The sequence below is a fragment of the Amblyomma americanum genome, chromosome 4, assembly GCF_052857255.1.
Source record: "Amblyomma americanum isolate KBUSLIRL-KWMA chromosome 4, ASM5285725v1, whole genome shotgun sequence".
Taxonomy (NCBI): Eukaryota; Metazoa; Arthropoda; class Arachnida; order Ixodida; family Ixodidae; genus Amblyomma; species Amblyomma americanum.
In genome coordinates, this window is record NC_135500.1 from 173,354,901 (window position 1) to 173,479,146 (window position 124,246).

Sequence of the window (124,246 nt, forward strand, 5' to 3'; positions counted from 1 at the left end):
GGTGCCTTTGCTCAACCGCTAAGCGCTGCTGGCTGTGACGGGACAGAAATATACATTGGATATTATTCATGAAGCGTTCACAGCGCCGCACGAGACACACAATAAAGGACGAAGAACACGGAAGAATACACAGCGCTATCTCGTGAGCTAATAAGCTCGCCAGAACATCTCAACGTTGGGTATAGTTGCTCGGAAGAAATGTATGTTTAGTGGCTCTGAGCTGTTTAGTGGATCATGCCCATATCTAACTTGTGCTCTTCACGTGGCCGCGTGTGCGTAACGAAAGCTTGCTTACCTGCTTGCTTGCTTGCTTGCTTGTTTTATCTGATCATACTATAGGCACTAGCTTGCCGAAAGGCTTGGAAATCTCTCCAGGCGGTTCAAGCGTTCTTTATCTTGACTCGCTGCTGAGATCAGGCCAAATGGCGTTGTATTTGCATATATTTGCACCTGTCTTAAGCCTACGTAGTCAAATATAACCGGGGCTTTCCCCTCTCCCTTTCACCAATTGCATGCATATTTAGCAGGCCTTGTTGAGGCCAATATTTCTGCTCTCTGAAAATAAGCCCCTTTTTCGTTTAACCAAGTCGCAACGTGGTTCCTTGTGTTGCAGTGATTTTACACAACTTTACAAAACACAATATTTACTTGCACTGGTTAATGTTGCTGCTATTTGGGCAGGTGCGCCTTTCTTTAAATATCCTTCTACGAGTGTAAAAATTTTTGCAGAAGAGAATTTTGCTACAGGAAGCCACCAGCCATCATTTCCAAGGGACCCGCCGCGGTGGCTCAGTAGTTACGGTACTCGGCAGTTGACCAGAAATACACGGGTTCGATCCCGGCCGCGGCGGCGGAATTTCTATGAAGGCCAAGTTCTAGAGGCCCGTGTACTGTGCGATGTCAGTGCACGTTAAAGAACCCCAGGTGGTCGAAATTTCCGGAGCCCTTCACTACGGCGTCCCTCACAGTCTCAGTCGCTTTGGGACTTTAAACCCCAATAAACCAAACCAATCATTTTTCAAGGGAAAGAGCGTAAAAGACCCGCGCAGACACGGAAGGGACGTCCTTTAGTCAGGTGCCGAGCCGTCAAATGGTCCTTCGTGGTCTGTTCGTGGGATCATTTTCATAATACCAAGGGATATCTGATCGGCTGTACTTGATAGCTGTGGGTTACCCTTGAAACGTTTTTTTTTTTTTAAATTTGGGCTTGGCTAAAAAAGAAAATAAGGAACTTTATTCGAAAAATAAAAATAACGCTAGAAGTAATGCGAAGTGCTTTTTCGAACTCAAGCCAGGACTTCTGAAAGCTTTGCCAATCTGCTGCCCCATTACCCATACGCACACTCATTCGACGTCTACAGGGCGTCCAAGTAACCTGGCCCAATAATTAAAAAAAAAGAAAGACCTTACCCGCCGCGGTGGCTCAGTGGTTAGGGCGCTCGACTACTGATCCGGAGTTCCCGGGTTCGAACCCGACCGCGGCGGCTGCGTTTTTATGGAGGAAAAACGCTAAGGCGCCCGTGTGCTGTGAGATGTCAGTGCACGTTAAAGATCCCCAGGTGGTCGAAATTATTCCGGAGCCCCCCCCCCCCCCCCCCCCCTATAGCACCTCTTTCTTCCTTTCTTCTTTCACTCCCTCCTTTATCCCTTCCCTAACGGCGCGGTTCAGGTGTCCAACGATATATGAGACAGATACTGCGCCATTTCGTTTCCCCAAAAAACCAATTATTATTAATAATTAAAAACTAGCTCCTGCACGCACTAACTGTGAACGCAGTTAAAGTCATGGAAGTACACACAGTCTGCACAGTACGAAACTATTAAGAGTATTGTTTCTCTGCTAATTAATTTGGTACTCTTATCTAACCTCTCAAGATTTGAATTAAGGAAAAAAGCTTCAAGGGTAAGTTGCAATGCATACTAAAAAAAAAACATCCAGAAATTAAGAAATGTTGCTTTACCTAGCATGCGTGTGTGCGTGCGTGCGTGCTTGCGTGCGTGTGTGCGTGTGTGCATGTGTAGCACAGCGAAGGCAGCCGCCGTCTGCATGCAACTGTTTATCGAGTGTTGGATATCAAGCTTCTCGCAAGCGTAAGCGATCCGCAGTCCTGACAGTGGCGAGCCAGGCAAACCGAGAAGCGTCGGCAAAGCGATGCACGCAGAAAACTGACGCTGACAGGGGGACATTGCGACGCACCAGCCTCAGCCCTCAGCCAAAACGTCCAGCGGGCAGACAGAATTGTGTATGACACTGACACTCAAACAAGCAGAAACAAGTATAGTGACACAACGCTGGGCTTCGTTTTTGCAAAGTATTTTCACAATGTGGATTAGTTAAATCTGACGACACACTGCAAAAGTACCCTCACTGTATGCATAGCCTAAACTAGCGACGTACTTCAGTTATCGTAATTCCATTATGTGCGTTGTGCGGTAGTAAATCTTGAATGATGCTGAAAGATATGTGTCCGGGCAGAGAGGTCGTGTAAGGTCTGTGTGCAACGTAACGCGCAGGCCGCGGTTTTCTCCGCTGTTCCAGGATATGGCCAAGAACCGAAGATTTCCTCTTCCCTCTTTCACCCTTTTATCTTATCTGCCACGCCAAAATTAGTGTAGCCCAACAAGACTAGGCATCCTCTCAGTGTGAATCATTTTCCGAGCTTTCCATTTCCTTCGATGGTAAACTATACATTTCGTTCTCAATATTATAAACTATGCAGCAACAATGGCTTTAGTAAGCATTACTTATAATAGTCAAGCATAGAATGCTCTTGGCTCCCATTGCCGCCAAACTAAGGCGAATATCGTCCGTGAACTGAGGGAATTAAACCTCAGGCGGAACGTGAAGCAGAACTAATTTGAAACATTGTGAAACCTTCCGCCCAATCGTATCCAGCAGAGAAAAAGTTACCATCCCGGAGCAGGATTCAAACCATGCAGCGGTGGTGCAAAGAGAGCAGCTTCGTTCCCTGATGCCTTAGACCACTTGATCATCACTACATCCTCTCGCACTGCACACACTTTTGAAATGAAACTGTCGTATATCGGCAACTATAGATCGGCACCTTCCCCTCGCCTCAAAACAAACATGCCTGTCACCCTACCCCTCCAGCATGCAGTTTTTACACAGGCCCCTCCGACACTCTACCACATGTGCCCGCACCCCCAATCGTCCATCCACAACTCCTCAAGGGCCTCGTGGGATCGCTGGCTGTCCCTCCCCTTGTCTGACCACTGTTGTGGACGTGGGGCTCACTCGAACACGGGCTCCTTTGGGTAGCGTGTCCGAGCCTTCGGGCTGAGGAAGGATGGAACTTTAAGTTTCGGAAAACGAAAACAAGCGGGTTTAATGGCACTTTGAAGAAACTTATTTACATTTTTAAGGAAAAAGCAAACAGTCAAAATTCAAGCGTTCATGCGTCGAGCGACTGGATGAGCCTTGTCGCCAGGGCCCAGAGCATTCGTTCTCGCAAAGCACGCTCCTTAAATCCCCTAAGGTTCCTCCCCTTCACTTAGCGGGGGAGGTGGGGGGGGGGGGGGGGGGGGAGTCCACACATGGGAACTAGCGAGGAGGAATCGCAAACCCACTGCTATTTCGCACAGTGGTGCAACAGTATTGCAAGCGGCACGTGTCCGTCGAAAACACAGGTGATGCGTGCGGCGCCGCGGGCCTCAACTGCGGCAAGCTCTCTCCTGTCGGACACGGTTAATTGCTTGAAGGCACCGTTCCCCTATTCCCCTGGAGTTTGTCCATCGTCGGTCACTGCCCCAGGCGCCCTTCTTGCTGGGAACCAGTGAAAGGGAAGGCCATTGCCACCGAGTGAAGCGTGGGGAAAACTCCGCAGGTACATTCCCAGCCAGCATTTGTACTAAGGGGCCCACCCACGGCGGCATAATATCTTTTTGCTTTTTTCTTTCTTCATTTACTTAAAGTTTATTCTCTGTCTCGTTTACGTGCTCTAACTGATGACCTTTCGCGCTGTTTGAAATAACCGTCTTCCTTAATTATCTTTCATCCGTTCGCTTTGCGCCGCGAATGTTTGCAGAGGGCACCGGAGAGCGAATTAGTGCTATGACGCTACAAACAGCGAAAGCAGCGAGAGATGCTGAGCGCACTGCCCGGTCCGAGAAAGGAGAAGCAACACCCGCCGCAGTGGCTCAGCGGTTAAGGCGCTCGGCTATTGAGCCGGAGGACCAATCAACAGACGCTAAAGGCGCCCTTGCGCTGTGCGATATCAGTGCACGTTAAATATCCTCAGGTGGTAAAAATTATTCCGGAGCCCTCCACTACGGCACCCTTTTCTCTGTTTCTTCTTTCACTCCCACATTATAAATCCTTGTCCTCACGGCGCTGTTGAGGTTAGTAAACCGAGATATGAAATAGTTACTAGGCTATTTCCTTTCATCAAAAAACTGCTATGCCCACCCAGTGCGGTGGCTATCGCGCGTCACCTCCCCCCCCCCCCCATCTCCCCCCCTTTGCAGTCCACGGCTCTATCGTCATGCTCTGCTTCAATGTTGTGCTCGGTCCATACCATACACTCTAAACACGAATACGCCTATATGGGAGTAAAAAGGGATTAAGCCATTCTCTAGCCACCTCTTTTATAAAAGGGAGTGTGCTAGAGCGCAGTTTACTCTGTTTTTACTTCTTTATGTTTAGTGTATACGGCCCATAATTCAGCAGTCACATGAAAAAACCTGCTTAGTAAATAAATTCTCTGGTTCATATTAGAAGGACCAGAAAAGCAAACCCTTTCCAGTCGAAAAAATTGCTTATGGCCTAGCTCTTTTAGGCCAGTATATACGTAGCGCGCGGAAGCGCGGCGACTTCTGCATCGGAAGAGTGCATTCACTAGATGCACCTTTATTCATGGTTAAAGCTTGGGCCGTCGTGGCGGCGTGCTGTGCCATATGATCTATTTATGTTGCTGAGACTATTTAGTCTCTGAAAGAGCCGCATGATGGACCGCCACGCCGAATCACCACGGTCGTCGAAATCTTTGTTTCGTGAACAATGCGCTTTGGTGCGGTGAATATATGCTGCCCTGCAAGAGCTGCCTAGCTGTCTCCCCTATCTGGATGCATGTGTGTGGCTCCCAGACTTTTGATGTTTTGGAAGGAGGGGTCATGCAGGGGTAAGGTGGCCTGGTGTTTTGTGGCGTAAGAGTGCTTAGACTTTTCTTTTCGGCACTATTTACATGCAATAAAGAAAAAAAAAAGAGCCGTCGTTGCGGAGTGGTAGCCTCTTCGCCTCAAACGCCAAAGGCCCTGGTTCGATTCGGAGCCTCGGCACAGGTATTTTTTTTATTCAGTCAATGTGCCGGAGATATCGGTGGCTCCCATAGATGCCGCCACCGAATACATTGGTTAGCGGTTAAGCGCAGGCTCTGTTAAGGCGCGTTTATACTCCGATGTAACGCGCGCGCGCGCGCGCGCTGCAGGGCGACGTCATATCGGCCAAAGTGAGACCCTGTATACTCCAACTGCGCTTGACCGCCGACGCTTTCGGAGGCTTCGGCGCAATCTAACCGCACTGGCAGAGACTTGGAGCATGTAGAGTGCGCCAGCCGCAGCCGGCCCGGCCAGACAGGTTCGGCACCGCGGCGAGGCGCGCGTTGTGACGTCATGTGCCTCCTTGGAGCACCGCCACGGCGGAATCGCAAGTTCGCGGCCAGTAAAGCTTTCGCTTCAAAACAAAACATAAAAGTTCCTGCTAAGAACAGAAACGTTCTGAGCACCACGATTGCTGACGCCTGAGCACAAAGCATGTCGACACCAATATATATAGCCAGGAGAATTAAGACGTACTATGAATAATCCTGGAGAATTCTATTCTAAAATTGCTATGGGTGATGAAACGTGGGCCCGTCACGCGATCCGTAGTCCAAACAAGAGTTCATGCAATGGAAGCACAGCATCATCAACTCTAACGAAGTTTTGGCTGGAAAGGCTATGGCACCAGCAAGCTCTTTAGGATACAGGAGGCGTTTTATTAAGGTCCATGCCACAGAGGATTATGACTGGAGGCGCCACTGTTTAAGTAATGAAGGCATTATGTGAGCAGTGAAAGCCAGACGCCCTGTGAAGTTGTCGGCGCGTTGCATTTCTTGTGTTTTGTGTACTTTTTACCTCCAGTTTGGTTGCACTGCTCATGTTGTAATTCCCCCTCCCCATCTCCAGTAATGCCAAAATAAAAATGACTGCGTACAAAGTTGATAAATAAACAAACACATAAACAAACAAACGAATAAATAAGCAAGCAAACAAATAAATAAATAAAATCTGTTGACGCTTCACGACAATGCGCCAACTCACAAGTCTCGCATCACAATATGCTATCTGGTAGCGCGGGTTCAAGGAGACGATGATGGTGATGATGATGATGCCCTCAGGCTTAATGGCACATACCCACTGCGGGGACTGGCCAGGGTGCATTAGCCACTCACCGTGCGGACCTGGTAACTGGCGGAAGCTAGCCTCCTTTCTTAACTGGAAAAAATTCTGCGCAGCAATGATTTCCTGACGATAATGCACTCAAAGAAGTGCTAACAGGGCTCCTTCAGCAATGTCAAGGGATTGAAAGTGAGTTCGATTTCATCTCAAAATTTTGTTTTCATATTCAGGTACACAACCTATTGAACATCCCTCTTTATTACTCTGGTCAGGACAATAACGGGTGTACAAACTGTGTAGCCACTTGGAGAACGAACTCACTCACTCACTCACTCACTAGAAGTGTGATGAAGCAAGAAGACGAAAATAAAATTTTGGTTTTTGTGATCACGTGGGCCGCAAAGCTGATGATCGTTCCTTCGATGTCGGCGCTCTTTTCCAGTTCGCTTTGAACAGATGACACGCAAGCCCTGGAAACCGACACGTTCCTTTTGCTGATGTCAAGGAGTTTTTGACAGATTTCAGATCAGAGCCCCGTTCCCCTCACGTGATGCAACAGACCGGGATCTAGCGAAAAGGTAGCACGAGAAAACAAAAATCCCACTGAGCCATGAATGAGCAGAAATTCAATGCTGACCATGCATGCTGTTTCGAGGTGTCTACTTAGCCAAGATATCGCAAAGGAAACTGTGTTATCAGACAAATTGTCATAGAAGGCTGTGAGTTCCCGAATTGAAACACTGGGCTCATTCCGAGTTAATGAAAGGATGTTCGACAAACGCAGCGGCACGGCCACAGTCACTGCCACATTGTTATTTCTTTTTTGTATTACGAATCCACGAGTGCACAGAGCCGGCTGAACAGCATATGATGGAATGCAGACACTGGAGGACGTTTTGAACTGCTAGGTCACTTAATTGAGGGTTCCTGCAAGTATGAAATTCGAAGAGAGGTAATGAATCCAAATTATTTGCGCTATAAAAATATATCTGTGTTTAAGGATATCTGTCACCGCTTTGTTTAAAAAAATGACGCTTTTAGCATTAATCCCAAATCGGTGCTCTTTAAAAGAACGCGGTTATATTAAGAAAAAGACAAGTGTTCCATCCCCAATAAACGGTGCCCACTGACAAGATCAGAAGTTGCGTCGGGGAGGGGCGCGGCGAGCAACAGATCCAAAAAAAAAAGCACCTTACAGATGTGCTATGTCGTAACCTTTTTTATGTTCTTGCTATGCGTATAAATGCGCGTTTAGTGCCGCGTTGGTTCACGAACTCTGCCAACTATTATCTTCGTTACTCTTCTTTAGCTTATTGCTAAATATCTAAATGCGGCGCGTGCGTTCTCGGTGCTTTCTTCCATGTTGGTTAAAGAAAATAAACAGTAATGAAACATTACAGGGCCTTAATTTTTAGATATTCTTGTATAATCTTGGTAGCAAAATTCGGAATACGACAAACTTTTAAAACATCCTGCGTGCAAGCTCAAGGCAAGCCACCCAGAGCGGTGGCGTGAGGGGGTAAGGTTTGCTCGTGCGAAACTTTTGGCAGATGTGCAACAAATAATGACCTGAGAAGCAGTCATCAGCAATAGCAGTTTCCGCACATCTACCACTATTAAAAAAGATAAGAACATGATGGACTTGCAGTAGAACCAACAGAACCGCGAAACTTTTCGGCTGAGATGAGCGCAACGAGCAGCGGGGCACATGACACGTTGCTCGCAGCGCCCCCAGGCAACGACTCTCTGAGGGACGTCGTCAACACCCGACTCGCCGACTTCTGCCTTCTGCTAGCTGTTCTCCGTTCCAGTACATGATCGCGGCCGTGATGTTGTGGGTGCCTGTGTCATCGCACATTTCTTGGCACTTGACGGCGTTCACTTGTAGGATCTGTGCCGCGAAACCTGTTAGAACAGCTGGCGGTTGGAGCTGCGCCTTCGAATGCTTTATGTCTGATCGAAGTCGTTTCGGTGGTTGTGAAAGCTGAAGACATCCCGAAAACGGTCACAGCAGCCGTCGGAGATCATGGAGGCTAAAGAACGACAATGAACAACTTCACCAGCTGTGCAGGTATGATCGATCAAAGAGCCTCGAATCTTTAACGTTGTCAACCAGGCGCCGTGTAAGCTTGTCTGATCGCTCATCAATCGTAGTACAACGGTATGTGCTTTCATGCTGTTGTTTAGGTGTGCAAACGCGAAACTAAACGAAGCGGTTTGGTTTGTGACAACTATTGAACGTGTCTACTTTTTCGGATATTTCTGCAGCACGTGTTGTTCCCCTCTAACTTTTTTTCTCATGCATTTTGTTCGCCTGTGTCGAAAGCTCAGTGCTTGTATGTTATCATTGTAAACAGGCATTCATTCGCTTGATCACAGCGGGACGTGCCAGCTATGTAATCGGCGTAGCTTCCAGCCCTACCAAAGCAGCCAGGAAGCCTGGCTTGCCAACTTCTCCATAGCAACATGCAGGTATCACAAAGGCGATATCAATATTTGATAAGTGATCATGATAAGTTAGAAAGCCTCTTTATCATTGACAAACGCGATTAGAAGCGGTCGACCGGAACATCAGTCTCCGCGTTCACGTACGGAGAGCTAGAACTGGAATCACCGACGTCCTGTTTACATTTATTATTGCTTTCCTTCTGAGTCACGCAGCTCAGCTGTCTGGAGAAGAGACGAAAGGGTGTTAACTTTCGCCATGAGGCGCGTGACAGTTCGTCGACGCTGGGAGCCCGACACTCGACTGTGTTTCGTTTCGTGTTTCGTTTCGTGCTCGGCCTAAACAGGAAGTTGGCACAGGGAGGTACGAAAATTTGTGTTTCTACGTTGCGCAATCTCCAGCTGCATGTCGCCTGCTGTATATATAGAGGCGCGACTCTGTCTGTGTGTTGTTCGCAGACGACCTGATCCTGACCGCAGCTTTTGAAAGCCGGTTTCTCGAAAACGTACGTCGTCGCATGATCCTTCATTACTGTTTTTTTTTTATGCAACCCTTATGCCATCATCATTTACAGCACCAATTTTGTAATGGGCAGCACATTTTGAAGTCCTGTTTCATATGTTTCAATGTGCACATGGCCAATGAGTTTAAGCTGTTCACTGTATATACATAGGACCTATTGATTTGAGGAACAACCCGGTTTCACCCGGTTCTTGCACTACGAGCAAATTTTTCAAAACTTGGGTTAAACCCATGTTCTGCCTGAAAATATGGCTTTGGGAAAATCCAATTAGCCAGAGCTCAAGGCTGAATACGCCTTACAGGAATTAATGATCGAATGGCTTAATTGTACTGATTGTACAGTAGTGTTCTCAGTTAAACATTTAATAGTTTGAACTTTTTTTGACATTTATTAACCATGGCTTGGCTTAATGTGAAGATAAGTTGGAAAAGTGTGTTTTACAAGCGAGGGAACAGAACAGAGGTACTGTCTTGGTGTCTTCCTAACACCATTGTGTGAATGCTATGTGCGCTAATGACAACCTGCTCCAGTACTGACAAAGAGCGAGAGTGAGATGAAGTAGTAAGGCAGGGAGGTTCTTCAATGCTTCTGTGGGCTTAAAACATCCACTTTGATATTGTGGGGTTCAAATGGAGAGATAAATACTTTTTCCCCGCTATCCGCGGCTGCCCATTCAATTATCGCCAGAACCCACACCATGATCGTGAGTGAATGAGGGTTTTTTAAGTGTACAAGCAAAAGCAGGCTGGTCTAATGATGATTATGGATTTTTATGGTGCAAGGGCATCTATGGCCAAAGAGGCGCCATGGCACAAGGTATTTTTTGACTTCTCAAGTGGGGTCAAAGACCCATTTTCCAAGCATTTCACCCTAAATAATCCGAGCACCCAGACTAGGGGAAAAGCTTGTACCCATTGTATCACCGGTGGGTACCTGGCGGCACTGGGGATCGAACCCCACACCTCCCGCATGCGAGGCGGATGCTCAACCACTTGGCCACCGCTGCGGTGCAGCTGGCCGGTTCTAGTGCAGATTTGGAGATGCTGCATATGGCAATGGGCAGTATGTACTATGAAATAATTCTAGTAAATAACAAAAAGAGAGAGCTAGCTGATTTGGTTGGCTGTCTGGATGCGACGTGTTATTTCGTTATTGTTCAAAAAAACTGTAAGCAAAAACATAGCATTTCATACACCCCACAGAAACAAGCCGAAATAATTGACTATCATTGTTACAAAAAATAACGGTGAAAAACCCAAATTAGAAGAGTTATTTGCTATTTGACATGATTTGTACCCAAATTTGAAATCTGACTGTAATGCTGGATTTTTATCTCCAGAAGTCCCTGAAGAAATAAAACTTGAAAACGATGGGCCGTACATGAGCGCACCATATCAGCTTGGCTAACTCTACTTACGGGTATTAGGAACATTCTGCATCAGTGACCAAATGTTTGGAATTTGCCTGCTTGCATTTGCTGCATTTTTGATTTCAAATATGCTTGATTTTCTTGCATTGAAGACATCGGTAGTTTGAAGCCCTGTGAAAGACTAGCTCACATGTTCAACCGGGCTTATTGTGCGAATTGGACTGTGATTAATGTGTTTTTAAGAACCATAAAAAATTTTGAAATGCATTTTTCTAGATCCTGCTGTGCCTACATATTAAAAAACGTGCAGTTGTAGTCTAAGGTGACAGAGTAATGCTGCCATGGAGAGAAAAAATAAAGAGGTGCATGCCTTATTTCAATACATACTGATAGTAACATTATGTACGTAGGTACTACCAAATGTGGTAAGGTGGTCAGGTCAACAAGAATTAGTGGTTTATTGTAAAATACAAGAAGAAAAGATTTTTGCTGGCTGCGACATCTACCGTCAAAGCTAGAAGCACCCGAGCTACAGCCAGCAGAGGTTAAAAAGAGGCAGGGAGAGGACAGGGGGTGGGAAAGAAAGAAGGGAGCAACAGGAAGAAAGCACAGGGGTAGAATGACTCTGTACACAATATACAAAAAATACATATATTGAAGGGTGAATAAATAGCCATTAGTGGTTTTGGACATGAGCATTTTATGCACAGTGCATCTGAAATTTCTGTCAAAACTGCAGTCTAGATATATTATAATTAGTGCACGGCATATAAGTTTTCTTCTGGGAAGCGCACCATTAACGTGCTCTTGATGCGTTCCATGCCACCGACAGAAATGTGGCTGCCAAGCATCCTGCTTGGCGGACTATCTCGGCTATCTTGTCGTCCACTTGTGCCTGGTTCGGACATTTCTTAGGTGAAGATTGTGGCACACTTGAGTTTCTGCACCCTTGAGAAAAATGATATACGCTACACTCTGTGATTGAGACATGTCCACTACTGACACTGCAACCACATTGAACCTTTATGGGCTAGGTAAAATACACTTGTGCCTTGTGGTCACAACTGACCAAACCAAAACTGTGGTGTATTTCATGTTTTTGTATTTAATTGGAGCTATGGAAAACACTGTCCCACACATTACTTCAGGGGACAGCAGAGGAGCAGTGCTGGGTAGCTCATTTACAATAGAACAATTTATCCCAGAGTGGAAATTAAGACCCACTTTCTCTTTCACTTGTATAATTTAATACTTTTGCAAGTAAAGTGATCATACTGGATTGCAGTTTTTTCTGTTATGCATTGAAACTTCGTGGGCATGAGCGATTAGTAGGGTGTTGTGTGTTTTTCCTCTAATTAATTCAAGGTAGAACTAAAATCGTTCTTTAGAATCACCTTGGCAACAGTTGGAAGAAATGGTTTGTTTGTATGCAGGCTGATGGCTTCTGATTAAAGTGGCTGAATTGCTATAAAACCACGTGGGTGCCACTTGTCAACATGGCATTTTCATCCGTCGACCACTACCACCTTCTATATTGAAGGTGTAGCTGATCAAGCAAATGCCAAGACCATTCAAGATGCCCTGGCTGGCTTAAATGGAGTTCAGTCTGTCAGGGTATGTGCCTTACTCACTTTTTCAGCGTTTGATTATTTAAACACCCCTAACTTGGGTTCCTTATATCTGCTTTTGTTATGAAAATTTATGGAGGCCTTGAACAGGGAAAAACGTGCACCAGCCCTACATTGAAGCATGCAATACCACTCATTCAATGTAGTGACCCTAAACTGCCTTATGTCAGATGTGCAAAATGTCTTGAGAAATCTTAAGGGAGCTTATTTTTGTTGAAGCTCATGTTACATTCCACAACCATCTGAATATCCCGATCTTCGCCCTCTCTTTTGCTTCTTTGAATGAAAAGCCACCAATACTCTTGAGTGGCATAGTTTTATGTAAGCTGCCACCTGATCTTGTGTCTGGTGCACTGCCCACGTAATTCTATTACTCGTGCACTATGTGGAAGATCTTTTTTTTTACATGCCTTTTCTATAGTGAATCATATCTCTCTTTCCCTGGCCTTGTTTCGTGCACTCACTTTGCCATGTTTTTTTTTTTTTCTTCTGTATGTGGTGGATTGTAGGTGCAGGAAAGTGGGAGTCAACTCTCTGGTTGCCTCATTAGACCCCTAGTGTGTAGGACTGTATGAGGCTGCATTCATGGCAACATATCATACTTGCAAGGAGTGTCGGTGTGTTATTGCCAAAAGGATTCTGGGCCCCTTAAAGGGAAAACTGCAGAAAAATTGAAGTTGGCCTGGATTGATGGACTACTATTTCCTTGTGACAAAGAGGCTAAACTAACATTGAGAAGCTAGAGAAGAATAAAAACGAAGGCAGGCAGTGCCAACACAGGCCACTTCCGCAACTAATCTGGGGTGTTGCCAAGTGAAAATAAAGGATAACGCACCTTAATTGTAAGGTAGCTTTTGGTTTGCATTTGCTAGTGCACTTTTATCACACAAGAAAGATTGGAGGAGAAACTAAACATGAAAAATGAAACAAAGCAAACCTGTGACGCTCCAGTCAACACCATCATCAATGTTAGTGTTTGTAGCAGACTAGCCAGAAGAAATATTCCAACTTGAAATTTCTTAGAAATGAAAGGATTTTTTTTAAACCAAATATCAGGAAAAATACAAAAGGCTGAAATATTGAAATCTTACTGAAAACGAAAACTGAATAGAGTTGTCATCGGCCATGCTTTTTTGTTTATTTATTGATTTATTTATTTACAGTACTGCTACTCTAAAACCTAGTAGACTGGCAAAGAGCAATTTATGTTTTGTATAGGTACATAGATATATATATATTGTTAACCTAATACTTTAAAACTAGGCATATTCTTAACAGTGAGGGAAAAAAGTTAAACTAGTTATGAAAAAGTGAAATATGAAAAAGTGAAATGGAAGGCCTGTGCCACTTGTGGCGTACCATGATCATTCTTTTTCATTGGTGTATCCTATCTGCCATGACATTTTGTTGCATGTAAATTAAAGCCACGCTTCTAAACCGTGGTTCATTTAATTGCAATACTGTATAGAATTAATTTTTTATTTTTATTTCTTACAGAAGAACACAAAGTATTCCATATTATAGTTTTTTATAGTTAGTGTCTGGTTGTGTTAGAGCTGGCAGTAGAAGAAACATGTAACGCAACTTTGCGACTTTTGTTCAAGAAGCAGCATTCTTTTTTGAAACATAGCAAAAACTATAAAGAAAAGGACTGCTTGGCCCATATGTGTCATGCTTGACTTCTGAAAAAGCCTCATTTCATCAATTTTATGTGTGTTTGTGTATTAGCCCAGCATCATTTACACCAGCTGTTCACATTGGCTCGGAGCCCCAAGCGTATTCAGTCTTTGTGGACACAGCTGTGCTGCATGTTTGAACTTTGCAAAAAATTCGCTTTGAACATGGCACAGGTGGAGCTCTCGGCAGGGGCTGCTGCCGTGACGTATAGACCCGACGTGACTTCTCTGACATGCATCGAGAGGAAAATAGAGGGTGCCGGCTTCAGAGTAAAGCCTGGCGACCTTCCACAGCTGCAAACACAGCAGGCATCAGGCATTGCAAGTTCCACATGTTCAACGGCGATCTTTTTAGCAGAGAACGAACAGCCGTGCGACGTCTTCAAAGCCAAGTTGGAAGCAAAGCTTTGTCGCTTTGCTGGTGCTGTTAAGGCCCATGTGATCCCTGGCGTCAACGGGCCCCCTTTGGCAGTTCTGTGCTTTGATGCAACAAGTATTTCTGTGGAGAACCTTGAACGTGAACTGGAAATGACGCGGCTGAGACTCTCGACCACACTTCTCAGCGTCAAAGGCATGACTTGCCAATCATGTGTTCGTAACATTGAATCACATGTGGGGCAGGAGCCTGGTGTAAAAGGTGTGAAAGTGTCACTCGAGGAGGAAAGTGCAAGGTTTGTCTACAATGATGAATTGCTGACTGCAGAAGCACTTGCTGAGAAGATAGAAGACATGGGCTTTGAGTGCAGTGTTCTTGGGTCAGTGGCACTTGATGCAGGTGGCCCTGATATTGTTATGAAAGAGTCACAACAGCCATCTACAGGCAAGTTCGGTGTTTTTGTTTTTCACAGCATTTAAGTTAAACACTCACTAAATGAAATAGGTGCTTGTAGTTGATTAGAGTTAAATGCAGCTTTGTTTGTTTCTACATTATAGTGGAGGTTTAACCAGGATACGGGTGGGAGAAAGAACAGATCAACAAAACAGCATACATTGCAAACATTTCTATAATCAGAAATTAACCAAATGAGCTACCTGCGCAGTCTTGAAGTAGTGAATAGTATATTTTACCATGTTTTTGTTGCTGTTATGTTTAAGTTATAGATGCTTTCTGCAAAACTGAGGCATTTCTCATTTATCTTGTACTACATGTAAACTGCTCTCATAGCACATGGAGCTATAGATAGCACAACAGCTGCCTTGGCTGTAAAAATGGAACACATTTTATGAAACATAGTGACACGGACTAATAATGCGTATTGTTTGATTCTTTTTTGTTGTTGATTCGTGCTGTTACTGGTTGCTGGTGCAGAGGTGAAAAAGAGAGCTCTCATTAGCACATTCTTTTTTGCTCATTTGCTACTTGCAGGACCAGTCCCTGAGCAGAAATTGACATCTGTTGACGGTTCTGTGAATGATAAGCAATGCCACAGCAATAGTGAAGATGGTGACAAGTGCTTTCTGAGGGTGACTGGCATGACCTGCTCATCTTGTGTGGCTGCCATAGAGAAGCAACTGTACAAGGTCAAAGGTCAGTTGTTCTGTTTCGTGCACAAATGTAGTTGGGTCCGTTTCTGTTCATCATATTGCAGAAAAATGGCTGGGAATATTCAGAGAAAGTAGAGTGAAAGCAGCGTTAATATACAGCTTGCTTTGGTAATGAGCAACTCTGGCCTCGGATCCAAAGCAAAATTTCATTTTCGGAAATTGCACAGCGGGGGTAAACATAAATGCAGCCTGTTTAATTACTTTTTAAGGTAGTTATATGGAACCAGGTGTTAACTTCAAATTGATAGTTCTCTAGTTTTCTTCACGTGCCTTTTACAAGTGTCTACGTATACCACAACAGGAACCATGTGGGGTTGTGCATGACTGTGTGCCTTTCATTAGTGGACTGAGTGTGTGATCTTTTAATTTACGCAGAAAAGTAAAACCTTCCAATCTATGTGCAGCTCTCTAGAAGACATGTAATGCTTTTTGGATTGCATTATCTAAGGTACATTGCTGAGACAGTTTACAAGTCTTACTAGATAACGTGGAGGCTGCGGTAGTCAAGGAGTAATGATATCAATATCAGCTTTCGGATCAAGCGAAGTAGCAGTAGTTTGCTAGTGGTATATGTTCAAAAGTTTTCCAAGAAATTCGTTAGCATCTCAAGGGAGGTGGCACTTGAAAGTGTACCAAAGCTTAAGCTGGTAGGAACATACTCCTTGACGAAAACACCATGCTTGCACTATTTTAGCTCAGAAAACAAGTCAGTTTTTTGTTTCTGTTATCTTTTTAAATGCTTGGCGTAATAGTCAAAGTAATGTAGTGAATTTTTATTGTTTTTGGCATGTTTTGACCCAAGTTTATATGCTGAATTTGCAAATTTGATTTGCAAATTTACTGGCTGCTAGTCACATTGACTGCAATGCTGGAGGGTGATTTCCTGCACCTGTGCTCACCAGGCAGTGTTAGACACCAGCTATATATATATATATTTTTTTTCAGGTGTAAAATTTGCTTTAGTGGCCCTGCTGGCTCAGAAGGCAGAAGTCCGGTTTGACCCAGCTGTCGTCCAGCCCAGTCAACTGGTGGAACTCATCAATGACATGGGATTTGAAGCCTCTGTTAATGAAGAGTCACCTTCTTTGCATGGTGAAGCTGAATTTGTGGTGCGTCTTTTTGCAACATTTTTAATCTCGTGAAAGCAAGAAAAAGAAAGCAAAGCGATGATTTCTGCTTCTCATACAGTATCAAGTGAGGCCACGGTTCTTCTCTGCTGAAACTCAGTGGCAAGGAGATACAAGAAAAAAATAGCGCAGGGACCTACGCATAGATCTGATTTTAGTATAGGCATCCACATGTGACTGGTATGGAAACTGTTGTCGTATTGACATCGCATAATACCCCATTACGGGCATTGGTGATCTTGAATGAATGAATGAATGAATGAATGAATGAATGAATGAATGAATGAATGAATGAATGAAAAAAGCATTAGAAAAAGTGTATGCCACTATTACAGCTAAATGTGGGATGTATATCCTTTAAACAGGCTAAGGAATATGGTTGCTTGAATGATGTATATGCCGTAATCTCCACTCAGGGATGACTCTGACTGCCTTTCTCAAAATTGGGAGATGGGATTGGAGTGCCTGTATAGCTGAAAAAATACGGGTATCTTTGAATCCAGTGCTTTATGACAGCAGTATTGCAACAGCTGTAAGCAAACATATGGATGCTTGTGTAAAGTTAACATTTTTGTTAATGCTTACTTTGTGATCGCTGTCAAGCCTTTTTCTCACCGTCCTTGCATAAATGCTTTGCACTGTGTAGTATTGCTTCCAATGCTGATGTTGCCCTTATTTTATACTGATTTTTCCTGTGCTTTGTAATGGTGCTAACTGCTTAGCATTCTTAGGTGTATGGATTCCTTTGTTGGTACTGAGTCTGATGCACAAGCTAAACAGCTCGAGTGGCAACATGCAGTGTTTAGAGGCAATAGAAATGCGTTGGTCATGCTCTAATGTCTGCATTAGTTTGCCATCTGGGCTTTTTGCACAGAAGAACTGTGTTTTCTTAGCAGGTGCTGGGGCTTAGGTTTTTGTGCAACAGGTTTAGTGTTTGAGGTTTGTTTTTGTTAGTTTTTTTTTGTGTCTTTGAAGCTTTGCAAAATTTTGACTGTTTATGAATTGCCCATCTTTTCTTCAGGCATCCTCATTATCACTTCAGATTTTTTTTATATTGTTGTATTGTTTCCTCTTTGTTCATTGTTTGGGCATGCGTGACTTTGTCCTTGTGGAGTTCGCAGTAAATGTAAACATTCAGCTGCCAGTTCATAATCTTTGTGTGCTTCCTTTGTTTCTCTCCTGGCCATATTGCTCTGAAAAAAAAAAAAAAAAAGTCCTCTCTTTTCCTTGTTACATCAAAGCAGCTGGCATGTTTGTGTTTCTATTTGTGTTCTTCCAGATACGTGGCATGACCTGTGCCTCCTGTGTTCATGCCATTGAAATCAATGTCTGCAAGCTTCCAGGCGTTGCCAGCGCATCAGTCAGTTTGTCAACTCAGAAGGGGAAGTTTTTCTTTGACCCAGAGCGAACAGGGGCTCGTCAGATCTTGGAAAGAATTAAGGTGAGGATTGAATGAGCGTAGTGTTATCAGTGAGAGCGTGCTCCTTAGCTGTGCTGTAGCCCTCATTGAATTGTTTGGTCACTCTGTCTGCAGGACTTGGGCTTTGATGCATTTCCATTCACAGACCACAAGATGGATGCAAGTTATTTGAGCCAAAAAGAAGAAGTGAAAAAGTAAGAAATTTTTTGCCTTGTATACAGGGTTGACATGGATAATTTCCCCAACTTCATTTTCCTGTGCAGTAATGAAACTTTTCAAGGCAGTTGCTTACCAAGGTTTTTGATGAAGCCTCATGAGATTGATGTATATACAGTATAACCTGTATAGACAAGCCTCAGGCCGTGATGTCAGAGATGCATTAAAAAGATGCGACTAATTATTACCGCCGAGCTCATGGGTTATTACACCGAGCTCGTTTCGCCCCTTGGGTTATTATATTGCGTTTCTGCATTCAAATCTAATAAGTTGGTTCGTGTCTCGGTCGCATGGTGAACAGTGCAAAAATCAAGTAACGCCTTCAACTCTTTCTCATTCCGTCGTGCTCTCAGCATAAGTTTAGGCGCGATATTCTGTGTGTTTGGGATCGGAAGTTGAACGCAGGGGGTCATTTTCAGATGCTTGTCACCTGGACAATGTCCCAAGCATCACTTCGTGCAAAAAAAAAAGATAAAAAGCTGCCGCCAGTCGCCTTCAGCATTCACACCATGCCGCGCTTGAAGAAGCACCGGACTCGGGGCAGTAGCGCGCACGAGGGTTTTTTCTCTGTTTTCATTTTCGCACATTTCAACAAGTGTGTCGTTTCAACACTGGTCCAACGACGTTAATTAGGATCTCGACAAAGTCGTGCAGTGTTATTTGCCAAATTATTTGAATTTTCACATTGTAGGTCGATCAGAACCTGACGACGCAGCAAATTCCACGCCAGAAGCCACTCTGATCAAGCAGAATGCGCACACATGTATAAATTCTAAAATAAGACGCAAAATTTTATAGCTTAGCAGAGTGACCGTAAATTTTGTTTGGAGTTCGAAGAAAATGTCTATGCATGCGCTCGTGGAGCTCTCATATCGCATTTGCCTTATTCAAAGCAGCTATAGTGTTCATTAATTTCCAAGGTCTCTGGAGTGAAGCGGCTTGGTGAAAATAGGAAGCACATTACAAGGTTCGTCGTGTGAGAAAGCTGATTCGCGTCGTGCATCACCTCGTCCTGTCTTCCACTAGCTATCGGATACGCCTTATCGGCCCATAAGTTGAAAACTGTGGACGATTAGTTCCTCCCCATACCTCGCGCGCTTTCACCCGCTGTAGCGCTGCACTGTTACTTGTCGCCAACTAGGAGCGGAGCAGCACCCAGTGCAGCACTCCACCTACTAATTCCTTCTGGCGAAGAGGCTGAAAAAGTGCAGAACTACTCTCTGAGCATGAACAAAAATGTTTCTAACCACAAGTGACACGCACGTTTTGGAATATTCGCATATGCGAGTTGGTTTCGAAGGCAGTCGCTTGGCGCAGTGTAGGCATGCTACGTTTTGCCTACACCCCGCATTGCTGCCGACCGCAGCATCACCTTTGCTTACAAACATGACGCTTGTCTACAAGGAGCACACATTCATTCAAAAATGCAAAGTAAACCAGTATCTAATTATTTCCTCTGCTGTTTTAACTGTCTTGTGGCTAGCTGCAATCAAAATGATGAACTTGCACTGTGTTGAACTTTGTGGTCAATGTTGGCCATTTGCATTTTATCCGTTGTCTGTGAGGTGTATGGGAAGATTTATTATACGTCAACTTTTGTTACCCACAAAGGCAGTATTCATTGAACTAGGCTGACTTTATGTCAAAACTCGGAGAGTTGTCTTATTTTACCTGTATAAATTTTATAACCCATTTTCTTTGCATTAAGTAGCAAGGTGAAATATGGGAGACCACTTTGCTTCAGTGTGTACGAACTGCAGTCTTTTTCTGTGCTATTGATGGTGGTGAGCAAGCAAACTGTACAAATGACTCATTATTGTAACCATGGCAACTCTCAAGGTTCTCTTATCACACTGTGTTCACAAAATCTGTGTTTTCTGTGCGGTGTGCTGTTTTTAAAACAATGTTTATACACTGGTGTTGGTACTTTATTTAGTTATGATTTATGCACGGCACCAGTTTTTAACTGTTTGCTTAAACTCTTTCTTTTAGTTTGACTGTTGGTGCTTGCTCCCTTAATCTCTTTCTTTTGAACAGGTGGAGAAACTCGTTCCTGCTTTCTTTGATGTTTGGTGTGCCATCCATGTTGCTCATGATGTACTACATGGCCCAGCGCATGCTATACAAACATGACAACGACTGCTGTATATTCCCTGGTCTTTCAGCCGAGAACTTCATTCTTTTTCTTTTGGCTACACCAGTGCAGGTGAGCGCCCTGCAATGTTTATTGTTGTCATGACTTGGTTCCTTTGTTTGCAAGGAACAGTAATGTGCGTTTTGTTTGGAGCCAGAGTTAAGGTTGCTTGAACCTTTGTAGTCTAGTAAATATTTCATGCGATGATGCGACTGGCCAGGTTCAAACTCATTTTATGCTCCCATAGATTTCGGAGCTGCATTGTGATGAGATATTTTTGCTTACTCTTTTGTGTTTATTTGCTGTGCACTAGGTATGCTTTTACACCTTGTGGTGACTTGTAATTTTCGTCCTCTTGCTGCTTTTGTGGCATGTTTGTTCTGCCTATTTACAGACCCAATGGCCCGCTTCCTGCTTACTGTTAATGGGGATCAGTGTTCAATCTTCTGTAATTGTTTCTTGCATACTGCAATGAAAGTGATACCGGTTTACAGGAAATTGTTTATGGTAGTGTCAATGTTTTTGTATCTGGGAGAACCCCTCTAAAAAGACAGAAAAATGGATTAGCATTAGAAAATGCCTTCAGAATGGCCTGTCAGATTGAATAAACCAAAAATCAAATCGCCACTAGCCAAGTAAAGGGTGCCTAATGTAGCATGGTGATGAAAGTTCAAAATCATGAATGCCTTGCAGTTTTATTTAAAGCATGTATCAGCTTAATATTTCAATATTGTAGTGTGCATTGTAATAGAGCATCAACCTTTCCTGCCATAAGGATGAATAAATGATTGCATGCATAATGTGCTTAATATGAAATCGTGCTGAAAAGGTGTTATATCTACTTAGCATGGTTGTTTAAAAGAAACTGCTAACATGGCCTGCTGTTTTAAATGGTACTAGTACTAATACTGTGAAGAACTGTATTGTGAGAACGTTATGAAATGCTTTATTAAATGTGAAAAAAGATACGGATTAGATTAACATTTTTTTACTTTCAATGAACATTTCAAAGCATCAAGGAGCTCTACGTTTTGCTGCCTTTTGGACACATTGCTTTCTTGCTGTGATGGTTTGAACCTTACTGTGAAGGAAACCACACCAATGGTATTAACAGGGACATGTTGAAAGTTTGTTTTCCTTCTGCAGGTCGTCGCACCACCGGCAGTAGTTTCAAAAATTTCTTTCGGATTTTCCTACTGTTGTGGAATTCATAGTTTGTGAAATGCTACTGGCCATGTTGAAGTGACGTTGATAGGCACTCCCTGTAGTGGTTGCTCAATAACTGCCAGTAATGTTTCTGTACTTGAGAATGGTTTCTGTCTGTTATGGCTTTTAATGGAATGCTGATGTCTTAATGCCTTTTCTTGTGCAGTTTGTAGGTGGTCGCTACTTCTACATCCAAGCCTGGAAAGCTCTGTCCCACAAGGTGGCTAACATGGATGTGCTCATCATGCTCGCAACAAGTATCTCTTACTTTTACAGCGTCATCATAGTTATATACTTCATGATTGATGGCGCTGACCACAGCCCAAAGACCTTCTTTGAGACACCACCGATGCTGCTCATGTTCATCTCACTTGGACGATGGCTTGAGCACATTGCAAAGGTAAGGTCCTAGCACTATACCAGCCTATATCTTATGTATCAGTTTTCTGTCAGTCTTGTCCACCGTCAAACTTATTTTTAGCTCCAAAAAACACAAATTTATGTTCACCTGTAGTTAACACAGTTGAGATCTGAGAGAGTATGCTACTCTGTTCGCTGCAAAGATAAATGCAGCACTCTGTGGCGAAAACAGATGAGACAGATTTGTGTGTCTTGTCATGCCAGTCACTCTTCAGGAAAGCATATTAGGTTGAACCTTAAATGCTCATATTTCAGATGCAAAATGAGTGGTAGTTGTGGGTCAGGCCAAAAATATGAGTTTGCAAACGAAGTACTTGCGACTGATGTTGAGTTTGATGTTTAGGTTTTTGTTGGAAGTGTCTGCAGAGTGAGAAGCAGAGGTGCTAAGATGTTGATTGCATTATGAGATAGAGAATGCAAAGCTTACAGTGTAGACTGCGGAAAATAAATGTCTGCCAATGCCAAGCAATGGCATTGAGAAGCTTCAGATGCTATACGTCTGCTGTCTTAATACTTATAGCTGCTTAGAAACGTGTAAGAATTGAGGGGATTTAAATATAACTTTTTAAAAAGTAGGTTAGGCTATCGTGGCCTATAGAATTAGTGTGTAAGTTGCTTGCTCTTTGTCGTTAAGTAGAATGTTCTTAATGTGATTGTCTTACAAATTAAAAGGTCGGGTATACCGCGGTTCTAGGCTCTCTGCAGAAGACAAAAAGGTATCTTTGGTTATTTTTGTTGTGGATTGGGTAGCTGCTTCTGCATATATATAAAAAAAGAAATGACTGTGAAGTAATTGCTTCTCTTAAAACAGAACACTTTTGCATTAGGCACATACATTATGTCGCCATGTTGAGGATTTAACAAGAGCACATCTGGTGCGAAATAATGAAGGCAGAAACTCAAGCATGAAATTTATCATTGAATTCATAATTTTTAAAATTTATGTATGAAATAAGAAATATAAGGAATATGCCTCAGAGCCTCAGTTTCTTTCTTAAAATTCAAAGACGACTTTGCAGTTTGTATAGTGGTTGTCAGCTCCAAGCTGTGTTGTCGTTCTTTGCGCCCCCAAAACGTGTATACCAGGGCTGAAGCTTGTTCCCTAGTTGCACTGAGCAACGACAGGCAAGGCGTCGCATGCATGCGGGTATGTGTGCATTCCAGATAGTTGAGCTAGTTAAGCCCAATCCTGAAGGGATGTTGCACAGTCTAGAGCAACCAATTCTAGCGCCGTAGTTCCTTGTCCGAGTAGATGCAGCTGCCTTTGTGCAGGGCATTATAATTTGTGTTTTTTGGACAAAATCACAAACAAGGAGACAAAATATAGCTGTATAGTACTCAATTTTTTTACACACAATAGATTTTGATAGGGCTATGCATAGATGAAAGGTAAATGAAAGGTAAATTCACAGCCCTCTTTTACTGCATTGAGCTAGCAGGAAACATTGCTAAAACTCGATTTCTTCCTTTTTCTTTATTTAAAGGAGGCTTTGTTCTTGGACAGTGATTTCTCAGTGATTTGCTTGTTAAACACTTCCCGGGTGATTAATGTGTGTTTTAAAGCACGCACACAAATGTGGGAAGTGCTCATGACCTTTTTTTGTGTGCGTGCGTGCATCTGTACATGTGTGAGCTAGACAGCGAATGAGTGAGGGAGTCAGCAACAATAGACATTTCCATCTGACCTTTTTAGTTTCATCACTAGGGTGTGCACCTCTAAAATTCAGCTTGATTCATTCCAGGCCTTTTTTTTCTTGATTTAAAAGAGGCTTAGTGCCTGACCTTTGGGTTCCCGAAGTTAGTAACATGTCCTCCAAGTAATAATTCTGGTTTCAAACATGTGCTGCCTTGGGCATTTTGATGTGGCACTTGTCAAAATCATTCTAGTACAAGAACCATGTGGTGCGTTGTAAACTCATTGTATTGCTTCTCTGTTCTTGTCTTCGGTTGCACTTCCTGAGATCATCTGTGTCTGTTTGTGTGGACCGCATGATGAGAATACAGAAATTTTTCTCTCTAGGGGAAGACATCTGCTGCCCTTGCCAAGTTGATATCATTGCAAGCCACAGAGGCCATTCTTGTAGATGTGGATCCTCAATTGAATGTTACCGCTGAGAGGAACATCACTGTAGAGTTGGTCCAAAGAGGAGACGTGTTAAAGGCAAGCCACCTTTGCATTTTAAGCACAGATTGTTTTGAGCTTCTGTTGCTGGTGTTTTCCTTTGCATTGTGCATTAAACTGCATGTCAAAACCTGTTTCAAAGCTTGAGATAGAGGTTCTCTCAAAATTTGAGTTGAAACCTGTTCAGAAATTGAGAATTGCCCTAAACTTGGCTCATGGCGACCAAATCGGATTGGTCGTCATGCGGATTATTGTGGGGGACGCACTCAAGAAAAAAAGATTCAAGAGGAGGATGCTAAGGAGGGCAGAATTAAATGGATAAACTTCGCTGTTTCTTAAAAATCTGTCTAGAAAGAAAAAAGCTTTGCCTTTGCATTTTATAGTGTGTTACACAAGGTGGGCAGGTGTCTGTGCTGGGCCTTTTCAACTTTTGGAACATGGCTGGAAAAACGCTTTCTTGGCTTGCACTTGCAATTCAATGTGCCCATTCTTGTACTGTCATTTTTTAATCAGAAAGTATCAAGATTGTGGGCATACCTAGTATCAGAATGTAAATTAGGTGTAACTGACAAAAATGAGGACAAAAATGTTTTATAACCAGTTATTTGCATAGCTTTGCATTTATCAGTCACTGCCCAACTATCTGTAACACCGTTCAGTCGGTGTGAAAAATTGTTCTTATGTGAGCATTCTATTGCTATTTCATGTTTTTAGATGGCTTTAAGCATTGCTTCTGTGCATTTGCATGTAAAAGAAATGGGTAAGTCATTGCCTTGCATTGTCAGATAATAATGCTTGTGGCCCACTGTTGTCTGGTGAGCAGCTTGCAACAGCATAGACTGTGTATTGCCTTTTGCATTGTGTATCAAATACGGTGCAACTCGTGTTCCTCATTCTCCCCTTGCTTGAAATTGTAGGTTGTGCCCGGTGCAAAGATTCCAGTAGACGGGAGGGTCTGCATGGGTCACTCAGTTGTGGATGAAGCGCTCATCACTGGTGAATCCATGCCTGTACCGAAGAAAGTCGGTGACCAGGTCATTGGTGGCTCTATCAACAACAAGGGAGTCCTTCTGATCATTGCCACCCATGTTGGTAAAGACACAGCACTCTCGCAAATCGTCCGGCTCGTCGAAGAGGCCCAGACATCGAAAGTGAGTCTTTGCATCTTCATCTTCCTTTGAAGCGCGTGCTGAAAAAAGGCTGTCATAGAAGACTTATTCTCATTTTTCTTGTCTGCACACTATGGATTTAAGAGAATATTTGTTTCTTGCTTGGTTTTTAAACAGTTGGTTCCTGATAATTTGAGCTTGAAGGCTACCAACAATTTGTTCGAATTAAGTGAGGTTCGAATCTGGCATATTTTTTTTTTAATGCACTTCATGTTGACTGCACCTAAATTGACTGCTTTAAATAAGCATCCCGCAACAAATCCGTATTGTGTCGGTCCCGCGTGACCTCCTGAGCGCACAAAGCCGCGCAGATTCTGCGACCCGCCTTTCGACCCCAACCTCGTCTTTGCCTCGAGTCCTCACTCTGGATGACACCACCCTCCTTATAACAAGAAAGGAACACCTCCGGTGCCGCACACGTGCTCTAATCCCTCCGTGTGCGGTAACCCTCCCCCGTGGTCTCACCCGTGCAGAGGAGGTTGCGCTTCGGAGGATACGGGTCGGGGTTGCCCTAACTCCAGCTGTGACATGCGAGTGGCTGCATTTCAAAGATTTATATCCCCGCCCCGGGTGTCCAGTCTGCAAGAACAGAGACTGTGAGGCTGATATCCACCACCTGTTGTGGGACTGCCCGGCGCTGAATCCGACGAGAATTCAGCACCTGGCGTCAGTGGGACTCTCACCAGACAATCCGGAGTCATATATTGCATGGACACAAGGTCGATATCATCGTTCACATATTGATTTTGTCAGATCAGCTCAACTTTCTTCATTTATTTAAGCATCTGACTCATCTCTTACTTCATAGTTTTTATGCCCTGAGGCAATAAACATCGCTTCAAAAAAAAAAAAAACTAGTTCAAATTATTAACAGTCTTGAATTAATAAGAGTCTTGAAAATTAATAAGAGTCTGAGCCTTGAATTGGTAGAAAAAGCAGGTACAATTGTGACTCTTGCCTAACCAAAGTTCAGATTTCACACAACAGAGAGCTAGCATTTTTTAATGGGCCTAGTACAGTGTCACATGAAATTGAACTGCTTTCTTTGTTCAAGCCAGAGATGCTGTCGCCTGTTGTGGGGCCTAATTTCACTTGTAGAACTCCACTGTGCAGTCATGATGTTTACTGATGAACTTGTCGAATAGACAAGCTTTTCTCCGTGGGCAGAGTTTGGAAAGTAATGGGTTGATGTCTGTCTCCCGAAGTGGCACCACCGCAATGCCACTTCGCAGTGTCACTTTGCAGTGGCCACTTGCAGTGAAGGGGCACTACTTAACTAGACCTCGCCCCACATAGCAGCTTACTCTTTCTTATTTCAGGCGCACAAAATGCTAAGCGTAATTAAAATTGGCATTAAACAGTGCTACCTTTCTGTGAAATCTGAGGACAGACTGTAGCTTGCAGTTTAGATAGCAGATGCACCTATAGTACTTGTCTTCATAGGAGCGAAGGCTTTGTACACATTTCACTGCAGTATAAGAAAGGGAAGAAAGCAATGGTGAGAAAGTGTGAAACATCTTGCTGTCAAAATTTCATAACACTTGTGCCACTGAAAATGATATGAGGAATGGCAGAGACAAGTTTACTGGCACACATTTATGTGCTTTTTAAGTTTTGGCCCACACCTTCGGAAATCTAGTGTCTGTTGAAGTGAAGCCTCCAGCCCAAACAAGGAGCAACCGTGCTCAGTCTCCACCCTCCAAAAGCACCACCCACTAGCCATATCCCGGCAGCAACCCCTAGCTAGGGTGTTGCCCACCCACCGCCACCCTCAATGCACCATCCCACCCTACTTCCACCTACCTTCATCACCCACCAACCACCACCACCTAACTCTACCCTCCAGAGGCACCACCTACCCACCAACCTATTTGCACCCTTCACAAGGCCTTTACCCACTAGAAGCCCACGCAACAGAGGAAGGAAAAAGGGACTGTGAATGGAATTTGAAAGCCAGCTACCCTCCAGAAGCACCACCCACCAGTCAACCACCTTCCTACTCCACACCCCTTTCTAGAGGGCTGCCCACCCTGCTACCACCACCTTCTACACACCTCTGCATGCCTGCAGCCTCCAAAAAAATTGTGTTGCATGTGTGAAATCTTGATTTAGAGTAAAAGGATTCAGTACAGTGGAAGCATCAAAATATTCATCGAGGTTAAATTCAACTGCTTTTGCTTCCGGAATTGTCACATCACTTTTTTTATCATTCTGTCATTTTTAATGCATATGCATCAGAACCCCCATGTTGGAAAAATCTGTCTGTCCTTCTGTCCACATGTATAAAGCCTCGGGTGCCAGCATTGGTCTGAAGTCTCTAGAGAGAAAGGGAAAATGGGAGAAGGAAGAAGAGGGGGCACGGCATGTCACCCTGTAATTGTTGGATTGGGTCAGGAGAGTTGAGTGGGGGTTACTGCATGCCACACGGTGATTGATGGACTGGATCACACCACCTACTCGCATGGTCTCAACCCGTCAGCGGCAGCGGCTGCTTCGTCAACTAATGCTAACGCATACGCTGTGCATCAATCGTATTCATTGTCTATAATTTCTTTTTATCTGAATGCTTGCAACTTTCAGCACAGCAGGTATCAGCCTATATACCAGATGTTTCAGGGAAGCCTGCCATTAATTTGTAAAAATAGGTCTTTCAGGTAAAGAGACACTTTTGTGGCATAGTAATACCAGTATTGGCGGACATCAGAAAACAGGAGAATCATGTTAACTGGTAAAGCGATTAACTAAATTCTAATAGTTAGCTCTTTCACTATTACAGTTAGGCACCTGATTGCAATTAGAGATTTGTAGCCGGCAGCTAGTAATAGCTGCATCAGATTTTGGAATTTTGAAAATGTGATTGCCCTCGCCTCTGCTGCTCAACAAATTTGGGCTATTTCTCGTGCCATTTGAAAACTGTGTGCCTGCAGAGAGCACAAAGCGACATCCAGCAAATCACGTCACTCCATGGCTCGTAATACGTGACAATCTCTGCCCCGCCCACGCTGCAATGTTCCCCGCTCCTCGCCACTTAGCTACTCCAGTGTGGGTGGGGCAGAGAACATCATGTGGCACGTTCCAATAGCAAACATACATTTCACTCAAAATACACTATAGTCAGACACTAATTTGGTGATTTGATGGACTTTGTGTTGCGCTCTCCGCAGGCGCGCAGTTTTCGAATGGGTGAGAAATGGCCCAAATTAGTTGAGTCTCAGAGGCAGCAGTAGGCAGCAGAAGGCAGCAGGCAGCCATTGGGTGGAAGAAGAAAGGCTGCCCGGCTGCGTTTTTTTCACTCTTTGTATTTTCAAAAACTAGGTATTCAGCCACAGGACTACTTCGAAAGGGACACAACCAGACCTTCACGACACAGACATAGTCATAGTATCAAGCCAATATTTGCCCGCACAAACTTCTACAAACATTCATTTTTACCGAAAACAATATCTGACTGGAATTCCCTGCCTCATGATTCACCTTTCCTTTCTTCAACCTTTTGAGAGCATATACGTCTGACTGTACGGTTAGAAATGATGATTATTTATTAACAGTGCATAGTGTGCTTCTTTGTCTATGTGCCTGTGTTTGGGGCATGTACTTTCACAAAGTGTATTTGCTTTATAACCTTGTTTATGTATGTTAATATTTTTCTTGTTGCAAATTGTAACTTCACCATTGTTGCTGATTCCAAGGCATAGTGCTTACTAAGAAATGTATGTACCCTCTCCTGCTTGTACCGATTCGATCTGCAGTATTCTGTAAATAAAATAAATAAATAAAACGCATTTTCGAATTCTAAAAAGTGATATGGCTATTACTAACTGCCTGCTACAAACCTCTAATTGCAGTGAGGTGCCTATCTCTAATAGTTAAAAAGTTAACTATTAAAATTCAGTTAATCACTTCACTTTTTCACATGATTCGCCTGTTTTCTGATGTCCACCAACACTGATATTACTATGCGGCAAAAAGCACTTCATCACCTGAAAAAACTTAATTTTAAAGGAGTATAGAAACCTAACTTTTGGTGCATATTTTCTTGTTTGTAATGTTGCATAAGGCATTGTTATACATGGGTTACCACCTGGTATTCTATGACCGCTAAATAATTTATAATCAAATTTCTTTCTCATGCTGTTTCGATTTCAACAGCCGAACGATGTCTGTGACGTCAGAGTGGTTTTATGTTACGTGAGGCATGGAAAAACTGCAATATATATATACCACATTCGTTGCCATTTTGGGTCTCGAGGATGGCTGCCTTCAGCACTTTAATGAATTAAAACGATGAAGCAGTGACTATATCAATGTTTTTCATGCTTGCGTGGCATAAACCACTGTTTGACGTCACAGCCATCATTCGGCTGTTGGAACCGAAACCAAGACAGCATGACAGGAAAAATACGATTATAAATTAATTAGCAGTCATAGGTGAATACCATGTGGTGATTCATGCATAGTAATGTCTTCAGTATCATTGTAGAGAAAAAAACATGCCACCAAAATTAGGTGCCTGCACTCCATTAAAAATTAATGGCAGGCTTCCCTGAAACACCTGATATGTCCACTACAGGAAGATGCAGCAAGGGTCTGCATTCTTTTGCGGTGCTCATATCTTGTGTTCCTTCTGTAGTGATTTTTGAGGCCATTGCATATCATGTGAGCTTGCATTGCCGTATGTGCTTCTCTTGTACAGGCCCCAATTCAGCAGCTGGCTGATAAAATAGCTGGCTACTTCGTACCAGCTGTGGTGCTGGTGTCACTGCTGACACTGAGTGCATGGGTTCTGATTGGATTTCACAATGTTGACTACATCACGCGCTTCTTCAAGAGGCAGGTAAGCGTCATACTTTCTGTGTAAAATATTTCTAAAGGCTCCCGATTTCTTTCTATTCTATCTAACAGGACTGAAACCTGCTGGCAATAGTGTAGATAGACTAGACTGCTTGTGTTCATTTTTTGCAGTCTGACCCATCACCTTTGCGTGACCTGTGCAAGTTACAGCATTGGTATGTTTATAATGTTTAAAGTGAGCTTATCTTGAGAGGTGTCTTTGTTATTGCTTCCTTAACAATCTGAAAGATAAGGAATGTAGGTGCTAAAACCCAGATCAGAGATGATGATCTTGTGAGTGTTATTCCTTCTGCCTCTCTGCCCGTAGTGTAGTGCTTCTATGGCAGGTTGGCACAGAGGTACCGCTGGCTTGCAAGCTGTTTCAATTGAGTCTTGTTGTCTCTAGGGGCATTGTGATAGCTGAGCCTGCATTGAATGGTTTTGAATAGTCGTGCCATTGAGTTTTAATGCCACTGTTGAGTGCGAAGAATGAATGCATTTCTTGCCGAATTCACTGATGTGAATTTTTCCTTCCTTCTTTTTGTGCAGCGATATCATGACACAGACAGCGAGCTCATCTTCCAGTTCGCCTTCCAGTGTGCCCTGACTGTACTGTCCATCGCATGCCCTTGTTCATTGGGCCTGGCCACACCCACTGCTGTGATGGTTGGCACAGGTGTCGGTGCATCCAATGGCATTCTCATCAAGGGGGGCGAGCCACTGGAAATACTCCACAAGGTACTAATTGCTCTGCCACGTGTGTTCCTCTGGCTTCTTATATACGTGCATTATTTTGCTTGCCCTTTTTTTTTAGCTTTTGGTGGTGAGGCTTCTCTTTATTTTAGTACAGCGGAGACTGTGTGTACTGCCCCATAAAAAAAAAAAAAAGCTGAAAATTTCAACTGGAACCAATTGGACATTCTGGTTGGTTCCTGTGTTTTTAGCCACCTGACCAATTAGATCCAACTGGACCAAACCAATTGGATCCATTAGCCCGTAGGCAGCTAATACATCCACCAAATATTCACAAAATGTACCTTGCAATTAAGTTGCACAAAATATATAGTGTGATAAACATTTCTACAACTTGCATATTATTACAGTGCAAAAGGAAAACTGATTCTTGTAGACTGCAGGGAGGCAGTCTGCCTAGTGCCAATTAATATTTTTGAGAGGGAATTGAAATTGAGAATTGTACACTTCTTTGGAAATCAAGGCCAACAGACAATACACCTTACACACACACACACACCATAGTTAGACACTAATATTGTCACGTGCTGCGCATGGGCTCTGAGGAATAAAGAAGACGTGCGGCGGCTGGAAGTAGAAGAGAAAGTCAAGTATTCTGCCGCCGGCGCACCAGGCTCCTCTCGACCTGCCTTGTAAATATTATTTGTAAATAGAACCTGTAACAGTGTGGTGGAGGTGCTGGGTATCGATCCCAGTACCTCTCGCAACCGCTGCAGCCGAAGAATCGCCGGATTGCCACCGTTGCCCGTGCAAATGCCCAAGGAAGCCGACGCACGTCCGACCGGCGCCGCAACGCCCGCTTGGCAGCACTACCGTGAGCCGCGGACGTTTTCCGGGAAGGCTGGCGAAGACGTGGATGATTGGCTCACCAATTACAAGCGGGTGAGCAAATACAACGGCTGGGATGCCACGCTTCAGCTGGCCAATGTCGTCTTCTTTCTCGATGGCACCGCGCTAACTTGGTTCGAAAACCATGAGGCATCAATAACAAGTTGGGACCGCTTCATGGAAGAGCTCCGCAGCTGCTTCGGGGATACTGTTGCCAAACGAAAATGCGCTGAGCAGTCTTTGCTTCAGAGAGCGCAAGTGCCTGGAGAGACCTGCACGACTTACATAGAAGAGGTCTTGAAGCTGTGCAACGTCGTTAATCCCAGTATGTCTGACGAAGATCGCGTTGGTCATCTCCTCAAGGGCATCGCAGAGGACGTCTACAGCTTTCTTATTAGTAAAGAAAATTTAGACTCGCCCACGGATATCATCAAGCACTGCCGCACCTTTGAAGCTCTAAAACTGCGTCGAATTACTCCCAAGTTCGGTTGCCTGCCTAACGTCACCACTGTCGCCAGCGTGGATTTCCACGAGCCTGTGAATGCGGCGACTCTCCCTGACGTCATTCGTCAAATCGTGCGTGACGAACTCTCCCGGCATCAAGATCTTGCGCGCCACAGTGAGGTCCCGTATGGGAGCTGTTCTCTGCAGGCGGCTCCCGCCTACCGCTCCTCCCAGGCCATGGTTAACAACATGTCTGCCCAGGCCCCTACCAGTGCTACTCGCATTGATTACAGCGACGCTCCCCGGATCACCCACCCCGGCCCCAGGGCGCCAGCTCATCCGCAACGCCACCTGCGGCAGCCGGAGTACGATGGTCGTTTCGACACTGGCTACGAGGAGTGTTATCCCGAGTGCCCCCCCGACCCACCACTTTGTTACCGCTGTGGTATGATCGGTCACATCTCTAGATTCTGCCGTCGCCGGGGCCAGTTTTCCCGCTCCCAGCGCCAATGGTCGAACCCTCGCCTGAGTTTCAATGCGCCTGTTCATGACCGTGTCTTCACATCGTCTCAGCGCCCATCCAGTTACGCGCCACCACGGAACGACTCCCCTGCCTCTGACCGAAGTCTCACTCCACCTCCGCACCGCTCTCGCCGCTCGCCTTCCCCCCAACGTCGTTCCCCACCGTCCCCGGGAAACTAGCGTGTGTGGCCGATGGAGGTGCGGTCGCCGGATCATCGATAGTGCCAATTCCTCTGCCCATTGTTATGTTAAGGAACCGCCTTGAAGTTTTAGTGGACGGTATTTGCGTCATGACCTTAGTGGACACTGGTGCCACGGTGTCAGTGATGAGTTCAACTTTCAAGAACCGTCTGGGTCGTAAAATAATGTTCGCTTGGGATCGTGCTGTTATATTCCGGGGTGTAGGGGGAGAATCATTGGTTCCGATTGGTATTTGTTTTGTGAATGTAGTGATCGCTGGCCACATGTTCCGAACTGAATTCACGGTGCTCCCTCGTTCTACGCATGACATCATCCTCGGTATTGACTTTTTGCACCAGTGCGGCGCTACTCTCGACTTCCGCAGTGGTGGCATATCGTTAAGTCCTGGCCTTCGGTCAGCTCTCATAGAAGACTCGCCAGTGGTTGCCCAAGTGTTTTCTGTCTCTGAAGATACCGTCGTCCCAGCAATGTCTGCCATATTCGTTCCCGTTGTGTCCTCGAGCACGATTTCTGATGCCTTCGATGCTGTGGTGGAACCTTGTTCCCTTAACTGTGCAAAGAAAAGTGTGCTAGTACCCCGCAGCGTCGTCCATGTGACCAAGGGCCATGCCACTCTTTGGACTGTCAATCATTCCAACGAACCTGCAGTATTGCCATGTGGTTTAAAACTTGCTGGCTTTGAAGAACGTTTTTCTGTACCAGTTGCCGCGATCACTGACAACGTGTCTCGTCCAACTAGACGCCGCGATCTGAGCGACTCTCAATTCCTAGCCATGGTTAACAAATCCCTACCCACTAGCGACCGCCAGGTACTAGTGGCCATTCTTATGAAGCATGCGGACGTGTTTGACTTTGGTCGCGACCAACCGCCGCCGATTCCAGCTTCCTGTACCCATCACATGATCAATACTGGATCTGCACAGCCGATTCGCCAGAAGCCATACCGCGTCTCGCCTTCCGAACGTCAGATAATCGATGAACAAGTCCGTGACATGTTGCACCGCGGCATCATTCAGGAATCTTCAAGCCCGTGGGCTGCTCCAGTGATCCTTGTCAAAAAGAAAGATGGCACTTGGCGATTTTGTGTCGACTACCGCCGGCTTAACACTGTCACAAAGAAGGATGTTTACCCGCTCCCGCGCGTTGATGATGCCATTGACTGCCTCCACTCAGCCTCCTACTTTTCCTCGGTGGATCTACGGTCCGGGTACTGGCAGATCCCGATGCACCCGCAAGACAAAGAGAAGACAGCATTCGTGATACCTGACGGGTTGTATGAATTTAATGTTATGCCTTTCGGCCTTTGCAACGCTCCTGCCACTTTTGAACGATTTATGGATACGCTTTTACGTGGCCTGAAGTGGCAAGTTTGCATGTGTTATCTGGACGATGTTGTTATTTTTGGTAGGACCTTCGCCGAACATAACAGCCGCTTAGCCATTGTCCTAGACTGTATAGAGAGAGCGGGCCTCGTGCTGAACTCGAAGAAGTGTCGCTTCGGTGAACGCCAAATTACTGTGCTTGGTCATCTCGTTGACAAGGATGGCCTCAGACCCGACCCGCAGAAGGTTGAAGCTGTAAGCAGTGTCAAAGAACCCAAATCAGTGAAAGAGCTCAGGAGTTTCCTAGGACTTTGCTCATATTTTCGGTGTTTCGTTCCCAAGTTTTCTGATTTAGCCTACCCGCTTACAATTCTCCTGCAGAAAGACACCCCTTTCCACTGGACTCCCGAATGCGACTCCGTGTTTCGGCAGCTCAAGTTTCTCCTCACCTCGCAGCCAATATTGCGTCATTTCTGCCCGACAGCACCGACTGAAATCCACACTGACGCCAGCGGCATCGGCGTGGGTGCTGTGCTTATCCAACGCCATGAGGGCAATCAACATGTTGTCGCTTATGCAAGTCGCACCCTCAGCAAGTCGGAACGCAATTACACTGTAACAGAGCAAGAGTGTCTCGCCGTTGTTTTCGGCGTACAACGGTTTCGTTCGTACCTTTATGGACGTGCTTTTACAGTCGTCACAGACCATCACTCTCTGTGCTGGCTCGTCAATCTACGCGACCCCTGCGGTCGGTTGGCCCGCTGGGCGTTACGCCTCCAAGAGTTTAACTTCAAAGTGTCTTACAAAAGTGGCCGCCAACACGCCGACGCAGATTGCCTCTCGCGGCTGCCGCTCACGGTTACTACTTCCGATGATGAAAACTTCGATGACTATCTCGCTGCCGTTTCCCAAGAGTTTCCAGATCTTGGCACTTTCCAGATGGAACAACGCAAGGATCAGCACTTGGCGCCGCTTTTTGCCGAAGCCCGTGACCCGACATCCGCAAGCCCTTTCTGCGTTCGCGACGGTTTACTCTACAGAACGAATTACTCGCCTGGAGGTGCGCGCTTTCTCCTCGTCGTTCCGGCTACTCTGTACTCCTCTGTTCTGCAGGCAATGCACGATGACGTCACGGCTGGGCACTTGGGGTTTGCCAGGACCCTTAACCGCATCAAAGAACGTTTTTACTGGCCAAAAATGCGTCACATGGTTCAGCGCTACGTGGCCACCTGCGTGCAGTGTCAGCGGTTCAAGCTTCCCACGACTTCTTCGCCTGGACGCCTGCATCCTTTGCCACCTCCAAGCACGCCATATGAACAAGTTGGACTCGATCTGCTCGGCCCGTTTCCCCGCTCGTCCAACGGTAACCGCTGGATTATAGTGTGCGTTGATCACCACACCCGTTACTGTGAGACCGCCGCCCTACCTTGCGCCACCGCTGCTGAGGTCTCACTCTTCCTTCTTCGTGCTGTCATCCTCCGGCATGGACCTCCTCGAGTTGTTATCAGTGACCGCGGTCGCCAGTTTACGGCAGACGTTGTGGAAGAGCTTCTGCGTCTTAGTTCATGCCATTTTCGCCACTCGACGCCGTACCACCCCCAGACTAATGGACTGGTTGAACGTACCAATCGGACACTCACGACCATGCTGGCCATGTATGTCGATTCCCGCCATAAGAACTGGGACGACGTGCTTCCCTTCATTACATACGCCTATAACACGTCGAGGCATGAAATAACTGGTTACAGCCCATTCTTCCTTCTTTATGCTCGTCCGCCTCGAAGCTCCCTCGACAGCATCTTACCTTTCTCTCTCGACACCGAGCGTTCTATTGCCAACACTCTATGTCGCGCTGAAGAAGCCCGTCAGATTGCCCGGATACGCACCTTGGCATCACAGCATCGCTCTAAGCAGCGTTATGACCGCCGGCGCAAGGATGTCTCCTACCTGCCCGGTGACGTTGTATGGTTGTGGACGCCCCTACGCAAGCGTGGCTTATCAGAAAAGCTGCTATCCCACTACACAGGCCCGTTCATCGTTGTTGCTCGCCTCAATGACCTCAACTATGTCATCTCTCCCCAATCAACGCAAGGACGCCGCTCAAGGACAACCCAGGTCGTGCATGTCGCACGGCTGAAGCCATTCCACTCTCGGGACCCCGATTGATTGACTGGCCCAGAGGGCTTCGTCTGCGAACGGGGAAATGTCACGTGCCGCGCATGGGGTCTGAGGAATAAAGAAGACGTGCGGCGGCTGGAAGTAGAAGAGGAAGTAGAAGAGAAAGTCAAGTATTCTGCCGCCGGCGCACCAGGCTCCTCTCGACCTGCCTTGTAAATATTATTATTAAATAGAACCTGTAACAATATCATAAGCCCAATATGTACATTCAGAGAACACACCTTTGCTCATATACCCCAATTATGAGAAAGTCATGCCGGGGCCAGTGGATTTCAATTTAATTTTGAGAGCTGTGATAGCACAGATAATGAATACAATTTAGTAGGTTGAGCTGCTGATAGCACTTATTATAAGAACCATGTTAGTTCTGCCTTGTTTGTTGAATATGAAGATGTCCACGTGGATGCATTGGGTGAAGTTGGACAGACCAGTTTGATGCAATTGGCAAAACCAGTTAGGCTCACCAGTTGAGCTCACCAGTTGGCAAACAAGACCGCTAGACTGATTCATTTAAGTAACCAGTTGGAACATGACCTGCCAACTAGACTACTGCTGTATCCAATTGGCAGTCTATATAGATTCTAGCTGGAGCAGCTTCCAACTGGAACCAGTTAGAAACTCAATTGGCCCAAGTGGGAGTTCATTTGGACTATCCATTTGGAACTGTGCTGTTTGGAAACCCAGTTGGTTCTAGTTGTATTTTATTCCTGGGAGGATATATTATTTACACAGGGTTGCAGGTCATACTGCTGACTATTGACAGACTTGGTTAGATTACCAAAAGAGTCGAGATCTGAGCCAGTTGGCCCACGCTTGATGAGGAAACCACACAACGAAGAGAGATCTGAAAGGGGGGCACACACAATGAAACCGAACTAACTGTTAGTCTAGTCTCATTGCTTGTTTAGATAAGCTTGAGGTAAGGGCTCGAACAACTGTTGGATGCTCTGCTTTGTAGCATATGGAGCAAACATTTAATTGCTTTAAGCTTGGCATGCAGATGTCTATTTTTTATGTAAGCAGCTGCATTAGAGGACTAAACAAGCTGTCACGTCCTCTTTATTAATGCATTAATCACTGAACTGGTGACAGGGTTATTGCTATAGTTGTCTATGTGAACTAAAGTCGCCGACCTATTTATAGGACTCGGTGGGACTCGGAAAATGGTCCAAATAATGAAAAAGCCCCAAAAATATGTGAACATAAAAAAAAATTTCTGTGAGAAACCAGCTTTAAAAATCATAAAAATCACCGCTCCCCATGTTCTGCTTGCATTGCAAGCGATAATTTTAGACTGTGTCTGAGCCACAGTCATGCTTTCGTCATGTTCGCACCACCTCACATCACGGAACCAGACAGTGTGACGCGGCCACAGGTCTGCCGCGAATGATTGCATGCGCTGCGCGAAGCAAGAACAGTCAGTTTCCACGAGCAACGACACTCTCGAAGACCAAGAGAGGTAACCCACGGGAAGACGCAAGCGCCTCCAAATGTTTTCCCCCTTCTCCTGCATCTGCCGCCCCCGCACCACATTTTCAGCGCATTCGCGCGCTCCTTGTAGGCCATCTCGACGGCAATGGAGAGCGTGCCTTATCTCGAATGGCTACGTTGGAGACCAAATAACCAAGCTTACCCAAGCCAATCTGTCCAATTCACTCCTGTCAGCACCTGTTGACTGCATTTAAATCAAAGATGGCACCTTTCACAGCTGCTGAGAACGGGTTGGTTGTGACACCGATGCCCTCTTGCATCTATATTAGGCCGAAAAATAACTTTCGGTTGAGAAGCGATCTCCACACTTTTGTTGGCATTTATTTTATTTATAAAAATCGAACTTTTTGACTCCGCAGAGTCCGAAATATCGGTTGTGAAAATGTATAGGTTACTATGAGTTGTATCACGGTCCCTCAGTAAAGTTCAAATTATTGCATAAGTCTGAATTATTGGAGTCCGAAAAATCGGTCGGCTACTGTACAAAGATTTATGGCCTCAAGTTATGAATACGATTATGTCATGATTACTATCGCAGCGGTGGCCTAGTGGTTTGAGCATCCGGCTCGCATGCAGGAGGTGCGGGGTTCGATCCCCAGTGTCGCCTGGTACCCACCAGTGATACGATGGGTACAAGCTTTCCCTGCCTGGTGCTCGGCTTCTTTAGGGTGAAATGCTTGGGAAATGGGTCTGTGACCCCACCTTGGGTAATCAAAAACACCTTGTGGCATGGCGCTCCTTGGCCACATTTGCCCTTGCGCCATAAAAATTCATCATCAATCAATGTCATGATTACTCCTAGCAGAGTTGCATCATAATGCCTTATCTGAAGCTTACATTAAAATGCTATGATCATGTTTTTCTTCTTATTTAAACTATTTCTTCTCTAATGACATTACTCTGTCTTTAGCTACCCATTCTACTTTGATTTATCCTTCAGTACCATATTTACTCACGCTATAAGCATAAGTTTTATTTTCATTACAGTAAAATCTCATTAATTCGAACGTCACGGGGCCGGGAAAAAAGTTCGAATTATCCGATGTTTGAATTATCGAATGGCCTCGAAAAAACTGACAAGAACCATTTGCATTACGGTACATGTACCGTATTTACTCGCGTAACGAACCCACTCCCATAATGAACCCACCCACCCCCGATTCTCGCCTAAGAATTTGCAAAAAAAAAAGCGTTAACGCTTCCCTTTGTTTCACACCGTCACGGTCCACAATGCATTTCTTGGCAGTGCGCCAAGATGCTGCGCAGCGATAACATCAGGGTGTGCTTACCTTTTGACGTTAGCTCTAGCAAGGGGAGGAAGCGAACTTAGCAGAGTGCCAGCGCTTGTCTGGTTGTGCAAGCCTTTTTGAGCGGCACAGCGGAATGCCGACGCACCGCAGCCGTGCAGCACCACAAGCGGCGGAAAACGGGCGGCTGCCGCCAGACCGCTGCCGCCAGGATTTAGAAACGTCATGATTCCATATGCTTAGTAAAATGCTGAAAAGAACAGCTGTGCAATTACAATGAAGGTTTTATTTGTTCAATGACGAAAAAGAGGATGAATTATTCTTCGTGGCCCCTTTCTGAACCAAAATAGTTAACCTGTTTGAACCTCCCGTCCTTCTTGACGTCAACCGACGTGTAGTGGCTAAGCCTAGCAGCCTTGAAATTCTAGAAGCATTCTGGAAATCTGGCACGTTTCATCGCTAAAGCTTTGTGCTGCGGGCATCTTGTGTGTAGTGGCTAAGCCTAGCAGCCTTGAAATTCTAGAAGCATTCTGGAAATCTGGCACGTTTCATCGCTAAAGCTTTGTGCTGCGGGCATCTTCAGACAAAGCGAAAGCTTCGTGCGACTTTTGTTTGCCGTGAACATGAGGCACAGTGTAGTGGCAACGACGAGTTCGTGGTGAAGCGAGAGGCCGCTTCAGCAGGCGCGGCCATGTTTTAGAAGCGGGCAGAAGTCAGACGCGGTCGCGCCCTGATTGGTCTGCGCTGATAGCCCATGTTGGCCGCTTCCACGGTTTTATCTGGTTCCATCTTCTGTCTCCGTTTAGGACGTGCGCAACCTCTAACTATGCGGAGTTGCTTTTTTTATTTTTTGGCCACGTGTTGTGTGCCAGGCCGCCCAGCAGATGCGGCGGCGCGTAGTTCAAATTATCTGTAGCAAAATCGACTTGCTTTCGAATGAACGGGCTTTTTTATACACAGATCTCTATGGAGCTTGGCCGGACCAAGGAGTGTAATTCGAATTATCCGAAAATTCGAATTATCGAAGTTCGAATTAACGAGCTTTCACTGTATAAAGGATTTGAGGTTTGCTGATTATGTAATGTAATATGTAAGGTAATTTTAAAAATTTTTACAACAAAAACAATGAGTCTATTGATTATGTGAATAAATACGGTACTACAGTGCAGCTACAGTGTGGAGATCTTTGCAGGTTCGCTGTGTGGTGTTTGACAAAACAGGCACCCTCACCAACGGAACACCAGTGTTGACACGCATCACACTTCTGGTCAAATCTCAAGTCTGCTCCTTTGCTAGGCTGCTGCTGCTGGCTGGCACTGCCGAGGCTAACAGTGAGCACCCCATAGGAGCGGCCATCACCAAGTTTGTCAAGGAGGCAAGTGCATATAGTGCACCTAAATACTGTTGCATTCACAGCCTTCCTTTCAAGCCAAGTTTCTTGCGCGCACCACAAACTGTAGTTGTAAAATCTCAACTTTTAAAATCTAAATCACTGTTTGTTGTGGCCAAAAGCTTCAGCTGTCATGGAGCTACTCTTGTTGAATAAACTTGCGATGGCGGCTCATTTGTAGTGCAACAATGCTTCTATAAAACCAAGTAGTGTAGTACTGCTTTTAATGAGTCGCACTGAACTGTGGTATCGTTCAGATATAGTCATGCTTGAATTTGCAGCGGTTCTGGCCACAGGATACTATATAGGCCAAAAAATTGCATTTAGCAGCCTTTTGCATGTTTGCAATAGCATTGTTTCTAGCATAAAAGGGCACAAACTTGAATATGAGAACATTGGAATTTAATCATATTTTACAATCTGTATTGGCAAAACATCATTCAGAAGCTCACTAATTGCCCAGCATCATGTGAACAATGCAGTCTGGCTCTTTGCTTGTATGTAAATTAACTGTTGCATTTTGCTTTTTCCATTTCGAAATATTTGATCATGTTAAGCCATGGTTAGTGTTTATTGCTTTTAGAAGAACCATCGTGCAGGGAACAGTAGAAACCCATTGATTTTTTCCAGCTTGTTTGCATTTTTCCAGCTGCCACACTGCTTTTGCGCAGTGCAAGCTTCTTTTTACACGGTCCAGATGTGATGCAGTAGCCAGGAAAAAGCAAAAGCAAGACCATATCAATGAGGCTGTGCAGTATTTTTTATTGCGAAGCATTAATGCATTTTTATGACTCCTAAACATTGCCAAAAATTTTCAGATCCTATTGATTTAACAATTGTGTGCTTACTGTCATTTCTGCAATACACAACTCTTAGCTTCATAGCAGCATGCAGTCAAAATCAGATTTGATCAATTACTCTGGACTTGCTGAAAGTTAAGTTCACCTATCTGAAAAGGGTCTCATTTATATACAGCATGTCAGGAAGCCAAAAAATATGCGTGTCTTGTTTTAGAGCTGGTCTTTGTCTCCTGGAAGTTCAGGGCACAGATTTTTTAAAATCATGATGCATACTTGGAGTTCTGCTGTTGTGCATGCCTTGTTACTTGTTTGGGTTTGTAACATGCTGCACTGTGATCGGACGAATCCTTTAACAAGGTGCAGTATTCATGTGATGACTTTTTGACACCTTTGCTTTTCTTTGCTTTGATCAGCGGGTAGTGGCCGCTGATCCGGATCATGAGAGGAAAATAACTACAGAAGAATAAGAATTGGGTGGAGCACATATGGCAGGTTTGCTCCGATCATGAATGGCAGTTTACTAATACTAATATCCCTATACAGAAAAGTATACAACAGGTGTATCTTACCGGTACTCACCTATGAAGCAGAAATGTGGGGGCTAGCGAAAAGGGTTCAGTTTAAGGACAATGCAGCGAACCATGAAAAGAAAAAGGATACGTGTAAAGTTAAAAGATCAGAAGCGGGAAAAGTGGGTGAGGGAACAAATGCGGATTAATGACATCCTATTTGAAATCAAGAGGAAGAAATGGGCTTGAGCAGGGTATGTAACGCGAAGGCAAGATAACCGCTGGTCATTAAGGTATTGGAGTGGATTCCAAGAGAAGGCAAGTGCAGCAGGGGCCAGCAGAAAGTTAAGTGGGCGGATAAGATTAAGAAGTTTGCAAGAATATGGTGGCCACAGCTGGCAAAGGACAGGGTTAATTGGAGAGACATGGGAGAGGTCTTTGCCCTGCACTGAGAATAGTCAGGCTGGTGATGATGATGATGATGATGATAATTTTACATCCAATTTTAATCAGTGAACGTTCTTGTTAGGTGCTTCACATCAGCTCTAATGTCAGGGGTGTCTTCAGTAAAACTGTAAAAACTGGGTTACATACCTATGCTCAAAAATATTCTGGGAAGTAAGGGGAGGATGGATTGCATGGATCTCAGCATATGATGTGGAGATTGTGGCCTAAGTACTTGCCATTAGTGTGTTGCCATTTTTTCCACTTCAGATGTTTTTCTTCACTGCCTCTCTTATCTAAACAACAGGAAGAAGTTGCCTTTATTGCATGTTTTCAGTAACCACATCGTTTCCTATTACTTCCTTTTGGGTCAAGGAGCCATCAAGCACCTCTGGATTGTTAATTTTCCAAGCGTCCTTGTCTCCCCAACTTTTGTTTGCTTTGAGCCGATAAGTTATTTTTCTTTCGCCCTGTTTATTCACTGTTCTTTTTTGTGTGTCAAGTCGCTGTGCCTTTTTGACAGTTGCTTAGACGGTAGTATTAATCTGGCCCAACTTTTTACTCCCAATGCAGACGCTAAAGACTGACTCCCTGGGGAAGTGTGAAGACTTCGGGGCAGTGCCTGGCTGTGGCTTGCGGTGTCGAGTGTCGAGCACTGATGCTATGCTGAGCAACACTGATAATTTGGAGCACCTGGTCACTAAGACCCAGCACCCACTCGGCAGTTATGTGGCTTCATCCAAGCAAGTAACAATTGACCGGTGGATATTACCTGCAAACATCCGCGGTGACACCTTGCTCAGTCCGCCATCAAACATCTTGATTGACTTGCCAGACCCGCAAGGTATGAAAATGTTTTTGGAGCTTTCATAAATTATTCCAGCTATGCACAGCTTGTTTTAGTACCTCAGAGCTGCATCATACAGCTGTGTAAATAAAATCAATAAAGTAGTTACGATGTGTCACATTACATGTTACTGCTATATGTTAAAGGGGAATACTGAGTTAAGCTACCTTGAAACTGTAACATCCCAAGATTGCAAATCTGTTATTTTTGTCTAGAGCAAAGCTTGTATAAGCCAGAAAATTACCTGATGGTGAAATATATGGAGTGAGCTCTTTCAAAAATTGTGATAGCTACGTCTGACCACAATTGGCTCATCACCTCAATGCACAACAATATTTCAATGCAGACAGGAAGTATCATGGAAATGATGATGGTGATGGATTTTTATGGCACAAGGGCCTCTGCGGCCAAAGAGAGTCATGGTACAAGGTACTTTTCATCTTCACAAGGCGGGTTCAGAGACCCATTACCCAAGCGTTTCACCCCAGATAAACCAAGCACAAGTCCAGGGGAAATGCTTGTACCATTGTATCACTGGTGAATACCAGGCAGCACTGGGGATCGAACCCTGCTCCTCCCGCATGTGAGGCAGATGCTCAAATGACCAGGCGACTACTGCAGTTGCATCATAGAAATATCAGCATAGCAAGTGCTGCTGATATATAACTTGAAGCATTGCTCATTTCGCACTGGGGGCATGGCAACTTCTGTAGTACAAGCTAACCCCTATCTCCTGGGGTCATTCATTGCCTTTCTGGATTGCTTGTGGCTCTTGCATACGCAAGGAGATAGCATTTTTAACACAATAATGCCTTTTAAAGCAAGGCTTTTCGCTTTGGAGTGAATTTGTTGTTATTGCTGCTTCTCTGGTATGTTCATTGGCTATAAATGGCATATCAGGCTTTCACCTCTCCCGTAACAAAATGGATACGATAAGTCTGCTCCATTTCTTGTTTTATTTGATGACAATCAACATCTCTAGGCCTAACAAGAAACGCTTGTTAATTGACAAAAATGGTTCAGATTTTTAAAATCCAAAAGGCACGACAATGACGAGTTATCTTTGTATGTGCACACATTGAACCTGGTTGAACTAAATGTGCTGATGTAACAGCATAAGAGCTTGCGAAATGCTTCCATTAACATATGTAAGCACATGTATGCTATTCTAAAAGTATATCTACTCCCAATGCTGGCCTCATCCTTCAGAAAGAGCCCAAATGACCCCCAGAGCTTGGGCTTGGCTTGTGCTTGTGAAGTTGGTGCGGCTTTATGCAAGCTGAATAGTCAGCATGCAAAGGGATTGACATGAAGTGTTTTCAAAGAACTAAGGTAAGAAGGACACCAGTTTATAACTGGTCACTCTTCTGGCTGTCAGCCTTCACAAATGTTTGTTCATATGACATAGCTTGTTGTAGCTTGAAGCAGTATACTGAAAAAACAAATGCATTCAGTACCACTAACTGAGCTTCCTAAATGTTCATCCACCATTACAATTGAAAGCACCGTGTTGACTGTGAGACAGGTTGGTTTATGCACCGGCTGTCATTGCTATGAGTTGTTACTTTACACCTACGTTGAAGGCAACATATGCATTAGAGGTGAATGTCCTTTGCAGCCGACCACTTGGCCTCCCGCATCGGTAGCAGTGTGGTCCTCATTGGCAACCGAGAGTGGATGCATCGTAACGGCATTGCGGTTGACATAGAAGTGAGCAGGCTCATGGAGCAGCATGAGGAGAAGGGCCAGACTGCAGTGCTTTGCGCCATTGATGGTATGACCACACACTCCTGATATTTGTTTTGTTCTGGATTTTGTTATGTTTTTGAGTTTTCACATAGACATACGAGCTGTTGTAATGTGTTCGCTTCAGTGGCTTGTAAGATGCACTGCTCTTCTACTGCCGCACCGAGGTCGCAAGAATATGTGATATGCTGGTACATATAAGCCACACTTACTCTGATTTGACAGTGTTAACCATGCTTGTTGTTTTGTTCGCCACCAAGTGTCTGCTTTTTCTTAAGGGCATTACTGTATATACTCTTCTAAGGGTGCTGCATCCCCAACTTGGCAGCCAGCAGCTCGGAAAAAGAAAGTCAGCCAGAAGAATAGCTTTGTGTGTGCACAATTTTGCCCACCTGGTACTTTACGCTGAGAGCTGATAGGCAATAAATGTCTGCACGACTATGCACGAGTTGTCCCATGTACTGGACTCCGCCTGGAACCGCAAAGATGTGGTGCCGCAGCGCTGCTAATTCGCCTTGTGCACTCTGCATTTGCGCCAGAAAGGACAAAACGTTATGCTGTGCAAACAACTAGAATGGGGTGTACCCATGCTAGCAGTTGTCTGAAAGTAGCGCTCGGTTGGGTTTGGATGGCTGGCGAATGCACGGACGAGAGCCGCCATCGCTGCGGGCTGACGGCGATGCTCAGAAACTGAAAATCACATGGCCAGGCTCTTTTTTTGGCCAAGCAACAGGGGCCTTCCTATTGTCATCACGTCTGCCATTACGCGCTTGTCAGAGGTGTTCAAGTTACAATATACTATGCAATAGGTGGGATTTTTGCACAATCACTTGGCCCGTCAGGGACACCTTGACTCATCCCCTTTCAGGAAGCCCATGCAAAATTCCACAAGCGGTCTTTCTCGCGTATCCTAGTGGGCGAAAAGGAGGTGGTGAAGCTCATGCCTGAAATGTTGTGAAGGCGGCAGGACCTCGGATGCGGGTGTTAAGTTTGTAACTCATAATAGAAGGATTAAACAAAAAACCGTGTGCTTTTGTTTCGTGGTTGTTCGATTTGGGAGGTTGGCAACCTTGTTTTCATCACGTGTGATATGTGGGAAAGCCTAACATGATTTTGCATGAGGTGCAAGCCTATCATTGTCCGAATGTAGGATCGGTTCGCATGATAAGTGACAGAGAAGAAAGCAAAGAGGTCATTTTTGTACTGCTTTCTTGACACTTTAAAGTTGATCTTCGGATAATTTGCCCTGACATTGTGATTTTGCCACGGTCACATTTGTGAAAGTTGGCGCAGTATTCGATCACTGCCAAATAGAGGGTATCCACTTGATGTGACGGGTGTCGTTTTAGTTTACAGCCACACAGGCTGGAGTGGGTGGCAGCAAGTCAATTAAGCATGGCGCACTGCCTTTTGCCGTTCTCCATGTACAGTACTCACGGATTGAAATAGGACATTCGGAGCGCGTGGCCGTCGCTTCATGGAGCGCCGCCCGTAGACGCTCATGGAACCAAGGTGGTGCATTGTGGTATGGCGCGAGAGGGAGAACATCTACAAAGCAGAATTGTTCCTTCCAGTAGCCAATGAGCCGGCCTGTGGTTTACCACATGCCTGCGTGGCACTGCAAGGCTAGCGCTCCGAATGTCCTATTTCAATCCGTGAGTACTGTATGTCATCATGGCGGCCACTGAGGCTCAAGTTTGGAAATTTTCTAGCATTAAAAAATTCTCAGGTACCAATTTCTCGATTTGAATATAAATCGAATAAGAAACATATGTGATTTATGTTCAAAATTTTCAATTATTTGCACCCCCGTAGTTTATAACCACACTTTATACAACAAACATTTTTATCTCGCTACACCTTTTCTTTGCTGAGGTTGCCATGCATCATCACTTTATGAACAAAATTTATTTTCACTGGTTATTAATGAGCAAGACCAGTTTTACATGGAAACAAATGTTATGAGAGGTGAGTACAAAATATTTGTGGTGCGGCAGGTGACTGAAAGCAAATCCTACAAGAGAACATGAACTAAGAAACGTGACATTGCAAGAGGCAATGACAAAGGGAAAAAAGTTTATTTTGTGTTTCCTTGATCACAGGAGTCCTTGTCTGTATGCTAGCAGTTGCTGACACAGTCAAACCTGAAGCCCACTTGACAGTCTACACATTGAAAAAAATGGGCCATGAGGTGATTCTTCTGACAGGAGACAACAAGCGCACCGCAGCTGCCATTGCTCAACAGGTATGTGCTTGCTTGTGTCTTGTGCTCGTCACGAGCAAAGATCTTTACTAGTTCGAGCTGCTAATTACAAACTTGATTTCCTCACCACTGTGGCATGCAGCCTAAATGTAAATGTAAGTGTGGTTAGTGTAGTTTGTTTTTTTTTATTTCACCTGCCTGTATGCTGCTGGCTCCTTTCTAGGTTGGCATCAAGCATGTGTATTCAGAAGTGCTTCCATCTCACAAGGTTATGATGATCAGACGGCTTCAAGAGCAGGGGCGTCGTGTCGCCATGGTGGGCGACGGTATCAACGATTCTCCGGCTCTGGCTCAAGCTGACATTGGCATTGCCATTGCCAATGGCACTGATGTTGCTGTCGAGGCAGCTGATGTAGTTCTTGTTCGTGTGAGTATTGGGTCTCTGTTTTGAGCAAAACCACAAAGTGTCAGCTGTGTGAAGATTGAATGGTAGTTGTGGGGTTTCACATTACATTAAGTGATATACAGTACAATCTTGATCATATGAATCTCACGGAGTCGCGAAACATTCTTGTATCATCTAAAACAGACAGAATCCGTATTTGAAAGAGTGGAAAATGCATTCATGCTGATCTGTTTACAGTTTATGAGATTTATTAGTGACGTTTAGCATAGCCTGCACCGTAGTGACGTGGGAGAACGTTTGGAACAGCAGCATTTGGGGCATTGTACACAATCCACACTGGCATGGGAACTTTAAAAATTCACATTGTCCTGAAATTCGTATCAACCATGATTGCATCATTGAGATTCTGCTGTAAGCCTTTCTGCATGTTCATATGCAAACAAACCAGTGATGGCACACATTCTACTTTATAGAGGAAGCTTTCTTTTCCTTAGGGCTTGAAAGCAAAGATATTCATGAAGAGTTCTGTACTCTAAAAGCGATGACGCCCTCACAGTATAACAGATGTCTAGTATTCTTGCAGGCATCCTGCGCCCACATCTGATCATGTCATCATAGATATATATTTAAGGGGAGACGGGGCTAGGCAAATGATCCTCCCTACTTATAGCCAGAAATTTTTTATGGGAAAACAGCTCTGCCCCCATTTTTCGATAAAAACAGTTCAAGAAATGCATTTTCCAGATGTTCAAACCTAAAAACTAACTTTAAGTACAGCTGTTGAAAATTTGGTGATGTCAGAATAAATTTTGTGATCCATTACTTTTGAATTAATGGCCTGACTGGCATGTTGAGGAGTGTCCTCAGGCCCATGAGACTGGCCAGGGACTCCTTTAATGGAGGTTAGTAGTTTTTACTTGAAAATGTAATAGGCTTTAATGGCTCTCAGGTGTTTTTTCTAATCAGGTTTTGAAGTTCTATTGTGTCATTAATTCATTTCAGAATGACCTCCTCGATGTTGTGGGCGCTATAGCTCTCTCCAGAGCCACTGTGAGAAAAATCCGTTTCAATTTCTTCTTTGCCACTGTCTACAATGTTGTTGGAATTCCACTGGCAGCTGGTAAGTGCGTGATAGCGCTCGCGTTCACTTATACGTACACAATCTTAGATTTTTAAACATTTTTGCTTTGAGCAGATGCTAAAGAAATGTGATTCAGTCAAGTTGAAGTCAGATCTAAGTGGAGGCAAGGCTGGTTACAGAAAACCTGCATTCTGAGAAATTCATGAGGTGTAATATTGCCTAAAGTAAATTTAGCAGTGACTACAGTGTTGCTCAGTGTTTCGCTGAGAATTTCTTTTTGGAACCATTGGTACCATGGTGCAATAATCATGCAATGACCTACCTTTTATGTATTAGAAATTGAAAAGTCGAGATCACAAAATGCAATATTATGTACACCGTACTTCGTAAAGTGACCTGAGCCAAGTTGTACTGGCATATTGGGAGCAATGCATCACCCACACTGTGATACAGCCACTGAGCTTCACTGTGCGGTTAGGAACCTTATGCATACCATGCTTGGTATCAGATTCCACATCATAGGCATGGGGGCAGCAGTGTAAAGGAGGGACAAGAGCATTTGTAACCTTTTGGCCATTTTCACTGCTAAAGTAAGTGATAGTACTTGCTTGAGCTCATTCACTGAGTGCTTCCAACTTGAGGTATGCCGTCATCGCGCGGGAAACCAGACTTACTTGGACTCTCCTATTTACCTGCTATCGAACTCTGCTGAGACTCCGCTCGCTCAGACTCGAGACCTTACGGAGCAACAAGATGATTAAAAAAAAAATGTCAAATGTCAAATGTGCTGCGGCTCATATGAACCTACTCACTTTGAATTAGATCAGATCACTCAGACTTTGACTAAGGCTCATTTTGGCTGAGCATTTAACTCCACAAGTAACCACTGGATGCTTGCAAGTGTGCTGGCTTGGACTGAGCCAAAGAGCTTCAGTTTCCATATAGCATTACTAACACTGGTTGAGATATAAAGCTTAGCCTGTTTACTTGGTGCTCCTCTTGAAGGCAAAGCATTTTGTTTATTTGTTCATGTTAAAGTCTCTGTATGCTAATCCTACGGTGCCAAGCACTAAACATGACTCAAAGAATGACACAGCATTGCATTGTGTTTTATGCTTGGTGCTGTAGGATTAGGTGCGTGTGACCAACTAGCCTGTACCAGTACAACGGCTTGTGTAAGGATTTGATTATTAACTTAACCTTCCATGGTGGCTCAGTGGCTGTGCCATTCTTCTTCTTGAACATGAGGTCGCAAATTCGATTGCTGGCCATAAAATCTGCATTTCGATGAAGTTGCAATGCCAAGGTGCTCATTTACTTAGATTTTAGTGCACATTAAACCACTCGAGGGGATCAGAATATATGTATTCTGCTGTGGTGCACCGTACAAGCCAGGTGTTACTTTGACCCATAAAAATCCACAAATCAAGTCTAACTGCTAGCTTGAAGGGTGTTTAGATGCAGCACCACATATGTGTCTCTTAATTGTCACTTTAGAATTACACTGCTCATTCATTATATAGGTATTCTTGCATAACCCACTGATTAGGGTTTCATTCTGGGGCATATGTGCTATGATGTGTAGGTTGTACAATGGTTTGACCATGCGATTTTCTATTTATCTGAAGGGCACTAATTATACTACTTTTAGTAAAGTCTTCTACTCCCTTGAATCTCAAATAACATGGTGTACTTTCATCTTTCCTTTTTTGCCTTTGCCATAGTGATCATAAACAGAAAGAATCATTTGCTTCAGTCAATCGATTACTTTAATGCCGTGCAGAATTTTGTCTTGTGATGGAGTTTGTTTGACATGCAATGTTTCTGCTCTCCACAGAACACATGGGTATGCAAGTATATAAACACAGGCTACCTTTACTGGCTTCTGCCACAAGAAACGAAACTAGCTTCTTATAGTTGCCCGCTGAGTTGCCAAGTGGCTGACTACTCATGCACAAGTGGGTGTTATGTTGCTGTGCAGGTGTTTTCATGCCCTATGGTGTTGTCCTGAAACCTTGGATGGGTGCTGCAGCAATGGCCATGTCAAGTTTCTCTGTGGTCTCTTTTTCACTCATGCTCAGGCTGTAAGTTGCTGCAACATTGCGTGGCTTGTCCTGCACCGTCTGTCTGACAGTGACTACCTATGTAGTCTGTTTGTCTGCTAGAGAATTCAATGTTTTTCTCTTTCTTATAGACTATTGCATGCCTACTATGCTCCAGCATTTCTGCATCATCTTTTTTTTTTTTTCGCCACTAATTACTAGCTGCCCTTCTGCATGCCTGGACACTTCAAGAAAAATTTGGCTAGTAGTAGCTAAACTCTTTTTCTTTTTTTTTTCTGAATTCAATCCTTGTCTTTACCGGTGTTAGTTGACTTCTGAATAACCTTTTAATCAGTACATTCTAGGCTGTATAGGGACATGATGGCATTAGTGTACACGACTGTTGAAACAAATTAACGGCATGGTAGTTTGGGGGGCTAAAAATGTGTGGTAGCTAGTTTCTTTTATTATAACAAGGTGAAGATGGGGTCACAGAGATTGGGTTCCTTTCTTCTTTCAGCACCATTTGTATATCTGTCAGTCCAATTGAAATTCACCAGCTCATATGCCACGTGTCATGCCTTAGTTATGTTACCTTCTGTCTCGCACTTCTGATAGCTGGTGGTGTCTGTAGAGATGGTGGCCTTGAGGGGCTACATAAAACGCAATCACTCAGGTCGGCATCTGAGAAAAGGTATTGAAAACATGCTGGCGCTAAACTGGTGAAAAATTCTTTACGTAAAGGCACTTAATGCGATTCTATGTTGTTGTTTTTTTTACACGGTAATTTGTGCTGGTGCATGCCAGCTCAACAGCACTTTTGTTAATCCTGTACTGTTTAATGGTTTTTGAATGACTGTTGATTAGAGCTTTGCTCTTTCAGTTTGTGCTGTGTGGCAGGCATCTAAAGGCAATTACAGGTCATAGTTTTGTAATGGACTTTTTCTTTGCATGTAACGATGCCTTATTGTGATCCATTTTTGGCAACTCTTGAAGCTTTATCTTCAAAATGCACTGCAAAATACCAGTGAAGTACATTATTTTAGTAGTGCCAAATCTATCACACAGTTGCCTGAATACCATCAAGTGTGCAAACAAAAGTGAAGGCACAGAAAAAAAAATGCATAAGCCAGGTGCTCATTTGAGCAATTGTCTCATGTGTGGTTCTCTATCTGCTTATCTTTGCTGATACTTTTTAACCCCTTCAGGCACAAATTATTTTACAAAGGTAGGAAAATGCTGAATTTTTTCTAACTTTATTGAGCAGCATGCAAAGAGGGCACAGAAAAAAACAGTTACATCCTCCTAGATGTTTGATTATGGAGTTTCTCTCAAGGCCACATATCTGCTCATTGTGACTGAAAACAGTTTTCAGGGTCTCATTTGTATACTTTTGGACTCGTTCCTGTCGTTACATCTTATCATGTAAACAAGCTCACACATTTTAGCATTTTAGAAACGCTCATTCTTGTGGCACAAGGAAAGAAAACGCGCACTGATTGGAGCTGTATTAGAGCTACAACCACAAAACATGGAGGCATCCATCTTAAAAATGATTTTTAGAGCGCAGCTCTTAAGCGCCCATTCCTGGCTTCCACGTCAGTAGTCGACGTTGGCATCGGCCAACAACGTCACCGTAACAGCAACGATGTCAGCATAACGTGCCACCTGACAGGTCACAGGTAACCCTGTCACCTGACAGGTGACAGCAGGTAGTCGCAGAGTGAAATGCCACCTCCCGCGGCGAGAGCAGAGGAATGGACAACTGGAAGGTGGCTGCCAGGGGGAACATCCCAGAGGGTGCCTAGCAGAGTAACACGTCACCGCAATTTTTTTAGTTCATTTCGCATGCCTGACTTGAAAAGGCTCTGTAGACAAGCTTGCACATTTTGGCACTTTATTATAATGTCCACGTTTCTGTACATCGCACTTTCTGTGTGGGAATTTGACAGTGTTCAGGACCGTGTACAAATGAACATGCAGTGCTTAAAGGGGCTTAATTATTTCTCAGCACTGAATGAACCAAATGGCTCAACCGCATCTCGAGCTAATCTCAAAAGCCTGCTTGTCGCTTTTCGTTTTTCATTTTATTACCTTAAATAAACCTCTCGGGGTATTGCATAAGGGGTCTTTAAAGTAATAAAATCACTCGCTCAGAACATGGACATTATTAGTGGGTTCATTGTTTAACTGGAGCTTGCATTGGCTACTTGTTCCATAGGTTCATCAAGCCTAGAAGGGCCACTCTGGAGACACCGCAGTACCTCTTGGAGCTGCAGAGGCAGGGCAGCTCTCGTGGGCCCAGTGACGACCTGTCTATCCACTGTGGCCTGGATGACGTTCCTTCCAAATCTGGTGCACAGTTTAAATCGTCCATTCGTGGCTCAACTTTCAACATACTGTTCAGCAGTCTGAGGGACAAGGCCGAGAAGACCAAGCAAGGCCAGTTGCTTGGCCAAGACGAGGAGAATGGAGACTTGTGCTCTTAGACTGATGAGCCCCTGTCACCGACCATCTGTGGATTGTTTTCCACTGCATTCGCTTGTCCACAAGGAAGTGTGAGTGGCAGCTGGATTGGACCACGACACATGCTTGTTAACTGGTTTAGTTGATGGCCTACAAGTTATCTCTTCCAGGCTTTTATGATGACGAAATAGTGTTAGTAGTGCCTCACTGTTCTATTTGAATTGTTCTGCATTCTCAGTGTTCCACTGCCTTTTATGGGGACAGTGGTGTGTTTAAAGCAGCTGGCTTTATTTCACGTGTGGACCAATTTTTTGTTGAGATATTATATTACTTTGTAAAGGACTGAGGTTTTGAGGTTTGCGAGCCCAAGGAATGTTTCCATGGCACTAGAATGGCCAAAGTGTTTGCGTGATTTTTAACCACATAAGCTGTGAGTAGTCGTGGGTTTGGCGGAAACCCGTCTGGCCAGGGATGGACATGAAGGTAAAGGGAACACCGACTAGAGAAAAAAAGTTCTTTGCGTTATGGCTCCCATATGGGAGCTTGCTAGAGCCAAAACGTCAAGAACTTTTATTCTTTGGTCGGTGTTCCCTGTCACCTTCATAAGGTATGTGTAGTTGAAATATGTGGGTGCATGTTCGACAGAGGTGATTCACGAACACTGTTTATTGAAAGTGATTGCAATCAGTGTGTGAAGTGATAAGTAGGTGTCTGTATAATTTGAAAGGCATGATTACTTACTGATGGGGAGCTATGTGTTGGCACTGTGACATCCTGCCACTGGAGGCTTGAAGTAGCGTGCAGTTTGTTGTGCCTGTTTTCATTCTGGGGCGCTTTCGATACTGGCATATCCACATCAGCTGTGGCTCTTGCGAAAAGATACCCTCTTTGTAGAAAAATTCAACAGAGGGTGTGGGGGCACCGGGCAATGTCGGGTGAGCAGCTGCTGAAACCACTGCTTGATTGTTTATGAGCTGACGTGCCAAAATGAGATTTTGTGTCAAGTTACTGGCTTCAGTCATTTCATATAGTGTAATACATACTACTCTCAGTGAAGCTAGAGGGGACATATAGTCTTCACACACAATGTCTTTGCACAACTGCCATGTCCCAAGCATGAACTGCTTGTGTTTGTTTTGCTAAGTTAGCCACTGTAATGTCATTTTGATGTTACATATTTACACGTAGCATTTTTGAAACTTTTTTTTTTCAGGCAACCATTTACACGCCTGGTCGACTTACATTTCTAGGAGATTCTAATTTGCATTTCACTTATTATGTGGTGAGCACAAACCTTGCGGAGTCGTATATTTCTATATTTGTGTGTATTTTATTGCACAGTAGCCCCAGTTGTTGCTTATAAATGAATATATGTATTGCTTTTATGTGATCTATCAACACTGCACTAACAGTCAGATTATGCTCTGAGTGAAATCAAAAAGAAAATGACTTTCGGTTTGTCAGCACAGCTTTAATGTATACATTCTTATATTTATGTATGTTTTGATGAGCATAAATTATATTGGTCATTGTATAATTATTACTTGTGCAATGCGGCTTCCACGACACGAAAATTTTTATGGGCCTGCTTGTCGTGTACTCTTTCGTAATTCATTTCGCACTTTTTATTTGTTTATTACGTAGTTTGGGCTCTAGTTCCCCCGTTCTGGTTATAGTTTTTTTGTTAGTCATTTGTGTGCTGAAACTAAGAACTGTTTAGCGAGATTCATTGCTTGTGAATGATCCATCACAAGGGACTGCCACATTGGTATGTATTGTTTTACTGATAGTGGTTTAAATGTTTTACTCTTCTGAAACACACAAATATGTGGTAATGTGTCCTGTCGCTAAATAGTGTGTGTAATATGCTTTTGATATAATTTTGTCCTACATTATCCAAAGCCATGCAAATTGTTTAGCCTGGGTATGCCCAAATCCTCATCATGAGAGAAATGATACATCTTTTTTATAACTCCAACCTCTTTTGGCTGGCAGTTAGTTTTTAGACATATATGAAACACTGAAAAATAATAACACCCAATTAGGTATGTCCATCTTTCATGTTCTCTGGGCTTTGTCTCAACATGGAGGCGTTTAATTTATTCATGAAATTGAATGAATGCATGCACTGATGCTTTTCAGATATCAATTTAAGTGGTAAATAGTGATACTTGTCAAGTGGTGAATTGTATGGATTGAATTGCTCAAGCAGTCTTGACGGAGATTTGACAGCTGCCGCCGAAGCTATGAGCACAAAAGAAATATATGCATGGACATTTGTTAAACGAGGTGCTTATCTTGCTTTTTTTTTCTCTACTGCATGCACAAACATTGGTAAATTGCTTCTGTATAACATCGAAATTTTTGACCAATGTATTGCTGTTGTGTTCTGTCCAACCATCTTATTGATCAAAATGCTGAAAAGATTTGGCCTGTCTGTGACGGCAGTGAGCTTTTATTTGATGTAGCACTATCACTGTCCCATCAATGTTCTCAAAAGCACTGTTTACTCAGCATTTATGATTTGTGAGTGTATGTATGCCAGAAGCCTTCCTTTGTTTCTATCATTAGGTGTGTCTAAGTGCAGCACACTGAGGTGCAATCAAGAGCTTTGGCCTAACTGTCATCAGGTGCAATTTTTTATTACCTTTGGACTGATGTGGCCATGCTTAGTTTAGTTCAGTGGTATGGTATAATTGTGAAGGCCAATAACACTGTGTGATATCCTGTGTGTGTGTGGTGCTTGTTGTCTGTGCACAGGTTCATATAACGAAGCTCAGAGGAGAGGCTTTGCATCTTTTCATCGGTACATATTTGCAACTGTCAGACTTTAAAGCAAGACCTCTTTCTTTGTTACAGTATTTACTTTCTCGACAATAGCCATCCACTTACACTGATCTTTTATGACCATTCGCAGGCCCGTTTAATTCTTTGGCTGAACATATTCCCTGAGACGTCTCGGGAGTGTTTTTCATGTGTATTGCTTCCAGGATTTCTAACAGATTTTTTTATTACAGTACTGTTTTTTATTTAGTTTTTGTTTCGCCAAAGTATTTTAGATGTGTGCAAGCCCCTCAATATTGAAGCATGAAGACAATATTGTTTTAATCTGTGCAAGGAAAAAAAAAGATGGCTTTTAAATATTTCTCTAACTTTATCCTGGTACACTTGCTAGCTTTTTTTGTACAACTGGTGTCAGAAGAACACAATATTAGCGAAAAAATTTAATATTATTGCTGTCACCACATGCAGTCTGTAGTAGATGTATGCAATCCAATTTTGAGTATGTGAACTACAGAGTACACCAGTTAACGTTTTGCACTGAGGCTGTTGTGTTCCTTAAAGTTTTGGCAACAGGTGTACATGAAGCTGTAGACTTATGCTTGTGTAGTAGTGTATACTCTTGCATGTGCCTGCTTTGGTATGTGGCCTGAAATATGCTCTGTGATATTATGATGTGTGTATGTATTCAGCTGTATACTAGCGTGGAACCACACACAATGCAAGCTCAAAAGTGCAAAGTACAGCCATTGCCCTAAGAATATTTTTATTTTATGTTTTCTGGCTTGTGAGACAGTAACTGGTTTTGGTAATTCCTGTTTGGTGGCTTCTAGTGTCTGTAAAAAGTAAGAATGACTGCTGCCTTAGTTTTCTTCAACACATCGAAGCTGATGTGTTTTCTGTTACAAGTAGACATAAGTTGTGTGAAATGATTTATGATTGTCAGCTCTAAAAGGTGAGCTTCAGAACATATGGAAAGGTTGGAAAGTTGATAGCAGACATCGTAGAAGTCTAGTGTACATTGGTTGCAGAGGGGAAAGCCATTTTTTATTTTGAAGCGTCCTTTAAAATAGTTTGTCGATAAAGCTCTTCCAGTTCTTATGCAGCTTGTTAGGAGTGCTGAATGAAAAGTTTTGTACCAACATGGGGAGTAGTCATATTGGTATGGAAAATTTTTTTTAAACTTGTGGACAGCTCTTCCTCATATTATCATATGACTGTTAGGCTAGGAGTTCAGACAGCGGATGTCGAAGGCGGTCAAAATGGCAACATTTTGTGGTGCGGGTCACCTGCTAATTCATGGAATGAGCTGTTTTTCTTGCTATGAACTAATGCAACGGATGTGAACTTTTACTGCTCTTTCTGCATTCTCTTGACTTGCCATGTGGGGTTTCAATTAGGTCCCCGTGAAAAAAAGAAAAAAAACTTGGAAGTAATATACCTTTAAGGGATCATCGTATCTTCTGATGATTGGCAAAGCTTGAGCACAGATGAAGCAACTGTTTTGAGGTTGCTCGGAAACGAGTGAAATATTCGTGAAGGTTCTCTTATGTTGAAAATCATCCAGCCCTTTTACATCACTGCTTGCTGGTATAGTCGCATGCCATACACCTAGTTGTATGTAGTTACGGTATGTGCATTGAGACTGCCAGCTGTGGTAAAGAATATATTAAAGTGCCAAGCAGAGTTTTAATGAACATCATTATTTTTCTGCATTTGTGTTATATCCTGTAGTTGAGAACTTAATAACTAACCGGACTTGCATAAGGCTAACCTGCATAGAATTTATTTGTGCAGTGTGCATGATCAATGCCCCAACCCGTTTTGACAGTTTTGGAAATGAATACTGTGTCTTTATGTTTCTATTTAAACCTCCTACCCATTTCTGCCTTGGCTAAGAAATAGGAGCATTACACACTTTGAAATGAAATGGCTGATTGGCATATTGAGGCATCCATAGTTTTGGGTTCTTTGTTGCTGAGTAGGTAGCTGGGACCTAGGCCTAGCGTTGCTCCAAACAATCGAAAGCTGCTTTTGATTTCAAAAGTTAGCTATTGCTGTTTACATAATCAACCAAATCTGCACAAATTTTTTGTAACTAGTAGAGACGGCAAGGTTCATGTAGTGGCTGTGGATGTGCTTGAGCAAAAGAAAGAACCCGTAGTTGTGTACAAAATATTGTTTTCTTTTCGGGTGGTGGGGACACTTACCATTGAGATTTTTAATGAGCACTGCTGCATCTTTTTGTCAGTGTGCAACAAGTGTTCATGTACAGCCTTGGTCAGAAGTCTTCAAGCCGCATAGTACAGTTGGCTTTTGAGTTCTTTAGTGGAGCCCTTGTAGCACCCTGAAGCTCAAAAGAATTTCAAATGCTTATTACAAGGGCTCTCTCACCCTGCAGAGATTTAGAACTTCATGGGTGCCATAAGCTCCCCACTGTATGGCTGAATACTAGACCATGTGACCTGAAGATTTTTGCCTAAGGATGTATTACTTAGGGACCAGTAGTAATACGGGTGATTATGTTAGTGTTTATTTGGTTTTAAACTGAAACTAAGACTTCAAGAGTTGAAGTGACCTTGCTAACAGATGCGAGTTATCCTTTCACCTTCCCCCTCCGCTATTTTTTTTTTCTTCACCTTATCTCCGGGTTCTGTAGTGAGAGAATGAAATGTACCACATGATGTGTTAAGAAAGAAATATCAGATTGCATTTATACTCAAGTGCTTACGTTGACCATTTACACTGTGTACTGGCTTGATGCTTTATTAAACTTGGTGTAACAATGTGTGTTTCTTGCAGTATTGTGCACTTTGTGGCTTGCTAGTCGGTTGATACCTTTGCTGAGAGGCCTGGTTACGTCAGTGAACCCTGTAGTCAATGACTCTGGTTATTGTACTGCTGCCATATGACGTACAGCCAGCAGTTGTCGACGCTAGATGACACCTGGCAATCATAAGCACGCAGTTTGTGTTGCTCCCCTGTCTTTACAAGATAAGCAAGCACACCACAACAGCAGCCAATGCAATGGAGATTGCCACATATCTGGCCAATAAGAGAGTACCTATGGGAAGTGCCACTGTTGGATGCTGCCCATGAGTGGCCGTCACGGGCTTTGAAGGTTGCACAGTCTTCAAACGCTCTCTCACGACAGCGAAGATTGAGTTACTGGCGGCAGCGCACACTATGGCATGTTTTATGCTGGTTCCTTCTTCAAACCGCTCGGAAGCCATGTGCTGGGTGGAGTAGAAGTGAGTCGTATATCAAGGTTGTGTTTGTGTGCACCCCAGCTTGGAGCTGAATAGCAAACAGATACAGCGTGTGTGTATAAGAGCAAGATAATGCTTAGGTAAAGAGGGAGGAGGGGAAATTTAGGGGTGTCTAGCTGTTTTATTTTTTTAGTACTGCGACAGCATGCTTTTCGACGTACAGTGGTATCCTACAGACATTGACACATGCCGGATTCCTGAAGATCTGGGAGTGAGGCTCCGGGATCTAGTTTTCCACATCCAGTGGTTGATCGGGGGCAGTCCACTTCGGAGTAGATGTCTCTGCTAGAAGGTGTGCAAGAGTAGGAATAGGTGCCCGATTGCTGACGCAGCCGTTGTTGTCGCTTCAGTGGATGCAGTTGCTGTATGCCAGAGGTCTCCCTTATCTTGCAACGTGGGCAGCATTGGTTGAATTTCGTCTCCCAGGGGCCAGTAGCTGAAAAGGGGAGAGAGGGAAGTAGGGGCTCCAATGCCACAAAAAGGGATGAAAAATAAGCAGAGGTTGGTGAAGAAAATAAAAGAAAGCCAATAAGTCAAACGCTGTGGTGAAGAGGGTACTTGTGAACAAAAATTACTAATGTGAAAGCCTTACTAGTCCCATTACGAGAAAAGCTGGCGGCATGTGTGTGTAATCGCAAATGGTGCACAAAATTCCAGCAATGGAAAGATAAATAGGGTGACGTCATCAAGCGGCAGTGCGACGCAAGCAGCAAGTCGAGCACCAACACTTCACACAATCCTATACATGTTGGTCTATATGTACTCGCCACTGGTTGACCTCCATGTGATGCCAGTTTTCCCGACATTCGTGGTGTCATACGATTTCATATTGCATATATCTTATATGTGCTAGTCAAGTTGGAGGCTAGCTTCCTAGGGGGGCTTGAACCGACGACATATGCACCTTCAGTCCTATGCCTTCTCAGACTTTTCACTTTCATGTCAAAATTGTGGTGCAACCGTTTGTCGTACAGCGTTCCAGGTGGTGTCATCATACGCTCGCGTGTGTGTGGCCGTTCCAAACAACCAAACATCTACATCTTGTGTTCACGGTTTGCAAACTCTGCCAACCTCATCGCTGTGCAGCGAGAGGGTCCGAACGTTTGCGCTCTGGTGCGCTACCAATACGCAAACACAAACTCATAAACATAAACAAAACAAACTCTTAAACATAATGCATAAACAATGCTCAGGGCAGTAATGCTTTTGCATTCCCACTTACACATGGGAATGCGAGCGCACGTCTCTGCCGATTTTTTTTTTTTTTCAGTTCTTTCCGCCTTTCTGCCTTGTTCAGATTTTTGGGCCTTTCTCACGAAAAGCTAGCGATAGAGTAGGCATGGGTCACACTACGTGGAGGAATAGGTTATCAAAGGGGGAAAAAAGGAGAAGGGGTGAAGCTTTTTTAGAACAAAGGTTAAATAAAACCTTTGGGCCCAACGGGCGGCATCGTTGATACCCCTGCTGTACATTATATTTTCTGTATACGTCCCAGTTTTCGTTCCATTCAACTCTCGGCACGCGGCACTGATTGGGGCCCGGTTGGTGTCAATCGACAGGCCCATGCACATTCTTCTCATAGTCACAGCAGCACAAGCTAAACAGTCAGTGCCATAGATCCAGAATTCAGTGTGATCGTATGAACGCTTTGGCATGACTCACGGATCAACACCACTGGTGCTGAACACGTCACACCCCACCAGAGGAGGAACTCGCGGCACCCTGGAAACCAAGGTTTTCTGGAGGGAGCCGTCCTAGAATGTGCAATGCCTTTTTGCAGCACATTTCATGCTTGCGTTACTTTCGACGACTGCTGATTCCGCACTTGACTCGCACTGCTTCGAAATTGGTGTGTATCGGTAGATAATACCTCGTTGTAATTGCAAAGCCATCACTCTGACTGAAAACGTTGCTTTTATCAGCTAGAAAAGGAGAAAAAAAACTCGCAGGAAGGCTAGCACTGTATAGTGCAAGATCAGCGACAGCTGTTAAGGTATTATAATGCAGTAGCATTAGGGGTGCCATGAAGGTGAAAACCATCCAGTGTCTGCTTCTATTTGATGTCAACAGTGGTAAGTGGCAGGTGATGTGTTGGGGGATTTCTTTCTCCACCTGTCGACTGTCCCCCTCTTCCCCGGGATGGAGACGTCAGACTAAGAATGATCGTCGTCGGCAAATGTGTTCCAGGGGCACGTGGTGTTTACAGGAATTTCCTTCTTTCTACCTGCCAAGCGTTCCCTGTCCCCATTTCCACATGTAAGGAAGTGAAGGGAGACGCCAGATTAAGAATGACTCAGCAAAGAACTTGAGGGGACACCTTTAAGCTCCACCTTAAGGGTATAACACGGTATTGTTATAATGGTCCCTTCAGAGGCCTGAGGTCCTCTTTGCATATCACTTCGCAGACACTGATACTGTTCTTTCACCATCACATAACACTTAACTTATGCCCTTGAGAATACAATGCAATAGCATTGGAGATCCATCTCACTCAAGTACTCCTCTGTCGCCTAGGTTCTGCCTACATGGGCATATATGCGGAATTGACATTCTTTACATTCATAGATCAAGATGGAGTCCTCATACCACTCCTGGCACAGTGGTGCAATGCTTAAGTGATACACCACTTTCCTGGCAGGTGGCCGTTTCAAACACAGCCACCGGTGGGGCTTGCGAGATTCAGGTTCCTTGTTTGGAGCAACCTCGCGCGACTAATTATTAATGCGTAAGCCTTTCTTGGCTCATGAGTGGTGTCGACAGAAGTTGTAGATAGAATGTATGCAAAAGTGTGCGCACGAACTGTCAATCATATGTTGCATGGTAACTAAAATAAAATGTAAAAGTTGATTAAGCAACACTTGATAAGCAACATATACGCAAGACTGCCACGGTGGTTCAGTGGTTATGGCGCTGGGCTGCTGGCCTGAAAGACTGGGTTTGATCCCGGCCACGGCAGTTGAATGATAGCGATAATGGTAGTCAGTAGGGGTGTGCGAATATTCGAAATTTCTGAATACTCGCCAGCGATCATATACTGCACATACTTTCATAAACTCGACCGTGGCAAAACTACAGTATCTGGTAAAATTAGCCAATAATCGAGTTTAAAATTCCAGGAAAACAATACAGAGGTCCTATCCGCTTCCTTCTCCGCCGTTTATCACGCGGACCGACCGCATCCCGACGCCACAAGGCTTCACCTCGTGAGAATTTCCCCAAGTGGGCTTTCCCACACATCACCCGTGCTGTGAGCAAGGTGGCCGACGGCCCGCTTCGAGCAATCGCAACGCGAAATCGCGCTTTTTTTTATTATCCTTCGGTAATATGTAACATATTTAATTCCCACATCCGAAGAATGCGTCCTGTCGCCTTCATAACTCTCCGGGCGTGACTTCCGTCATCCCGTTTTGTAAACTACGCTATGCGGGAAAGCCTACTTGCGGAATGCCGCGGGAGCCTCCTGAAGGGGCGCGTCGAGTAGTCACAATAGGGCAAGCGATCCTGTCAAAATCTCGCCTATTGCATGGCGCATTGTAACCTGCACACCTCTTTAGCGGGCGTGACGGCAGGCGTGGCAACAAGCGGAAGGCCTCTGTCGCTAGTGCAAAAAGATAGCCTGGCTGCGTAGTTTCGGTATCTGAGCTTCACCACTGCTCACCAAAGATCCCCAGGTGGTCGAAATTATTCCGGAGCCCTCCACTACAGCACCTCTTCTTCCTTTCTTCTTTCACTCCCTTTTTTATCCCTTCCCTTACGGTGTGATTCAGGTGTCCAACGATATATGAGACCGATACTGCGCAATTTCCTTCCCCCAAAAAAACCAATTATTATTATTATTATTCACCACTGCCCCGCTGCAACTTCAAATGTCGGCCCGCGCATTCGCCGATAGTCCAATCCCAGCTCCGCGCGGCTTATTTCTTTTTCCTTTTTAGAAACCGCCTCGCCGCTCCGACGCCAGTGTGTGTTCCCCGGCCCCTTGCTTTCATTCGTGTTGTTCTTCCAGCACTCCAAAACGGGTGGTTCGTCACGGGCTTACAGGTGTCAGCGCGATGGAGCTGCCTCATAAGGCCTTACTGCATCTTCAGCATTTTCGGCAGCATTTTCTTTTCGGGGGGGGGGGGGGGGGGCAATTTTATTAACAGAGGCCTTCGGATGAACCGGGCATTTCTTCCGGTCCCTTGAACTCCGAATGATTGAGGTTTAATAGTCATGTTTTTTTTGTTGCCAGTCTTGTCATTTTATGGATTTTGTTTTCCATGACCTCATTATTTTTTGGATACTGTTATGCTGTCTAATCAAGTAGTATACATTTCTGTGCATATTATGTTTTTTATATGGTACTGAGGCAGTCTAGTTTTGTTTATTTTAGTTGCAAAGACCATACACTATTTTGAAAAAGAAAAATAAGGGCAACAACGTTTGCTTGGCCATCGTTATCTGAAATTTTTTGTGCTGAACAGATATTCAATATTCGATTCGATATTCGAAGCCATTTTTTCTTCATATTCGTATTCGATTCGTATTAGAAAATTTCAATATTCGCACACCCCTAGTAGTCAGTGAAAGCGATGATGATAGTGGGGATGTTAGTGATGGCAGCAATGATAATCGCGGTAGCGAAAAAAGCTGGTGGGCTCGAGTCCCGCAAAAGGTGCGCGTTCGAGTCTGTGAAGGTCGTCGGTTCGAGTCCCGAAAGGTCGTGGGTTCGAGCCACGTGCAGGTCGTTCGGGCGATAGCTATGAACGTCGACATAGTCTGCCAGTCACGGAAATGGGCGTCACAATAGCCATGGACGTCGACATAGTTAAGCTGTCACGGATCTCTCCGGAGAACACTCGGACCGAAAGAATGGACTAGGTGACGTGTGTACCCACACAAACGCACATTTAGTACACCCTACGTGACACACACACTAGTATACAAAACACAAAGGCTATAAATACACACGACCCGGGCACACTACTACCAGCGTCTACTACTAGCGTCGGCGTTCGTGCTCACGGTTGGTTCGGTGCGGCTGCGGCGTTGTATGGATCCCGTAGCCGGCGTCGAGGTGGCGTTCGGCGTGCTTGGGCTGGCGTTGCTGGCGGCGTCCGACGTGCTTGGGCTGGCGTCGCTGGCTGCGTCGTACAAGCTCCAGGTCCAAGCGCCCGTGGAGGTGATGCCGGTGTCGTTGGCGTGGGGGCACCACCCGGATGGGTGGCAACAGCGCTGGAGACACCCCTGGCCGTAGCAGGTGGTAGCGTCCTCTGTCGACTCCCCGGAACGGGCTCAGGCACGGCAGGAAGTCCACGATGTGTTGCCGTAGAACGCGAGCTCACCGGAGCAGTATCCGGCGTCGCTATCTTCCAGCCGATGTGTCCCTGACCCGCCGGAGCCTCCGCTTCTCTGAAGGAAGGAAGTCCACGTATGCCTTGTCGTCGTCTTCTTCTCTTCTTCACCAATCATCTCTCTCCACCTCACCGAATGCTTCTCCACCAATCATCTCCCTCCACCTCACCGAATGCTTCTTCCTTCTTCTTCTTCTTCTCCTCAAGTAATAGGGCACATACCCAATGCTTCTTCCTCTCCTTTATTCTTCGGTTAATTCGCGTCGTCTTCTTCACACCTTTTTCTTTTAAAATTTAATTTAGGCTCCTTAATATATGTGACATAAGCCTACTCCCCATAACTCAAAAACGAAAGAGAGGAAAGGGAAAGGCTTTCGCATTTCCGCTTTTACGCAACTTAAGTGCATTCCTGTAATTTTTTTGTTATTTAACCGCCACCTGACATGGTGGGTTGGCTCACAATCCGGTGGGGAGGTTGTGATGACGTCAAAGGTCCCGTGACCTATGTGGCAGGTGGGCCACCTGCTTTTTCGCTCACAACGGCGCCTGTTTTTCCGCAGAACGGGAGCCTTAATTAACGCTCTCGCGTTAAAATAACAATGGCTAAGTATGACTGGTGGTGCCGTCGGCATCTGTGTGAAGCCTCCACCTGCCAATCATGGCAGGTAGTGCTCGTTAGATAGGTTTTCGGTGTACCACGTTGGTTTCCCCTGCGCCGCCGATCTTGGTCGATGTGTGGCCAAAATGAATGAAAGAAGCGTGTACGAATTGAAATGGAATCGAATTAGGACTGAGGACTACAGCGCAGTAGCAACACGGACGAGACAAGAAAATTTAAGGGGACACTTAAGCTCCGCCTTAAGGGTATGACGCCATAGCGTAAAGGGTCAATTCCCATATTTGCAGAAGGTCATTTTCTGCTTTACATTGGTTACTTTACATTGGGTCCCCTCCTGGCGCACCGCTGCTCTGCGATGGCAGGTGCTTCCAGCGGTGGGCCTTGAGTGGTCCAGGCTCTTAATTCTCGAAAGATCTTTAATTAACTGCTACCTGCAATGGTGGGCAGTTTGCTCACTATCCGGAGGGCAGGTTGTGATGACGCCGCAAGGTTACGTGACCTAAGTGGTCTACCTGCCTCCTGGGTTGCTCTCTGGAGACCACCTGCCAGAGCCATGTCCGTGATTTTTCGCTCACGACGCTGATGCCAACACCGTGTTTTCTGGTGAACGGGACCTTAACGCTCTCGTGTTAAGGCACCAGGTCCGTGACAGCACGAGAAATTAAAACTCGCGCTTCCATGGCAGACACAGCTCGCATTGAGTCTCGTGCCGAGACAGGAAGTCAGAAGAAGAAGAGGCATCATTGTACCTTCGCAACCAGCCAACCAATCCCCCGTGCGGGTATATGTGGTACGTTTACTGAGGTAGAGAAGAAGAAGTAGAATAAGGGGACCACAAAAATGCTGTCTGTTATTTTACTTTAAATATTATTCTGCCGTTTTTATTGATACATTTTTCAAAATTCACGCTTGGGGCTAAAATTTTGTCGTAATGTCCGATGGAAATTTCCTTGTTTATGCTACTGCACTTTGGCCAACCCCCCCCCATGTGGGTATGTGCCATGTTTTAAGAAGAAGAAGGAGGGGACCTATTTTATCTAGGTGGCGACCTATCCTGACAAAAATAGACCTGTCTTGGTGAGTCCGCACACTACCTTTAGCTTTGCTACTATCGCTCCACAATCTCTTTTCACGCGCACGTATTCAGATTGTTCGTCAACAATGGCTGCGTGGTGAACAGGGAGAGTGATAGAACAGTTGGTGTCGATCGTAGCATTTAATTATTCTATCTGGCCAAGGCATGCAAGTTACATTGAGATGTTTTCCGAGAGTGCCTGGACAACGCACTACGACGCACTTTTTATCGCACCTGACCGCACGACAGTTTTAATTGTGAGGCCCGCGATAGACATCCCCACAGAAGGTGCTGCGCCAGTGTTCGTTAGGGGGCTTTATTGTTGCATTGACGTCCGCGCAGTTTGGTAACACTATAGTAGACAGATGAAGGCATGTTCATATATATATATGTTCCTTATTATAACAGATATTATTTCGCCTTGGTTCACACCATCTCCCAAGCTCTCCCAAACAGCCACGTCGATGAAACGCAGGCACAGAAAATTAAGAATCGCAAAGAAGAGAAGAAACACATTTCAACAACAAATATGTGGTGACCATCGAATAACGTTCGATTGGAATATTGAACGATCTTCCAGTGTTTTTCTCTCGAATATCATTTGCTTGGAAAGCCATCGTTCGCAATAATCTGCAATTGTATTCGCGATCACTTGCAGTGCAAGAGCCATGGGCACTGCGTCGATGCGGCAAAAGCTCACCCTTGTGAAGTGGCTGACCGCTGCCGTGGTTGGGTCCATCATTTTTCTCCAGGCTCGTATCCCGTTCTTCACCGCGCCTCAGCAAGTGAGCGTTTGCTGTCTTCTTTTCTTCTCGAGGATGTTTTCCCGTGGCCGTGCGCGTGTATTAAAATTTATAAACAGGAGGTTCTTCTGTTAATGGCTTCATTGGTCCCAGATCTTGACTGATCAGTCAGCACGATATCGCTCTCCCACGTTGGTACGAAGTTGGAGTCAGTCAGTCGGTCGGTCGGTTGGTCGGTCCGTCCGTCCGTCCGTCCGTCCGTCCGTCTGTCTGTCCGTCCGTCCGTCCGTCCGTCCGTCCGTCCGTCCGTCCGTCCGTCCGTCCGTCTGTCCGTCTGTCTCACAAAACGAAATTATAGAATCTTGGTGCATGAAAAACTTATTCGCACAAAAAATGTTTTTTTGTCGTTGCGTGAATGAACTTATTAGGTCGTTTTTTCTTAAATTTGTTACGTCAATATGCATGCAGCGAGTCAAGGTGGTGTTGCGCAGTTGGTAGCATATTCTGAACTCTCTGTTGGCCGTACTCAGCGCGCAAAACAAGTGCGCCAAGGTGATTGATAGCGGAACGGATATTTTGCAATGACGCGTTCAAGTTGTGCTATATCGAGAAGAATGTGTATAGTCTGTCTTGAATAGATTTTTTATAGGAGCATAGCAGGGTGTAAGTGTACAAGTTCTGGGCTCTGGAAAAGAAAGAACCCCAATTCTTGTAAATGTAAACTCAATCATTGCGTGTTGTTTGGAGCAGTTTAAGGTCCCATACACTAATAACGCCACAAACTCGGCGCCCCAGCTGGTGCGTCCCGCAGAGCCTCTGGGTGGAGCGTTCGCCATCGACCTGGAGCGCGACTCGTTCACGCTGCGTGGCGAGCTCGTGCGGATACTGTCTGGCTCCGTCCACTACTTCCGCACGCCGCCCGAGCTGTGGCTGGAGCGCCTGATGTACGCGCGCGCCGCCGGCCTCAACACCATCGATACGTAGGTGCAGCATGTTTCATTTCTCCTCATCTATTCAAAACTTCAAGCTCAGGCGGCATTAAAGCACTTATTTTTTGTTCATACGCAAGCGAAATGCTGGGTGCAACTGCTGCAGCAGTTGCTGTCCACCGATTGCCTCCTCCGCTGCAGAAAGGCAGCAGCTGCGCACCCATATGGCCCCCAGAATCCATGTATATATAGTCAACATGCATGGGAGGTCTTTAATGTTACCCAGGTGAGCTCTGCAGTGTGGATGCATAAGTGCAGAAAAATGTATGGTTGGAAGTGTAGGATGCATTTCTGCTTAGAAAGACAAAGAAAAAAAACGCTGCACAAAGCAAGAATAAAAGTTATGAGGCTCCTAATTGCATAATGTTAGCTAACGTACCTTGGAAATGCTGGGAGTGGCGACAAGTCCAGGAAGACTATCCGATTTTCGTTAGGTGCGTGGAACAGAGCTTCCGAAACAAGAATTAGTGCGTCAAGGTGCATTCCGACGTTCCGGGAGGGTTCAGCGCGAGTGTTATATAACGACAGAGGGCGTGAGGAATTAGTTAAATGCGAAACTTGACATTGCGGAAGTGTACGTTATGAAATAGGCGTACGAAGTATATACATAAAAATCGGCAGATAATGAATTCTTTTTATTCTACGCATTTGCCTAGTTTTATAAAGAATTGCGTTAAGCTGAAGCCTCGCTTCACTGAGGGGAAGTCACGGCGTGAACGTCGCTGACAGGGACGAGCGGAGGGAAAATTAAATGCAGGTGTATTTGCTATATATAGTAAAACAGGCTTCTTTTCGTTGGTGTCGTGAATGTCTGTCTTGAAGTATACAACCGTCACAATCCTTTTTTTCTGTCGTCCTCTCGTCAGCTACCTTTCTTCAATCCAATCAATCAATCAATCTATCAACGAACGACTGAACGAACGAACAAACAAAAAAAAATTTTTGTTCTCAAATGCGGTGTTTTTGTTTGGTCCTGCTCGGCAGCACTTTACACATTAAGGTTGAACTAGTTTTTTTGCATTATTCTTACTTGCCAAATATACAGGAAGACAAAGAACACATCGTTTTCCTGCAAAGCTCGTGCGTGAATGGACGGGGGGGGGGGGGGGGGGGCAATGGACGCACAGGCTATATGCCGCGGGTTCGAGTTTGACTGAGGAGGCCTACCAAGGGCTCGCACCATATGCAGCTTCGTCGAGTGGAGCAGCCATGAACCCGAGGAAGGCCACTTCGACTTCCAGGGGCAACAGGACATCGTGTCGTTCCTGGAGACGGCGCACCGGCTGGGCTTGATGGTTATCCTGCGGCCCGGCCCTTACATTGGCTCCCAGCGAGACATGGTGAGCCCGCATCTACAAGGGGCCTACGCTTTAGCGCGTCGCTACTCTCTATCATATCGTCATCAGCCGGATTACGTCCGCTGAAGGACAAAGGCTTTGCTCGATGACCTCCAAATAACCATGTCCTGTGCCAGCCATGATTCAACAGGGTTCCTGATCTCATCCCCCTGCCGACCTCGCGGTTACGTTTCCCATCGCTTGGAGTACGATCTGTTACCATTACGGGCCATCGCCTACCTGCTCTTCAAATTACATGTTCCCTACGACTCTGTGTGTCTACTTTTAATTTCCCCTTTGGTAGCACCAGTGGATAGGAGGCTGAATTCGAAGGCCCCCTGCATGTATCAAAACTATGATTGGCCAGCGCAGCGGCTGTCGTTTTGCCGGCAGTCGAGATTCACCAATGAGGAATTGCTCTTTCGGGTGAGCGGCTTGTAAGCCTGCGACTCGGTGGCGCCAAACGTTGCCTCCATGATTCCTCATGAGTGAGTTGGAGAGAACAAAAAATTTGCGGTGGTTTACCTCTTGTTAAACCTGGCGTGACGCGATAGCTATACAGCTGGCTGAATGGAACTTGGTCACGTGACCAACCACGTGATGAACCACGTGATCAGCTATGGCGCCGCGCCGCCGGCAGCTGCTCCGCACCACGTGACCAATCACGTGACAGCGTGGCGGCGCAGCCACAGGGTGGCGCGCCACCACGCTGAAGGCTCGAAATGCTATACCGTAATGTAGCTATCGCTACAAAAACACAAGTCGAGACGCTCCCACCTCCCTATTTTTTTTATAGAATGAATCTAAATGAACGGCAGCAGGATTCCACAATCTTAGATTGTCACAAAACAGAGTCACAAAACATGAATACAGCGAGGCCAGTCAGGTATACGAGGATGCTATATACTTTGTTAAAAATAAACGCGCCACTAATATTTCCTGCTAAGGCACGTGTAGGGCACGGATCTTTCTTCAATTTCGAGATATCTGAATCCGTGGTGATGTATGGTCCAAAAGGAATATCCAGTGGCTTGATTATTTCTGACAAATAGTTGCAGCCATTGGCGATCTCTCGATGGCTAAGGACAATACAGGCATGTGTTCACAGTTGGCAGCTGCCGCGCCAGTCGCGTTCTTCTACCGCCGCCTCAAGAAATCGCGGCGTTTCGGTCAACAAAACTAGGCAACATATAAATGTTTTCTGGTGAAACACGCGCATATCGACGGAAATCATTTTTCTTTTCAAAAACCATTCTGCCATAAAAACAAGAAGAGGATGTATACCTCAGTCATACGCGTGATGAATAAAAATAAAGCACAAAAGCTGAACTGCCTGTTGGTTCTTTCGAAGCAACGGTTATGCTCTGCTTTATCATTTTTTCGCTCTGTAACTGTTCCAGGGCGGCCTTCCCTACTGGCTTCTGCGAAATGGTTCCGACATTAGTCTACGAACAATGGATGAGAGTGAGTAGATGTGACGTCATTCAGTTCCTCCAGCAGAGTACCGGAAAGGGTCTGGTTTTAGGTTATCGCCATTGCTTGCCTCTACGCACGGCTCCCCGCAGCGGATCCGAAGCGCAAAAGGCGCCCGTGTGCTGAGCGATGTCAGTGCGCGTTAAAGATCCCCAGGTCGTCGAAATTATTCCGGAGCCCTCCGCAACGACACCTCTTTCTCTCACCCTTCTTTCACCCCTTGTCTTCTCTTCCCTCACGGTGCGGTTGAGGAGTCCGCCGAGAAGTGAGACACTCAATGCGACCTTTATTTACCTCGAAACCGGTTTCATTTTCATTTACTAGCAATAAAACCTGCATGCTTGTCCGTGAAGCTTTTTTCTCAGAGCAGGATTTGTTTCTTCCAGGATACGTAGCGTTTGCGGACCGATACCTCGTGGAGCTTTTCAAGCGTGTTAGACATCTATTAATCAAGAACGGTGGCCCTATTATCATGTTTCAGGTGAGTGTTCCGTAGTCGTCAAATGCACTGCGCGTTCCCGTCTCGCCACTGCTCATCAAAAATTGATAAGCATGTCAGGCAGGTCATCGCTATCATGAACTTTTGACTCCCGACCATCCAAGCAACGGCAAATGATTTTGCGCATTATTGATAAATCAGTTTGTTTACGTAGGTCGTGAAGAAGCGAAAGTTGTAATTTTCGCAAAAGAATAGAATAATAAACCAAATCGAAAAAGTTTTTTAAAAATTGACATATCGCCAACGTTGAGAGTTTGTTATTACGCTGCCGCTTCCTTCTGAGCCAACACAACTGTTTCTTAGGACATTTAAATCCGTTGGCATTAGACCGCCCAATATTGCAAAATGTGCCCGGCATTGGCATTTCCGTGTGAAGCTTCGGTTGGCAGGAGGCGAAGTAAAGAGGGAAATTCCCTCTCCACTTTCAGGGGAGAGAAGGAGGAGAGAGAGAAGAGGACTCGACGGGTGGCGAGGGGGACACCGAGATCGCCAATCAGAGTCGAGGGTGTGGAGACAGGGCGCGGCGTGTCATATTGTGATTGCTGGATTGGATCGGGAGAGTGGAGCGGGGTACGGTTGGGATCACTCCATACGCTTGTACGGCCTGAACTACAAGTCTACTGCAGCCTGAACCAGTCGGCGGTAGCGGCTGCTGACATGTCCTGGAGGAGCACTAATGCTAACGCATACTGTGGCACTGATCGTCTGTGAATTTTTTTTCGCTCCTACACTTGTGCTGTCAGTCACCCTGTCGGGAGACAGCCCAGGGCGAGTAATTTATATATGCATGCAGCGCTACGAGGGCGGTGACGCTTGCAGGTGGAGAGCCAGTATGGGGAGTCCGAGGAATGTGACCACGCCTACTTGCAGCACCTCCGGGACTTGATGCGCAGTCAGCTTGGGAACGACACTGTGCTTTTCACTACTCACAGCGTCAAAGCGTCCGCTACGTCTTGCGGAAGGATCGATGGCGTTTTCGCAGCGGTCGCTTTCGGGAGAGGTTTGTTGCTTGAAATTGATTGGCTTGTCTGGCACTCCGTCATATATGCGTGACTGCCCTTTACAGTGTAGTGATGAGGAGCACCCAGAGTAGTGCTAAGGTCTTGTGTTGTCAGCCGACAAAGGCGAGGAATCTTGTAAGGTCGAGCAGGTTTCAGTCAAGAAAGTAAGTATTTGCATACACCTGAGCTCAGCCATAATGCGACAAAAGAAAAAATGCACATATTTCTTAGAACTAACGCAGTTATAATTCGCTACCGCTTTTGTGACCGCATCATTGCCCTCACGTAGGTGTTAATAAGTTATTACCCACCCCTTAATTCATACAGCTGCAAAAATCAGCGAAACGGCTTTCTCATACCTGCGTACTCAACGAAAAACTTCGTCTTGCTCCTTGGATTAAACCCGGGGCCAGTGCTACGATAGACTTTTTTTCACCATTGAACCAACGCTATGCAAGGCTGTCGCCCTACCGATTCGGTTAGCAGCTCAAAGCGGCAATGTTTTTATAGCCCTACTGATAATAGAGATGTCTTCGGACTTCGGATTAATGGTTTAGTATTTAGAAGCAACAGGATCTGAGACAACTGCAAGGGTCGCTCCTTAATCAATGAAAATGAATTATCATTAGCACTGATTAGCACTGAGCTCCTATTGGAACTGCACGTTACGTGGGGGAGTCTATAATAGATCATTAGGCTGGCAAGTCCAGTGGTCTATACTTGGCCTGTCTGTGCCACAAAATAAGAGCGATGGCTCACTTATGGCAGCTCAACAGATCCTGGCAATGGCATATATGCTCCGTGTTCTCCTCCTGCGTTTGTCTTCTGCCGCGTTTCACCAGTTAGTCAATCACTCGCGGCGCGCACACGATTCCAGGGACGAACGTATCTGAAGCGTTCGCCGTACAGCGGCGCTTCCAGAATCGGGGCCCTCTGTTTGTCTCGGAGCTGTACACGGGATGGTACGACCAATGGATGACGCCGCACCGCCACGTCAAGAGCAGATCGGTCGCCGAAACTCTGCGCGAGGTCCTGGTAGCCGGTGGATCGGCCAACCTGTGAGTCTTCCGCTTGAAGCGACACGTTGGCCACTACTCATCGAGAGCTGCCGCTTTTATTAACGCGTTTCGACGTCCGAAAGTACATGGACCAAGATACACGTTGCAAAATCCACCTATGCTACCCCTAATCAGTGCCTCCCTCTACACGCACCGGTCACAATACGTGCACGGGTACTCAGGGTATAAGTTTTGTCATTGTGTCGCCCAGTACGCAGCGTTACGGGGTTAGCCTGCAACACCACGTGGGTCATAAAAAAAAATGTGTCTGATATTCAAGCGTGTGTTATGTGGTGGCACAGCCGAGCGCAGTCGTTAGAAATGTTTGTGCCACCAGCGGCAAGGGGTCAAGCGCTTTAAAGGTGCCTGGCCCCATCGGCCAACAACGAAATTGCCTACATCGTATCGATGAGGTGAACTTCGAGCGTTGTCGCCCACACTGGCATCAGCTGCTGGCCGCGATGGCCTCATGTAGACAAGGGACATCGTATCGTCGTAGTCATCACCACCATCAGCTGTATATCGTCCCCTCTAGGACAAAGGCACCGCCCGTTCATCTCCAACTATAGCCCCATCCTGGGCCACCTGTCTCCGCAAATTTTCTAAACTGGTTGAGGTCGTTTCCATAATCCACGGCGCTTTCTCTCTATCCCTTTAACATAATGCACCATGCAAACTACGTCCTTCATACGTTGCACGAAAGCATACACTTTTGCACAGCAATTGTGAGGCCTCCTGCACACGTCTCAACCAACAGAACGCGTTAATGCAGTGGTTACAGGCTACAGTGATTCGTTGGTTATGGCGCATTGATCATCATAAAAAAAATGACGTGTGAATCCGACTGGATTTTTGAGGCTAATTGCAAAAGCACTTTCGTGCATACTTCGGTGTACGTAATAAAAAAAAAGGAGACAGTTGTCGGAATCCATCCGAAGCGCTCCTTACGACGTGTCTCATAGTCCACAGTGCAACTTTGATTGGGACGCGAAAGTTTAATAATGAATTAAGCTAGCTACCTTGAATCAGCCAATATCAATCATTGCCTTACAAAAATTTCTCTACACACTCCATAGAACTGTAAATAGTCTGTCAATTTAGTATATAGACCGTCTATAGACTAATCCTACAGAGTGCATAGACAATTTATGGATTTATGGCCTTACACTTTTAGTAGACTTTTCTCTATAAACAGTGTGTAGACGAAAGTCTGCCGCAGGTCTATTAGACCGGGGTCTATAGACTGTAGATGTTCTGTAGATTTATGTTATATAGTTTGTACTGTCGTTTCAGGTATATGTTTCACGGAGGCACATCGTTCGGGTTCACTGCAGGAGGTGAGAACATTTTTCGCTACGTTATGTCGCCCCGTTGCCGCTCTTGCATTAAAATGAGGGCTCAGACCCCGCCCCCGCTTCCCTCCAACCTCTGTAGGGCATTGCAAAGGACACCCCTCTGTAGTGCCTCGGGCCCTGAGGGTAGATAAGAGAGCAAACAAATAAAAGACGATGGTGTGTGTGTGTTTGGGGGGGGGGGGGGGGGGGTAGCAGACGCGTTCTGAATGATTTAAGAAAAAAAAGAAAAAAACAGCTTACACCAAGGCATTTATCTGAACATTTTGAACTAGCAGAGGAGAAGACTCCAGTGGGTCTCTTGGTAGGCAAATTCGGCAGAGGCGGAACTCTTCTTTCTTCAATGCTTGCACTGCCTGCCTTCCTATTGCACTAGGATACGTTAGTTTTTCTCGGGCTGTCAGTTCAAGATGTAACCTTACCAACTCGCCCGCTTCTCTGCTACTACTCTAGGGCCAAATTTTGCCAAGCGAACTCTTCGAGGCACTTTTCTGACCTATAATCCAACGCCGATCTGTGATGCAAGTAGGATGCGGCGGCGCTGCGGTCGCCGGCTGGATCGACTGGGGGTTACAGCTGGGGTCACGCACAATACGAATACATGTAAACACGGTGCTGGTCTATATAGAAAAGAGGAGAGGTCTCCTCAAAGGTTTGGAATGTAAGAATGCCTTGCAACTTTACCAACGGTCGCTATTCAGCTGCGCTAGCTTGACAGCTGTATAGATAAATTGATTCTGAGTGAAGTATAAGCTGCAGATTCTGGAAAAGAGTGAGTGAGTGAGTGAGTGGGTGAGTGAGTGAGTGAGTGAGTGAGTGAGTGAGTGAGTGAGTGAGTGAGTGAGTGAGTGAGTGAGTGAGTGAGTGAGTGGGTGAGTGAGTGGGTGAGCGAGTGAGTGGGTGGGTGAGTAAGTGGCTGGGTGAGTGATTAAGTGGGTGAGTGAGTGAGTGGGTGAGTGAGTGAGTGGATGGCTGAATGGGTGAGTGAGTGAGACATTTTATTTACGACGACCCACGTCCGAGTTGTCCAGAATAGGTTCCCACATTGTTTTCAAAGCGCACGACAAAGAAGAGTATAGTCTAATCAGGAAAATGGTTATTGTTCTTTCTTTTTCTCGGCATCTGTGACAGCCAGCATGGTGAAAAGTTCCAAACACAATGACGTCGAGTACCGCCCCATCGTGACCAGCTACGACTTCAACGCCCCTCTGACGGAAGCTGGTGATCCGACAAAAAAGTTCAGCGCCGTCCGGGACGTCGTTGCCGAGGCAAGCGAGGTGTAGACCGTCAGTGACTGCAAGTCGCATGTAAAGCTTAGACACTGCCAAGATGATAGCTTATGGATTTAATTCTTGCTGTTTTACAGCATACCCACCGATAGTGACCACTGCCTGTCGCATCTTTGGATTGCAATCGTTCAAGACATGACTGCAACAGAACATACAAAACTTACCAAGGACTTGAAGTAAATCACAATAATAGGTATTATGAGGTAAAAATATGGCTTTCTCAGGATAGTGTTACCAGAGTTGGCTGACACCAGAAAACCGGTGTACTTTAACTAATTTTTGATATATCTTAACTATTACACTTAGGTGTCTAGTTGCAATTTTATTTATTTATTTATCTATTAAAATACCCTAAAGACTCTTTGGGAGAGGGTATTACTTGGGAGGGGGCACGCAAAACACAATAAATGCAATTTTCGAGAAAAAATGCAGAAAACAGTAAAAAACATCACAAAATACGCAAATGCCAACATTAGCAGCGGGATGTAAGTTCTCACAAAAACAAGATACCACAAGATGAGAATAAAGCTTAAAAATTGAAACAGCTGCGATTTAGAATATTAAAAGCAAAACAAAAAGAGAAAAATTGCAAAACTGTGGTACCGAAATAGACGGTAAAGGCGATTAGAGTAGTCCTGAATAAGAATAACTAAGCCGGAAAAGCACCGAGACGTCAAATTCTGGTATGAGTACGCAGCATTTGATGAAATTGATCGGCGTGTACTTCAGTGGCAACATCTGATGGTAGGTCATTCCAATCAACTATGGTTCTTGGTACGAATGATTGCGCGTAATGAGCTGAATGACATGCGGGTAAAGCCGGTCGTTAGTAATAGCCATATCAGTTTCTAGAATTTAGAAAATGCGATGACCGTTGGTGCTGTGGCTATTCAAAATTTGGCTTTTTTGACTAGTTACGCGTAACTGGAGAGTTTGCTTTGCCTTCATGCTTTTTGATAGCGCATGTATTTTGGCACGATGTAGCCAGATTTTGTCGAGCCACAGCGCTGAGGAAAATCGCGTTTCCGAAATTTTAAATTTAAAATTGATATGGCTATTATTTACGACCGGCTACAAATCTGAGTTGACTATAGCTGCGACAGTTAAAAGTTAATTGTCAGAAATTAGTTCATCAGCTTACTACTTAAGACAATTCACTGGCTTTCCGCTGTCCGTCAACACTGGTAATACTATGTCACAAAAGCCATATATTTACCTAAAAAAAAAACATGTTTTGAAAATTTCTTTAGCTTTCCCTTAAACACGTAGTATATTTTTAAAGGATAAGTATATATAGCAGACTGCCCCGAAAAGTGTGTTGCGAATGGCTATGGCGGCAGTGCTCTGGTTTATATGGTTTTAAAAGGTGATGTTTCCCCAGAATGCCGCGCCCAGCTGTACCTGCAGACGGCGCAGGTGTACGCCGATAGTTTTAGGGTGTACGTTGGTAGTTTACGAATACGACACAACTATTGTTCGGGTTCATGCGTTTCATTCAGGTGAAGAACGAGGCTTAGCGCACACCCAGTATAGTAAAAAAAGCAGCGCTAAATGTGACACAAACCACACATAAAGACGGACAGGACGGGCACTGACTCCAAATGCCACATATTGAATATATTGCCACATTGCTGACATTCTGCCGGCGTCACCTGGTGGCCGAACCTGTCTCCCAGCGCGTGGCCGAACGCCTTCTTTCTCTCGAATGCGCGCCTGTTCGGCAAGCCTCGCCCGAGTAAACGGTTGTGCTTCCCGCGTCCTCTACGTTTGTCGGTGACATTTGGTAGAGCCGTGCTGGGTACCATCCCATGTATGCTGACCCCGTCGAAATCATTGACGCTTCTCCCCGGCGCGCGGACGCCACACTTGTCCACAAAGCCAGCCGTCGTCTGCGAGGCCTGCAACCCGAGTTTGAGCCACTGAAAAGGCCTGTGCGAGCTATCACTTCCACCACTGGCAGCCAGACAGGTCAGTACTCCAGCAGTGCCCAGCCGTTCGTCCTTCTCGCACCTCGGTCGCCACCATCCTTCCACGGAGACCGCTTCGAGGATGTTGAAGATTGGTTGGCCAGTTTTGACCGTGCTGCTGCGTTCAAACAATGGGACGACGAGTGGAAGCTGATGAATGTGTATTTCGCACTGCAAGACTCGGTGAAAACGTGGTTCGAGAACCACGAGGCATCCTTTTCTAACTGGGCAGCTTTTCGCCGTGAGCTGCTCGCCACGTTCAGCACGAACGAGCGAAAGGAAAATGCTGAAATTTCCCTTCGCTCCAGAACACAGCAGTCCAACGAGAGCGTGGCCATCCTTATTGAGGACATGACCCGCCTCTTCAATCGGGCCGACCCAGCCATGCCCGAAGCTACAAAGGTGCGGCACCTTATGCGTGGGGTAAAGGAGCAGCTGTTTGCTGGCCTCATGTGCGACCCTCCGAGAACCGTCGCCGCCTTCGCCAAGGAAGCTACGAGCATGGAATGTTCATTGCAGGAACGGAGTGCCCAATACGGCCGTCAGGCAAATGCAGCTGCCGCTCACTACTGCACGTCCTTGCCAGGCCCCGGGGATGAGGTGCTGCGAGAGCTTGTGCGGAGCATTGTTCGCGAAGAACTGCGACACCTCCACTTGGATGCATGCTCCGTCGGCAAGCATGCCTTCTACAGGCGATGTCCTCCCTGACGAAATTCGGCGAGCGGTGCAGCCACCACCAGCACCACTATCAGAGCCGCACGCGATGTCCTACAGCGATGCCCTGCGCCGACCTGCCCCCGCGCCGCAAGCGTTTCGCCCCGTTGCCGAACCGCGACCGCCCCATCGTTACCTGCGTCCCGTCGAGCAGCAGCAGGACCTGTGCCCTCCTTTCAGCAAAGCGCACGTATGGCGAACATGCAACAATCGCCCGCTCTGCTACCACTGCGGGAGCCCAGCCATATTCTGCGGAATTCTCCGTACCGGCGGATGGGTTTGAGAGGATTCCCACCGGACGCACCTCGACCGCGCTATGGTGAAAGACCGCAGGACATGCAGGAGTACCTGGCCACTCAGATGCTGCCCCCGGCCTCGGAGCGGCGCCAATCGCGATCGCCGTCCCCGAGGCGCTTTGCTTCGCCCAGTCGACCCTCATCTTCTGGTCAGTTCAGAGGCACGTCCCTTCGCCGGGAAAACTGAAGACGGCGTCCTCCGGGGGTAGGGCCGCCGCCACTGCACAGAGTCAACAGCCTCCACCCGACGATTTGACGCGACGGCCCGAGCGGCGACGACCCGATCCGACGTGCTGCGAACGATTAGTTGCAGCTGAAATTTTAGTAACCGCCGACAGTCTTGAAGTGAGAGCACTCGTCGATACCGGCGCTGATTTCTCTGTGATGAGCAGGCAGCTCGCCACAACCCTCCGTAAGGTTCTGACGCCTTGGTGTGGACCCATGATCCGCACCGCCGGTGGCCATGTAGGGACGCCGATCGGCGTCTGCACCTGTCGCATCCAGATCCGCGGTCTTACTTTCACCGGCTCCTTTGCCATATTACATGACTGTTCGAAGGGTCTTATTCTGGGCATAAATTTCCTTCAAGAGTATAGTGCGGTCATCGACCTTCAGGAGCTTATGGTATCTTTTTCCGCCCAGCGAGCCGTTGACACCAACACCGAGCCCAGCAGAGTAATGTTGCGCGTATGTGACGACCACATAACAATCCCTCCGCGAGCCAGCAAGTTCGTCACAGTCGAGTGTAATGACAGCACCGGCACTCTTGGCATCGCTGAAGCGAACGTGTCGCTGCTACTCGCTCGGAAAGTTTGTGTCGCTCGAGGCCTAGTAGAACTTGCCAACGGTCGCACTGTCATCTTAGTCACCAACTTTACCCGTCAACCACAGCATTTAACGAAGACAGCGGTCATCGCTTATTTTGACGAACTTGGAGAGTGTTCCAGACAGTGCTCTTTGTCCACCACGTCAGACATCGACGATGCAACGGCTACAACCATTCCGACCGACGTAAACCTGCACCTCTTGGTTATTCAGAAACGCTGCTTGGAAAACCTCATCTCTTCCTTCCGCGACTGTTTTGCATCAACTTCCAAGGTGCGACAGACGCCGCTTACCAAGCACCGAATTATCGTTGCTGAAGACCATAGACCACTATGCCAGCGCCCTTATCGCGCGTCTTCAAAAGAACGTGACGCCATCCGCCATTAAGTTACACAAATGGTCCAGGACGACGTCATACAACCGTCCACGAGCCCCTGGGCATCGCCTGTTGTCTTCGTCACGAAGAAAGATGGCACCCTTAGGTTCTGCGTGGATTACAAACGCCTCAATAACGTCACGAAAAAAGATGCGTATCCTCTGCCACGCATTGATGACTCCTTGGACCGCCTGCGCCATGCCACCTACTTTTCGTCCCTTGACCTCCGCAGTGAGTATTGGCAAATAGAGGTCGACGAACGCGACCGAGAGAAGACCACCTTTATTACTCCTGACGGTTTGTACTAGTTTAAGGTGCTCCCTTTTGGCTTGTGCTCGGCCCCTGCCACATTCCAACGAATGATGGACACCGTGCTGTCTGGCCTGAAGTGGCAGTCGTGCCTCGTATATCTCGACGTCGTCGTGATCTTCTCTGACACGTTCGATGAGCACCTGAAACGTTTGCGTGCTGTTTTCGAGGCCATACGTTCCACTGGTCTCTCTCTCAAGCCAGAAAAATGTCACTTTGCGTTTCATGTGTTTCTTGGTCACACTGTCAGCGCTGGAGGGGTTAGCCCAGATCCCGAAAAGACGGCTGCCGCAGCTGCCTTCCCCAAGCCAACAGACAAACGGAGCCTGCGTCGTTTCTTGGGCCTCTGCGCGTACTATCGCCGGTTTGTTCGCAATTGCTCCAGGCTAGCAGAGCCTCTGACCCCCGCCTGACGAAAGACGCTGAACCCTTCTTCTGGGGTGAGGACCAGGAAAGAGCCTTCACGGAACTCAAGTCCCGTCTCCAATGTGCGCCTGTGCTTGGCCAGTTCGACGAAGAGGCCGACACGGAACTGCACACTGACGCCAGTAACGTTGGTCTCGGTGCGGTCCTTGTTCAGCGGCAGGAAGGTCTAGAACGCGTGATTGCTTACGCCAGTCGCACTTTATCTCGTTCCGAAGTCAATTATTCCACCACAGAAAAGGAATGTCTTGCTGTGCTGTGGGCAGTTACGAAATTTCGACCGTACTTGTATGGCCGCCCGTTTCGGGTCGTGAGCGACCATCATTCACTGTGTTGGCTGGCGAACCTGAAAGATCCCTCGGGGCGGCTTGCTCGATGGAGCCTTCGGTTACAAGAATTTGATGTCACCATCATGCACAAGTCCGGCCAAAAACACAGTGATGCTGACTGTTTCTCCCGCGCTCCTATTCCCTGCCCCACGGACGATTCCGACGACGATTCTGCTTTTCTCGGTGCTGTCACCACATCCACCCTTGCCCGGCAACAGAGGGACGACTCCGAACTGCTGCCGCTCATCGAGTACCTCGAAGGAACCGCTGCATCACCACCTCGGCTCTTCAAGCGCGGACTTTCATCGTTTTGCTTGCGCGATGGTGTCCTCTACAAAAAGAACTACAGCCCAACGGACACTGTCTCTCTGCTTGTAGTGCCTACAACGCTTCGTGACGAAGTTCTGCGTGCGTGCCACGACGACCTTCCCTCGGGCCACCTCGGGTTTTCTGCACGTTAGCGCGCATACGCCACAAGTACTACTGGCCCAGGCTTTCTGCGGTTGTCCACCGTTACGTGCGAACCTGTCGTGAGTGTCAGCGCCGGAAGACGCCGCCGACTAAACCAGCCGGGCTCCTGCAGCCTATCGATCCCCCGCGCCTCCCATTTCAACAGATCGGCATGGACTTACTCGGCCCATTTCCGGCGTCTTCCATGGGTAACCGGTATATTGCTCCACTGACTATCTTAGCCGCTACTGTGAGACCAAGGCCCGTCCCCGTGGCACCGCCGCCAAAGTTACACATTTTTTTCATTCACAACATTGTGCTTCGTCACGGAGCACCAACAGTAGTATTAACTGACAGAGGAACCGCTTTTACGTCGGCACTTACGAGCGAGGTACTTCGACTCAGTGGCACCAGCCACCGCAATACTACAGCTTACCATCCGCAAACAAACGGACTGACTGAGCGGCTTAACAAGACAATTGCCGATATGCTTTCTATGTATGTCGACGATGACCATGCGAACTGGGACCGGATACTGCCTTACATCACGTTCGCGTACAACACTGCGCTCCATGAAACGACGCGCTTCACTCCGTTCCATTTGGTGCACAGTCGCGAAGCCTTGACCATGCTGGACGTCATGCTTCTTCCGGATCCTACTCCCTCTTCTGTCGTGGACGCTGAACAATTTGTTCGTGACGCCGAAGCCGCTCGCCAAGTTGCTCGACAGCGAATCCGGTGCCAACAACAACGTGATGCCGAGCGCTACAACCTCCGCCGCAGGGAAGTGATTTACGCACCCGGTGACTAAGTCTGGGTGCGGAGTCCGATCCGTTAGCGAGGGCGGTCTGAGAAGCTTCTTCGCCGTTACTTTGGTTCATACCAGGTGTTACGCCGCCTCAGCGCGGTGACCTACGAGGTGCTCCCTCAAGGAGCTGTCCGGTCGTCGCGACAACCGAAGTCCGAAGTAGTCCACGTTGCGCGAATGAAGCCGTATTACTCCCCTTAGCCCCTTTCCACAAAGACACTCGCGCCGCTACCTGGAAGTCTTACGTATGTTTTTTTTCCCCTCGCGTGCGGCATCGAGTCGATGCCTCTTGGAAGTGAGGGGGGCAATGCCACATTGCTGAAATTCTGTCGGCGCCGCCTGGTGGCCGAACTTGTCTCCCAGCGCGTGGCCGAACGTGTTCTTTCTCTCGAATGTGCGCGGCTTTTCGGCAAGCCTCGCCTGAGTAAACGGTTGTGCTTCCCGCGTCCTCTACGTTTGTCAGTGACAATATATAGCGCGAAAAATGTTAGCGCTGTTTTACCAGTATAGTCGCTACCAGTTTGTTTCATTACTCGCCACTGCATGCTGAACACTTCTCTCAGCAGCGCCCATGCCAAAAGGTCATACCTGCATGACATGGCACAAGAGGCCACGGCCGCCTAAATCGCGCACACGGCGGGGGGTCGGCTCTGTAGTAGTGCAGTGCAATAAGCTGCACCGAAAAGTCAAAGTTGCCGGAGTGGTGGTGGTGGAAAACATTTATTAAAGGCTTTTTGCAGGAGAGAGTGGGGAGTAGCCTTACGGGCCAGCCCCTTACAAGTTCTAGGAGGGGTCCCTAGTGCGGAACCCCTGTGGCTTCCGCGGCAGCTCGGGCCCTAGCGACGCGGGCTCTTTGGCTCTCTAACGTAGAGCAGCCGAGTAGAGTGCAGTTTCCCAGCTCTCTCGGGTAGGTGAGGGGAAAGGGGGTAAGCAGGGTTAGAGGGGCATGCCCACACCATGTGGTACACGTCCGAGAACGCGCATCGACAATGCGGGCACTCGCCGTTAAAAGTCGGATTAAATATTGCAGCACTGCCGGGCACAGTGCAGAAGGAGCCAATGCTGCTCGCTTTTGGTTAGCCCTTTCGCAGGGGGATGAAAGCCGCGGTGTCTGAACATTTTGGACAAGCGCACGGCGCAGTGCAGCATCTTGGCAACTGGTTGAGTAGTTCAAGCATATTCCGAGGAGACTCCACGTATGTTTGACGCCGCATTTCAAGCGGATAGCCTTTGAATTCCCCCCCGTTCTGCCTGCCCCTCTGCTTGCGTCTGCGGACGCGCGGCGCATCGATTCTTTGTGAGTTGGTATAGTGGGCGGAAAATTGTCTTGGCAATGAAGAGAAAGCTTACAGGGGTGGAGCGTGTGCACCTGTCTCGCTCCGCAAATAGTTCAGGTACAGGACTGTCGCTGGTGTAGCTGGCGCCACATAAAAAAAGGTTTTTGTAACGGCATGTGTCCCAAAATTCGTTGTAATCAAATAAACTGCTTTTACCGTGAATTTCTAAGGTGGCCAATGTGCAGGTATTTAGAAATATGCCTGAAGTAACGAGTATTACCAATATACTATGTTTTAAGAGGAAACTACCGCAACCGGAAACTGCATTCGGCTGCATGGGAAAGGCCCTATATCTTTCGCTTCATTGTCTGCCATCTAGCTTCTGCTAAGCGTACTGCGGTTTTGAGCAGTTTATACCGCAAACTAGAATAACCCCTCAGAGAACACGTTTGTCTAGTTTGCTATGAAAGTTATGTTCGATAGTAAATAATATTTATAGGGTTCCAGCTAGTGCATTCTCATGTTTAGGTCTAAAAAAAAGAAGAAAACACGCCCAGGAAATTCGTACAAGCGCTTTTAGTTTGTAAGACTGGCACCACGCACCTCATGGTGCATCAGAATACGCATCAGAAATCACCGCGGAAAAATTCAATTCTCGGTACACCCCATTGGTTTCCGATGGCCGCAGTATCTTTTCGGTGCGAGAGCAAAAATCATATCTTTTAAACTTTAATTCTGCAGCGTGTAGGAAGAGTAAGCCATGAGTACTGACGTCTTAGCGCACCATTTCACGGGATGCTTTAGTTCTCTTTCAATTACAAATGAACATATAATTATTTACGCAGTGTTCGCTATTGGCTGCCGACAGATGGCACCAGTTGTTAAAAACTAGGAAAGCCGGGAATGGCCATTTCACAACACACATTCCATCCAGCTGTTTCCGCAGAACCTCCCGGCAGAGCCTAAACCCAAGGAGAAGATGGAGTTTGGGCCTATCGTGATGAAGCACGTAAGCCATGCGCCGCTCTGAGGCGGTTGTGGTAGAGCGCGTAGAGACCTGGTTGAAATTTGCTGAAGAAACGTCTCATTCAGTTCGTTGGAATAACGACTCCGCGACGATGCTTGATAACTTTGCTAGTGATCGAATGAACTGATCATGCTCTTTATATTTCTGCCGCATTCGGAAGTTCACGACAGGCATGTATCTTCTTCAACTATCGTTTTATTTGTGACTTAAAAATGTATTTGTCAAGGATCACTGCAAGTATATGAGGTCACAGACAAAACATAGCGCCGAACTTAAGGCCCGTGTCCTGTTCTCGTTTTATCTTTCAGAAGACATCATCTAAGGTTCATTTATGTATGCCCACCACATTTATATCTCTAGATGCCCGAAAGTAGGTATACGATTACCTACGGTACGTTGTAATGCAAGCAATATATCAGTATTCACCCCTTCAGCAAGTAGCAAGCAACAAAAAGATCTGACCGATTCTTAGATGTTACGGTCTTATATTATGGTGCGGCTTATGGGTATCAAAAACACAAATTCAGCCAGCATGAGAAGCTTCATTCGTAATCTGGGACGGACATTCCTGCTTATGCTCTGTTATCGATTCCGTATGCATGCCTGGCTCGCCCGAGCAAATTTTCGCTGGCTAGTCGTCCTTGTGCATGCTAAGCATTTCTTGGTTCCTTTTTCTTCTTTAAGAGAGATAACTGTGAGCTTTCTAAGTGCTCGACAGCTCCTCAGTATTTGCATTTACAGTGCCTTTAAACGTGTTTTTGTTTCTCTACGCTGCCGAAGATGTTCGGCCTGCAGGGGCTCCGACACCTGGCCACAATCGGTACGGCGTCATCCACGTATCCACTGACCTTCGAGCAAGTCGGCTACGTAAGCTAAGATCGATCTTTATTGCAGACGTTTAACCAGTCTCTCTGCCGGCAGTAAATGCTTGAATTCTGGTAGAAACGGCAAGGGAAACAGCGCGCTATGGAAGCTACATGCTTCGAAAGGAATAAGCAGTAATTGAGCACTGCCGCATATGGCACTTATGTAGTGTTTCGCGCCGTTTTCTGGGATGCACATTTTGCACGACACTGTTCGTTTTTCAGAACTAACCTAACGTTTCGCTTATGATTCCAGTGGAAAATAGATTCTGACTCATGGTGGTGGTGGTGCAGCTTCTGCTGCTGATGATGATCATGATTCGTGATGATGGTGGTTTTTTATGGCGCAAGGGCATCTGAGGCCAAAGAGCGCCATGGCACAATGTGTTTTCGACTACTCAAGGCGGGGTCTAAGACCAATTTTCCAAGCATTTCACCCCAGATAAGCTGAGAACAAGGCCAGCGGGAAATCTTGTACCCATTGCATCACCGAAAGTGAGACACCATGTCGAGAGGTCGCGACGACGGTGCGGTGTATGGGAGAACGGTTTTATGAATGGCTGAGTATTTGTCATAGACCTTCGAAAGAAACCCGAAAGGCATGGTTCCGCATTTGGTCCTGTCAAATCTAGGCGAGATCTCCTAAATGACAAGAATACCACAGGGCTTTCATTAATGTGCACTGACAGGCCTCTAGAAATTCACTTCCATCGAAATTCGACGGAGGGATCGAACCAGCGTATTTTGAAAATATCGTTCTGATTGAGTAAATGCGTTGCCCGGACAAATCATGACCTGTTTGCTCTGTCTCGGTTTTCTTATACTCGCGCAGGCTAATGGCTTGATGCTGTACGATGTGAATATCCCTGTCCAGCCTCACTGGCCTTCGTGGCTCGTCGTAAACGGAATTCGAGATGAAGGATATGTCCACCTCGACGACGTAAGTAGAGCCGTTGTTTTAACACGAGCAACTCAAAAAGATTTATGCGAAGGCATTAATGGTCACATATCCGCGCTTTTGATCGAACTTGTGCCACTAACGGCCACTTTCTGAGGTGTTTTCTCGCGTGTTCTTTTATACCGCTTTGCGCCATTTTGAACTTCAACAAGTTCGATCAAGTTCGAACAAGCGCGCACCGAGACAACGTGTGTTAAGACGAATGGAGACTTCTTTCGTGTTTCGCGCTGTTTACTAAATATCTATAGCCGTGTCGTGGCTTTCCGAAACCTGGTTTTCTTTTTAGATATTCAATACCGTGGGCTGTTAGGTCTTGCCGAATAATCAGAGAGTGGTTGCTTGCTTCCGCTTAGATTTAGGCGAACGTGCTGCAGCCCCTGCGTAATCTTCCCGCCAGTAAAATTCGACGAGATGTTTATCGTAATGTATTTTTCGCGCTTCTGATGATTTGATGGGTGATGACATAGTTATCATTTTTTTTAATTTTTTGGCAGAAAAAAATGCTAGTTATTTTTAAGCGAAAAGCTTCACTACGCTTGGTAAAGCAGTCGTCGCGTAGGCCGGAGAATGACCTTGAATGACATTCATCCCAAACAGGTTAGCCGTGTATGATCATATGTGAGACAGTTATGGTGTCGAACCCTTGACCCCTGATCTTTGCCCAAGACCTTTAGTTGACCTTTCACCTTTGACATTGGGTGACCTTTGGGTTTACCTCTGACCTTAAGAACATCCGACGGGGTGATGTGAAGCCACGTGATGACGTCCGATGGGGGTGTTGTGAGACGGTGTGATACCACGTCATAGCCACGTGGTCATGTGGGTAGATATAGAACGGCTGTCGCGGGCGTGCAGCGGGGCTGCCATGGACGAGCCTCAGACGCTTAGCAAGCGTGCTTGCTTTTCGCTGAATTCCAGGGTTACCAAAGTTAAGCCACTGCCATTTTTTTAATCCGGTGCGTTTTTGTGGAAGAGCAGCGTTTTCTCTCTTCTTTTCTTTTTCATCACAGTGGATCGTTAATTAGTGCATAGTCTCGTGCCATTTAATGATGCTGAAATGAGTATTTTTGACTTGCTTTGAGCAAGAGAACTTCTTTTAATCTAGTGGGTTTTTTTACGCACTATTTACTGACTTGGCAATGCTGCCTGAGATGTCTTGTTTTAGATCAGAAGCGAGTTACGTGTTGCGCCTTTTAGTTGCACTTTTTTTCCTTTCAAAAAAAAATCTTATTGTTTCAAGAACTCTACAACTGTCTATCACACACAGAAAGGGCATCCCTCAATACATCTTAAAATTCCATTCTGAAAAGAAAAAAAAAAGGTTTGAGCTTCGCAATCACATTTCATTCGTTTTGTGACCACTGTCTGCTCAATCCGAGATTGGGACTTAGCGAATAGCCTCGAGTAGTGCATTCTTTTTCGGATCTTCCGCCCCATGGCCTCTCCTCTGGCTGCTGCTCTGGCTGCTGTTCTGGGAATCGCAACAAGACATCGCTGTTGTCATCTTACAGGAATTTATCGATACCCTGTCTCATATGGAGAAGAAGTATGAAGTGGTGCTGAAAGCCAAGATCAACCAAGTGGTGACAATCCTCGTCCATAATCAAGGCAGGATTTCTGCCGGAAAGACCTCAGATTACAGCAAGGTACACGACCGCTCTTACCAGGTTGTGCCAGCACGACTTGAAGTTACGAACGTCAGTGACGTGGGAACAGCAACCGGCAAACATGGCACCTATCGCCTCCCCCACCCAGCGTTTTTCCAAGCGAGAATTTTTTTTTGCATAAGGAAAACCACTCTCAACTACATTTTTTCTACGAAAAGGTCCCATAAATACATGGTTCAAATGGGACCACAGACCCCCCCCCCCCCCCTTTCTCCTATCTCAACCACCACCGCCAATCTCCCTCCATAAATCCCCATAAATCTGCTTATTTATCATACTGACATTAGAGCCGCTATTTTCTTTGTGACGAAACGACACATGCATGTTAGAATTTGAGAGCTCCATAGTTTCGTTACGATTCGTAATCGGATGAACTAAGGACGCATAGCTGCACTACGCATTCAGAAAATCGCATCGCGCTGGATGCGGAATCAATAAAATGCTTTTCAATCGCCCGTAGCCTTGGAAGTGCAACTATACCCAACCGACGGCATCGCTACCACTGCAATTAAAAACAAATCTGCGCTTTAGTATACCTTGCTTGCTCTCTTGTTGATGTTTCCCGACAGAATAGGGCTACCATTTTTACTCCTTATTCGGCAGGGGATCGTCGCCAACGTGACGCTGGACCAGCGAGTGCTGACCAACTGGACCATGAGACCGGTGCCGCTCACGAATGCCGCCTGGCTAACGAATTACATCAAAATGCTTCTCATGCGAAAGAAAATGCTTGCAAGAGCCGCGGAGCATGTGTCCGAGGTGCGCGTCCTGGCGTCCAAGTTCAAGCTGCCCTCGTCCGAGGCTGCCGACACGTTCCTGAAGCCGCACCGGATGACGAAGGTATAATCACTGTCGGTAGTAAGCAGGAAACTCCATGATGTCCTCTCCCACTGCTTTGCTCGGCAAGTTAGGTAACGTTTTCGAACTTCAGGTATAATTTATATATGTCGGCTTACATTGTGACGGGTATTTTACTGAGTTTTTGTTTCCCTATTTCTAACTGCTCACTGGTTCATGTTACGAGTCGATTTTTCATTAATTTCTTACTAGCTCTTAAGTATAGTAAAAACTGATCCTTATGTATTTACGTGCCCAATTGAAACCACTCGGAACATCCCCTCCCTCGATTCCGTTTGTTGTCTATTAACTTAAGCCTGGCCCCACGAATGCACTCTGTGCTATAAGTCGGTGCTTTGTAGCTTCTGTCACATCTCGATGTTTTGTCGGGCTTGTAAGAGTGAAATGTTACCATTCGGTCGTTGCCTTCAACAAGACGGGACGAGTTTGAGTTGCCGACAGGATCGTAAAAAAAAAGAAATCAAAAGATATAAACACGTCCCGGTGACGTATGACTGCCAGAACATCGGAAACGCTTCTCGGGCTGTACCAAGCGTGTCCCCTGTACCTCGTAGTACGTCTAGCTGTGCTGAGAGCAGAGGAAAAGCCACAAAGTCAAACGGTCGTTTCTAGAAAAAGTTCCCTTTTGACTCTTCTCGTACGGGGACCTACAGCAACTGGTGCTGACAGTGCAGTTATCCGATGCTTTCAGCTTCCTGTGGGTACTACTGCCGGGTTTAAAGGGACACTGACGACAAATCGAAGTTAGCCTGTATCAATATATTACCGCTTTTTAAACACAAAGACGATACTTGTACTGAAAACGGAGATCTTTTAAGCTAGGAAGCTAGGAAAGGCCAAACAACGAAATACAGGTGTCGCCATCACCGGCCGATTTGGCAAGTAAACGACGGCGTGTCTACACAGTTTTTTTTTTCTTTGAGGAGGGGGGGGGGGGGGGGGGGTCTCACAGGCTAGGCTACACTGGCATTCAGTTCCAAACGGTGATCACGGGGTCATCTGCTAGGCTACTCTGGCATTCAGTTCCAAACGGTGATCACGGGGTCATCTGCGGCGGGACGTCTAGTGCTTAAATAAAGTGGCCGAAGTTTCGTTGTACTGCGGCGAAACGTTGATACGTAACTGTTGTTTGTCGGGATAGTAAGTAAATCATTCATTCATTAAAGGTTTATCTATATAACGCTTCAATTAAGAATAAGTCTTCGCTTCATGTACCTACAGCTCCTTTAAAGCGTGCTCCGCCTCAGTATATCAGAGAAAGAGAAAAAGCCATCTCTTTACCCGCCGCGGTGGCACAGTGGTTAGAGCGCTCGGCTACTGATCCGGAGTCCCCGGATTCGAACCCGGCCGCGGCGGCTGCGTTTTTATGCAGGCAAAACGCTAATGCACCCGTGTGCTGTGCGATGTCAGTTAAAGATCACGTTAAAGATCCCCAGGTGGTCGAAATTATTTCGGAGCCCTCCACTACGGCACCTCTTTCTTCCTTTCTTCGTTCACTCCCTCCTTTATCCCTTCTCTTACGGCGCTGTCCAGGTGTCCAACGATATATGAAACAGATACTGGGCCATTTCATTCCTAAAAAAAACCAATTATTATTATTTACACGAGCGAAATTTCTCAGCAGTCTTTATTATTTTTTTGCCCCTATTTAACGTGTGCATGTCCAGTTTAGAGAACTGGTTTATTTTTGCGCTGTCTTCTCATTTCAGAACAATCAACTCGTTCAACATTCGATACGTCTGCGTTCCTTGGAAGAAATAACAAACTTTTGTTGATATTGTGGAGAGCCCATGGGGACAAGAAGCGCGAAACACGCCCAGAATTTCTGGACGAGCTCCTTTTTCAACGGAAAATAGCTTATGAACGCTAACTTTTCACATAATCAATACATCCGCAGATATGCCCCCGGTAGTCTTGAATTTTATGTTATTAATATTATTGTTATCATCAACAACGTTCTCCGTCGGTTTTCTATGGCAGTTTTTACTCAATACGAGAGAAGGACAAACTTTAATAATCGAAAGAATGGACCATTACATTCAATATTTCCATAATAGTGCTTGACAATATTCAAACATACGAAATGGCTGTCCATGAATCACGGACTTGAAGGCGTGCTTGTCCGCGTATCTCTCGAGTACGTTATTTCTCTGCAGTCACCGTATTTTCAGTGATTTACTGACTATCTGTACAAGCAACGTTTACGTACCAACGTTTCGCTGGATTATACGGAAACGTAATTATTGCAACGTGGGAGAGAGTAAGGCACTTTTAAAATCAGCCTAAGAAGCGCCATACCTTTCGACGGTACGTTCTACTCCGATACAGCCGCAACATGCACGCCCAGCTCAAACAAACACGTTGCATAAGAAATGTTCATACGTACCGCGATACCTGGCCTCGTTCCTTGCAGGGAATCGCGTTTCTGAACGGCTTCAACCTGGGTCGCTACTGGCCGCGGCGAGGGCCGCAGAAGACCCTCTACGTGCCGCGGACGGTGTTTAAGGAGGAGAACCTGTTGGTGCTCGTCGAACTCGAAGGGGGCCCCCTTCGCCATGGGGAGCCCTGCGTCGTGCACTTTGTGCAAAAGGCCGAGTTGAATGGCACAATCGAGAAAGCGAGCCATTAAGAATATTTATCTATATAACGCTTTCACTAAGAACAAGTCCTCGCTTCATGTACAGCTCCTGTAAAGCGTACTCCGCCTCGGTATGCCAGAAAAAGAGGAAAAGCAATCTTTTTGCACGAATGAAAATTAATTTGTCAATCTGACTAATAATTGTGACAGCTCTTGAAAAGCATGCTCTGCCTCAAGCGACAACGAGGAAAAGCCACATTTAAAAAAAAATCATAGATTTTTAACACCGATTCGTCGGTTTCACAAGGCCGCTCTGCGCATGCGCACCTCTTCCGGCTGCACTGGTTGAAAAGAAAAAAACACCATCTCCTACAGCGCATGCGCAATTCATGTTAGTGACAGGCGCATGCGACAGATGGCAGCAGCTGTCAAGTCACACCACCTACTTCGCAGGCACAGCTGTCTCCTCTTGTAACCAAATCGCGCCTGCGTCTCCCACGCGCATTTTTCAACCTGCAGCAGACGAATTTACGCCACTCCACAGAGGGCGCCACATCTTGTGAAAAAAAAGGATGTCAATATTGGGACAACTCCTGCTTATTAAACCTTAGTGAACCTTTGGTCTTAATATATTTACACGCTTTGCTTGCCATCAGGGCTCGCAAAGACTATTGTTCGTTTCGAAACTCTGTCGTTTATGGGGCGGCCATTCTGCTTCCAGTACGACTCTTGAGCGCGTTCATTGGCTACAGGGCTCCTGCTGACTGCTTCGACGACGTTTGAGACGTAAAAATCACATATTTGCTGCATATATTTCCAAAGCACTGCCCGGCGCTCTGTCTTTGTTTCTACCGCTTTCCTAGCATCGAGGCATCAATGTGTGTTTTAGCTGCTTCATTGGTGCTCTAAGCCAGTTCTTCCACGAGACAGAGCGCAAGTTTTGTGTGCAGTGATTCGAGGTCTTGGGCGGTAGTGGTCTTGCGTTGGGGCACACTTACATCGGGTATCGCTCATGAGATTCTCTTGGGCTAACCAACTTTTGATTAGCCGACGCCACAAAATCACACCGAACACACTGAACAGTTAAGGTCAAGCGCGTATTTAGAGTCCGAGTACTATAGATTATTTGTTCCCGGTGCGATGAACACGCCTGGTCTGCGGTGTCTTAGTACGCTGTTGACGTTTTAAGTAGGGGGCTTGTTTTATTATGGCCACTACGATAGTTCGTGGCGCGGTTTATATGAATTCCGCTTCTCGTGCACAGGGAGCCCGATAGTGCGGTTTGGAATCACTGTCAGGTGAGTTCGGAGAAGTGTAGTATATATGAGAGGCTGTGAGGTTAATTTTCATATTCGCTTAGTTTTCAGTGAGGGATCAAAGTGTCAGCACATTTCTTTATATCAGCAGTTGTTAAGAGTAAGTTTTGCAGTTCTGCGTCATCGGCGTCGTACCGCGTCATGTTGATTGGTCTGCATGCAGTGGCGTCATGCATAATTCCACTGAAACGCGCCACACTGAGTGGTAAGCATGCAGTGACGCCAATCATGACAACTACAACGCACTATGCTGAATGGTCTAAATGCAGTGACGTCACAAGAGGCAACAGAGCGACGCCATGCACATTGTATCAAAGAAGCAGAAAAGAACAATGAATGAACAGTATTTTATTAACCATCGCGAAGAGCAGTCGCTGAATTTTGCGTTACACAGTGATAATCGTCCTGTGAGTGAAGAAAGTGCACTTGTTGGTCTTCCTATAAAGTACTTTTTTTTGCTGCACTTCAACATAACTCGCTACCAGCCAACAAGTAACGCAGCTTTCTCTTCGGTCGTCGCTGCCGCATTCCTCCAGCTTTTGTACTTTGTAGCCCGACCAACCTTCCTCTTTGCGGCTGCTCAGGTGCAAGCAAAGTCATGATGGTAAACATGATGATGATGATGATGAATCCTTAGAGCGCGAGATACTCTGCGACCAAAGAACGTTATGGCACAAGGTATTTTTCTTATACTCAAGGTGGGGTCAAAGACTCATTTCCCAAGCATTTCACACCAAATAAGCCGAGCACCAGGCCAGAGGAAAGCTTGTACCCATTGTATCCCCGCTGGGTACCCGGTGGCACTGGGTATCGAATCTCGCACCTCCCGCATTTCAGGCGGATGCTCAGACCACTAGGCCACCGCTGCAGTTGGAAAACATTGAGCGGTCGCTATTCAGCCTCGTGCTCAACAGCGGTCCTCCAGTGTCCTCTACCACCACACCAGCGTGTTCTTCGCATTGGTTAATACTAGGAACACTGGCGTAAATGCATGGCAAAATTAATTTTCAAAACTAATTCAGTTGCATTACTAACTGCATTTCTAAAATCACGAGACTGTAATTATACAACGTTACTATTTAGTTAGTTTCGAAAAGTATTTACTTATTGGCATACAAGAAGAAAGTACACTGACATCCGCTCTTATCGCCGCTGCGGTGACTCAGTGAGTATGGTGCTCGGCTGCTGACCCGAAAGACAGGGGTTCGATCCGGTGCGGCCGTCTCACTTAATGAGACGAATTGCTGGAGCCCCGTGTAATGTGCGATGTCAGTGCTCGTTAAAGAGCCCCAGGCGGTCCAAATTAAGTCACTAGGAGACCTTCACTACGGCGTTTCTCATAGCTTGAGTCGCTTTGGGATGTTAAACCCTAAGAACCTTCACCTGGAGTAACCGTTATCGACGCAGGAGGAAGTTATCTTGAAAGTGTGTGTCTAAAATTTTGCCACGTTTTTGAAGTGTCATTGGTCATGCTGGGTTGATGAAGGTGCAGCGCAGTACAAGAATGGATAGCCGGCCGGTTTGGTACTGGTTCATCACGAAAAAAAAAAACGGGGCTTCTGAGTACTACTTCTGAGGGTTTTTCTTTCATGATGCAGCGTAGTGTTGTACATGAAAAGTATTTTCAGCTTTTCGTACCCCTGAAAAAATGTAAAGTCGCTGACATCTATGTTCATCCAATGGTAATCGCATAACGGGTCATTTAGCCCAGTCAGTTGATTTTGAAGAATACATAATCTGCGTCATTCGTGGTTGCTTCATGCAGCCATTTCTTACCTACAGTAGCGTAGGTGAAGTTAGCGGCACGGGTGCGGTGCGCGCTCTTGACTCGCTTTTAGCTCCCACGTGGAAGCCCCAAATATTGGCACGTGCACTCTGCCTACCCCTCGTGTATACATGCGGGCAGCGACAGGTGAACATATGGCACCGGCTATCTCGAGCCTGGGCTTGACGCAAGTCGTTCCTACTTTCAAGGCGCCCCACCTGAATTACGATAGCCGAAATTGAACCTGTGGAATTGCTGCTCTACAATAATAATTACATTACTTGATTACCAGACCACAAAAAATTGGGAACATTACAAATTTCCACTACAGGTAATTAGATGAAGGTGGTGTTACAGTCCTAAGTTACCGCCAGGTCTGCTGCCGCTCGGCGATGAACTGCAGTTCATTCGAAATACGCTGGTCTTCTTGGCATTATGTTGTACCACATTGAAATTTACTTGACCACGCTATATTAGCCACGTGGTATCACTGGAAGCATTGGAACAAGCGCTGTAAGCGCTGGGACCACAGTGCATCCCAGTGTCATGCTGGGAAAAGCCGGCAGTCCAGAAATTCGAGCCGAGGCGTCGGGCAAATCAAATATTTTGTAAAAAAAAAAGTTACCTTTTTTTTTTATTCTACACCACACATCAGTAAAAAACACTTTTTCTTGTTTTTCTAACTCTGAGGTGAGCGGACGACTCAGTCGTTCATTATCAAGCGCAATCGACGTACCAGTGATCCTCATATCAGTGATTAAAAAATGGCTTGCAAAGGAAGAGTGAAATCAATAATCTAGGTTATCACCCGTAATGGCAGTAATCGCCAGACTCAGCGGTGACCGCCGAAATACACACGGTTTGTTTCATCTCATCTTATGTAGCGTTCTAAGTAGGCAGCTAGCATACGCGTGCTATTTTTCCACACCGGCAAAATGAAAACAGCAATGGAGAAGGGCCCCGCCGCGGTGGCTCAGTGGTTAGGACGCTCGACTACTGATCCGGAGTTCCCGGGTTCGAACCCGACAGCGGCGGCTGCGTTTTTATGGAGGAAAAACGCTAAGGCGCCCGCGTGCTGTGCGATGTCAGTGCACGTTAAAGATCCCCAGGTGGTCGAAATTATTCCGGAGCCCTCCACTACGGCACCTCTCTCTTCCTTTCTTCTTTCACTCCCTCCTTTACCCTCCCTTACGGCGCGGTTCAGGTGTCCAACGATATATGAGACAGATACTGCGCCATTTCCTTTCCCCCAAAAACCAACTATTATTATTAAATGGAGAAGGCTCGAACACGAAAAGAAGTGGCTAACAAGCGATGGACCGGTGTGTAAAAAGAACACAGCGCTTGTGTCGCGCCGGCATGCCGGATGTGCCCTGTACTTTTCGGTTTTAACCGATTAAAATCAACATCCGCCTGTATAAAAAAAATTGAATCCGTTCAGAACCGAAAAACACCAGTTCCTGTGTGTACTGAGACTAGCTGAAGACCGTTTTCGCCGCGAACGTTTCCTATCCCTTTCCTTATCAAAGCACAGAAATGCTTAGGAGGCTGTCACAACAGTACCGCCGATATTTTCAACCGTCGTGGTGGACAAGAATATCGCCGCAAGGCTTCGTTTATTCCTTGAAGGTTCGCAGTGGGCGTGACGAAGTACTTAAGCGCCTGTAGGCTACACGGTTGTAGTAAAGTTTTTTTATATGTAATTAGTAACAAATTTTACTGGTCGATGCGTGTAACCATTCGTATTATTTACGGCGACGAAAGCTCGTGTTTTATCGAGCTCACAGGCCAAAGGCTTAGCCGTTTCGACTGCAAATACTGGATCACCGCTGCCCTGAAAAGCTGCCAAGAACTGCAGCGTAAGTTCGACGCTCCCTATCATTTATTACGTCTTGAACAAAAGAAGCTGTTCACAGAGCAATCATTGTGATGGTTTTCTATCAGTTTCTCGCCAATTTTGTGAAGCATTAGCCCCAATTATGCATTTCCTCGAGAGCACTGATGCTGTGGCTCAAGGCGCTTGTTTAAGCTCTAGAATACTCGCAAGACCTGAGAGTTGCCTTGCTAGTACACGAGACATCTGCATGGATCATTGCTAGAGGCACGGCAGGTTGATAAGAGTCAAGCGGCCGTGCGAGACGTTAGGAGATGTTTCAGCGGAAGAAGAACCTAGTATACAAGATGTCACCAATCCTTGATGTGAAACTTGACACCGTGCTAAAAAATATGGAATCAGGCGCCAACGGAGGGTCACTGAATCGTGGACAACCTAATGAACATGGTAGCCCTTTGCAAGGTATTCCGATACGTCAATTGCTTAAGGACATCCAGTGGAATGCCCACTATGACTTCAAGTTTACAAGGAACGCTTATATCGACGTACAGTCGTTAGCACGTCTGTCTAGAGCGCTCGAAAGGCCTTTCTCTGGCTGCGCCCACCGAGGCGTATTATCTCGGCTTTGGTTTTGCGGACTGCAGCGCCTTCACCGCGGTGATCGTTTACGATCACGGCTGCGGACCAGCGCGGCGATAAAGCAGAAGGCAGTGTGATCAGTGTGGTGGCGCATGCTCAGACGCAAGATATCTCAAACCAGACGTTATCGGAAGGCGTCGCGCATGCAGCCAAATGCCGGCTTTTCGAGAGCCCTAGACAGACTTACTGACGACTGTACAAATCGTTGGAATTGTGGAAAGCGGTGTTACTAGAAGAATTCGCGCACTACGAAGAGAGCTATAGACTAATAGTGCGAGGCGAATGCAGCCCGAAGAAGCTTCAGCCGGAGGTAAAACTTGCCGCTTTACAGAATCAATGCTGTCGTCGTCACTCTGTTCCTTTCGAAACTACATGCCTGAGACTAGCCCGCATAGGTCCGAACGTCTTTTAACATATCAAGTACTAAAGTTTAACGACTATTCTCGAAGTCGATGCTGTCGACACTAGCATGCTAAAACAAAGTCAGCAAGGTCAACAAGTCTACTTCTACAACCGACTGTGCCCAGCGCGTTTGCCATTACGGTAAAAAAAAAGTGCTCCTTGCTTCTGTCAGCTTATATATGTCTACAATTTTTTTCTCGCCGATAACCACCGCTTTTAGCGTTTCCACGTTACAGCTAGCCGGAAAGCACCACTTTTCCTAAAAGAAATGAACGCCGAAAAGCATGAGCCGATTTTTCTCAGAAATACAACACGGACATTCCGTGGCCTATACCTGTAGACAGACTAGCTGTGGTACCGATCAGTCCAGTGCTTTGTGATGCGTTTGCATACGTAAAATGCTTAGTTGAAAGTTAAATATGGGTGTCGTTAGTCCTTTGGCTTTTTGTGAAGCTACTTGACGCATTATACCTCGAGTTTTAGCGCCAGAGCTAGGCGCGTAGCTAGAATTACGTGCGCTACGAGAGCATGACCAAACAGTCAGCGTATGATGTTTCAATGCTTATCACAGTGCGCATCAAGTTTCAGAATATTGGTAACGCCCCCCGGGAGCCTGCAAAAGCTTCAAGTTTCAGTGACAGTCGTGGCGTTTGAAGAGTGGCGGTCTATGGTTTCAACAGAGAGAGTCAGCTGAATATGCTTGTGTTACATGGGCGTGTGTGCCGCGTAAGAACCTTCGCGTCCCATTAAGCGCATGCAAGCGCAGCGCAATATTGGAAATATCACATATCGACTCTACAGCGCCACGTTCAGACCTTCGTCCCACATGCTCGATCAATATTCAGCAAAGCTACCTCCGTTAACATGTTTCTAGCAACAAAAATCTATTATGTTTTGCAGATTATTCATTGCGCCAGTCTTTATATTCATCGTTTTAATAGATTGTCGGTCACTTCTGTGCGGTGTACTTCTGTGACGTCGTGAGACGCGTTTATCTTTTCCAAACTAAGAGCGCTGGGCGTCTTGGTTTAGACCATCTTTATGTGTGGCAGACTGTTTCCCGCTTTTTTTCTTTTTTCGATTTGTTTTGCGCCGGATAGTTCGTGCGGTCTTGAAGACAAATTTAGTCGTTACTTTGCCTGGTATGACTGTTTCTTCTGATTTTTGTGACTGTCCCTGTTAATGGTGGTTTGTGCGTGAGGTGTATTTTGCTGTACGCTTTCTCGCAGTCAGTTGTCCAGACTTTATAGTAGATGCTCATAATATACATCGTTTTTATTTGGGTGCACGCACGCGCGCACATGTGAACAGACACGTACACGACAATGGGCAAGCATTCATGAATCTATTTGCGTGTAAATAGGAACAAGGCGCTAAGTATAAACCTAAGAAAACATTAAACACGCTGGTGCATCGCCATAGAAGAAGAAGCATTGTATATTCACGATGCGGTCAGCCGTGATGAGCGGTTCGAGCCAGAGTGGCTGCGCAAGTCACTCAGTCACAACAGAGGATGGGACTCTGCGCCTGGCCTGTTTTGCGTTGTGATGTCTAATTTGCACAATCCGTCATGCTCAAATTGAACTGCACCAACTCGTCGAGCAAAACATCGTGTTGAGCGACTAGCAGCACACCTTGGAACGTTACACAATGTTTGTAGTTATGAATAAGGCCTTTAAGCCTTTCGTGATGACAAGCAGTTTCTGATTTGACGCTGTGACTTCTATGAAAACAAAATACGCCAAATTCTAATAATAGGAAAGAGAGCAGAATCGAAACTCAGCCTTTCACTTGTCTGGTGGCATCATGGCTGCAAGTCATGGCAATTGTCTGTCCAGTCAGTCCAGAGCTATACGCTGCGCTTGCTTTCATTAGAGATCAAAGCGTGGGGCACTGTCCTGAGCACTGTTAATTCCTGGCTTCGACGTTTGCTCTTGTCTCTCGATGGACGCCGTTCTTCATCTCCAGAGTGCTGGATGCTATGGCCTGGAAAGAATAACTAACGAAGGGTGTCAGTCAGAGGTCCACCAATCATGCGATGTTTTATTCTGCATACCAAAATAATAAGCACTTCCGAAAATGAAGATGCAATTCATGATGTGTCGCCAGTTTATTGGCAAGTATTTCAGCTTAATCTACTCAGCACCGGCCTAGGTTGTAGATACTCGAGAGCTTAGCTTAATTCGCCAGGTAAGCACTATGCGTGCACTTGGGAACTTTCTTTTAATAAAAAACATGAAAATTCAGGTGGAATCAGTTATAGAATTGCTGCTGTCAATAACAGAGTTGCTCTTAACTGTGTAAAATATTTAATGCTCGTTGACCACCGTGTGAATTCTAACGGCACTTTACCAAGGCAAAGGCATGTTCACTTGCCACATAGCGCTAAACAGACACGGACAAAGGCAAGTAATTTCGCTCAGCTATATGTATGTTTCTTCGCTCTGTGCAGAGCTCCTCGTGCTCCCAACACTTACAGACGCCCACAGCGCTTGAGTTATCTTGACGTGTATGAGCAGACTTCTCACCAGAGTGGCAATCCCTCTTGGTGGCAGCCAACTGCCTGCTTTCTAGTGCTTGTTTGCATGTCCGTGGTTTGTTCTTAGATGGCTTTGATGCTGATTTCTAATGCTTTTGTGAATAGTTAATGAACGTACACATTATTTCACTAACAAAATTCATATTTAAGAAAAAAGTACAAACCTTGAAATGTTCACTCACTGTGGGCGCGTTTCTTGCCCATCTTTTTTTTTTCCCCTATGAGGAAGCGACATGTTCTTCGCACAGCAGCGCCGAAATGTGGACGAGACAAAATGAAGGACCTGATACGCCTAGGCGCATTAATAACTTGTTATTTCTAGTTTCCGCACAATAAGCACCAACATTCAAGCTAGGAACGTAAAAAAATAAAGTACAGTAACAAACTCAAGTGAAGATGCTGGTTTAGTCATGCATTACAAGCAGTTGTGCAAGATTTTATAATTACTTCGAAGGTAATGAAATAGAGAGAACGCATGCGACGAGGGCCTCCCCACTTTTTATTTTTTAATCCCTGACGCTTCTAAAACTTCGCGTATTAGTTGTTCTGGAGCTCAGCTCAGATCGAGAGCCTTTTCAAACCGTAGGGCACAGTTGCAGTTCCTGCAGCAAAAGCCAAAATGGCCGGAAGTGTGTTTTGTACTGTCTAATATAAGCGCTCTTTTAGTTTTTGGTTTCAGCACCTGCCCGTTTTGCCAGCGCCCGTCTCAACAAAAGATAACGGGACAGCATAGACAACGTTTTGCACGCATCCAACGAAACTGTACCGGTGCTGCTCAGCGCATGTCTGCTTTTCTTTAGGGCTAAAATTCTGTATAGTTCGCACATCCTGTAAAAATTAATTCAGAGGCAGATCGTATACTGTGTTGCCTACGGCCCGTTTTTCAGTGTACTTTTCCTGATTTTACGCGAGACGGAGTGAAGGTATACAACGAACGACTGATATGTTACTTTTAGTGTGACAGTCTTCAGCGGGGTCTCCTTTCTCGACTCATTAGAGGGTTCTAAGCAATATTGCCGCCACGAGTGATTTGGTAGCCTCAAAGTAACTAGCCTCGTATACTCAAGGACGACCATAAAGCGCCCACCTGTCTTTGCTAGCACTGCCTTGTTCATGGCAGGTGCCAGCTTTGACTGCTGTACACAGCAAAGGCAGGCTTTCTGGACCGGAGCTAGCGACTGTCAATCTAAGTTCTTGGTCCAGGGTCGCCTCACAGTGGTGCTGCTTTTCCAGTTTTGCCGAGGTTTGCCCTTTGTCGAACACCTATCCAGGATTTGGGACCGAGAGAGACAAAAATACGAACTTTTATAGAGATTGAGTAGTGCCAAAAAAAGTCTAAAATATGCTAGCGACACTGAAACAAATTCACGTCGGCAACTTTCAGCCAATATTTATTGATATTGCGCAGCTGTCTTCTTTGAAGTTTTCCAAAAAAATCTTGGGTTCACACTGCTTTAACTACACCATTTGGTTGGTGGCATACTTATACGGCTGATAGTTAGCACTCTTTCTGGGCGCTTCAAGCGTGTTATAAAAACTTAACCGTTTCTGTTGCCTGAAACAACCGCGTTGTCGTCACTCGTTTCATTTTAGCACAGGACTCTGTTGACATTGAAGGCTATACATCGCTACTGAAGCAGACCTATCAATTATGACATGTGGGCTGCATTTAGATCGCTGGTTTATATGGCATTATGTGGTTGCGTGCATGTATGTTCATGTAAAAATGCATGGACATGTTCCAAGACTCCTATTTCGCATCTATAGAAACATGGGAATTGAGACAATTATATCACCCAGCCGCAAACACTTGAAATCGACGTTTGACAAAAGCGGTGATGGCAGTGAGATGATGCAGTACAGCGGCGAGTAACTGATGGCGTGTGAAAACTCACAGCAAGCCAGAAACAGAGATTTCTGAAAAACTGAATAACAAAACGCATCGAGTTCTTCAAATTTCCTGCTGAAATGTACAGAAGTCACAACCTGCCATTCTGCCTCACCTTTTCGTTAAGGTGGACTTTAAAGTCAGGCTCTTCGAGTAAAGTGTGCAGGAATGTCTCCGCTTTCGGAGGCTGCGGGCTCCTCGACAACTCGTTGGCGCTGTATTTATGGACCTCAGGCGTAAGAGAATGCACCCCTTCGGCGCTAGTCATGTCCTCGTCAGCCTTGCCTAAAAAATGAAGATAAAAAACCTCGAAATGACTATATTCGGGGAGAGGAAGAAAAAAGAACAAATGGCGTATCACTGAGACAACTGGAACTGGCTGTAAGAACATTCAGAAACATACAGAACACTCGATGGTAGCTGGACACGGGAAAAAGAAATTTTTTAAAGTTCGTGGTGAAACATTATCTTTCGCCCTCTTAATGCTTATCGTTTTCTCTATTTTATGGCTACTTTTTGTTGTTACCTAAAGGACAAGAAATTCAACTCTTGAACGGCTAACTTTCTTTTGTCGCCGTTTATTTTGGCCCCTGCAAATTATCGCCTTAATCTTTTTTACTCATAAACGTGCGTGATTAGTTTATACTGCGAACTAAACAAAATAATAAGTATTTAGCGCCAGGCGGTTCAGCTCGAGACGTCGGACTGGACGTCCCGAATTCCCGCATCTTGATTGTACCGGCACCGTGTAGTGACACTGCTGGAGGCTTCTTTTCTGTCGCTTTTATGGGTTTTATTGCTTTCAATAATTTGATTCGTACATCGCTTTACACAAATCTTTCTCAGGTGCAAACTTTCTCTTTCGATCACAATTTGAATGTGTTTTCAAACAGTTTGCTAGACGCAGAAAATGATCTTCAGCGTCTTAGAACTGCCATACTTAGAGTGTAGACAAATGTATTGTGAGTTGACAGACGGGCTAGCGTTTGCAGTTGCTTTCTGTCTCCTAGAAGTTCTGCGTACGATTATTCATGAATTTTTACTTACCAAAGCAGGACTTAAGTTGCTGCGGGGGCTTTAATGAAAACTGCACTCTTTATATCCTTGAAATATTGTTTTAGATATCTACTTGTTGTATAGATCAACTGCATCTATGATGAAATGAACAACAAGGAGGCTGACCTTGATGGCCTCTTTCAATGGCCGATCGTTAACGGATATACTCCAGGAACGTGAAGTACGTGTCAACGAGCTCTTAATTCGGGTTAGGTTATTGTTCATCGCCTAGTCAGCCGAACCATTGCTGGCAAGATAAATCCCCTTTGTTGACTTTCACTGAGCAGGCCGTCAAAATGCGCCATGTTCTACAGGCCGTGACAGCATCCCGGACGCGTACGTACGCTCTCTCCAGTGCACGTGCTAACACTGCGCAAGAAAAAAAAAACAAGGAAAGAACGGGTGAGACCAGGATAGTGTGCGGCGCGGTGTCTAAGCTGCCCGGCGAATCAAGAAGGATGTTTTTTTTGTCCCGAGTATGTCCCGGTATTATTTCTCGGAGGTGCTGCTAGGATTTAACATACTAATCACTGCGTAATTAAAATAAAATAAAAGTAAGCACAACAATTCAACTTTTCGCGAAAAGAACTTTGTTCTCGGCTGTCTACTTTCTCGCAGCTCACTGAGTGAAGTGAGAACGCTCTTGACTAGCGTGGTTAGGTATAAGATTGTACAAACAGGCAAAAAAAAGAAAAGTTCAGAGCAAGTCCATTACAAAACAAAGGATCGAGAAGTATTGTGCGCACGCTGGGAAAAAAACGGCATCATAACTTGAGAATTGGATACAGAATTGCAGGAAAAAGTTGCTCTGTTTCGGTAGACGTCTGAAAGATGAAAAGCAAGCTCGCAAGTGCTTCCCTACCCGTGCATCAGCAATGCACCCTTTCTCTTTCGCGTTCACCAGATAGCCCACTCAGAAGCCAGATTGCCACTCTCAGGGGACTGCACCAGACAGCATTGTCATCTTTGTGAACGGAACTCGAACAGTGGCTTTGCTTTCGGGGGGCAGCGCTTACGTGCACCGTCGGTCGTCGCTGTTGCACCTCCGGAAGTGGAGCGTGCGTCCGAGGGAGCAGTGTCGTGCGCAAAAGCTGCCTTGAGACAGAGCAGGTTTGGAACCCAAGCTGCGGTGTGACCGAAGGCGGAGCGGTCCCCTGCACCACGGTTGTTGCGGTTGCGGAGAGGCAACACGGCTGGTAGCTGCGGGAACATAGCGGCATGTGTCTGCAAAAGGTCTGCATCTTGAAAGTATCGCTTAAAGCACATGTGCCACGTGTGAGCTACAGACTCTGAGAGAGAGCGAGATAGAGAGAAGTGCATTTACAAAGAAAGGCGCAGAGCTCGGCCCCAGCTGCAAATATCTGTTCTACTATCCTGCAGTGGAGAGAGGGACGAGGGGGAGGGGAGAGGCGATGAAATTAGGCGGAATTGGAAGATGTGCTACTATCACCGTAATCAGTGTAGCTTGGCCAGTTCATTTATTAAATAAATGTGATAGAAGTAGAAGCCACATGGGACCAGAATGCGCTGTCGGTCGTAAAATTTGCTCATTGGCTGGATGGAATGAGTTCACCAGACCGGAGAATTCCTATTGGCTGGAGGGAAGTGACATCACTTCCGGTAAAGGCATCAACAGCTACTAATGCTATCGCATTGCCAACACATAATGAAATTAGGTGTCCTTGTGAATATTTATTTATTTATTTAAAAGCTTTCCAGGCACTTCGGGAATTCATTTGTTTCCTCAACAACCCAATCTCGACGCTAGGCTCTTATAGAGCGAAGGACGTAACGAATATCGTTAAATAGTGACAGGTTTGATTAGCTGTGCGCAGTGCGTCTCTTGTATTCCGATTTTATAAAAGCAGCAGCGTAAAGGCGACTACCTGGCATTCACGCAGCGTAGTCATTTGTACATGTCCCGTCCAACAAGAGGGAACAGCAAGGGCGTAGGTCCCGTTCAATCAACATGACGCAATTGTTTCTTTTTTGGAGGCCACACCACTCCAGGCATTAAAACCGACGATACAGTGAGGCGCCAGTGGTTGCACTCTTAGCGCACGTGCAGCGTACATCGTGGTACTGTCAGTCCTCTTTGGCCAGAACTCCAGCAACGTGTTCTTCATGTGTTTCTTTTAATAGTGCACCGCACTTTACGTGATCGCTCCGCATGGGACTTTAATACAGATGCAAGAGATAAACGGCCGCGTCTGAATCCAGAATTGGCCGCTTGAACACTCTACAGTTTTCGCGAATTCTGTTGTTACTTTCTTTTACAATGAAGAGAATTAGGATGACACCACCTATCGCGGAAGGTGGCGATGCATGCAGTGCAAGCTTCACGTCACGAGATAGCTATTTTTCGTAGCGTGAAAGCCTTAGTGCTTTTAGGCTTTTCTACAAGTAGCCAGGAAACACCGAATTTTTTTTTTCTAATTTCTCTTGAGACCAGAGAGCTTCAGCCTGAGGTCAATGCGGCACAGTTTGTGTATACTTGCGTTCCCGAAAACCGCTGAGCAATCCCCATTACTTGGATTAACCGCAAATCTGAGCGCCTAGAGGCAGGTTGTTAGAATGAAATACACTTGCACGAATAACTACTCAAACTGTTATAGTAGCACAATTTGCATTCTTCAGTGTGTTAACGAAACTCACCTCTGTCGGTGTAGTTCGGCCTACGGCTCGCCTTTCTGGGGCGTATTGTTGGTACAGGGACAGCACGCACACTATGCAGTATACCTGCAAAAGTGTTGAATTCTTAGAACCACAGCGGCAGTTCTCAGCTCAAGAAGCGTGTGTGCTTCGCGGATTTAAATCTGCATTATTATTCACGTTTTTTACAGAGGTTCTGCACGCTGCTATATGACTACTGTTGTTGCAGTCTTTACCTTCCTTCTATAAACATGCTGATCGCACGCTACGTAGCGAGCTTTACTGCAGTTTTACCTGATTAGCGGTGAACGAAATGTGGCAGTCGCAATTCTAGGAGCCGCAATTCTAGGTAGCTCGAAATTGGTGAGGTAAGCTCGCTGTGTATAGAGAAAGAAGTTCGAATTTTGTCGTGGGGAAGCGTAGAGACGTGCAAATTCGGCAGGCGCAGCGTGCTACCCCAGGTGAGATTCGTGGGAGCAGGAATGACAAATAGGAAGAAAGCGAAGATCGGAAGTGATGAGCTGCACATAATGAGCTGCACATATGAGTATAATGAGCTGCACACGCGTTACTCAACTCAGAACACATACGTGCACATTCACATCACGCACGCGAATACAGAAGGCAGCACTGCGAGCTTTCAGAGCAATTACTTTTGCGCGTGAGCCAGTGGATAGGTCTTTGAAAGTGTGAACTGAAGAAAATGGTTCGAATCAAGATAAAGCACACAAAACAACTGCTACAGCATTTTCCTCTGTCTTTCTTTCTGTTATTCAGTGTGACCGTAAAGGCCCTTGATCAAGGGTGTTATATGGGGGAGCATGAGCACACAAATACAAACTAATACAAAGACAAATAGAAACCTGATTACGTTCCATACCTTCAGCTGAGTTTCAAATATTGGCACTCTTTCGGTATTATACGGGAGAAGTTTTATTCTAATGCGAAAATGAATCAGCAGCCTCGCGCAAGAGAGAGCTGAGGCACGTGAAAAGCAACCTGCAGAAATGAGGGAACAAATACAGTTCCGCAAAGAGGAATATAATATGGGACAATGGGAGGCCGATGGCTTACATTTACTGAGCAAAAGATGTAGTCGACGACATGCATGGCGATGACGAACCCATTGATTTTCTGAAAAAAAAAAAACAAAAGAGACAGTAGTAGAGTAAGACAAGGACCCTTTAAAGGGGCAAGTGACGACGTAGCTGTCATTCTATGTTGATTGTAGCAAAAAAGAGCATCCATTATAATACGGCAATACCCGTGGTAGCGCTGTCTTAAGAGGCACGCACAAAAATACATGTATTTCTTGAGTAGTTCAAACACTTTTTGTCTTGCACATCTGACATGCAGGTGCTGTATAAACTACTACAGGTGAACATTATTATAATGCAACCGAGGATGGCCCGAGATTTGTTCGTCATAGCCGTTGCCCCGTTACAGCCATGTGTAACCCTGGCTACACCTATCCCATGTTAAACGACTTCCTGTCACCATTTATACCGAGGACAATATACCTTGCGTTTAGTCTGCGGCCTGTGTGTGTTTATAGAGCCTTCAGCGCGTTCACTGAGGGAGCCCAACGCGGCCGAATATAATAGGCTCACCAGCAGACAATGTCAGCCTCGCCAACGTGTGCACCTTTTTAACGTCAATGCGTTTAGGCCCCCCGTTATGCGGAAAACCTGTCGTCATCCCGGCGGCGTTGTTGTGTCGAAAAACTCAGTTCACGCGTATGTCTCGTATGAAAATAACTGAAATTAGGACTCGTATTGTTCATCAATTGTCAGCGCATGTCTCAAGGGATGTATTTTACGTACAGAAAAATTTCCATAAGGATTCGAGCCCACTACCCTTGGGTTGCCAGCCAGGCACGCTACCGTCTAGCCCACGTAGACACAGTGACTTGACTGAGGTACAAGGGGGAAGGGAGAGAGAGAGAGTGCGTGTGCGTGCGTGTGTGCGTGCGTGCGTGCGTGCGCGCGCGCGCGCGTGTGTGTGTGTGTGTGTGTGTGTGTGTGTGTGTGTGTGTGTGTGTGTGTGTGCGTGTGTGTGTGTGTGTGTGTGTGTGTGCGTGCGTGTGCGTGCGTGCGTGTGTGTGTGTGTGTGTGTGTGTGTGTGTGTGTGTGTGTGTGTGTGTGTGTGTGTGTGTGTGTGTGTGTGTGTGTGTGTGTGTGTGTGTGTGTGTGTGTGTGTGTGTGTGTGTGTGTGTGTGTGTGTGTGTGTGTGTGTGTGTGTGTGTGTGTGTGTGTGTGTGTGTGTGTGTGTGTGTGTGTGTGTGTGTGTGTGTGTGTGTGTGTGTGTGTGTGTGTGTGTGTGTGTGTGTGTGTGTGTGTGTGTGTGTGTGTGTGTGTGTGTGTGTGTGTGTGTGTGTGTGTGTGTGTGTGTGTGTGTGTGTGTGTGTGTGTGTGTGTGTGTGTGTGTGTGTGTGTGTGTGTGTGTGTGTGTGTGTGTGTGTGTGTGTGTGTGTGTGTGTGTGTGTGTGTGTGTGTGTGTGTGTGTGTGTGTGTGTGTGTGTGTGTGTGTGTGTGTGTGTGTGTGTGTGTGTGTGTGTGTGTGTGTGTGTGTGTGTGTGTGTGTGTGTGTGTGTGTGTGTGTGTTGGGGTTAAGGTTTTGAGTTTTACGGGTTCAACCAACGGAACTCAGGTTATAAGGGACACCGTAGTGAAGGGCTCCGGAAAGTTCGACCACTTGGGATTCTTTAACGTGCACTTACATGGCACAGTACACGGGCCTCTAGAATTTCACGAAATTCGACCGCCGCGGATGGGATCAAACTCGCGTCCGGTGAGCAGTCGAGCGCCATAACCACTGAGCCACCGCGGCGGCTGGCTCGTATCTTAGGAATGTGGTAAGTAGTGAAGTGGACTAGAGACGTGCTAATTAATGAGGTATTAATTAGAGTAAAATTATATGCGTGATCTGCAGTGCGCAAAAGTTCAAAGACAAGAATGCTGAAACTGTACTGCGATAATTGTAATAAATGCGTGAATTTGAACAAGGAACAGTGAATGCATTTGAAGAGAAACGGCTGACGGGGGCCATTAACGCTGTCGCGTCATACCCTTAAAGCAGTGCCAAAGTGTCCCTCTAATTTTGTTTTCCCCAAGGCGTCTTTGAGGAATGATCTCGTAGAGGACAAGGTGAGACCTATTCAAAATAGTTTGCCCCTTTTTTCGGCGAGCTGAAGCTGGTACGGGCCGGGGTGCTTTAGGGGGCGGGGCGGCGATTCCATCCCGAATGCATGACGACAATGTTTAGTGGAGAATAAGTACGCCAAACTGATGGCTGCCGAAGAACGATCTGATAATTTGACAAAAACTCCATCAACTGCTTCAAAGGCAAACAGTCTCATCTTTTTGCTTGTTCCTTTCACACCGCAAGCGATGGTGTTTGTGATTGTTGAATACTGCAGACAAGCGGTGTTCCTAAGCGGTGTTACCCGACACTTCATGCCCGATGCAACCTATTTGATCATGCTAGCGTTCTGGTCAGTCATTAGTGAACGGGTATTGTCCCGCGCTTTCGTTTTTCACTAACCTCGAACTTTTGAAATCAGCAGCGCGTCGATACCGCCAGACACTCTGAAACACGCTGATAAACAGTCGAAACATGAGACTACGCCATGAAAGCCGAAAATAAACCACACACGGCACCTGTGAAGCACAGTGCACTCGCAGGGGGCCATGCATTGCGAAGCTAACAGAATGAGAAAAGGGGGGGGGGGGGGGGGGGGGACTTCAATGATCTTTGGAAACCCTGTCAAGGCGCAGCGGGCCGTGCTCTCTTCACTGCGCGTCATCGTTTAGCGGACTACGTACTTCAGTCTCTGCGAAGTTTTGTCCCGCCGGGCCGATGAATCGTCCAGAGAAACGCTCCAAGCACTTCAGGGCAGGAAAAGTTCTGCGCACTTTTTTTGTAGATTACTCGATAGAGCTGCTTATGAGCGCTAGTTTTGATTGGCCACGTTGAATGTCTATGGACCTGTTGCGCACCTTTACAAATCGATAGAGTAGGCGCGAAATGGCCAGTGAAGTTAATTTTGGGTTTGTTATATCTCGTCGTAGCAAAATTTTACATCGTGAAAAGAAGGTAGCAAATATATGGCCTTCTACGATAGCTTCAAGGGCGAACTGCTATTCCTTTGTTGTATCAACTAATTCGTTATAGCGAAGTTTGATTGCAGATGCTTTACGAGAAGAAGGCGTATTTATCTGAAAGGATTTTAACTCTATCTTCGAAAAAATAACGTACGAGTTCAAAAACATTGACGCCAATTAGGTACTTCGTCTACTTATTGGTCATACATTATTTCAGAGAACACGTGAAGTATAATCCAACCCACAGAGTAATAAGATAGGCGAGCCGAAGCTTCAATACATGAGGGTTTCCTCCCCAAATTTCGTCAAAATTATACTGTAGTATTGGGCGGTCAATCATGACCCCGTCAGGCGTGAAAGCTACGAACTTTGTCGCACGACTGCTAAGAAATCGTGCCTTACTGAGGTTTCTCCTAAACTCACAAGCGTTTGGAAAGGGCTCACGTGAGAACAACTGCGAATGACCACCAGGTTGTTCATGTCCTGCAACGAGACACCGGTCAAGAACCAGGATGCATTTTTAAAGATCTTTAATGACGCAATGTACGACGCACTGCTCGTTTCACAGAGCGAACGAGGCCAAATAGGTTGGCAACAGGTGGCGAACCTAAGCCTTACTCCTGGCGAGAGCAGTATCATTCTCACAAATTTCCATAAGTGCTGGGAAAATATGAGCTAGTGTCGTTGTAGAGCAATTTCAAGCGCCATCACAGGTATGAGCTCAGTCATAAAGAGAGAACTGAAGCAAGGGCTCACAATATCTTTGATGAAATAGAAGGAAAGCGAGATGTCGTAGAGCGTCGTCAGAGGCACGAAGGTCAGCCAGGGTAGCAGCAGGAGGCGGTTGTTCTGCGAGGAAGTACCATGGTAAAAAAAAATTAAAACTGTGACGTTGAAACAGTGCAGCAGAACTGCGAGGTTGCGTAACAGTTGTATCATCACAGAACCGCGGTCTTCCAGGCCTGTGTGTCAGGGGCGGGGAACAAACGTCTTTTCTGCAGAAGTACTTGCTGTTGGGCTAGTTGGTTCATCATAAAGTTGAATGGCGCAAGGGAACGAACACAGGAAGACACAGAGACAGAAAGAGCGCCTTACGTCTTTTCTGGTGGAAAACGTCTTTTCTGGTGGAAATAAAAGTTGTTCAATCAATCAAAATCACAGAATCTGTTACACCGCTATCGCGCTTTCGCATTAGTGTACTTGAAATGGACGTAGTTTAAAGCTTTCCTTCATCCCAACAGGAAAAGCTGGTATTCGAGCTTTTGTAAAGCTAGCAGGACAATTTTCTGTAGACTGCCGGTACCTTACATTCTCTCTTCATACACAGTGCCTCTTCAGAAGCCTGTAAGGTATTTGTAAATAAATAAATAAATAAATAGATAAATTTTCCACTGAGTGAAAAATGCAAGGACATCTTACAAACCACCTTCCGGACGAAAGAAAGAACCATAGCGCGATATGAAATGAGGCCAGCGAGAGACCTTCCTTATTAATTCCTGTTTTTTTTTTCTTTCAAGGCGAAAACCTTATACGGCCTATAAGCAATATTGGCCCATAATGACGTCATCAGCAAAGAAAAAATTTCTTCCGAAGATACGGGAAACGGTACCAAAGACTTTCAGATTTCGAGGCGAGCACGCAACCGATAGGGGACACAATCGCATTGCTTTCTGACAAATAAAGGCGAAGCTAGTGTGTACGTTGCCTTACGACTGTATGCTAACGAGTAGGTGTGAGAATATTAAGGAAAGAAAAAGCATAAATTTAAAAAAAATAATTGATTTCGCCTTCAAAGCACATAAGGAGTCTTAAGTAACTTTATCTGAAACTGGGAACTGGGCAAGCTGGAAATTTTAGTAAACCTAAACAAAAGAGAGGGGGGATAATGAAGAAAAGAAGACGTCATCGGCCTAAGACGTCAGTCTGGAAACTCAACCTAAACGACATGTATCTTTCTGGATATAACCACACGTAGGTCCTAGCGACTGTGCACTCTCACAGCATGTGCATGCCAGCATTATGTGTAGTCTGTCTATATGTGGCGCCACACGCTGAAGCCAGATAGTGCATGAAAGCGTTAAGAACATCGACAGCGTCTTTAGATTCAGCCTTATTTTCGTATGTTCCTTTCTGTATGTGCCTTTCGCAAGAAGCTCGTCTCTGCTGCATCGTTCGCGCCTTGATTGTACGTTTACCATTGCCAGGATTCGCCTTGCGAACAAGGACTCGTGTACTGCGTTCGATTCCCTTGAGACAGTGAAACACTTATTAGTTTTATTTTTTGCTAATCTTTGAAATCTTGCAGGAAGATTACGCTTAATTCCTTCCTTTCGACATGGAGAACGTGCACGAGTGTGTGGGACAATCTTTACCTCGTTTAAAGTGTCAGCTTAATATGCGCCAGCTGCTTCTGTAGCAGTATTGGCGCTTTGCTAACTATGGGGCACCAAGAACAAGACTCTGGTTGAGGAATGGAGCACAGAAGTACTAAAGGTGGGGTGAGACTGTTTGTCAAAAAATATACGTATATTTTGCACACTGCTGATAGAACATTTCTTTCTCTAGCCTTCAGCAAATGTATTAAAATATATATTACACTTGGATATTATCGACTTCAAAAGTGCTTTTTGCATCATTTTTCGTGAACGCATCAAGCGGAAAAGTGCGAGCTTTCAGTTGCTTTGTCGGCATTTTTTTTTTCAGACCAGCATTTTTGGAAGCTTATTTTCCTTTTTCTCAGGAAATATTAGACGTAAGCAAACAAAATTTGCGCCAGATTTTAACCAATGCCTTGTACATGAATGGTACCAAAATAAAAATCCTAAGTCCGTTTCAGTTGTTATCACTAAAAAAACACCACATTCATGGATGGCAAATTTATTGCACCGAGAAAAAAAAAACACACAATGAATCTATTTTAATGCAATAGCATTTAGGTTGTCGCCTGACAAAGAATTTCCAGCTTCTCTCTCATGAAATTTCCTGATTGGTCGAGAGAGGTCGTGTGACATCGTGAAATCATCACAACCTGCCCATCAGATTGTGACCAAACTGCCCACCGTTGGCAAATTTCATGCAACTGCCACCTGCCCACCGTGGCGCTGCGCATGACTCTTTCGGGATCTCGGGAAGAGAAATCTGGGTCTCACAAGACCAAATTACATGTGAACGGCCACCTGTCCTCTGACGCACCTGCCACAGGGTCATATGGGGTAGTGGCGCATTGCTTAACCACTGCACCTCTGCAGGGGTATGGGGTATGTGACTCCCCGCGATCTATGAATGAGATACCGAGGGTCGTGACGTCATCAACAACGTGTGATCACCAGTGGACCAATCACAGGAGACCGCCCATGTGAGGAGCCCCAGAATTTGGATGTTGGCTCACACCTCAAAATTCCAGAGGGCCCCAAAAATATTGGGAGTATGCCCTACCCACAAATTGAATTAAGACGGATTAGTGTGTAGGATTAGTATAATCTCCTTTTGATAATCCAATGGTAGGTACTAGAACATTATAGAAAGTGGAGACTCATGCATGCCATATAAGAGCAATGAAACCGCTTTCAACCAGAGTGTTGGCAGAAAAATCGCAAGGACTACATTAGACACTCATTGTTGACAGCAAAGCTGTCAACCTAAATGCTATCACATTTTGTTCCTTAAGAATGCTGTGAAGAAGACTTCCAAATTTTTTTTAATGTGCTTAGTTCTTGTAGCAGATGTGTAGTAAAACAGATTCTACTATCGTGCGAAATTTCAGAACTCTGCATTCAGTTGATTTTAAAAAAACAGCAGAAAAAAATAAATGAAAAATACTAGCAAGTCTGAATAAAATTTTTAGCGCTAATGCAAGCTGCATCCTTTTAGAAGAATGGTAGAAAATTTCTCACCGTTGGCTTTTACTACAGCTACTCTGCAGGCAACTTTAGGAAACCATTATAGAAGTCTCACCCAACTTAAAGTTCAGTTTATGCGGAGAAGAGCGCTTACAGTGTACAAGCCCAGGAGTAGAACCACGGAGAAGACGGCGCACAGTCCAGAAAGTGTCAGCAGCAGAAAAACCAGCGTGAACCCGACTGGAAAGAAAAAGCAACCTGATGGTCACGGGTAGCAGGCTGGGTGATGTGGGGGCGAATTTAGGAAGGCAGTAACATATAGACAGCAAAAGTGGCCAGTGCCATTTCATTATAAAATGATTTTAACGCCAAAACGTGCTACACGCAAGAAACAGGATAACACAGGCGCAGTATGTCTTGGTGCTAAAATCTTTTTATAATGTCTGATAACCAACTAGCCCAGGAGCTAACTTTTTTAAAGTGTCACTTCACTCATGATTAGCGTTTACTTCTGGCCAGCTAGTCGATGCCACCAGAAGTTTTATTTTTTCAAGACTCCTTGATTTTTTCCTAAATGCAAAGTTACATCTGTGTTAATGGGCCACTGTTCAAATATTTTTACATTGTACGCATTAAATGTGGAGTGCGTGTGTAACAAACGTACAGTCAACGTGTGCCGGTCCCTGCTGTGCATGTGCGCGAGTACACGTAAGAGAACCCGGCTGTGGTCGTAAGATCGGATACAGGAACACCCAGGGCTACTACCGTCATTTATATATATGAAGCACTTGGCCAGTTTTATCGCAGATGTATGGCTGCTAGGCTCAAATTTTTCTCATTGTTGAACTCGGAAGCACAAACGGGAAGCTTTGATGACAGTTGACCAGACTTGTCAAATACATTTGGCTTTGCTGTTCACAGGTTTCCATAACACAGTGCATTGTTGCAACAGTCGGTGGCGAAGTTTTGCTTGTGTCGACCGCAGGTCACTGCACTCATGTGCCAAAGTTAAAGGGGTTTGTATAAGAGGCGTTGCTTATAAGATAACGAAAAGAAAAGAGTGTAGGAAGCAGCAACCAGAGCGCTGACTGTAGCTAACATAACTAATTTTTTTTGCATTCAACCAGCCAGAGGTCAAATGAAGGTATTTAAAACATATCACACATAGCGAATGATAGTTTAGCTCCTAGTCAAGTGCTGGCGGGGAGAGCCAGCGAATAAGGAGAGTAAGCACACAAGCGCATTTTATAGTTTCCCGCACGAAATAATGAAACCTCGATGTACTCTTACCTGAAAAGAGCAGCTCAGAGCTGATGTGGCATGCACCTGTTGCGATCATCATGGTGTAAAAAACCTGCGATAAATTCGTAGGAAGTTAATGGCAAGACAAAAAAATACAAAGCAGTGCTGAAGGCTTTTACGACGGCGGCACCGAGCACTAAATGTAAAGAGAGGCATTTTGAGAAAGCTGCGGCATTGAAAAAGGAGCGCTTTCACAAAGAATAAAATATGTCACCTTCAATTCAGCTCGCTACCAATCATTAACGCGAGTAAACTTTAAACTGGGTCTTACAATCCTTGTAGTAAACGAGGTATAGATTAGGTTTTCTTGTTCACGGCTTAATTAACTGGGTTTGGAAGCTGGATTTACAAAGTATTGCATGAAAAGGAAAATCTAGACATTTTCTAAGCGTCTAACGATAGGCTTCGCGAATACTTTCTTTGGCTCACAACCACCTGAAGTATTTTCTCGAAGCATCGTGAAACTTGCACTTTTTGAAACATCATCTATTTTTATTTTTTGTGCTCCTTTTTTAAGTAATAAACTACTGACACCATCATAGCTACCGACTGCACTTGTACAAGGCTATGCTAGGTTAAGTACAAAAAGGAAATACGCACTAACTGTCTCATTAACTACTAACGCACTAACTGTCGCCCTAACTGTCTCTCCTTAAAGAAGAGGTCCAAGGAGTGAAAGTTCATAAAGAGTCACTGGTCGAAATTCTATGGACTGTTTTTAGCTGGGATATGGACTATCTGCGGATTCTGCACTGATATTTAAGGATAATAGATATCTATAGACAGTCGATCGATTTATAATGTATTTCTGAAGCAATTTGAATTAAAAGTTTGGGGTGTGTGTCTTCTGCAGTATATAAACTGTCTGCGGACCGTATACTGAAATTTTAAGAATAATTGTCATCTATAAACAATAGATCGGTTTGCGATGAATTTCTGAAGCAGTTGAACGCACTGTTTTCAGTGCCTGCAGTTTTTCTTCTTTTTTTACCATAAGGCAACAAAATTACAACTTCGTCCCGGGCACTGTGAGCTCATTTCCAAGTGTCGGGCGAAAGAAAGCGTTCAGGCGTTAACAGAGAATTTGGGGATTATACAGAGGCTTATCGTGGGCAGACGAAGTTCATTTTCGAGAAGCATATCGCGTTTCACTACCGGGAGCTCGTTAAGACGGCAATGACACGCTGCAGCTCCTGCTCTGTTCTCGAGGTCTTACTCGAGGATTGACACTAATCCGCGCGTGCCCAGCCGTGGGCAGAAATTAAGAGTCCCGTCGTATATTTATGTCGCCTGTTCCGAAGGTCTTTTTATTCTTTATCTCACGAAGCAAAGTGGAGCACGGCCCCACTTTTTCAAACTAGAGAAGGTTGCATAGTTGAGCGGACGTTAAGAAAGGACATGCATGCCTGTCATTAGAGAAACGTTTGCAAACGTGCAATACGCTTTTAATATGCTTCCGTAGAGATTCAATTAAAGCTATTGTTTCTTTTAGAGCATCATTTATTTGTAAAAGTTAATTGGTCTAGTGGCACGGGGAAGAAAAGGGCTGCGCGTTTTCTTGCGAACCGCGCCCGTGAGCTGGACTGCTTTTACTCGCCGCATTCATATATGGTACCCGCCAAAAGATACCTGTGAGCGTAGTACATCGCCCCAATTTAATTATGCATCCTTTCACTCCTCTGCTATTCCACCTAATCCAGTATTTGTACTTGTGTTCTATTTTGCGATTGTGGTGCCAACTGCTGCCGCCATTTTGTAAACCATTTTTACTTGTTTGTGCGTTTATTTCTTTTAACTACCTTTTTTTCATTTCTTGGTTTGTATGTATCTGAACTAGTGCTCTGCTGCAACTCTTTTCTTTGGAGTTGCCCGTATCGGAAATAAATAAACTAATAAGTATCGTGCTTCGAACAATTAAGTTCTGCCGCCTTGTTTTCTTAAAACTGTTTTCATTATAATAATTTTGTGGCCACACACCGTGTTAAACCCATTCGCGTGCAGCGACGCGAGTCATAGTAATGCGAGGTTCGTGGGCTGTCAGCGTAACCAAGCGTTATATTAGAGACGGAGCTCCTACCAAGCATGACGCGGGAGGAGAGATGAAGCGTCAAGGTAACCAAGCGAAGCGCAATGGCTCTTAGCAACAGTTTGCGCCTGACGGTAACCCGGAGGCTGTTAACATTATAAACACCGTCCACTGCATATTATGTAGCCGGTAGAGTGTGCGCGCATTGTTCTACATTCCTGCTGTCCACCATGATGTCCTTGGAGTTCTTACGCAGCTTTCCTAAAAAGCACACTGAAACATTAAAATTAATTATTTCAAAACCGTAATATTCACTACTACAGTGATCCACGAATAAAACTAGGCCACCTTGTCCTAAAACAGTACTCCTAGGTTTTGAAGCCTTGCCATCCAACCACAAAGATTGCGAATTATGTGGGTCTCCATCGCGAGAAAGCGGAACAAGTGACAATAAAGAAGGTGGTGTCATGTGAGCTGAAAATTCTGTCATCGAACTATAGTTTCATACTTTAAAAACAAAGTGTGCATAGTTTGATGACCTTAACGCTTCGGGTGCTTTGGAACTTAAAAGCTTGAAGGGAACAATGGACATAGCTTCGTCGTATGAGGACTAACGTAAGGCAGTTTAGTTTAACGAACTGAACAACAGTAATTGATAAGTGCTGTTTAGTTAAAAAAAACACCTTATAGGAAATATTAGGACTGAATGCACTTGCGAAAAAAAAAGGAAAGGCGTACAGATGGAAACGGGAAAGTAATATTGTTTCTGGGGCGCAGAATGTAGGCACTTAGACCCACGCTACTGCGAGTAGCATGCGCTGCTAGGGGTGCTTATTTCCATGCTACGGCTCGCTGTGTTTTGTTCTACAAGAGATTCTGTAAAGCCACCATCAGCTCCTCCCGCAGCTGACGCTTTGAACAACGGCAACAGAGGTGGCAACAGTGACGACAACAATGACAACATCAACAATGACAGCAGCGACGACTACTACAACAAAGAAAACAGCAACGACAACAACGCACCAGCAGCACGACCACTGCACGCGTGCATGCTCGAGCGAACGGCCACTTACGCTGTAGAAAGCCATCAAGCACTGAGATAGGCCGCAGACTAGCAGCACGTTTCTCTCACTTCACTCCTTTTGTTCCTAATTTACCGGGCTGAAGGACGGTGTTCATAGCCGCTCATATAACTTCGTTGAGTTGGCATCGTCTAAAACGTCAGGTTTGCCACTCATTATCAAATAACGCTTTCGAATAGGACTCTTTCAAAGCTCGCACTAGTACCGGCGAGCTTCTTTGGAAATAACTTTCAAAGTTGTCTAGGGACTTTAGAAAGATCATCGTGAGCACCGGAATCTGTCGGTGACATAAATTCTTCGCTACTTAGCTTTCTTCTTTTAACACCTATCAAGAAGGTTAAGGTGCGCAGACATTTATTTGAAGAAACTGGTAAGAGGACACCGGCTGCACCATAACCACCTAACCATGCTTGGCGAATGAACTCCGGCCAGCAGGAAGGTACGTCACTGCGGTTTATAGCAGACAGTAGAGCAAGGCAGGGATAACTGCGCAACCAAGTTTAGGCTAAATCACTCACGAGCGTGTAGATTCCGCAGGCGAAGCTGCCCTTGCGAAGCGAAAGCCGGCAGCAACAAGAACGCAGCAGGACCATGGCGAAGGACGGGGCGCATGACGCGCCGGAGAAGGCAGTCAGTCACAAATACGCACGATCGCCAGCGAGCGTATTGCGGCACGGCGCCGATGGCCCGACCGAGCGCGCTGCAGTTCTTGAGCCGCACTGCGCGCCTCCGCTCTTCCGGAGACTGCCGACGTTACGCCCGGTAGCGCCCTGACGCCGCTAGCGTCTCTCTCTCTCCGTCCGCGACTGTCGAGCCCCGACCGACTGATCTCCTTGCGCCCTCTCGGCATACGCCTGCTTCGACAGGATTCACAGCTGGTCGATTTTGTTTATGCGGTTACGGGTTCATAGAAGGCCTCACAATTGAACTAGCATACATCAGAGAGTGAGAGAGAGGAGCAGGGAAAACTTACAGGGACGCTTGGCCATCTTGAGAGTTCATTGTGACAGCATTAGAAGAAACGTTGCTGTTACATGTTTATGTGTCTGTGTCAGTTCGTTCACCGCATTGACAATGTTGTCGCTGTCATCGTGTTTTCGCATGCATAATAATGCGCTGAGTTAGCCCACCGAGAACCTGTTACAACCTGCTTGTCTCGCCTTTTCCGGGTTGCGCGCTGCTCTCTTGGTTTTCAGTTTTGAGTTTTCACTCGATGCTCACGTGACCTTGTGACGCCCTCAATCTCTCGACCAATCAGCTGCATTTGTAGTTAAGGCAGAACGCGAAATCGCATGATGTGAAATCTAATGTTGTCGCAATAAAACTTGCAGCCTTTACAGCAGGTGAACTCGATAGTATTCACTTACAGCATTCCACTGAGACGCTGTGTGCACCAAATATAGTCCCGAATGCAGATATATCTGTGTAAAGAGTGAACGGCAAACTGGGAAACCCCCAAACGAGTAATATAAGAAAGAGAATAAATTAATATCAACTGCAGCTATCGGCTCAATTTCGAAAGCAGAATTTCCTTCGCGCAAAGAAATATTATTAGAGCAAGATTTAACTTGGTGCGGCACTGAAACTTGAGAGTTTTTCGACCGCACGGATGCAATGAATTACATCATTTTTACATACTCCCAACCCACTACAGAAGACAGAAAAGAATAAATGCCTCTTGGGTTACGATTTCTCATATAATGTATTTCACCACCGCATCTCTTTTTGCTTTTGCAACTTGAGAGAGAGAGAGAGAGAGAGAGAGAGAGAAGACTTTATTGTCCACCGATATAGGAGGCACCGCTGCCTTACCACCTCAGGTACGAAGACCCGAGAGGGAGTAGGGGGCTTGCACGGTTCCTCGCTGCATGCGACGTCACGGTCACGTGATGTGTTACGCCAACTACGCCGCTCACGCCACAAGTTATCCGCTAACAGCCTCGCTCTAAAAAGGGAAACAGGTGGGCAGGTGCTCTGGCAGGCACGCAAGGCAGGGCAGAGAAGGCAATTGAGGTCAGGGCAGAGAACGGCAAGGCAGTGTGAGGTAGGGTATGCAGGCCAATTAAGGCCGAAGAAAGTCTGGACAAGGCAGGGAAAAGCCAAGCAGGAAAACTTAGGACTTGGTAGGACAGGTAGTACCAAGCAGTGCGAGGCAGGATAAGACATGGGAAGACAATGCAAGAGAACGCACGGTGGAATGAGGAAAGATAGGCAAGGTAGTGCAAGAAAAAATGGGGAACAAGGCAGACAGGAGAAGGGGAAAGGTAAGGCATGACAGGGTGAAAGATGGCAAGGTAAGGTAAGGGTAAGGCAGAAACCTTCTGCTCAGAAGCAGCAACAGTTATTGTCTAGCAAATTAACGCCTATGTTACACCCTCAGTGTAAAAAGATCACAAATATTCTTAGGCCTATGTGGCGGCTTTGTTTGCTAGACACTGAAAGGTTTGGAACTGTATGAAAATATGCTAATCATCTTTCTTGCGAACCGCAACAGGGCCGAAGGGTTGATCTGCACATTGTTAAATAAATGAGTAAATATAGATCTCCGATTTAGAACGCATTGTAGTATATAGCATCTTTTCTCAAGCTTCCAGCGTGCAGTCTATTTAGAAGTGCCTATTTAGAATTGTAGATAAATATTTTTGTTTTTTTCTTTAGCCCTCCTGCCATCTACCTCATCATAATAATCAGCCTGACTACACCCACTGCAGGACAAAGGCCTCTTTTTCATTATCTCTCCATAACTCTCCATAGTTAACTCTCTCTTGTTCCAGTGACGGCCGCCCTATCCCGCAAACTTCTTAATCTCACACTTGTTACTTGCGCATTTAAACAGACATGGACAAGAGAGGGAACAGGACATCCGTGTCTGCTCATATGCGCTAGTAACATGTGTGATTACAACCAACTAGCCCAGTTGAGGGCCTCAGCAGTTCTTAACCTCATCCGCCCACCTAACTTTCCGACGCCCCCTGCAACGTTTGCCTTCTTTTGGTATCCACTCCGTTATCCTTAAGGACCAGCGGTTATCTTGCCTTCGCATCACATGCCCTGCCCAAGCCCATTTATTCCTCTTGCTTTCTACTACGGTGTCATTAACCCGCGTTTCTTCGCTCAGATGCCCGCATAGCAAAGCAGTGTAGAGAAAAGGGAGGAGGAGCGCACCCACGGCTGTGTCGACCCCTTCTCACCCCTCACAAGGATCATAGCTGTTAATGGCATGAACCTTCAGATCCGCGACGTTCGCTCAGATGTCCGCGTAGCGAATCAATGTAGGGAAGCGGGAGGGGGAGCACACCCATGGCTGTGTCCACCCTTCTCACCCCTCACAAGGATGATAGCTGTCAAGGCATGAACCTTCAGATCCACGACGTTCGCTCAGATGTCCGCATAGCGAAGTAGTGTAGGGAAAAGGGAGGAGGGAGCGCACCTACGGCTGTGTCCACCCCTTCTCACCCCTCGCTAGGATGATGTGGTCAGGGAGTGAGAAGAATGGCGATAGCTATGGCTTGGGAAAGAAAAAGCAGCTGCGACTCAACAGTGGGGATGGAGCGCCACAGCGAGAACCAAGCATTGCACTGTTTTTCGTGTGGAACAGAAGGCGGCGAGTGTTCTCGCAGCTGCGGCGTGGCACAGAAGGAAGGTGAACTAACTGCGGCTCAGTGCGGAGGGTGGGTTCGTAGCTACGATGCAGCGAGGTGGCAGAAGATGCAATTGGGCATAGCGAACAGATATCGCTGGGTTTTCGCATCTCGCAGCATAGCTTGAATGTTTGTCAATTTGTTTGTTACTTTCATACTATTTATGTTTTGCCTTTTGTTCAGAAATACCCCAGGAAGGAAATAAAAGCTGCTCCAGGCAAGATGACATCTTGATTAATTACGGCTACAGAGATAGTTTATGCAAACAATCTGTTTAACTGTTTAAACAGCCGGTTTAACTGTGCATTGAGTGCACTTGCTCATAAAATCTGCGTCTTTAAATAATTACGGTCTCGAGCTGGCTATTGATATGGCTACGGCATTCACGTAAAGTCACGTATCAACCACAATATGGTAAAAAAGAAACTTTCCTGAGCGATAAGCATGGCGGAGAAAGAAATATACACTGCAGAGCATGCGATTCAGCAGCCATTATGATTTATTGGGCCACAAACCGCGGCCACGACGTCTCCATCCCAAATGCCAGCGGATTCACTCGTAGTGCTCTCACGATCGGAAGAAAGCAGCGAACAAGCAAAATGCTGAAGTCTATTTCATCTTTATTTATCCTGTTCCCAAAGCGCTAAGTTGTGCGCGCTGCGCAAAACAGCGTTACGTCGACCTGCAGAGGCGATACAAAGAACGGTGGTAGACAGTTGTTACCAGACGTGCCGTCTTGTAGGACCCCTGAAGCGATCCCCCGTCCGATAGGTCCGCGGAGAGATCGACATTATTCTTATAAATTATGGCAATGATCTGTATTCGAGAATGGCAATGTCCGGCATGCAGGGAGGTGAAAAGGAACTAGGGAAGGCAGAATGAAGATTCGACTCTCAGCTCGTTGCACACTGTCTACACCGAGGCGACGTGCCACATGTATGTACACACCACTCACACGACACTCCGACAAAAGAATATTCGCTGTGCCGTCCTTAAAAAGACGGTGCTTGATCACGCGCCGCTTTCCTTTTTGGTTTTTCCGCGTTGCGTTGCGTGTGTCGCGTGTGGTGTCGCAGTTGCTCCTGCGATGTAATATTAACGTTCAGACTTTCGAATCCCATGCGACAGTCGTGAGCCTTCATGTGTCAGGCTAAACGCGCATGATCAGTGAAGAACACAAAGCTCTAAGCTCTATATAATAAAAAAGCTCCAAGCACACTATATAAAGTCAAATATAAGGAATTTAACTGGAAGGGAACAAAAAATTTGTTTCAGTTATGCAAAGCTCGAAATGAAGCGACCCCAACAGGGTCTTTTAATGCATCCTATGTTGATCAGACCAAAACATCAGATCGGCTAAACCGGTAGGTCGAATTAAGCAAGTTCAAATCAACGAGATTCTATCCATTTGCTTCAATACCAGGACAGTTACTTCTTTTGGTACACCTGAAAACAGGGACCCCTGTTATACAGTGCCGGTTAGTATGTTGGTACACCCGAGCAACAGGCGAGTGTTAACGTAATTTAATTTGCTAACTATAGACGGTGGAACACATCGGCTATTAACATGGATCGCTAATTCGTTTGAAGTAGCTGTTTGTGTTTCAATGACAGAAAAAAAAATGCTTGCCCCAAAAGTTCTAGTACAAAACATTCAATACTTAACTCGAGTTTAACGTTCAAATATCCACTGGTTATCGCACATGGCACACAAACAGAAACGACACACACAAAGTCCTGGTGGCTCGCTACAAACTTCCATGACGTTTCCGCAAGGCTGAGCTGAGTGTCTAGGAAGTTCTACATGACTCAGTGCTCGCTGTTGGTGTTCCAGCGAGGAATAGATAAAGAATAAATATACAGATTTCTTTCCAAGCTGAATATTCGCTTGGTCACCGGCAAAAAATGGCTGCCTTCACGGCAAATATGTCGTAGCGCAAGCAAACCATCCTCATTTCACGTACGTGCATTCACTGTGCAAGACGACTAAACTACCTTGTCTCCCTTCGGCCTTCCTAGGGTTTAACGACCAGAGCAACTCTGTGCAGACAGTCAAGCGATACTACAGCACATAGGTGATTGCAACGGGTTTGACAGTCAAGCACTGTCAACATGTCACTTGAGTTGCATGTCCTTCGTAGCTCACACTGGAGAGAACATACTGATGGGCGCTGGTGGTGCACATTTAGTGTCCGCTTCCTAGCCACACTGGAAAGGCGATTACCCGCCTTATTCAGCACTCAAGGCGGTGGCAATGCGCTAAATTGCGCTTAGCGTAACTCAGCTTGCTCACGTGCTCCTGAAACACTAGTTTTCCACTAGCGCGTAAGTGCCCGACGCAAAGAAGGGCAAATGTCGAAGCATGTTGATCTCAGCTAATGGCGCACATGCTATGCGTGTGCTTTCCAAGGCGTCGGGACGCTTGAACCGAAGTGACATGCGGACAATAAGATTCACACGCGACAAGCCCGG

At 45.7% G+C, this 124,246-nt stretch overlaps 3 protein-coding genes across 5 annotated transcripts; 2 read left to right on the forward strand and 1 right to left on the reverse strand.

The window, feature by feature from the left end:
• Nucleotides 1-8,186: 8,186 nt before the first annotated feature.
• ATP7 (copper-transporting ATPase 1) lies at nucleotides 8,187-58,718 on the forward strand. 2 transcript variants are annotated; one of them, XM_077662257.1, is made up of 22 exons: nucleotides 8,328-8,467; nucleotides 9,301-9,347; nucleotides 12,168-12,348; nucleotides 14,213-14,858; nucleotides 15,405-15,566; nucleotides 16,529-16,692; nucleotides 17,990-18,151; nucleotides 18,245-18,324; nucleotides 20,384-20,552; nucleotides 21,853-22,086; nucleotides 24,127-24,267; nucleotides 25,146-25,379; nucleotides 30,091-30,231; nucleotides 30,777-30,965; nucleotides 40,406-40,588; nucleotides 42,930-43,200; nucleotides 44,822-44,977; nucleotides 47,052-47,194; nucleotides 47,376-47,579; nucleotides 48,561-48,678; nucleotides 50,621-50,723; nucleotides 52,903-58,718. In XM_077662257.1, the coding sequence occupies exons 4-22, from the start codon at nucleotides 14,567-14,569 to the stop codon at nucleotides 53,168-53,170; spliced, it is 3,414 nt and encodes a 1,137-aa protein (XP_077518383.1). In that variant the 5' UTR covers nucleotides 8,328-8,467; nucleotides 9,301-9,347; nucleotides 12,168-12,348; nucleotides 14,213-14,566; the 3' UTR covers nucleotides 53,171-58,718. The 2 variants fall into 2 exon arrangements, with proteins under 2 accessions (XP_077518382.1, XP_077518383.1); XM_077662256.1 differs by lacking the exon at nucleotides 9,301-9,347 and having other exon boundaries at nucleotides 8,187-8,467.
• An 8,169-nt stretch (nucleotides 58,719-66,887) lies between these two features.
• On the forward strand, nucleotides 66,888-91,741 carry LOC144129913 (beta-galactosidase-like). Its single transcript, XM_077663972.1, has 12 exons — nucleotides 66,888-67,009; nucleotides 67,763-67,947; nucleotides 69,146-69,296; nucleotides 70,694-70,757; nucleotides 71,153-71,247; nucleotides 72,085-72,265; nucleotides 73,144-73,324; nucleotides 74,618-74,661; nucleotides 75,808-75,944; nucleotides 86,462-86,569; nucleotides 88,858-89,094; nucleotides 91,526-91,741. The coding sequence occupies exons 1-12, from the start codon at nucleotides 66,893-66,895 to the stop codon at nucleotides 91,739-91,741; spliced, it is 1,716 nt and encodes a 571-aa protein (XP_077520098.1). The 5' UTR covers nucleotides 66,888-66,892.
• A 7,173-nt stretch (nucleotides 91,742-98,914) lies between these two features.
• Nucleotides 98,915-118,855, reverse strand: LOC144130449 (uncharacterized). Of its 2 annotated transcripts, XM_077664366.1 has the most exons (10): nucleotides 118,652-118,855; nucleotides 115,014-115,077; nucleotides 113,878-113,963; nucleotides 110,641-110,733; nucleotides 106,856-106,915; nucleotides 105,785-105,868; nucleotides 104,146-104,329; nucleotides 102,189-102,358; nucleotides 101,273-101,448; nucleotides 98,915-99,645 (listed from the first exon to the last, which is right to left on the reverse strand). In XM_077664366.1, the coding sequence occupies exons 1-10, from the start codon at nucleotides 118,724-118,726 to the stop codon at nucleotides 99,555-99,557; spliced, it is 1,083 nt and encodes a 360-aa protein (XP_077520492.1). In that variant the 5' UTR covers nucleotides 118,727-118,855; the 3' UTR covers nucleotides 98,915-99,554. The 2 variants fall into 2 exon arrangements, with proteins under 2 accessions (XP_077520492.1, XP_077520493.1); XM_077664367.1 differs by lacking the exon at nucleotides 101,273-101,448.
• Between the last annotated feature and the right edge of the window lie 5,391 nt (nucleotides 118,856-124,246).

Excerpts from the sequence above, each read along its gene's own strand:
- LOC144130449 (XM_077664366.1), bottom strand. The coding sequence starts at position 118,726 with ATGGTCCTGCTGCGTTCTTGTTGCTGCCGGCTTTCGCTTCGCAAGGGC. Across the intron at positions 115,078-118,651 it reads CCTGCGGAATCTACACGCTC|GTTTTTTACACCATGATGAT; the intron begins GTGAGTGATTTA and ends AATTTATCGCAG. Across the intron at positions 110,734-113,877 it reads TACTCCTGGGCTTGTACACT|AACAACCGCCTCCTGCTGCT; the intron begins GTAAGCGCTCTT and ends ACTTCCTCGCAG.
- LOC144129913 (XM_077663972.1), top strand. The coding sequence starts at position 66,893 with ATGGGCACTGCGTCGATGCGGCAAAAGCTCACCCTTGTGAAGTGGCTG. Across the intron at positions 70,758-71,152 it reads TCTACGAACAATGGATGAGA|GATACGTAGCGTTTGCGGAC; the intron begins GTGAGTAGATGT and ends TGTTTCTTCCAG. Across the intron at positions 86,570-88,857 it reads GATATGTCCACCTCGACGAC|GGGATCGTCGCCAACGTGAC; the intron begins GTAAGTAGAGCC and ends CTTATTCGGCAG.
- ATP7 (XM_077662256.1), top strand. The coding sequence starts at position 14,567 with ATGACGCGGCTGAGACTCTCGACCACACTTCTCAGCGTCAAAGGCATG. Across the intron at positions 14,859-15,404 it reads GTCACAACAGCCATCTACAG|GACCAGTCCCTGAGCAGAAA; the intron begins GCAAGTTCGGTG and ends TGCTACTTGCAG. Across the intron at positions 18,152-18,244 it reads AGATCTTGGAAAGAATTAAG|GACTTGGGCTTTGATGCATT; the intron begins GTGAGGATTGAA and ends CTCTGTCTGCAG.